The 120168-nt window shown below is 49.6% G+C and overlaps 4 protein-coding genes, 1 long non-coding RNA gene and 1 pseudogene across 11 annotated transcripts; 4 read left to right on the plus strand and 2 right to left on the minus strand.

Annotated features, from left to right (window-relative positions):
* Positions 1 to 4802: 4802 nt before the first annotated feature.
* On the plus strand, positions 4803 to 52985 carry AKT2 (AKT serine/threonine kinase 2). 5 transcript variants are annotated; one of them, XM_074314319.2, is made up of 15 exons: positions 4803 to 5012; positions 7222 to 7341; positions 23719 to 23848; positions 32048 to 32176; positions 33787 to 33902; positions 43553 to 43702; positions 44170 to 44301; positions 45766 to 45831; positions 46886 to 46954; positions 47582 to 47704; positions 48848 to 48976; positions 49158 to 49372; positions 49917 to 50004; positions 50108 to 50210; positions 51287 to 52985. In XM_074314319.2, the coding sequence occupies exons 3-15, from the start codon at positions 23803 to 23805 to the stop codon at positions 51364 to 51366; spliced, it is 1446 nt and encodes a 481-aa protein (XP_074170420.1). In that variant the 5' UTR covers positions 4803 to 5012; positions 7222 to 7341; positions 23719 to 23802; the 3' UTR covers positions 51367 to 52985. The 5 variants fall into 5 exon arrangements, with proteins under 5 accessions (XP_074170420.1, XP_074170419.1, XP_088656285.1 ...); XM_074314318.2 differs by lacking the exon at positions 7222 to 7341; XM_088800159.1 differs by lacking the exons at positions 4803 to 5012; positions 7222 to 7341 and adding an exon at positions 14131 to 14153.
* Positions 52986 to 57768: 4783 nt separating this feature from the next.
* On the plus strand, positions 57769 to 61662 carry CCNP (cyclin P). Its single transcript, XM_074314322.2, is given in 7 exon segments — positions 57769 to 57827; positions 57829 to 58051; positions 59414 to 59503; positions 59573 to 59728; positions 60275 to 60433; positions 60526 to 60677; positions 61425 to 61662. Coding segments are annotated over 7 exon segments (1005 nt in total). The 3' UTR covers positions 61591 to 61662.
* A 2397-nt stretch (positions 61663 to 64059) lies between these two features.
* Positions 64060 to 66392, plus strand: TTC9B (tetratricopeptide repeat domain 9B). Its single transcript, XM_019751350.3, has 3 exons — positions 64060 to 64536; positions 65088 to 65270; positions 66185 to 66392. The coding sequence occupies exons 1-3, from the start codon at positions 64122 to 64124 to the stop codon at positions 66286 to 66288; spliced, it is 702 nt and encodes a 233-aa protein (XP_019606909.2). The 5' UTR covers positions 64060 to 64121; the 3' UTR covers positions 66289 to 66392.
* Positions 66393 to 66566: 174 nt separating this feature from the next.
* On the minus strand, positions 66567 to 82179 carry MAP3K10 (mitogen-activated protein kinase kinase kinase 10). Its single transcript, XM_019751347.3, has 10 exons — positions 80887 to 82179; positions 76754 to 76934; positions 74140 to 74288; positions 73525 to 73700; positions 72684 to 72930; positions 71093 to 71209; positions 69070 to 69244; positions 68864 to 68976; positions 67832 to 68500; positions 66567 to 67167 (listed from the first exon to the last, which is right to left on the minus strand). The coding sequence occupies exons 1-10, from the start codon at positions 81566 to 81568 to the stop codon at positions 66845 to 66847; spliced, it is 2832 nt and encodes a 943-aa protein (XP_019606906.3). The 5' UTR covers positions 81569 to 82179; the 3' UTR covers positions 66567 to 66844.
* Positions 82180 to 82229: 50 nt separating this feature from the next.
* On the plus strand, positions 82230 to 102702 carry LOC109458043 (uncharacterized). 3 transcript variants are annotated; one of them, XR_012490081.2, is made up of 5 exons: positions 82230 to 83108; positions 86344 to 86413; positions 87521 to 87608; positions 94904 to 95028; positions 96227 to 102702. It is a non-coding gene; the product is annotated as an uncharacterized LOC109458043 (long non-coding RNA). The 3 variants fall into 3 exon arrangements; XR_012490080.2 differs by lacking the exon at positions 86344 to 86413; XR_012490083.2 differs by lacking the exon at positions 86344 to 86413 and having other exon boundaries at positions 82230 to 82567.
* On the minus strand, positions 88521 to 94874 carry LOC148757559 (small ribosomal subunit protein eS1 pseudogene; annotated as a pseudogene).
* Positions 102703 to 120168: the final 17466 nt, after the last annotated feature.

Raw genomic sequence — 120168 nt, forward strand, 5'->3', positions numbered from 1 at the left:
CTTCAGTTTCCTTTTCACTAAGATGGGAGTAATAGTAGCACCTACCTCACAGGATGACTATGAGGATCAAATGAGTCAATTCAAACAGTGCCTGGCACAGTGTTGTTATCTAACATTATCTGCAATTGATGATTTTCAGGGAAGATATTCAGCACCAGCATTAGTACCACCACATAAAGAACCCTTTAATGACATTCTCATAGGCTACGAAAAAGCGCTTTTTGGGTAACTCTTTATTTTTATATAATTATAAACTTATAGAAAAGAAGCAAGAATAGTACGAGGGTTTCCTGCCTACGATTTGTCCACATCTGCCAATTGTTTGCTCATTTGTCTTATCATTCCCTCCTTTCCCCCTCCCCTCTATAAGTATATATACACGTGGGTTGTGTTTTTGAACCATTTGAGAGTTAAGTTGGAGAACATGATGCCCCTTTACCATGGAATACTTCCGTGTGTATTTACGAAGAACAAAAACATTCTCTTTCATGAGCACAGTACAACTATTAAAACCAAGAAATTTAACATGGTTACAATATTCTTATCTAACCCCCAGTTTCATTGTCTCAATAATGTTCCTTATTGCCGTTTCGTCCCCGGCTCAGAATCCAATTCCGGACCATGTGTTGCTTTTAGGAGTCGTGTCAGTTCCTTTTAAGTAACCACACAGAAGCCCCCCAGCTTGCTGCGGGAATCTTGATGCCTGCTGGTCAGCAGGGTGCCAGCGAGGATGGCCAGCGCGTGTGGCGCCACCTTGTGGCAATAGCTTGAATAGCGTTTATAAGTCACATCGTTGTGAAATGATTGATGCCCTTCTTGATGACCTAAAAAAAAAAAGGAGTGATATTCATATTATCTCTTTTTCTTCATAATGTGGAAAACTATGTTTTAAGTATGTTGCTGTTTCAAATCCACATACTTTAACTTAGCATAATACAATATTTTGCTATCTCAAATCTGGACCCACACAGGTGAAGTCCAGTGCAGTGGGTAAAAGTGTGAGGTTGGCCTGAGACATCCTTGGGAATGCATCCGGGTGCCGCAATATTCTGGCTGTGTGATGTTTGGCAAGAGACTTCCCCTCTCTGGGCCTATGTTTACTTCTGCAAAATAGGCCTTACGGAGACTTCTAAGTAGACAAGTTCAGACCTGAAGTAAAATTCACCTCGGTACAGAGCTTTCACCTGCCTAATCAAAACCACAATCAGTCAACAAATATTTATTGATTCCCCAAGCCCCAACTATGTGGCAGACATTGTTCTAGGGGCTGGGGAAACAGTGGTGCCCAAGACAAGGTCTTTGCCCTCATGGGAAAATTTATATTCTGGTTTGGGGAAGACAGTTACAAAATAAACTACAAAAATATTCTTTAGTGTTAAGTGCTAGGTAGGGGATTCGGATGTGCTAAAGAGATAGTGACAGCCTAACTCTTTTGGATGTGGGATGGTCAGGGAAAGTGTCTAAAGAGGTGAGATTTAAACTGAGTTCCGAAAGACAAGAAGGAGCCAGTCATGCAAAGATCAGGATCGGGGTGAACAGCTCAGGCACAAGGAACGGCAAATACAAAGGCCCTGAGGTGGGAACAGCTTGTCTTTCTGGAGGGGCAGAAAGGAGCTTAGTGTGTCTAGCACATGGTGGTCAAGGGCAAGAATAGCTTGAGATGAAGTTAGAAAGATTGGCAGGGGCAGCTCACATAGGGCCCTGCAGGCCATGGTGAGGCTTTTAGCTTTTATTCCACGTGGGATGGGAAGCCATCTATGTGTTCCGAGCAGATCAACAAAGTGTTCAGTTTTACCGAGGGGAGAAAAAGCTTCATTTCAAAGTCTGCCCCAAAGTGCAGTAGCCTAGCACAACCACTGAAACATTTTGGGAATCTGCTACGTGTTAAAATATTGACTAGGCATGGTGTCTTCTATTACAACTTTTGAAAGAAACAAATTTCAATAAAAAGAAAATTGGAACTAACATTTATAGAATCCTTGAGGTTCATCTGTACTTCTGCCAGACACTTAGAATGACTCTAAAAGGATCTTCCCAACACAGTAGCATCTAGGGTGGAGTTTAGTAACTTCTGGCTGGGGAGTCAAAAATATTATTTCAACATTTCTGTATAATGTGGGAAACGCTTTTAAATAAAAACTTTTTAAAAATGGTGTCAGACTTCTTTGAGAATCGGATTAATGCTGTGGACTTTCTCCCCTGAAAACACTCTGCTTAGGATGAAGAAAGGGAGAATTCTGATTCCCTCTGCTTTCATTTCCTAATTGCCCATGTGGCAGGGAGGTTCCCCTGCCCCCATGGCCACTGCCACCACTATCTGGGATAGACCCTCAGCCCTTGTGGGATGGAGTAGAAGCCTCCGCATTTGGGGATCCTAAGAGCTGGTCCATGCAGCTTGTCCAGTCACCACTGGGAACCCAGTCTCCGTGAGAAGGGTTGAAATGGGCTCCAGGGGCTGACGTCTGCTACCTGGGGACAGAAGGGAGCTTTGAGGAGATGCTCTCTCCGTCCCTCAGGGCAGGATTCTTAAATCATTTTTTCTGAATCGAGGGTTTTGAGCAGACATGATGAGAAGCTACCGGCCCTTCTCCCCAGAAAAATGCACGGGCAGCCCATATTTATAGTTATGGGCGGGGAGTTCACAGAACAGATTAGAGGGTAGAGAACAATTTGGGGTTTTAGGGAATTTTCTCCTCAATCACCCTTGATGTGGAAATTGAGAGACTGAGGCCCCCAAAAGATAATTAAGTGGTTTGCTGAAGCAACACGGGACAAAAATAGGGCCAATACTTTCCTGCATGATATGAGTTCAAAGTACAGGCTCTTGTATGAGACTGCCAGGGTTCAAATCCTACCTCTACCCCTAACTTGTTCTGGGACAAATACTGCTGCACTAACCTCCCAGAGGGTGTTGACAGCATTGGTGTGACGTTAAAAGAACCCAGCCTCTTAACAATTGCTAAATGAATTCGATTGATATTTTGCAACGAGGAAAAGCAGGCTCAGAGAAGTGAAGCTATTTTGATGACACAGGAAAGGCATGATTAGATCTAGGGCTTGTCCATCTCCAAAGCCAGTGAGTGCTGTTCACCCCCCAGACTAGTGTTTTTCAAACTGCAAGGCATGACCCATTAGTGGGTCAGAAAATCAATTCAGCCGAATCTCAAACTGCACTGAAAAAAATTAAATGTTAGAGTGCATCATACTTAAGAGTAAATAGAATTTCGTAACACTTGTTTCATTATACTATAAGTACCCATATGTGTGTACCAGGCCTTAAAATAGTTTGAAAGTCATTACTAGTGTCCCAGGGAGTTTCTACACAAGCACATGGGAGGTTTCAGTGATATACTCCATTCTTTACCCTAGGAGGGGCAGGGATTCCACTCAACAGGAAGACCTGAGGTAGGGATAGGCTGTGAGCTGTTCAGCACGGAGAGGAAAGAAGAGGGTAGGCCACAGTAACCTTGAGTCTAGATTAGAGCAGAAGGGTGAAACAAATATTCCCCAAGGGCCCACTCTGTGCCAGGCCTTTGCTGGGCAGTTAGATATGCAGTGATGACTGAGACAGTCCTGGTCTTTTCCTTCTTGGGGCTCTCTGTGCAGCAAAGGAGACGGCCCTGTCACCAGACACTGAGACTCTAAAATGGCCAGAACTGTGGTAGGGGAGGCAATGGTCAGAGTTATCAACACTGTGATGGAGCAAGACGAATTAGAAATACAGAGCAGCAAGTTCCAAGCTGGAAACCCATTCATTAGCTAAGGGCTAGTTCTAGCATTAGGTTCACGCATGGGGAAACTAAGGCCCACCGCAGAGCAGCACCTGCCAGACACACTCTCAAAGACTTAGGTGGACCCAGGATTCTTCAACTCCCAGCCAGGCCTTCTAGAAAAAGTATGCACTAACCAATACATACTTGCCGAGCCGTGTGGCATACTGGAACCCAAATTCATAAGCTAACACGCCCCACCCAACCCTTTCGAGAGAAGGGACTGGGAGCCAGATGTTTCACAGCTGTTTAGTACACCAGCTAATAAATTTGGCCAGGATGTGTGCAAAATTTTTCTTGGGTGATTTTAAGGCCTTTGTCGGCCCAAGTTACCCCATAAAAAAGTTATATCCCATATTTAATTGCATATATACGATAAGCAGATACGAATATTTTGGAGTCAGGGGATGTCTAATTGACATAAACTGTTCTGTTTACATAAAATAGTCCAATCGCCCAGTGACGCAGGTATGATCGTTTCCATTTTGCAGATGTGGATACTGAGGCACAGAAAAAACGGTGGAGCCTTCTGCCCAGTCACGAGGAAGAAAATGCAAAGCTGGCTTTGTGTGGTTTCAGAGCCTGAGCTCAACCATGAGGAACATATTGAAAAGGCAGCCCCTGCTGACTCCAGGTCCAGAGTTCTTCACCGGCTTTCGGAACCTGGGAGGAAAAGTCAGACCCGGGAAAAACGAGATCAAAGCGTATGTAAATAAGGACCAGGGGCTGCCGGGAAACATCACTGCGACCAGCCTCTAGGGAAAGCGGGCGTCAGTCAGGGTCCTACTGCGCCTGCTCACGCCTATCTCTTCTTTCCGTCCGGCGCCTGCGCGAGGCCCATCCCTAACCAACAACGGCCCAAACGTGTCTATTGTACGCAGGCGCCCTACTCGGAGTCCGCTTTCGCCTCTTCCTTGCGCTTGCGCTCTAGCGCTCTCCGAGTCCAACTTTCGCTTTTACGTCAGTTCCTGTTTGTGGCAGGAGAAGGCGGTATTTCCGGCCAGAGGGTGGGAGGGGGCGGTAAGCGGGGGCTGGGGGGAGGGGGCGGGGGGGCCGCGCCGCGCGAGCCGTTGGGTCTGGCTCGGAGAAGGCGTTGCCGCCGCTGCTGCTGCCGTTGCCGCCGCTGCCGCCGCCGCCGCCGCTGCCACTGCAGCCAGGAAACACAGGAGCGGGACCAAGCGCAGCGTGGCGATGGGCGGGAGTAGAGCCCCGCCGGAGAGGCTGGGCGGCCGCCGGTGACAGGTGAGTGCGCCAGCGCGTGTCCCCGAGCGGCCCCCCCCCGCGGTGGTCGCGTCCGGACCCCCCGCAATGCCGCGCTGGGCCGTACCACCAGTGCCGGCCGGGCGGGGACCGCGGTCCTCGAACCCCCCCTTCCGGGACTGAGTGGGGGTGGCTGCGCGGGGGTGGTAGTTCTAACCCTGAGGGGCCGGGGGCGGGGGGCGGTACCACTGAAGCGGCGAGGGGCTACCAAAGTGCGAGGACCGTACCACTGAAGGGCTGGGGGCGCGGACCCCAGCATGTGCGTGGGGCGGGCTGAACCCACGGGGTGTGAAGGGAGAGCGCGCCTGGTGGGCGAGCGCTGAACCCTTGAGGGGGCGCACCTTACCAAGTGTAGGGGGCTGTACCTATTTGGGGCTGTGGGAGCAGTCCCTATAATTCGTTGAGCGAGGTGGGGGCTTTTGGGGAGGGAGCTGTACCAAGTATGGCCGGGGTAGTGCCGTGTGGGTTATACCGCTGGGGGGAGCCATCCTTAGAACATAGAGAACGCTACATCAAAGGAGGAGGGCTGTTAAGTTTATAATTTTTGAGGGACGGGACAGGCCCACGTGGGTGTTCAGGGGAGTATTTTGGGAGGGTTGTAATGCAAGTGATGAGGAGGGGCTTCTGCCTCCTAAGTTTGGTGGGTGGGGCTTGGGGTTTACACTTAGCTGAAGGGAGGATCACTTTTATTGAACTTGGTGACTTTGAGGGGAACTGGGCGGACACTGGACTGCTGTTTACCCCAGAACCCTTTCATGTTATTACTCCTTATTTTAAGATGTGTGTGACACCTCTGTGGCAAGTCTTTTTTTACTTGGGGTGGGTGAGATGTCTTAGAAACTAATGTTTGCAGTGTTTTGAGCTTTCCTCCATTTAGGGAAGGGAAGGGTTATTGAGCTTGGATTTAAGGAGCTGTGTGCTCCCGGTCCTGCTTAAGACTTGGGAGGAAGGAGCGTTTGGAGGGACACCTCTCTCCTATGACAAGGTGGCTGGGGACATCTTGATCCTTGGGATTCTGAGGATCCCCTTCCTCTGATTTGGAGGCTGCTTGGACTCAGCAAGGGGTCCAGACTGGGGTAATGAGGTCCTCCTCCATGGGCTGCCATTCAACCTTGTTCCTCTTCCCCTCCCAGAGAAGCATGGGGAGTTAAGTCAGGCCTGTGGGCCTAACCTTGGTTGGTGGTGGGTGTGAAGGGGCCAGGCACCACCCACCGCAGGCCCCTCTGTTCTCCTTGAGGCTGCTTGTCTCTCTGGGTTAGCAGTCCAGCTGCCCATCATGTTTACGCTCCCCATCAGGCGATAACAGTTGGCCTCACCATTAGTCCGCAATGAGGCTAAGCACTGTTTTCCCAGCTGTTCCTCTTTGCATAGGCCAAGGGGACTTGGGTGGGGGGTGCCAACCCGACCCAGGGAGGAAAACTGCTCTGAAGGATTTGGGACAGCCAGATTCCCCACAGATCTGGTTTCTCACCGTGGCCTTTGGGTGGATGCTTGGAGTAGCCAGCCCCAAACGTGAGGCCACTGTCCCTGTTCTCCAGGCCAGCTTGTGACCTTGGCTTGCCCAGTAACCTTTGCCTTGGGTCTGGAGTTCCCAGAGGGCTGGCTGCGGGCCCTGATTGACCCAACTAACATGGGCCGATGATGTGGTCAAAGGGGACAGATGGTCGCTTCTGATCCACAGCATCAGCTTGCACGCTGACTGGCTCCTGTGAGTGGCGGTTCCTGGAGAAAAAGGTCCCTGAGTCGCTGTGAGGCCGTGGTGGCTCTACAGTTTTTCTCCACTAAGGGTTTGTTTTTCTGGTCTCCTGCCAGTTTTAGATGCTTTGCCTGATGGGGTTAACAGCAGCAATAAAAACAATTGTGAGATGGATGGCTGACATTTATTGAATGCATTCTGTGTGCTGTTCAGAGTGCTTCACGTGGATTAAGTTGCTGAATACATCCTAGAACCATAGGTACTGTTATGATGTTCTGTTTTAGAAGGGGAAACTGAGGCACATAGAGGCAAATCATTTCCAGAGCTAGTGAATAGCCAGTTTTTATTGAACATTTACCATATGCCAGGCATGTGACAGGCCTTTTACATACAAGACCTCATTTAAATCTCAAAACAGCTCTATGGGGTGGGTATGGTTGTGCCCCTTTTGTAGACCCCTATGAGGCAGAGAGAAATGTGATACCCGTTTTACAGATGCAGAAACTGACACTTGCTGTGAAGTGAAATGATTTGCCCCAGGTCTCACAGCAAGAAGTGGTAAAGCTGTGAACCCCTGTCACCGTTGGATCTCAAAGTTGTACCTCTTGTCAACAAGTAGGTGGTTTCTTTGCACCCAGAGGTGGATATGGTGTTTCTGTCCATTTTGCAGAGCCAGAAATTGAGGCTCAGAACAGGAATTGCCTTGCCCTAGGTTTACCAGACCTAGAGGCCCAGCCTGGGGTTTGAATGCATGTTAGCTTGTCTCTGGTGTCAGGTACTCCTTGCTCACTGAGTCCCAAACTGGAGCGGGTCTCTGTCACCTCAAAGCCCCTGCCTTGGACCTTGCCAGCTGCACCTATGGGCATTTTGTTCTCGTCCCCAGAGCCTAGGACTGCTGTGAGCATGTCTGCCGGCAGCCAGCCAGCTCTTCTGGGCTTGCTGATGAAATCTGGTCTGTCTTGAGTTGGGCCGGGCATCTTTGAACCCGGGGCAGAGTGTGTGCGGGAGCCAGAAGAAGACAGTAAGAGCGATATGCAGAGGGTGACACAGCTACCAGGGGACCTGTGGTAGAAGTCCCTGCACAAGGATGGTATAGTGGGCGTGCATGCAAGTTCTTGTGTTTTCACGTTCTGGCTGTGTGACCTTGGGCCATAGTGTTCATCTCTGTGCAGTGGGCTCAGAACAGTAGCCACATTGGGCTGTTGTGAGGATTGAGTTAATCCATGAGAAACTTCTCGAATGGTGGCTGGCGTTGTGTAAATGCCCAGTCAGCAGTCCCAAGGGCATCCACCCTTCCCTACCCCTCACCCTTAGTCCTCTTGGGTGTCCTGCTATCCAGCCTCCCAGCCTGGCCCAGCCAGGATCCAGAAATCTGGAGTCCTGGTAGCTAATCTCCATGAAGAACTGCGTTGAAGTGATTCAGAGCACGGGGTTCAAATCCATCCCTTCCACTTACTGGCTGTGTGACCTTGAGCAGGTTCCTCAACCCCTCTGAGCCCAGTTCATCATCTGTGTCATAGAATGATGATAATTCTCCCTTGATAGGTTATTGTGAAGGTTAAATGGGCTCATTTGTGACAAACACTTATAACTGGGCAGGCATAACAGTAAGCCTCCAGTAAACGTTTCTTGCTCTCACTGTATTTAAGAAGAGTGCCCAACATGTGGTAAGCCCTAGGATATGTTAGCAGTTGTGATTCACATTCTGCTGGGATTTTGAAGGCCCTTTCCAGGTTACAGAGCCTTGACAGATAACACCAGGAGGAGGGCAGGGCTGAAATTAGCATCTCCATTTTCCAGATGAGGGTTAGGAGTGGGAGGGATGTATAATCCAAAGAAAAACCGGCAAATGCAGCAGCCAGGTCTTCTCACTCTCCCACACATTTGCTGCCCGGAGCCCCTCACAGGTCAAAAGTCCAGCTCCTTTCCGGATGTCAGCCTCTGCTAAACCCTCTTCCTATACATGTTTTTACTGTATCTCCATCACAGTCCCCAGGAGTAGTCGGAATGGCCTTGACCCAGGTTAGGAACAGCCCTTTTGAAGGCTTGAGGCGGAAGGGTGGGCAGGGAGAGTTGGAGAAGTGCTCCTGGAGTCGGGCCAGGCTGTGCAGAGCCTGGCGGGCCTGGTCCAGAAGCTTAGATTTGATCCCAAAGCCATTGCAGAGCTGAGGAAAGGTTTTCGTTCATCCACCACCATTTATTGAGCACCTACTGCGTGCCTGGCATTGCTTCAGGTGCTGGAGATACAGGGGTGCACTTGGCAAAGGACCTACCCCCATGGAGCTGAGGGAGACAAATCCTAAACTGGTTTACTAAAAGGGGGGCAAATGAAAGGGAGGGGCTAGGCAGTGAATTAAAATCAGGTGTGACTGGTGCTTCTTTAGCGGGGCTGTCAGGAAGGCCTTTGAGCTGATCCTGCATTGACAAGGAGACAGGAGAACAAACAGCCTTGGGGTGTGTGTGGGGGGGCACAGTACAAAAGTCACAGGGAGGGCAGAGCTTGGTGAGGTGCAAGGACAGGGTAAGAGAGAGGGGGTGGGGGTGGGGGTGGCCGAGGGCTGGGCTACTCAGAGCCTTGCAGTCCGGCCTAAGGAGCAACTTGGGTTAGATTTAGGGTTTTAGCAGGTGCCTTTTTCCATAAGAGAGGTTCTCAGGCCTGGGGTGGGGGTAGGTTTTAGAGATGGTCAGGGAGTTTCACAGGCCTGCCACTTCCCTCTTGAGTAGAATCTCTGCCTTAGAAACTGCAAAAGCCTGATGGTCGCCTCCCTCCTCTGTGGTTTTCACACCGTGTTCCCCAGGGCTCATGGCTGTTCCCTTTAGGGACAGATGGGGGGAGGGGTCAGTGGGCTGATTTGCTTCCTACTCTCCCCAACCCAAATAGCTGGGTTAATATCAAGTAACCATGCAGAACAGTAGTAATAGTAATACCCGATTAAAAACAAAACAAAACACTTGCTGAATCTGCCTTCTGCTCAGCTTCTGTGCCTGAGGGCCTATGCCATTCTTGGCACTGCTCTAGAATTTAGAAGACTAGGCCTGTGGGCCTACCTTCTAGTGGAGACAGTTACCCAGTAAACAAGCCTATGATAGGACATCAAATCAAGATCAATGTTATGAAAGCAAAGAGAATGGGGATCAGGGGAAAGAGTGTGGGGATATTAGTATGTTTTAGCTGGGATGGTCAGGGAGGGCCTCCCGGAGGAGGTGACGTGTAGGTAGAGACTAGAGTGCAATGAAGGAGCCCTGGGAGGACTTGAGTGAAGACCCTTCAGACGGAAGAGGAATCAGCTCCGATTCCCACCTGGCAGTGGTGAGAACAGGCCTGGAGAGCCTTGGTAACTTGTGCTGGGTCCCACAAACTGGCAGTGTTGGGGCCAAGCTCTGAATTCGGGCAGTTTGGCTCCAGAGTCCCCAGCCCAGGAAGGCAATCGGTAACCATGGGTGAGGGTAGCTTCTAATCCCGTATCTGAGCCTCAAACCTAAGGTTTAGCACAGTGAGCAGGAGCCTGGCTGTTGATTCTCCCAGGCCCGTTAGGGGTGTCTTCCCGGAAGGACTGGAGCCCCTCAGAGCAAACCTCCTGGGGTCCCCAGAATTTCCTTGGATTGGGAGGATGGAAAGAGTGTCCTTTGCAGTTGATCTCCAAACCTCTTGGGGATCCAGGGACACCCCTCCCTGGGCCTCTCTTCGCCTTCCCAAGAACTCTCAGTAGAAGGCTCTCAACCAGCAGGCCTCTGGGCTGCACGGTGGGGTGGTTCCGTGGCAGGCTCTTCTGGACAACCAGCCAAGCAGTGAGAGGCCCAGCTCGGGGAGACAGCCCTGGGAGCAGCACCAGGAGGGAGTGAGTGGAGGAGTCGGTGTGGGAGGGCTGCGGGGTGGGATCTCAGCCTGGCCCCCTTGGGGGCAGGACCCACTGCCAACTCGGCACCCACAGCAGGGCCCAGCTGCGCTGCGTTCTTGAGGCAAGGGACAGCAAGCCGGGGCTGGCTGAGGGGAGACTACATGTCAGAGGTCCCCGCAGGAAGTTCCTTGAGCCTAGCTGTTCTGCCCAGGAAGCTCGTCCACAGATGTTGTTTCTAAGGGTGAGGCCAGAAATCCAAGCCTGTCTTGGTTTGCCACCTCGTGGGCCCTTTCTGAATGGACTGGGGCGGCTGCCCCAGACCTTGCCCCTCTCCCCAGACCTTCCTAGCCTGGTTTTAGGTCATCTTCATCTGGTGGGTCTTTGCGAAGTGGTCCGGGCTGGGGGGGGGGGGGGTGCAGCCAGCCTGGGTGTGAACCCTGCTCCTTGCTCCTCCCTTGGTTGCTGGGAAACCCCGGGGACCTTATTTCATCTCTCAGGTGTATTTTGCTCAGCTGAAATGGGAACATCCCTGCTGAGTGGGTCTGTAGAGAGGAATCCGGGAACTAATAATGTGTTAGAGAGTGCTTGGCGTGGGGCCTTCTGAGAAGGTGCTCGAAGGATCCAAGCTGCTGCTGCCGCTGCTGCTGGAGGTCGTCAGGTTGGGCACCTGAGAGCAGAGAAGGGGTTCTGGATGCAGCCAGCCTGGGCTTGCTGGTTGGCAGAGCAGGTTTGGGTTTGGAGCCTTGGGAGGGGGTGGCAGGCCAATTAACTGAGGTTCCCACCGGGGAGGGCTCCGGTCGGAAACATTGATCACATCCATCAGTGAGACCCGGCTCAGCCAGACATGGCTCTGAGCACTTCGTGTGTGAGCTGAGACGCACAGCAGCCTTTGAGGTGGATAGTAGTCACCCCCATTTTGCAGGTAGGACAGTGAGGTGCAGAAAGCTACACAGGAAGTCCGCGTTGTTACTGAGAACCCGCAGAGTGGCCTCTCTGTGCCAGGCACTGCCCCAGGGTTTTACGGGGCGCGCTCGCCAATCCTCAGCATAACCCGGGAGCCTGGCCCAGCTAATCTCCTCATTTCACCGGTGAGGACGTGAAGGCCCAGGGAGGAAATTGGATTTGCCCAAAGTCTTGGTTCGTGACAGATGTGAAATTTGAACCCAGTTCTATCTGGGGTTGAGTCTGGCTTTTTAAGGCTGGCTTTTCTGCCTCTGACCAATGTCCTGGCGATTGTTTCTGAGGTCGTTACTGTTATGTTAATGATCTTTCTGCTTTCTCTTCTAGACCCAGCTGGCACAAAGTAGGCCTCACTTGTCCCAGAAATGACACGATTAACTTCATTTGATGCCCGCTTGGGAGATGGGCTGTCTCTCTCCGTTGCCTAATGCCTGTGGAGCTCCGGCCTTGGCCAGCCCCTTCCTGCCCCAGAGCCAGGGGAAGGGAAGAGGGGGGGAGGCACTCCCCTACCCCGTGCCTTGGGGTCTGATTCCCAGCGGGACTCTGCAGTCAGCCTTGGCTCTTTTTGGTCATTTGTGTATTCCATTCTTTGACCAAGTAATTTATTGGGTACCTGCTACGTGCCATGTGTAGTTCTGGACACCAGCGAGTGGCATGCAGTCTTAGTGGAGGAGGCAGAGAAATAGCACTTGGTGTGGTTGAGGAAGGGAACAGAGATCTAGCTGGCCTTGGCGGGAGGGGCGCTTGGGAAAGGCTCCTGAGGTGAGACATGAGGCCGTGAATGTGAATGTTGGAAACAGTGGGCCACACGGGTACAGCGTGGGAAAGGCCCTGACGTGGGGGTGCCTTGATGAGGTGGGAACAGTGGCTGCAGCAGGGGCGAGAGGAAGGGGGCAGGGCCCAGGTCTGGCAGACAGGGCTGGGCTCCCTTATGGCTGTGCTTCTCAAAACTAGTGTCCAAAGACCTGGGGGGTGGCGGCGGCAGGTGTGAGCATGGGTTTTGGGGTCGTGTCTGCAAGTTGTCTACTTTTTTTGGTTGTGTGTTTTCATTTAGGTGATATTGTCAGAAAGTTAATAGAGGCATGTCATGAATCATCTGGATGATGCCTTTGACCAACTAGTGACAGTATTCACAGAGCTGTCACTGCCACCGCTCTGACTAGCTGAGGCTCGTGCGGGCCCTTGGCTTCGGAGTTGGCCTTTGTGTAATTGCTGCCTGTCTTCCAAAGTGCTGGTCTCATCCAGCTGTGAGGGAAGCCTATCTCACTGGATCCCCAGGCCGACCCTGGATAGTTAAGAAAAAGCATCTTTTGAAATGACGTAAGGATACTCTGGTCAGGCTAGTGTTAAGATCCCGTTTCCTAGATGAGGGTGCTGAGGTTCAGAGAAGTGACCCATGCAGCCTGGAAGTGGTAGTCGGGGTGTGAACTGATCGGCCCCCAGGCCTGGGTTCGGGCCTCCAAGCCCTGCTCTGGCTCTGGGCTGAGAGGGCCAGGGCTCGGGAGCGATGGTGTCTAGTGGGAGCTTCTCCTTGGCCCCTGAGTCCTGTGACCGTCATGGTACTCGCCTCACCCCCACCCCTCCTCCTGCCTTCAGGTTCCTGCTGCTCCATTGGCAGAGGTTCTGTAGAGCTGCACCTCCGATCTGCTAGCCACTAGCCGTGTGTGGCCATTTAAATATTAAATAATTAAAACTAACAAAGTGAAAATGCAGTTCTTTAGTTACACTAGCCACAGTAGCCACATTTCCATCATTACAGAAAGTTCTGTTGGCTAGATCTCCTGCGCTCACCTGTGGCCTTGGGCGCGTGATTTGTTCTCTCTGGGTCTCAGTCTCCTCTTCTGAAGGATAAGGATAGTGACAGCATCTGCCTCACAGGGTTTCAGTGAGGGTTGCTGTTTATCCAGGCCATGTGCAGGGCCCGCCTGTTTGCTCCCAGATGTCCTAGGGATGAGATGGGACTCAGGCCAGCAGGCCCTGTCTCGGAGCTCCTGGCTGGGGAGGCAGCAGGTGAAGATGTGGAGCAATGCCTGTGAGGGGGGCACCCCTTAGCCAGACTGGAGGGGCCGTGTGTGTGTGGTTGGGGGAAGCCTAGGTCTGCAGGGTGTCAGGGATGGTAAGAGCAGGCTGGCTGGGGAGGGAAGGGGCTCAGTCTCTTGGGAGCAAGGGCAGAGGGAGGTAGAAGAGACTCAGGGCTAGGACAGCATGACCTAGTCTTCTTGTTGTGTCCTGGCTGCCTTGGCCTGAATCCTTCCGGGCCTCGGTTTCCTCATCTGTAAAGTATGGGTCCTTGTGATTCCCAAGTGGGCCAGGTGGTGAGTGTCAGGCCAGTGTACGGGGCTTCTCCTGGGATAACTCCTGGAGAAGAAGGCTGTGATACAGCCCTGCCTCACTGGGGCCAGGGGATTTCATGTGCTGCTCCCTCCTCCAGCCAGCAGTTCCCCATCTCTACAAGAAATAGCCACAGCCCTTATAGTGGTCTGCCAGGCCCTGCTCAGCCGGGCCCCCAGCTTCCTCTGTAGCCGTATGTGCCTCACTCCTCTCCACCGCCTCCTGACTGTCTCACGCAGGCACCACCTTGGTGCTGCTCTCCGCCAGGTCTCCACGTGGCTGCCTCGTCTCTTGCAGGTTTGTGCACAGATTTCACCATCTCAGCGAGCCCTTCTCTGACCACCCTATACTAAATCAGAAACCTCTCCCTCTTCCCAACACCTAGTCCGCCATAGGCGGCTTTTCTCCAAAGCATTTGTCAACTTCTGATATACTGTACAACTTGCCTATTTATTTAACTTATTTATTTTAATGCCTGTCCACCCCCCTTTCCCAGTAAGCTCCCCCAGGGCAGGGAGTTTGTTTTGGTCACTGCTGCCCCCTTGGTGACCAGAGCAGTGCTGCCACTGCTCCCGGGTGCCATCTTTGTGGAAGGAATGAATGCAGGATTTTTTGTTCCACCTTCACTTGACAGAACTCTGAGCTCAAAAGCTGTAGTTCTGTTTGCCACCCCCACCTTGCGTTAATGAAAGCTGTGGGCCTGGCTCTGTGCTGGGTGGGGCTGGGGACCCAGAGGGGACCAGGACAGACTCTCTCTGCCTGTGGAGCTCGCAGGTCAGTGGGGAGGTGCTGCTACCTAGAGAACTGTACGGGTGACTGAGCACAGGAGAGCTCAGTGTGTGCGGAGACAGGAAGGCTGAGCTTCGAGGGTCTGATTCGGGCAGGGGCCCCAGCGCAGGCTTCCCTGAGGAAACGAGGCTTTAGCAGGTGAAGGTGGGTGATTAGTGGGGGAGGACTCGCGTGGGCAAAAGCCCTGGGGTGAGAGAAAGCAAGGAGGGTGCAGGGGACTGAGAAGGAAAGTGTGTTGAGGGGACGCACGCTGACCAGTGAGCTGGGAAAAAGGCAGGGGCCACCTCACATAGGCCCCTGGAGCCTGCATAGGGCCTTGGACGTGGTCCCCAATCAGGGGAAAGGTCAGTGCTGCGTTTGGAGGGTCCCTCTGGCCTTGGCATGGTGCCCTCAGTATGTTGGGAGCCCACAGCCAGGCAGACTCAAATATTTGACGTGATTTCTGTGGGTGTTGTAGGCCCTGGGTGGCAGGGTGAGGGGGAAGGTGTCGGGGGGTGGCAGGGAAGAGAAGGAAATCTGCTCTGGTGCTTATTCTCGTCCTGGTATCTTTTGCAACCTGCCCACATCTTCAGCCTGCCGCCAGTCCTACCTGTTTCAAGTAGACAGATGGGGCAGTTGGGGGGAGTGTGTGGTGTTTAAGAGGGAAAAAATAGCTTTAATGCCGTCTTCTTACCAAGGAGTCTGAATCGGTAAAAATTCAGGTTACAGAAATGTGTAATGTAGGAAGGAAAGGTCCCCATGTCCACCCATCAGAAGAAATAGTGACACCTGACGGGTGTTGAGCAGCGGTTGTATTGGGCTCTGTCTGAAGGACTGTGTGGATTGGCTTATTTAGTCCTCACAGTAGCCTTGGTGGTATGTGCTATATGTCATCTCTCTATATGGATGAGCAAACTGAGGCAAAGAAAGGGGAAGTGATTTGCCCAAGGTCACACAGCAAGTGGCAGGGCTGAGGTTGAAATGCATCTGCTTCCTGAGGCCACCTTGACTCCTGTACCCTTTACTCTGCCCCGTGGGCCCTTTGGCACAATTCCGTCTGCATGTGGTGATTAAGCAGCCCTCTGCTTGCCCTCTAGCCTGTGACACTGTTCCCTATAAGGTCCATTGTTGATCGAACAACTGCTTTCCTGAAAAGGAAGCTTTAGATGAACTTTATCCATCAATTGTGAGATGCTTTGCAATCTCAGAAATGTCAGCATGTGAAAAAATAGGCACGTGAGAATTGAGATGACATGGTGTGTACCTGTTTGGTACCGAAAAGGGATCAGGTTGGATGTTCTGTTGTTCCGTGAGCGCACTGAATGCTGAAGGGCAGTGTCGGCTCAGGGACGTTGGTTCTTGTGCATTGGATGGCTGTGCTGTGCTCTGCCCACTGGATGGACCCTCCCTGAGGGCTGGGCACTGTGCGGAGTCCTCCCCACCCACAAGCCTGTGGTGGAGGCCCTGCTGCCAGCCCCACTGCACAGAAGAGGAAACTGCGACTTGGAGAGCAGGGAGCTGGATCTGCGTTTGCCTAACTCGCAGGCCGTGTGCTGTGCAGTGTGGTGGGGAAGCCAGGCTGCCTGGGTCCCAAGCCAGCTGTGTTTCCTGATCATCGGCTGATAGGGACAAGTCATTTCACTTCTGTGACTTAGTTTTTTCATTGAAGTGGAGATAATAGTACCAGTGCCTTTCACAGGGGTGCTGTGAGGGCAGAATTCCCATGTACAAAGCACTTCGGTGCGCCTGGCATGCGGTAAGGCATTCCCTCCTTTTAGTACTACCGTCATATTAATCGTTATTACAGTATCAGACCCCTGTTGTGGGCATTAGGTGGCTACCAGGGTTTCACTGTGCCAGCAAGAGGACCCTCAGAACAGCGGTTCTCAGCCAAGGGGTGGCTTGCCCCCAAGAGACATTTGGTGATGCCTGAAGACGTTGATTTAAAAAAAATTTTTTTAAAGAGGGTGCGGCTCGCAGTGGCCCATGCGGGGATCGATTGGTGTTATCAGCACCACACTCTAAACAACTGAGCTAACCAGCCACCCCTGAAGACCATTTTGGGGTCCCTGCTCGGGGGAGGGTGTGCTGTTGGCTTTAGCAAATAAAGGCCAGGGAGCTGCTAACCCGCTTGTAGAGTGAGCACAGAACAGCTCCCTCGACCAGAATTACCCAGCCCCAGACAGCACTAGTGCTGGGGTTGAGAAACCCCTCTGTGCACTGGCAGAAGCTTTTGCTGCAGAAGTTCCTCCAAGGACATGGGTGTTTTCCATGTTATCAGTTTTGCTAAAGTGCCCTCACAGAGCGAGGGAGCAGTTCACAGAGCTGCGGATGCTGGTGAATACGGGAGTCATTTCCCTCCGCCCGCTCCATGTGCCTTTCCTCCCAGATTCCCACAAGCAGCTGCTGCCTGTTGAAGGACAGGTTCCTGTTGTCTTTGAACTTATCTCCTGAGCAAGCCCTCCTGGAGCTGTAGGTGAGGCGCTGATTAGAGGGCGGGAGACACAGGCTCCTGGGGGGTCGCCGTGCCAGGAAGGAGCCCCCGCCCCACTGTCTCCAGCTCCAGGAGATGCAGAGCCTCCTGCCTCCCTCCTCCCATCTGTGCCGTCTGGCGTAGAAACCAGGTCAGTGAGAGGGGGCGAGAGAAAAAGGGCCTGACAAATGGAAAGGAAAGGAATTGAACTTATTTTAAGCCTATTCTGGGCACAGAGCTTCACTCATTACACATTCATTGCACAGATACATGTTAAGTCCCCACTGTGTACCCAGCACCATGCAAGGTTTTGAGGTCCAGCCGACACGCCAGAGCCCCTGTCCTTACCACGCTGACACCACAGCAGGGCGAGGTCGACAGTAAACTGGTAAACAGCTGAAAAGACACAGTCATGTCAGTGACAATAAGTGCTTATGGAGAAAATTAAAGGGTCAGGGGCGGTAGGGTGGACACACTTTTGTCTAGGGAGGTGAGAAAGGCTTCTCACAGGAAGTGACGTGAGCAGACTGATGACAGTGGGGCAGGACCCCGTGGATCCCTGAGGTCGGGCTGTGCTGCTGTGTCACAGGAGCCGCAGGAGCAGGCCCCACCGACATGGAGTGTGTTTGGAGAAGTAAAGGGGCGACAGTGAAGACCTCATAGGGTTCCTGGGAGGGACTTCACTTTCACTCTGGGTTAGAGGGGGACGCGGGAGGGTTTGAGAAGAGGAGGGATGGGCTGTGACTCTGGTGGTCTTAGGATCCCAGGCTGTAGGAGCGGCGAGGGCAGAAGCCCTGGAGCTCATTTAGGCCTCACAACTCCGCCTAAGTGGCTTGAACCACACGACTAATTTTGCAGATGAGGAAACAAGCTTGGAAGGAGCCTTCCCGAGGCCGCCAGCTAGGCCCACACCGTCATCCAGGGCCTCTCCCTGCTTGGCCCTGCGTTGTCCTGTAAATTGCCTCTTGTGCGTCTGACCCTGACATGGGAATGCTGCTTCTGAAGGAGCTGGTTTGGAAACCATTGAGAAATAAGACAGATGGAAATAAAAATGTCTTAAAGAAATTTTAAAATAATTTGTTATAGAGTGTTTGAGACATAATGATAGAGTACGTCAGTGATACCCATGTACTCAGTGACTATTTGAAAAAAGAAAACCTTGCCGGTACAGGCAGAGCCCACTCAGGGACCCCTGTCCAGTGGCCTTCCCCTCCCTGCTCAGAGACGACCATTGAGCTCAGCGAATGTCATTGCCATTCAGCTTTCTTCTGTGCAGAGTTAAACATACCCCCCAAACTCCAGCCCCCTCCCTAGGCTGTGGGGATGGCAGTGCGCCACCCTCCACTCTCCTGGGTGCCTGTCCTTTCTCCAGCGGGATATTTGGACAGCGGATCACTGTGGTACACAGAGGATGTCACTTGCCTGTGGCCACACAGCCAAAAAGCAGCAGAGCCTGGGACTGAAATTGAGACCCTCTGGACCCCGGATTCCTCCTCCTTATTCATTGGTGACCTAATCTTGAGGGGAGAATCCAGGCAGGCTAGCACTGGGGCCGGGGGCAGCCCTGGAAGCCAGGAGGCCTGATTTCAGCTCCCCTGTATCCTCTGGACTCCCAAACTCGGGTTCTTTATTATAGTTACTTCATAAAACACAGAAAAATATGTTAAACCAATTTTATACAGTACAATATAACAAATAACTGTAAAGCAAAGCCCTGGTGTAATCACCACAGAGCATCGTCAGCTCTGAAAGCACACCCCCCCACCCCCCATTACTCCCAAATCGAACGACTCTCCTGACATTTGAAAATTCGTTGTCTTGATTTTCTGCACAGTTTACAAGTGAGAAGGGCATCCCTAAACAGTGTCACGTTGCCTGTGCTGAACTTGCTGTGAATGGACCCTTACTTGATACATCATTTTGTGTCTGACTTCTGTCACTCGGTGTCACATTCTTAAACTTGTTCCCTGTTGTATGCAGCAGGAGTCCGTCATCCTTTAAATTGCCAAGTAGTGTTCTGAATTTACTTCAATTTGTTTATCCATTCTCCTGTGGGTGGACTCCCGGTCTGTGTCCAGACTTGGGGTTACTGTGAGTATTACTGCTGTGAATATGAGGTCGGACAACTAAGTTTGCGAACTCATCCTAGAAAAAGCGCTACATACCTAACTGCTGAATATCACTACGGTCACCTTTGAAGAACTCCCCTTGGGAAGCTATGAATGACACCAGCACCTAGTCCACCCTTCAAAGCAATTCTGGAACTCTTTTTCTGGAATGGCCATCAGAACTGTTGTATTACGCTTGATGTCCTGAATGTCATCAAAATGTCTTCCTTCAGATAAAGAAAGAAGTCATAGGGGGCCAGTTCAGGTGAGTAGGGATGGTGTTCCAATCCAGTTATTTGTTTACTGGCTAAAAACTCCCTCAAAGACAGTGCCATGTGAGCTGGTGCATTGTCGTGATGCAAGAGCCATGAATTGTTGGCAAAAAGTTCAGGTTGTCTAACCTTTTCACGCAGCCTTTTCAGCACTTCCAAATAGTCAACTTGGTTAACTGTCCATTTGGTACAAATTCATAATGAATAATCCCTCTGATATCAAAAAATGTAAGCAACATTGGTGCAACAAGTTTGTGAACTGAATTGTCAGACCTCATATTCTAGTATATGTCTTCTGGTGAACAAATACACTCATTTCTGTTGGGGCTCTGGAATTGCTGAGCCATGGGTAGGCATATATTGAGTTTTAATTCTTTCTGCCGAATAATTTTCTGTGGTGGTTGACCATTTGAGTCTCCTACTCATAGTGATGCCTTTACATCCTTGTTAGCACTTTGCCTTGTCAGTTTTTAAAATTTTAGCCATCCTGGTGAGTGTGGTTTTAATTTGGATTTCCCTGTAACTAATGAGATTGCGTGTGGTCCTTGGTTGCGTGGGTGTCCTCTCCTGTGAGGTGTCCTTGCTCTTCTCACCTTGCCTCCCAGGTGGCTCACCTCTAGTTGGCTGCAGCTTCAGCCCAGGCCCAGACCCCTAGGAAGCAGCAAGGGGTCATGCAGGTACTCCCTGCCATGGGGCGTGCTGCCTGCGGTGCGGCGGCCGGGGCAGGGCAGGCCAAGTGCGGTCACCCGGCCTCCAGAGGCTGGTCTCTGTCCTCCTGCCTGGGTGTCCTCCACCGGCAGCTCCCCAGGGAGCAGGCCATCCTCTTGGCTGCAGTGCCTGGTGTTTCATCACAGCAGGACTGCGTCACAAACACCTCAGCTGAGGCGCCACCCTCGGTGGGAGGACGGGGCAGGATCCAGGCAGGACACTGGGATCTTCAGTTCCGCCCCCCCCAACACCCCCCTTGCCCAAGCTACTGCTGGCTTCTTAGTTGCTGAAAGGGGAGTGTAAAACATGGCTCTGGTGTGCTGAGCAGCGGCCAGGGCCTCCACCACTGCTCAGCTGGGAGACCCAAGGTAACCGGCTTCCCCTCTCGGAGCCTCTGCCCTCCCCTGGGCGTGGTTGCTGCCCCTGTGGTGGGGAGGTTGGGAGCATTCAGGACCGACTCCACGGGAGCTCAAGCACCGGCTCAAGGCTACCAGCTGGCAGTGGCTCTCGGACTTTGCGACCCTGACCACTCTCGGCCATCCCCGTCTTCTTTCACCTTTCTTTTTCTGATCATGGCAGCCTTGTGTTCAGGTGTTGGCTGGGGGCGAGGCAGCAGGCCAAATCTCTGCACACAGTGGGTGCGTTAGTGCTGCTGAATCATGGAGGCTCCTCCCACCAGGCCGGGAGGGGAGGGCAGAGCCGAGATCAGACACCAGGCCCTTTCCTTTTCTTCTATATCTGCTCTTCCTTTGGACTTCGGGTCCATCCCAGATCTTTGGAAACTATTCCAAACTGAGCTCCTATGGGGGAAAGTGCGGTGTCAGTCCCTATGTCTGGGAGGAATTCCCTTAGTCCCTGCCACAGTGGTCAGGCCCCGAGTGTTCCGCCACCCACCTTTCCTGGCTCCTGACCCTGTAGCCGTTTGGGCCCCTTGGCAGGCAGTTTTCCACACTCACCAAGCTCCTTCCTGCTTCACTTGCTGTTCCCCTGCCTGAAATCTTTTCCCTACATGTTAGCAGGGCTCAGTCCCTGCTCACATGTCCTCCATACCACGTGGCTAACCCAGCCCTGTTCCCTGCTGTCCTTTTCCTCCGCTTTATTTTTCTTCTCAGCACCTCTCTCCGACACACGCCATTGTTATGTATCAGTGCCTTGTCTGCCTTCCCCACTGTAATGTGAGCTCCTGAAGGCAGGGGTTGTGTCTTAGGGACGCTCTGTCTCTGGCCCCCACGATAGGGTCAGGAGTTTAGGACACTCTCAAAAAAATGGATGGCATGACTAAACTCTGGAAGTGTTTCCATTGCTGTGTCTGGTCTTGGGCTGGGGGTCTGTTGGGGAGACTTGGGTTCATTCAGTGTGTCCTCACCAGATACCCAGATGTTGTGCTGACCCACTGTGTTAGCATTTATGGATGTGGGGAGAATTGGCTGAGGAAGTACACAGAGCACCCAGTGAGCCTCTGAGGTCAGCAAGCTTCCTGCAGGAGGCGTTGGTTCAGCTGAGACCTCAGGGAGGAGGGAGCACTCTCGAAGGTATGGGGGATGGAGGTCAGAGGGAGGGGCCTAAGGGACCCAAGTGGAGCAGAGAGTGGAGGTCGGTGGGAGGGCCTGGAGGGGTGGGCAGTGCCAGGTGTAACCGCTGTCATGGTCATTAGCTTTGAGGACTTTGTAGGTGCCTCTTGGCTCCTAGAAAGGGAGGGACAGAGCCATATTTGGATGGAGTGTAGGGGTTGAGAACAGAGGCTGGGACCCCAGGGAGAACCTGGGTGGTAGGGGGAGGTGGGTGAGAAAGGTGGTCAGGATGCTGGGTGCATGGGTCCTGGGGTCACCCGGGTCAGAAGGGTTGGGAGGCAGTGGAATACAGGCCAGCAGAGGCCAGGTCCTGAAGGGCCTGGAAGCCTGGAATCCCAAGCCGAGGAGCTTGGCTCTTTTCTGAGGCCAGTGGGGCAAGGACAGGGTCAGGTTTGAAGGTTCCCCTAGCTTCTGAATCGGGGACAGATCGGAGGGGGAGAGTCCAGGAAGGAGGAGGGGTGGGACCCTGCTGGGAGAGGATAGTGCGGGACCTGGGCCAGGCTTAGGGAGGCAGGATGGAGAGACTGGTCACATTAGCCATCGCAGCACAGACTGGTGGGGTATTTAGGGTTGAGGGTCTGGCAGTTCTGGGTGTTGGGGTGTGAGCCCCTTAGGGTGCCGGTTATACCTGCTGGGGAGGGAGCCCCTGTTGCTGCTCCTGGTTCTGCCTTTGCAGCTTGGAGTTCGGAACGTGATTTCTCACCCCGCTATTTACTTCCCCGTCGCTGTCCATCTTGTCTTTCCCCTGCTTCCTCCCACTTACCTCCTTCCCTCTGCCCAGCCGGGCAGCCTGCCACTGTCACATGCCAGGCAATAGTGTGTCCAGCCCACCAGCTCCCCTGGGGCACGAGAGAAAGCTGATGCCCATGGTGTCCTTAGAGCCAGCTGCCACTTCTCTGGGGGCCACCGTAGCTCCTGACCTGCTGTCCGCAAATAACCCCAGGCCAGGAAAGGCGAAAGGCGTCTTGGGCTCCATGGCCCCCGTCCAGGCCTGCGGCTCCAGGTAGGGGCCCAGCTGGCGGCTGCCTCCCGCCCTTCACCCCTCCGCCCAGGAACCTGAGACAGAAGCAGCAGCCTCGGCGTCTGTCAGTCTATCAGCTGCTGGTCCCTGAGGACAGAAGCGGAGGTCTGGAGGTCTTGGAGAAGGGACCAGGGCCTTGATCGAGCCCCTAGAACTGGCTGCTAGGCCACAGACAAGTGCCTACGCAGTAGGTTGCTTTCTTGTTCAAGACCTGGGGTACCTGAGATCTGTCTTTCCTTGGTCATTTGGCGGAGCAAGGAGGGGCCTGAGGGTCAGGGAGTGACATGGGGTGGCCTTGTGCAGGGGGAGGGGTACTTGGCTTGCTAAAGGTGGCAAGTTGGTGGCTCCCTGGTTTGGAAAGGGGAGAGAGAGAAAAAGAGAGAGAGAGGGAGAGAGGGAGGGAAAGAGAGAAGGGAAAAGAGAGAGTGAGCGTGTGTGTGTGTGTGTGTGTGTGTGTGTGTGTGTGTTGGGGGGTGGCAGGCAGGTGCTGGTGGCTTTGAGCACTCCCTCAGGTGCCCATGGCTGTCTGATTCATCCCAGGTTACCTCAGCGTTGGGGCATGGGAGTGACGCTGGGGGCGGGGCCGCAGCTCCCTTGCTGCTTTCGCAGCCTGGAGTGAGGAGGGTGGAGGGGCTGCCTCTGCTCAGTGTGGGTGTTCTGAGCACAGGGCCTGGCCTGCGTGTAGGTCAGGGAGCTCTGCTCCCTCCAGAGTAGGGCTCTGAGGACAGGGTCATGTCCTTTCCCAGATTGGGGTCCCTGGGGACGGCCACATCCCCTCCCTCACAGTGGGCCCCTGGGGCAGGGCTCTCCCACCCTCACTGGCTCCACCCTGTACAAAACACGCAGAGCAGCAGAGGGGCCTCAGAGCTTGGCTGTCCTGAAGGAAGGGGCTGGGGCCGAATATCCCTGGAATTCTGATGGGCTCTTCTCTTGTCTTGCAGACTGTGCTCTGTCCACCGCGCCTCCTGCATGTCCTGCTGCCCTGAGCTGTCCCAAGCTAGGTGACAGCGTGTCACGCTGCCACCATGAACGAGGTGTCTGTCATCAAAGAAGGCTGGCTCCACAAGCGTGGTAAGGGGCTGCTTTTGCCCACAGGATTGTGTCACACACACACGCACACGCCCCACCTCCTCACCCCCTTCCTGGCAGCTGGTACCCCGAGAGGCAGAGGTGCAGGGGCTTCACAGCCCCAGGAGTCAGCCTCTGAGCCCCGCCTGCCGGGCCCAGGCCAGTATCTCCTTAAGCCCATTTCATGGACTCCTTCAGCGCTGGTCTGGGCTGGGGAGCTGGGACTCTGCCTGTGGGCGAATCACCAGGCTTATCTGAACACCCCGCATGAGCCCACAGGCCAGACTGCTGTCGCTGCATTCATGATCTCATTCACAGCCCCATTTTAGAGGTGAAGAAACTGAGGCTCAGAGAGGGGAGGTCACTTAACTGAAATAACATGCTGAGGTTCGTTCAGCAAGTACTCATTGAGTGTGTGGTGTGCCAGGCGGTCCCAGGCTTTGGGGACAGTGTGGTGCCCTCATGGAGTTTACATTCCATTGGGAGATGGGGACAAATAATAAGCGGACATGTGATGTCAGGTGGTGGTGAGTGCTGTTGTGAGAAGTAGGAACTCTGATGGGGAGGGAGGTGGAGAGAGCGTGGTTAGGGGAGCTGCTCTGAGGGGTGACAGTGAACAGAGGCCTGTAGGAGGTAAGGGAGCGAGTCGCACACATAGCTGGGTAAGGGTGACAGCAAGGACACAGGTGGCAGTGTAGCTGGAGCAGAGGAGTGAGGGCGAGTGGGACTAGGTGACACAGCAGCGCGGTGATGTTGCATCAAACCCAGCGGGGCCCCGCAGGCCGCAGAAAGGGCCTGGGCTTGCCTCTCCGGGTGACTCGAAGCCCAGGAGGTGGTGAGCCAGGATGTGACCTGATCTGGTTGTACCGGTGGTCAGCCGAGCTGGAGAAGTGAACTCCTTTACACGGAAGAGACAAGAGACTAGACCCCTAGGCCCCAGGCTGCCTGTCCCCAGAACTGTGGCACTTACGGGCTCTGCTGCCATGTGCCAGGGGCAGCCGGGAAGAAGCATGTGCGGCTGAGGAGGGAGGAGGCAGACCGTCCTGGCTTCTCTGGATCTTCCCTTATGGAGGGAGGGTGCCTGGCCGGCTCTTAATGGACTTTTCACTCAGTCAGCAAACGTTTGTTGAGCAGCTGCTGTATTCCAGGCACTGATCTAGGCACTGGGGATATAGCAGTGAACCAAACAGGCAAAATCCCCGTCCTCATGTTGACATCTTACATTTAGTGAAGAGGGCGGTAAGTCCCTGTGTCCAGTGGTGGTAAGTGCCATGGAGCAAATCCAAGCAGTGTGAGAAGGAGGGCCTGTGAGGGGGGCAGGGGAGCTGTCATAAACTGGGTGGTCAGGGAGGGCCTCACTGAGGGACGCTGTTCAAATTGAAGAGGGCAGGGGGCTAATGGGACCAGCCCTGCAGGTATTGGGACAGGTGCCCACTCATCCTGCCCTGTGCCAGTCTGCAGACAGAGCAGTGATGAGGGACAGAGGCAATGCCCCAGGGCCAGGCCTGGGGGCCTCCTCCTTCAGACTGAGTAGGGGAGACCTGGTCCCACTTCTCTTGAAGACACCTCAGCCTACCCCCAGGTTGGGCTCTGAGTTTAGGTCTGTTGATGGAGCTTTTTGAACCTTGGTAGATGTCGTGGTTCTTATCCTGGCTCTGCCACTTCCTCTTGTGACTGTGAGCAAGCTGTAACCTCTCTGAGCTGTGGTTTCACATCTGTCAAATGGGTTAACAACCCGGGCCTCTGATGTTGTCAGCTCCCTGAGGGCAGGGATTTGATCTGCCCTGCTTACTGCGATGTCCTCCGTGCCTAGAAAAGTGCTTGGCATGCTGTGGGCACTCGGTGACTGTTGAATGAATGGTTGGGATTGCGTGTGGAGTGGTGCGATTGTGGTCTGGTGGGCAAGGGTCTCAGGCTCCTGAGTTTCACGAGGCCCATGGCTCCCTGGGCTGGCTTGTAGGAGCCCTGAAGGTGGCCTGAGGACTGTGGCGGGCATGGGGGTTTGTCTTTGGTCCAGGGCTACTGATGGCGTTAAATGGATCTCAGGCCCTCTCAGGCCTTCTGTGTCTCCATTCATGCTGTGGGGGGGCCAGCGGAGCTGCTGAGATGGCCTCGCTGGGACACACCTGCCTTGGGTTTGCACCTTAACCCACACATATGCGTGTCACTCCGGGGCGTCCCAGTGCCTGTCGTTCTGAGCAGTGGCTGGCAGAGGTGGGCGAAGCAAGGTGGGCCCTGCTGACGGCAGCTGTTTCAGCACCTGCACCATCCACCCCATCCACCCTGGTGCTTGCAGTAATAGCTGCCCCAGTTTACTGTGTGCCCACTCTATGCCAGGCATGGCTGTGCTATAGGCAAGCCTGATTAGGGTGCATTTCCATAGCCACCCTGTGAGGTGGGCATCTTTCCAGACCAGGGTGCCGAGGCTGGGCAGGAAGACTGACTTGCCCAAGGTTCCAGAGAGGAGGTGGCAGCACTGAGGTTTGGACTGGGGTCTTCCAGCTCCTAAGCCAGTGCTCTGAAGACCTGGCCCACCTGCTGCTGCTGGCCCAGCAGGGTCTGTTCAAGGAGTTGGCAAAGGCAGGATACCACTATTGGAGTGGCTCATGCCGTGTGCTGGTCCCCTTTGTGACAAAGCCTCAGCACGCCCTCTGTCAGGCTCCGCCAGGCCTGGCCCATCTGCCAGTTTAGAAGCAGACATTGTAATGGTCAAGAGCGCGGACAGAGCAAACCTGGGCTCCATCCTAGTTCTTCAGGTCAACGACTGTGAGCCTCAAGCAACTAATGCAACCTCTCTGTGCCTCATTTTCCTCACCTGTAAAATGGGATTGTTGTGAGGATGTGTGTCCTTTCCTTCTAGGTTTTCTTTTTTTTCCCTTGTTACTGATGCATAAAACACCACAGGTAAGGAAGGGCCTGGATCATAAGCTTGCCCTAAAACCAGTGTCCAGATCAAGAAATAGAACAAGACAGTCTCCAGAAGCGCCCCCCACCCCATTGCTTCTCCCAAGCAGTAACACTCTCCTAACTTTCAGTGACAGGTGAGTTTTTCTAGTGTTGTTTTGCTTTTTTTTTTTTTGAAATTGAGGTGAAATTTACATAACACAAAATTAACCATTTGAAAGTGTACAATTCAGCGGCCTTTAGTACATTGACGGCATTGTGTAACCACTGCCTCTGCCTGGTTCCAAAACGTTTTCATCACCTAGAAGAAAACCCTGCAGTCAGTCCCCATTGCCCCCTCCTCCTGCCCCTGGCAACCACCAGTTTGTTTTCTGTCTTTATGGATTTATTGCTTTTGGACTTTTCATATAAATGAATCATACAATATGTGGCCTTTTGTGCCTGGCTTCTTTTACTTACCACGATGTTTTCTGGGTTCACCCATGTTGTAGCGTGGATCAGTACTTCAATCCTTTTTATGGCCAAATAATATTCATTGTATGAATACACTGCATTTAGTTTATCCATGTATCCATTGATGGACATTTAGGTTATTTCTACCTTTTGGCTCTTGTGATTAGTGCTGCTACGAACATTTGTGTACAAATATTTGAGTACTTGTTTAAAGATTTTTGGGTATACACTTAGAAGTGGAATTGCTGGGTCATACATTCTGTATTTATAACCTAACATATTCTGTATAATTATATGATACATATAAATATATGTATATATAAATAATCTGGGTCATGTATGCTATGTTTGTACTATACGGTGTATTCTATACTTAACTTTTGGAGGAAGAGCCACATTTTTCCATAGGGCTGAGACATTTTACTTTCCCACCAGCAATGCACAAGGGTTTCAGTTTCTCCACATCTTTACTAATACTTGTTCTTTTTCTTTTGTTTTCTTCTGTTTTTAAAAAATTACAGCCATCTTAGTGGTTGTGAAGTGGTATCTTATAGTTTTGATTTGCTTTTCCCTAATGACTAAAAGCATCTTGTATGTGCTTGTTGGCTATTTGTATATCTTTGGAGAAATGTCTTATTTCAAGTTCTTCGCCCATTTTATAATCATGCTGTTTGTCCTTTTGTTGTTGAGTTGTAAGAGTTCTTTATATATTTTGGATACTAGACCCTTATCAGATGTGTGATTTGCAAATATTTTTGCCCATTCTTTTGGTTGTATTTTTATTTTCTTGATAATGTCCTTTGCACAAAAGTTTTTAATTTTAATGAGTCCACCTTTTTATTCTTTTGTTGCTTGTACTTTTGGTGTCATATCTAAGAATCTGTTGCCAATCCAAGGTCAGGAAGATTTACCCCTGTGTATTCTTTCAAAAGTTTTGTAGTTTTAGCTCTTATATTTAAGTAGATCCATTTTGAGTTATTTTTGTGTGTGTGACATATGGTGTGGGGTAGGGGTCCAACTCTGTTCTCTTGCATGTGAGTATTCAGTTATCCCAGCACCATTTGTTGAAGAGACCAGTCTTTTCCAATTGAATGGTCTTGTCACTTTTGTTGAAAAGCAGTTGATATGTGTGTATGTGTGTGTGTTTTTCTCTCAATTCTATTAATGGTTCTATATGTCTGTCTATCCTTATACCACCCTGATTAAATTACTGTAACCTCAGAGTAAGTTTGAAAATCGGGAAGTGTGAATCCTTTTACTTTGTTCTTTTTCAATATTGTTTTGGCTATTTGGGACCCCTTGCCATGTGAATTTGCATTCCATGTAAATCTGAGGATTGGCTTTTCCATTTCTGCAAAAGAGGCTGCTGGAATTTTGATAGGGGATGTGTTGAATCTATAGATCACTGTTCACTTTGGGTGGTGTTGTTGTCATCTTAAATGTATCAAGTCTTCCTGTCTGAGAACACAGGATGTCTTTGTATTATTTAGGTCTTCAGTTTCTTTCAGCGATATTTTATAGTTTTTAGTGTATAAATCTTTCACCTCTTTATGCTATTGTAGACAGAGTTTTATTAATTTCTTTTTTGGGTTGGTTACTGTTGGTGTATAGGAACACAACTGATTTTTTGTGTGTTATTTTGCTGAATTTGTTTATTACCTCTAGTAATTTTTTGTGGAAGCTTTGTGATTTTCTCTATGTAGCATCATGTTATCTGCAAATAAAGATAGTTATTCCTTACACATTGGATGCCTTTTATCGCTTTCTTTTTCTCTGGCTGGAATGTCCAGTTCAGTGTTTAATAGCATTGGTGAAAGTGGACGTCTTTGTCTTGTTCCTGATCTTACGGAAAAGCTTTCAGTCCTCCATTGAGTATGATGTTAGCTCTGGGTTTTTCATAGATGCCCTTTATCATGGGGAGGAAATTCCCTTCTATTCCACACACTATCCTGTTAGTTTCTATTCCTGCTTTGCCGAGTATTTTTTATCATGAAATGGTGTTGTCAAATGTTATTTTGTCAAATGCTATTTCTGCCTCAATTGAAATGATCATGTATTTTTTTTTTTTTCATTCTATTATGTATTACATTGATTGATTTTCATATATTGAACCACCCATGCATTCTTGGGATAAAACCTACTTGGTCATGGTATATAATCCTTTTAATCTGCTACTGAATTTAGGGGTTTGCTAGTTTTTGAACTTTATGTACAGGGAATCATTTAGTATCTACATTTGAAAGAATTCAGTAAGTTAAAACCTGTAAGAGACTTAGGAGAGTACGTGGCATAAAGCACCACTATAGTGTTATCTAATCATTATCGTCATCAGCACAATCTTCATCATCATCATCAATTAGGGGATGTCCCCATAAGAGGAAATGAAGACTCAGAGAAGTGAGGTGACTTACCGGTGTCCACATAGCAAATACAGCTCAGAGCGCACCCTGCCATCCTGTCTCACGCGCTCATGTGAGTTGAGAGCCTGCAGTGTGCTGGGCACTAAACTGGTGCTTTATGGTTGCGATCTCTCTCTCTCTCTTTTTTTTTTTTGTTAACAACTTGAGATATAGTTCACATGCCATACAATTCAGCCATTTAAAGTGTACAGTTCAATGACTTTTAGTATTCAGAGTTGTGCATCCATCACCACAGTCTATTTTAGCTCATTTCACTACCACTCTCTTGCCTGCGCTCTGTCCACCCTCCTCTCATCCAGGTGCCCCTGTGAGGCACTGTCACACCTGGCTGCCTGCTCTCACCTCCCCCTCCCCACCCTCTTCCAGGCCTTCACCTTCCAGTCTCTCCCCAGACTCTCCCCCACCCCCAGCCCTAGGCAACTGCTAATCTACTGTTCGTGTCTACAGATTTGCCTAGTCTGGACATTTTATATAAATGAAATCATCTAATTTGCGGTCCTTTGTGACAAGCTTTTTTCACTTAACCATAAGTTATAGTTCATCCATGTTGTAGCAGCCATACTTCTTTTCTTTTTAAATTTTTTTTAAAATTATTATTATTTTAAGATTTTGTTGGGGAAGGGGAACAGGACTTTATTGGGGAACAGTGGGTACTTCCAGGACTTTTTTCCAAGTCAAGTTGTTGTCTTTTCAATCTTAGTTGTGGAAGGTGCTGTTCAGCTTCAAGTTGTTGTCCTTTCAGTCTTAGTTGTGGAGGGCGCAGCTCAGCTCCAGATCCAGTTGCCGTTTTCTAGTTGCAGGGGGCACAGCCCACCATCCCTTGTGGGAGTCGAACCGGCAACCTTGTGGTTGAGAGGACGTGTTCCAACCAATTGAGCCATCCAGGAGCTCAGCGGTAGCTCATCTCAAGGTGCGGAGTTCAATCTTAGTTGCAGGGGGCGCTGCCCACCATCCCTTGCGGGACTCGAGGAGTTGAACTGGCACCCTTGTAGTTGAGAGCCCACTGGCCCATGTGGGAATCGAACTGGCAGCCCCCGGAGTTAGGAGCACGGAGCTCCAACCGCCTGAGCCACTGGGCCGGCCACTTGTTTTCTTTTTTCTAAATGACTGAATAATATTCTATTGTATGGATATGACACATTTTGTTTATTCATTCATTAGTTGATGCACTTTTGGGTTGTTTTCACTTTTTACTATTACGACTAATGCTGCTATGAACATTTACATACAGTTTTTGTTTCACCATCTTTTTTCTTTTTTAAAAGATTTTATTGGGGAGGGGGAACAGGACTTTATTGGGGAACAGTGTGTACTTCCAGAATTTTTTCCAAGTCAAGTTGTTGTCCCTTCAATCTTAGTTGTGGAGGGCGCAGCTCAGCTCTAGGTCCAGTTGCTGTTGCTAGTTGCAGGGAGCACAGCCCACCATCCCTTGTGGGAGTCGAGGAGTTGAACCGGCAACCTTGTGGTTGAGAGCCCACTGGCCCATGTGGGAATCGAACCGGCAGCCTTCGGAGTTAGGAGCATGGAGCTCTAACCGCCTGAGCCACCGGGCCGGCCCCCATCTTTTTTTTTGAGACCTTAAATAGCATTTTATTTTACTGATTTATTTTTTGAATTTTATTTATTCATTTTATTGACATGTAATTGACATACAATATCCTATTGGTTTCAGGTGTACATCATAGTGATTTGATATTTATATACATTATGAAATGATCCCCATGATACGTCTCGTTACTATGAGTCACCATACAAAGTTATTACAATATTACTGACTGTATTTCCTATGCTGTACTTTACATCCCTGTGACTTATTTTATAACCGGAAGTTTGCACCTCTAATTCCTTTCACCTACTTCATACCCCATTTCACTTTAATTCTGAGCCACCCTCTGAGGAGTGGGTCCTTGTGAGAGAGAGAGAGAGAAAGAGCGAGCGCATACAGTGTTTGGATAGTCATGGTTAGAACAAATGGAAAGGGTCAGGGGAGACTTGGAGGGCAGAGCAACAGTTATACCCGGCCTGGCACAGTGTTTTGACATTTGATCCACCTGCACGGCTGTACTGGTGAATACCAGCCCATGGGATTTGGCCTTACAGGGCCACAGGGCATGTGTGTTTGGAAGCCTGGGCCTCTCCTGGGACTGGGCCACGTGCTGGCAAGGATGGCTTGCTGCTGGCCACACGCTGAGGCTGCTGGTGCCCTGGGGCACTGCAGTAGGCGCCTTCCTGCCAGGCATGACCTCTGAATCACTGGCGCCCAGCCTGGTGCCCAGCCTGCATCAGTGGGGCTGCCTCAAGGGTTTACCTGGGAGAGGCACTCTCCAGCCCACCCTCTTGGCCACCCTTCTCCCACCTAGGTGTCCCTTGTGAGGCACGTCACACCCAGGCAGCCCACCCTGACCTCTCTCCCTCCTTGGTTCAGGTGAATACATCAAGACCTGGAGGCCCCGGTACTTCCTGCTGAAGAGTGATGGCTCCTTCATTGGATATAAGGAACGGCCCGAGGCCCCTGACCAGACCCTGCCCCCCCTAAACAACTTCTCCGTTGCAGGTGCGTCTGGGGGCAGGTGGGCGGGAGGGCCAAAGTTTAGGTGCTCAGAGAATGGTGACAGGTCTTGGGAGCACCTGGGGGTCGGCTCTTCTTGGGCTGTGGGCCTGTTTGCCCTGTTTCTCACCCTTGCCCCCTCCACCTGTGTGTCAGGGGGGCTCGGGGCTGTACTGGTGGACGAGGGAACATGGGAAGCAGGGAGAAGCCAGGTACTTCCCAGCCTCCCAGCCCAGGCAGCCCTGGGGTTCTGGCGGGTGTCAGGTGCTTCTGCATTCTGGTCATAGCCGGTTTCTCTGTCCCTCTAACCAAGAAGCCGCTGTGGCCTCCCCTCAGATGACTGCAGGGCTAACTAACCTCATGTCCTCCGTCCCCTCCGTGGTATCCAAATGGTGCCTTCTGGCTGGACCCGCCCTGGGAAAGCTTGGCACGCCCCAAGCCCTTGCCTGGGCCTTGCAGAACCACAGTCCTGCCTCTGACTCCCTGCTTCCTTCCTTCCCTGCTGACCCGATTAGTCACCACGTCACCACATTCTTGGTGTCTCACCTCCAGAAATTTCAAAGATACCCCATCTTCACCGTCACTCCATCACCGCGACCACTGTCCTCTCCCACCGAGCTCCCTGCCCCAGGTTCTTTCCCGGTCTTGCCCCTTGAGTCCACACTCGCTCTGGAATCCAGCCCCAGTTCCCTCTCTTAAAGCCTTGTCCTGGTTGCTTTTGCCATGTGCTGGAGACTGACATGGCTTTCCCAGCCCTGACTTCTCACCTGAGCTGTCAGCCTGTCCCGAGCAACTTCCTATACATTCTCCCCGGGTGTCCCCTAGTCCCTCATACCCGCCTTGTCTCCCCTCCTCTGCCCCAGCCTTCTCCTGCTCCCTGTCTCCATCTAGGGGAGGGCCCTGTTGCCCCCTAGTCCTCAGGCCACAGACTCAGGCCTCATCCTAGGTCCCTCGACCTCCCCTCTGGCATGTCTGCCTGCCCTTTCCTCCCTCCTCTCCCATGGCTCCACTCTGGTGTAGCTACAGCCTGTTCCCTGCACTCCCAACCTCCATTCTCTTGCACCCTACATGGCAGTCAGAGGGATCTGTCTAAATCTGTTTATGACCCATCTCTATTTAAGCGTTCCAGTTCCCTGTTGCCTTCAGGACAAAGTCCAGGCTCCTGACCGTGCCCCTGAGCCGCGCAGGCCAGCCCCTCCCACCTCTCCAGCCTTCCCTTTTCCACTCCTCACACCTAGAGCAGAATTTGCCATTCCTTAAGTGTGCTGGGCCTTCCGGCACCTCTAGGATCTGGACATGACGCACCTTTCTGTCTGACTGACCACTTCCTCTTCCTTCAGGGCTCAGTACAGAAATGCCCCTTCCTCTGGGAGATGCCCCTGTGCTTCCCCCCTCCCAGCCCTGACCACTGAGCCATCATTGTCTTGTGGTCTGTCTCCCCCCCCCCCACCGGATCTTGAGCTCTATGGGGACAAGTCCAGGGCTGTCTCAGTCACTGAAGTGTCCCCAACACCATCTAGCATGGGGCTGGCACAGGAGGACACTTGGGGAATGTGGGCTGCAGGCCAGCAGGGCTGTCCCCTCACCTCCCATCTCTGTCCGTCCTCTGTCTGTAGAATGCCAGCTGATGAAGACCGAGAGACCGAGGCCCAACACCTTTGTCATACGCTGCCTGCAATGGACCACCGTCATTGAGAGGACCTTCCACGTAGACTCTCCAGAGGAGAGGCGAGTCTGGGCCTCTGTGTGGCCGCCCTTTGAGAGTGGACAGGCCCCGTGAGGAGAAGGGGTATAGATGGACAGATTCCCCTGGGCCCCTACTTAGCCATTTCCTGTCACAGCCCTTCTAGCATGGGGGTCTCCCCAGCTGGAGTTAGGGGAGCACGGGTTCTCAGTGTACAGACACCCTTGCAGTCCAGGGACTGGAGGGTGCATTGGAATCACAGGCAGAGCTTGGGAACAGTGCAAGCTCAGAGCTGCTTCAGGGCCTCTGATTGTCTGGAGATCTGTGAAGGGCCCGGCAGGTGCATTTGTAATGAGCATCTCCACTCATTGTGAGGCAGGCAGTGCAGAGATTCAGTTTTTAAAAGATTAGTGTAATAATCAGAAGGGATGATACAGATTCTCCTGGTTCAAAACTCTGCTTGACTTTTGTGTAAGCAGGCGTCCAGCAGAAGCTTCACTTGTGCCCCTCCCACCCCCCAACCCGAGGTAACCGTTCCTCTCGTGTGTCCTGAAAGAGCTTCTCACAGAGACAGGCTCACTTGGATAGAGACTTGTGTGCCCTACTCCCCTGTTTTGCTTTGTACACAAAAGGTAGCATTGTACACAAACTGTTCTGAACTTCCTTTGTTACTTAGTGTATCTGGGGGAATCTTTCTGCTTTAATATATAGAGAGCTGCTGCTGTGTTTTATTTTAAACAGCTGCACGCTTGTGTTCCCGCTTGTTGAGTGGTTCTTTATGGATGGCGACTGGGGTGGTTTTCAGCCTTTGGCTCATTATAGGCAGTTCCACAGTGTATAATAGAACCTGTGTTTGTCTCCTTGACATGTGTGCAGGTAAATCTTAAGTCTATAAGCTGAATTCTTAGATGGAGGATTGCTGGGTTATAGGAAATATGTATACGTAAAGTTGAGAAATGTTTCTATTAAGCCATGTCTAAGAGTGTCCATACAGTCTTGTGTTTTCAAACATTTGGATTTTGACCAATCTGATCAGTGGGAAATGACACCTCAGGGTCGTTTTAATTGGCCTTTTCTTTCTGGGTGAGTTTGAGTGTCCTTTCATATGTTTAAGGGCCATGTGAGTTTCCCCTTCTGAACTGTCTGTTCATATCCTTTGTCTATTTTTCTATTGAGTAGTCTTTTTCTTATTTATTTCTGAAAACTCTTTGTATATTAGGGAGCTTAGCTCTTTGTATATTAGGGAGCTTAGCCCTTTGTAATGAGTGGCAAATATTTTTTCTCCTCTTTGTCCCTTTGGGCCTCTATTTGAGAAACACTCCTTTAACTTGTCTGTGGGGTGAGGATTCAGCTGACCCTCTGGAGAACCTTAAAGCAGTGCCATCCAAGAAAATTTTCTGTCATGATAGAAATGTTCTATACCTGCAGTGCCCAAGAGGGTAGCCATTAGTCCCGTGTGCCTGTTGAGCATTTATAATGTGGTTAGTGCAACTGAGGAATGGGATTCTTTTATTTTATTTAATTAATTTAAATGTAAATAGCCACATATGGCTAGTGGCTACCCTCTTGGACAGTGCATTTCTAGAGTATACACAAAACAGTATCACAAGACGTGTTACCACAATTTATACTGTAATTACTGTTGGATACCTTCACAAGATTAAACATTTACTCACCCCACCCTGGGGAACAGAATTACCATCTCAGGCCAGCTGAGGTGTTACTCAGTTGAAAATGGGGGACCAAAACATGCCCTCCTGCTGTAAAAGTCAGAGCAGATTGAGACCAATAGGTGCATAGGACCGGGTGTTGGGCTGAGCTCTAATGTATGGGTAGGCGTTGGTCACAGAGAAGGAATGGAGAAGGTGGCTTCAGGAAAAGGGACCAGCATGTACAAGTCCTGGAGGTGAGACAGCTCGTCATTCCAGGGACCACAGGGGGTTTTGTGTCACTAAAGAATCAAGGGCCAGAGGTTTTGGAAGGAGGGAAGTGGAGAACCTTGAAGCTGGTGAGCTCAGCCAGGCCTGGACACCAGATGGCGATCCCCTCAGGGTTTGGCAGGTGGTGAATCAGTTGGGGTTTGTCACAGGGTTGCTAGAAGATTCAGGGGATGACAAACAGGAAGCCCGTGATTGGGTAGTACCTGGCATACAGTGTGGAAGCCTGGAAAGGGAGCAGTGGGCAGCTGGTAAAGTATGTTAGTAAGCAAGAGACCCGCGCTGGTTTCCACTTTAGTACGATCCCAAGCCCTTCAGTGTAGGGAAGAGCCCCTTCCCTAAGACTGGGAGGGCGGGAGAGACCTGCCTCTCACGTTTTCTCAGCACCCGCCTCTGCCACTGGAGAGAAATCTGCTACTGCTGTGAGACCAAACCCCAGCTTCCTGACCTTCACCCCTGGGAGGCATGAGACAGAAACCCAGCAGAGGGAGTGTGCTCTGTTTGGGTCTGTCCTCACTGTCCCGAGCCACATAGGCCTGAGCCTGGGGAGAGGCGGGGGTTGGGGTGTGGGGCGGAGGGCCAGTAGCCACACTGGTGACTGGTCCTTCCGTAGGTGCTGCTGTGGCCTGCTCACTGGGCTCCGGTACCTCTCCTGGGCAGCTAGAGGGATTCCCCTGACGCTTCTGCCCTGCCAGTTTGTTTCCGGAAGATGTACATTTAGTGTAAAAAATGAACGTCCAGATGCCCGCCCCTCCATTCACCAATTCAGCATTTGCCATGTTTGCCTCATCTGTTATATTTTATGCTGAATCTTGAACTTCTGTTCATATTCGTCACATTTACCTCCTTAATACTTCAGTAGGCATCTCCTAAGAATAAGGATTTATTCTATAGATTCATGATGCCATTATCACACCTGAGGTGATTCTTTATAAATGTATTTATTAACACCCTCCCCATAGCCATGCCATACTTGAATTTCCCTAGTTGTCCTCAAAATGTTGTTTTGCAAACCAGGATTTACTCAAGGTCTTAATACATGTCGCTTTGGCCTATTTTAATCTAGTTCAGCTCTTGGTCTCCCCTCTTCTAGAATGTTCCACAGTGTGGATATGTCATATTACTACCTTTTGATGCTGTATACTTTGTTCTTCTGTGCCTATATTTCCTGTAAACCTGAAATTAGGTGTGGAGCAGGGTTGGCAAACTATGGCCTGCCTCCCAGATTGTAAATAAAGTTTTATTGGAACACAGCCATACCCATGGCAGCTTTTCCTTTGCTATGGCAGAGTTGAGTAGTTGGCAGACTACTGTGACAGACACCATGTGGTCTGCAAAACCTAAAATATTTACTGTTTGGCCTTTTACAGGAAAAGTTTGCAAACCCCGGTCTTGGCAGATATACTTAATGGTGTACTACATTAGTGTGATCTTTTTAATGTAAATCTTACCATGTAATTTCTTTAATTAGAACTCTTGAGTGGCCTTTTAGTCCCACTTGGAGTAAACGCCAAAGTCGATGTCATATTCAGCAAAGTCCCACATGATCTGGCCTCCTCTCCAGAATCATTTGCTACCATTAGTTCCCTCACTTTAGCCACACTGGTCTCCTTGCTCTTAAACATGCCAAACACACTTTCTACCTCAGGACCTTTGTACTTGCTGTCCCCTTTGCTCAGAACCCTCTTCCCCTAGGTAACATTATGGTTCTCTCCTTAACTTCACAAAGTCTCTGCTCAAATGCCACCTTCTTGGAGTGTCCTGCCCTGCCCCTGTGACTCTGTTACCCTTACGCTGCTTTGTTTTTCTTTACCTATTTACCAGGTGTGACATTTTCTACTTATTTGTGCTGGGAACATAAATAGGTGTTCAGTAAATGTTTGTTGAATGAATAAAAAAATAATTAAAACGAATTCTCTGTTGAGCCAGACCCTGTTCTAAGATCTTTACATACATTAACTCATTTTACCTTTACAACATTTCTAGGAGGTAGTTCCTCCCCTGTTAACAGGGATGATAGTGAAACAGAGGCACAGGGGGTTATGGAATAAAAGAAAGATCTGAAATGAAGGAAAACCCTGGTGGGTTTTCCCCACCAGGCAGGGCTTGGCCTGGATCAGCCAACTCAGCCCATCTGAGGGTGTCTGTCTGTGAACCGAGCCGGACCTCAGATGCCCTCCTGCTGTAAATACCCTCTGGGTCAGAAGAGGGTCCAGGTTAGGGAGAGAGGTCCCTCATCCACCTTCAGACTAGCAGTCAGCAGTTACTTCTGAAGCTGCGATGAGGACAGGCCTGCCCCCTCTGGTTCACTGGACTTCCCTGTGGGGCCTATTTAGTCCTGCTCAGCAGGGTATCCTGGGGCTGGGGCCCAGACTCTGGAGTCAGACCAGTGTTGTGCCACTTTCTCATTGGGACTCCGTTCTCTGACTGTCATGAGAAACAAAAGAGGAAGTAAATGTGAAAGCGCCAGGCCTCGCCCTGTGGAATCCTGCTTCTTGACACCTTTTCTCCCCTCCATCTCCTCTGCCACTAGCACCTCCTGGGAGGACTGCCTTAGTCTCCTGCTTCCAGTCTGTCTCCCACACAGCAGCTGTTGACTTAAAACAGAAATCAGATCCTGTCACCCTTGTACAAACCCTTCGGCGACTTCCCGTTATGTTAGATGTAAATCCCTAACGTAGTGGCACATGGCTCCCGGTGTAGTGTGGGCCTGCCCTCTCCCTCCCCTTATCTCCTCTGTTCCCGGCTCTGTTGGATCCAGCCCCGTTCCACCTATGGGGTCTCCTGCAGGCACTCAAGGCTCCCGCCTGCTCAGGACCTTTGTTGTGCTGTTCACCCACCCGATTCCTTTTCCTCCTGTCACTTGCACAGCTGCCTCCTTCCCTCCATTTCATTTCACAGCCCGGTGGTGCCAAGTGCCTGTTCTTGGCACTGGACATGGTCCATGTTCCAGGGCCATCTTTCAGGTTCTGGCTTACGTGCCACCTCCTCAGAGAGGACTTCCCTGACCACCCTCTGAGAAGGACTTTCTTTCTCCAGTCCCTGTCTTGGAACCTTTACATACTTGTCCTCTCTGTTAGGCTCGGAACTCCATGGGACCTGTTCCCTGCTGCAGCCTCAGCACCCAGAGCTGGGCTGGGTGCACAGAAGGCACTTAGGAAGTATTGCTGGCTGGGTGGGTGGATTCTGACAACCACCTTTTGAGGTACTCACTCTGTGCCAGGCACTGCCCTAAGTGCTTTATATCTGGTGTTGCATTTCACCCTTACGTGACCCTGTGGTCCGTGCTCTGTGTGTCAGCCAGCTGAGGCACAGGAAAGTTAAGTCACCTGCCCAGTGTTGCCTCCAGGAGAGGCAGAGCTAAGATTCACGCCAGGCCATCGGCTCCAGAGTCTGTGCACTCAGCCACTGTGTGATGCCCAGTGTATGTGGGAGGCAGACGGAGGCTGGAGAAGCGAGGCCGCACAGGGTCCTTATTGGCCAGTGTGCAGCAGAGCTGAGCATCAGGCCCTGGCTCCTGGCTCCTGAGCCTGTGCCATGCTTGGCCTAGTGCTTGGGGAGTGTGGCTCCCCCAAATATGTCTTCCCTGGCCCTGGAGCCCAAGTGAGGGATGTCTCCTGGCTGGCTGTGTAACTGGGCAAATGTCAGCTTCTCTGTGTCTCAGTTTCTAGAAGGAGGTGAGTAACAGTACCTGCTTCATAGGGTTGTTGGGAGGACTCGAGCATCTGGCCACTTTATGTGAGGTAAATTGTCCTCTTAGAAATTTTCAAATGCTAATTTTGGGTGTAAGACCATGGATTTAAAAAATAGAGCACGCTCGTGCGAGTGGAGGGTGTTTGTATGCTGTTTATTGGGGGAGTCCCTCTCAAAAAGGTGATGCAGGTCAGAACTCCCAAAGGGCAGCTTTCCTTTGCTCTGCTCCTGGGCTCCATGCCGTGGTGTTCCTTGTTTCCTGAGCTTTCCTGGGAGAGCGCCCTGCTTGATCCTCTGGGCCTCAGTCTGGAAAGGAAGCTGTAGCTTTCATCAGGGAGCAGGAGCCGGTGAGTCCACCATGCCTGGCTATGACCTCCACAAGTGAGTCCACCTCTGTGCGCCTCAGTTTCCACATCAGAAACACACTTGCTCCCCCTCCAACACCCTTGAGGGAAATAGAATGAGGTGGTGTCTGTGGAGCTGTTGTTTTTCTTGTTGTGTCTCTTGAAGGGAAGGAGCTTGGTTCCCCTGAAGGCTCTCCATTCCTGGAGTGGAAGGCACATTAGCCTCCACTCTGGGGGGGGGCTCCCCTCTGCCCCAGACACTGTGTTGCAAACCCTTGAGGAGTATCCTGGACTGAGGCCCTTGCTTTTTCTCTGAATTCTCAGTGCTGCAACTTTGCAACCTCAGTCCAGTTGGAACAGGATTGGGGGCTTGTCAGCATTGGCAGAGCCCCAGTGACACCCAGCCGACCTCCTGCATCGCTGCAGGTTCTGCCGCTCCCCATGGGGCTGGGCACGTGAGTCAGGGTGGATGGGATAGGTCCAGGCTCTCAGTGTCTTTCACACCTTCCTTGATGAGCACTTTCTGTGTGTGCAGCGCTTTGCACACAGCAGCTCACCTGTGTCTCAGCGTCCCCAGTCTACTGAGGAGAAGGGCGGACTGGGAGGGGTGTTCTTACTACCCCGGTGGTAGAGTAGCCATTTGAACCCCAGCTGGTGTGGCCCTCGAGCCCGTGCTCCTGAGGAGCAGTTCTGTGGGGCAGAGAGGCCACTCCAGAGTAGCCCCTCAGAGCCACTTCCGTAGGTCCTATGGCGTGGATACACTGTCATTTATTCAGTCTACTGTTGATGGACTGTCTGTGTTCTCCCTTAGAAACAAAAACAACAGTACACGATGCAGCTCAGTCTGCAACTTGCTTTTTTCATGTGACAATCCCTCAAGATCTCTGTAGGTGAGATGTATATGTATTTTTTTCTTTAAACATATTCAGCCTATTTCTTAGAAGATTGGTGATTTTTTTTTTTTAATCCATGGTATTACATCCAGAGTCAGCATTTAAAAATTTCTAAGAGGACAATTATCTGATAAAACAAATCATGGGATGTGCCCCATACCCACATTCTTTGAAATACAGGAATGTTAATGTAGGCATAGAGATTTATATTGTAATTCATTCCAAAGAGGGCACAGGGTAAAACAAGTTGAGAAATGTGGCTTGAGGCCTTGGGTCAGGGAGGAAGAGGCCAGTGCCTCTCTGTCTGGTTGTGCACCGGGCCTCGGTGTGCACTGCTGGGGTGTGCCCTCGGGCTTGGTGTGCTCTGCTGGGGTGTGCACTGGCCCTTGGTGTGCTCCACCCGGGTGTGCACCGGGCCCCGGTGGCTCTGTTGGGTTTGTACCCTGCCTTGTGCTCTACCTGGATGTGCCCAGAGTCTCCATGTGCACTAGGCCTGGGGGCCACGTCGACTTCAGCTGCCTCACTCCCTCCTTGCCCAGATTCCTTCCAAGTATTTGCCTGTGTGCTAGGCCCCATCATGTATGAACACAGGAAACCCCTGTCCTCACGGGGCTGACTTGCAGGGTTTATGCGGCTTCCAGACTCTCCTTGGGCTTAGGGTGGACCAGTGTGCCAGCATTTGATGTTTACACTTGCAGTGTTCATGCATCTGTCTTAGGAAGCACGATCTAGTGTGAGGGAGGCCACTTGCAGAAGCAGAGCTTTTGTATGTGAGCTGGGGCCTCCGAGCTTGGTTGCTGCCTGGTCCAGCAAGCCATGGAGCGAAGCAAGAACTGCCTACCCATTGGCTCTGGAAGGTCCAAGGCCCTGCAATTCCAGCTGCCAGGCTTGGAGTAACCACTGTGTTTTCTTGAATTTCGGTTTTTAACCTGTGCCTCAGTTTCCCCATCTGTAATAGAGGAGGAGGGGTGAGTGCTCTGTGAGTGTTATTAGAAGACAGTGGAATGAGATTGTTATTCACATCCGATTCCCACCCAGTCCCCGTCCTGGAGGAATCCTGGGCCTTGTGTCACGAGCATCCTTCCAGAGGTATTTGTGCTTATGTGCGCTTGTGCACATAAGTTCCTTTTGTTTGTAACTCAAATAGCGTGAAATGGTGCTGTTTTGCACCATCCCTTTTGCGCTTAAGATGTCTCCGGTCATGCCAAGTCCGCATATAGCGCTGCCTCGTTCTTTCTCTCAGCGACGGAATGTCCGCTCTCCACCTCATACCACCCTGTGAGCTCAGTTGCCGTGTTTTATCAATTTAAGATGCTGTCACCTGCAGACACACCATAATATTATGTAATAAGAAAAAGCAAGGCCCAATCAAATCAGGACGTGCATCGTAGGACCGATGGATTATAGAAGTACAATTGACCCTTGAGCAACACAGGTTTGAACTGGGCGGGTCCACTTATGTGTGTTTTTCTCAATTCTGTAAATGTATTTTTTCTTACGATTTTTCTTTTCTTATTGTAAGAGTACAGTAGTATATAATACATATATATAATACGTATAAATCAACTGTTGATGTTAGCAGTAAGGCTTCTGGTCAACAGTAGGTGATTAGTAATTACATTTTTGGTGAGTCAGAAGTTATATACAGATTTCCAACCGCGTAGTGGGTGGGCACCCCCTCACCTACCCCGCATTGTTCAAGGTCAATTGTAGTGCTATTTGGTGCAGGAGGAGATGGAGTCTTGGAGTGCAGCACAGCAGGGTGGCCAAGTCCTGGCTTTGGAATCCCAGCCTGGCCCCTTGCTCTATTCCAGATCTTGGGCAGGTGCTTTAAGATCAAGGAAAAGTAACACCTGCTGGGGGTAGGGGATTCTGGAAGGTGCTGGACTCACTGGGGCTTATTTAAATCTCTGTGATTTGGGAGGTTGCCTGCTGTGCTCTCTGAATTTTCTCGTTTCTAGTGAACTTTATCCACTGTTTATGTGGCTGTTTTATAGACATAAGCAAAATCCATAAGGGGTTCAACAGATACTGGGGTTGAACCAATGAAAAAAATTACATGGTGGCTCAAAAAGGGGATATGGACAATTTAGTATCATTCAGCCTTATACATTTTTTTCTTGGTCTCTGGACACTTTTCTTAATTTCTCCAGACAGAGCAGTTTGCAAATATCAGAAGCAAATTCTTCCCCAAGAGTTCTGAATCATGAATGACAGAACTAGCTTATTGTTCTTAAACGTGGCTCCCTTTTGCTGGGACCTGCTTCCCTGTCTGCCACCTTCTCTTCCACGCCCCTGCCCCTCCTTCCAGCGGACAGCCCCCTTCAGAGTCATGTTGGTGGCTCTTGCCTTGGAAGATCTTCAGCTTCCGTGGCTAACGAATGCTTTCTTTTACTCTTGGTCTCCTTTTACAAAAATTGGTCACTGGTACACTTGAGTGTGTCATTTGTTCTGGACGAATTCAGAGGAGCATTGTCTCTTCATCATTTAAGGCTCCAGGTGGCACCTCATTTTCAAGGAGCGGAGAAAAAAGGTGGTTGTCCCTCTTTGATCATTTAATGCTGCCTGACTTCAAGTGGCCCTCCGGCCAGGCCACTCCTGGGATATAGACGGTCCCTGTTCTTATTCTGCTCTTGCCCTCTCCCACCCAGAGGGTCTGTAAAATATCAGTCTGGTCCCATCAGCTCTCCCCAGCTCAGACAGATCTCGCCAAAATGCCCAAAGGTGTTTGGTCATTTGCTTTCCCATTAGGGTGGAGCTCAGCTCTTCCTGCCGCAAGGCCCAGGCTGCCCAGGACTCATGGCTCCCCTGACATGTCCCCACACAGGGAGGAGTGGATGCGGGCCATCCAGATGGTCGCCAACAGCCTCAAGCAGCGGGGCCCGGGTGAGGACCCCATGGACTACAAGTGTGGCTCCCCTAGTGACTCTTCGGCAGCTGAGGAGATGGAAGTGGCAGTTAGCAAGGCCCGAGCCAAGGTGGTAAGTGCTTGGGGGGACAGGTTGTCGGGGGGTAGGGCCTGCCAGTCTGTGAGCACCCCGTCCCAGCCCCAGTGCTGGCCCTCCCACCCTTGGTTTCCATACAGAGTGTGTAGGGACCCAGCCCTTGCCCATGACTGCCCTGTAGGATGGATGAGATCAGAGTACAGCTGTGCCAGGGTTGCTCTGTACCCACAGGACGAGGGGCATCCTTACCCTGAAGGGTACCAAGACCTGTGCACCCCTCACTGGAGCCTTCCCAGCGCCCATGCCTGGGAGAGCCAAGTGGTGGGAGAGTTGGTCTGAAGGCCACTGCAGAACTAACGCTTACTACCCGGAGCCTCCCTTCCTGCTCATGCCTGAGCATTTTGGCAACAGTGTCCTTTGATTTTCCTTTTTCTTTGGGAAAATTTCCTCCCACGGGCCGTGTGCCAAGTGCTGACAGCCCACTCGCTCCCCATCCCTGGCAGACTATGAATGACTTCGACTATCTCAAACTCCTCGGCAAGGGCACCTTTGGCAAAGTGATCCTGGTGCGGGAGAAGGCCACCGGCCGTTACTACGCCATGAAGATCCTGCGGAAGGAGGTTATCATCGCCAAGGTGGGTGTTCCCAGGCTGCCATTGCTTGGCCTCCGGGGATGCGTGCACAGGGCCAGGACACCTACCCACGCCTTTGGCTGCCAATATCTCATTCCCCCACCTAACCTATCCCCCGGGGCATAGTCCTGTAAGTCCCCAGTCAGCGAACGGGAGCCTGAGGCCCAGAGAGAACCTGCTGAGCACCCAGCCCACCCTCCGGGTGCCTAGGGTGGAGGTGGAGAAAGTCTGACTGGGGCCTCCCCCAGCAGGCGCACGGGTCGGGGTTTGGCTCAAGGTGTCTCCATAGGAGGCTGGGCCAGGAATGGAATTCTGTTCCTTTTTTCTCCTTATTTAAAGTTTTCAAAATGGAAAAAGGTAACATACACAGAATTTTTAAAAGAAAAATAAATATAATGGACTCCCATGTAGCCATTATCCAGCTTCAACAGTTATCAACGTTGGCCAATCTTGTTTCATTAGCTCTGCTTTCCCCTTTTTTTGGTCTGGAAAACATACTTAAGGCATGTTTTAGACAACGTATAATCGACCCATACATACTTAGATGTGTGTCTTGAACAGGTGAAGATTTTAAAGACTATAATCATGATACTGTGATCACCTCCAACAAAGTGAACGAACCCTAGTGTTGTTGGTCCGAGGCAGGGTTTCTCAGCCTCAGCACTGCGGACATTTTGGGCCAGTGCAGCGTAGGATGTGTGGCAGTGTCCCTGGCCTCAGCCCGCTGAAGCCAGTAGCACCCCCCCCCCGCCCCCCAGTTGTGACAGCTAACGTGTCTTGAGACATTACTACCAAATGTCCCTTGGGGGAGAGCCCGTGTCTGGGTCTGCAGGTAGTTCAGGATTGTTCGCAGCTCTCTGGTGACCGCTGTGCGCTCAGATACCAAAGCTGAGCCCGTGTTAGTCACCGGGAAGGCCTGGGAAACTGCTGCTGGGCCCCTCTCCAAGTTTCGGGTGGGACCGGGGAAGGGCCCGAGAATTTGCATTTCTCCAAGTTCCCAGGCAACCAGAGGCTGCCTGTGTGGGGACCACACACTGAACCACTGCTCCGCAGCCTGGAGTCCTCGTTCTAGAGCCAGTTCCTCCTTCTGGCAAGAACTTTTATAGGTGCTGATTCCCACGGCCTGTGGCATCATCTCAGGGCTCGTAATGTCTGCTTGTCCCCCCTTGGGATGTTAAAATTGGCTTGTGGTTTCAGGAGGTGACAGCCTGGTCCCTTCATCATAAAGTCCCCACTGACTTCTCACCTCATGGTTTTCAGAATGAGCCACTGAATGTCCTTGCGTGGGTCCATTATTCCGTTAGAGCTTGTGGATGGTAATGTGCTGCTCCTCCGTTCTCTCTCTCTGCGTATTGGCTACGAATGGGGTTACATTTCACCAGGACACCGCCCCTCATCCCTCTGGTTGGGAGGTGGTGGGCAGGCATGATGTCACCCACCAGCCCCTCACCCGGCCTCTGTCTGCAGGATGAAGTTGCGCACACGGTCACCGAGAGCCGGGTCCTCCAGAACACCAGGCACCCGTTCCTCACTGTGAGTGGCACTCCCCTCAGGCCTGTATGCCGTGCGAGGCCTCCGGGCCAGCCCTTTGGACAGAGCGCGGAGAGCGGGCCGCCCCTGCCCCTGGGAAGCACAGACCTGGTGTGGGCCAGGTTGTTGGGCTTCCCCGACGGCCTGAACCAAGACCCCAAGGGTGGGGGCTTCTTCATAGACAGTGGATTCCTGTCAGCGCCTCAGCTGCCAGATGAAATCACATTGCAGGATGGTCCCAGGAGAGCATGGCTGCTGTCTTGAGTGTGAGATGCTTAGCCCAGCTGTTTGAAGTGGAAACATTACTTTTGTTTTTATTTTAAACTGTAATCCTTGAGCAGATGTATTGTTGTGCTGCCTGTCAACCTACGCTGAGCAGACACCCCTCTTTGGGCCAGTCTCCATCAAGGCCAGCAGCCGTCAGCTAAATGGACCAGGTTGAGGATGGCTGGTTTATGGGTTGTTTCTTTAGCTCAGTTGCTGTCCAGGTGTCCTGTTAAGCCACAGCACTTGTTCAAATGAAATTTTACTAGGTACTTCCATGTAGAGATGGAGAGCAGTAGAGTTGTTGTGAGCAGAGGGGTCACCCCAGAATCCTCTGAGGCGCCCTCTGTAGGGCTCCTTAGAGCACAGTTTGAGAACTACTCTGTTGGCGGATCGCTTGTCTTTGGGGTGAGCTTCTGAGCTACCTTCAACCCCCAGCCAACAAACCGTGTGTGTGTGTGTGTGTGTGTGTGTGTGTGTGTGTGTGTGTGTAGGTGAGAGAGAGGGAGAGGTGAACACATTTGACTATAAAATAGGAAGAGAAAGACAAACGTGAAACGGCTCTGGTTGCTCGGAACGTGATCTCCCGGGGCCGCGCCTCTTGAAGACTTAGTGGAAAGCACAGGACAGGATTTCTCAGCATATAACTCCCAGCCCTCAGCCACGAGCTCACTCACATACCCCAAAAGGCAGAGCTGAGGTTTGAGCCCCAGCTGCCCAATTCCCACAGCTGGGCCAGGGCGGGGAGTGTGGAGGCAGAATCCGCAGTGCCCCACTGCCTTCCTTCCCGCAGGCGCTGAAATATGCTTTCCAGACCCACGACCGCCTGTGCTTCGTGATGGAATACGCCAATGGTGGTGAGGTGAGCCTCACTGTCCCCCGCCTGGCTTTCTGGGTGTCTCCTTCCCTGGTGCGTGGGGTGGGATGGAGGGGACGGAGGGAGACTCACCAGTTGTCATCTCCTTCCGTCCTCCTGCTCCTTGAGGCAGGCGTCATCATCTCCATTTCGCAGGTAGGGAAACAGGCTGGGAGAGCTTCAGGGGCTTGTGCAGACTCACTCAGCTGGTGAGTTGTGGGCAGGATACAAACCGGCTGTGGAGAGCTGTGGCGAGCGCTCCGAGGGTGGTTGGATGACAGCGCAGCAAAGAACATATGCGGGTCAAGAGCCACCAGTCCTCTGCTTTCCCCAGTTCTGATCCAGAGCAGTGTTCCTCTGCTTCCCTGCTGTCACTCCCGTCATTCACTGTCCCCGTCATGTTGTCCCCCCCTTACTCTCCCCTTGGTGTCTGCTGTTAGTCCTTCTCTCTCTATCCCTTGCTCTTTTTTTTTTTTTTTTTAATCACGTGAGCTCCTCTCTACTCACCGTTCCTCACTTGGTCCTTCTCGCTGTCACTTGCTGGTTCACGGAGCAGTTGTCACCATGTCACTGGGCAGTGTCCCATCCTTTTCTGGGCCAGGGGTCTGACCTCCCCTGCCCCCCCTTTGGCAGCTGTTCTTCCACCTGTCCCGGGAACGTGTCTTCACGGAGGAGCGGGCCCGCTTTTATGGCGCAGAGATTGTCTCAGCGCTGGAGTACCTGCACTCACGGGATGTGGTGTACCGTGATATCAAGGTGAGCGCGTGGTCACCTCCTGGCGAGGGCCCAGGCTGGCCTGTGCATGCACAGGATCTCACAGGGGAGGCTGGGCCCAGGCCCTCTGCCCTATCTGCCGAGCGCCCCGCTCCAGGAAGGGTCTGTCTTGTTGGTTGTCCGTGGCCCTGGGTCCCATTCCCTGTGGGGATGATAACCCTGCTGCTCAGTCCCTGGGTGTTGCTTCCACAGCAGGCAGCCCGGTGCAGTGCAGGGGCCCTTCTGAGCCTCTGGTGAGCAGACAGACGCTCCTGTGCAGCCAGAGGTGATAAATTGGTACAAGCACTTGAGAAGATAGTTTGGCAGAATCCACCCATGCTGAATGTGTGCGTGCTCTGTGAGCCAGCCATTGTGCCCTAGGTGTATGCACCGCAGGAACAGGTCCCTGTGTCCACGTCAAAACGTGGACACATGTTCTTAGCAGTGCTGTTCACACTACTGAAAGCAGCCCAGGTGGCCGCTGTCGGGTGATGGATAGAAGGTGTGGTGTGTTCACACACAAGGGCTCTGCACAGCAGTTAAAGAGAACAAACGACAGCCACATATAGCAGCGTGGATGCAGCAGAGGCTGATGTTGAGGGGAAAAGCAGGACAGACAGGACAGATCTGTGTTGTTCACACGTGTACATGTAGGTGGGAGAAACTGCAAAGAAGGGCAAGGAAGCAAAGTGACTTCTCTGTCGGAGCAGGGGGTGGTTACTAACAGGGAAGGGAAGGAGCACGTGGGTCTCTGGGGCTGGTAATGTCCTGTCTTGACCTGGAGAAGGTTATGCAGAGGCCCATTAAATTGCCCATTTGTGTGATGTTTCGGAAAAAATAGAAGAAAGACAGTGTCTCTCATATGCAAAGTTGGAAAACTACAGCCTGTAGTGGGGGAGGCAGATTGGGGGAGGGCCGGGCTCCATCACTTCCTGCCCTGCTTTTCTCCAGCTTCCCTGGGGGGCAGCCAGAGGCTGGTGACCACGAACCTCAGAGGGTGAGGGCTTAATCCTGTGCTGGGGGTGTGCCCCGTGGCCCAGCCTAGAGCCGCAGCCTCATCTAGGGCAGGGCTGGATGTGTGGGGTTTCAGTGGGTGGCAGGGAGCTCAGGAAGGACATGTCCCTGATACAGTGACTTTTCCTACAGCTCGAAAACCTCATGCTGGACAAAGATGGCCACATCAAGATCACTGACTTCGGCCTGTGCAAAGAGGGCATCAGTGACGGGGCCACCATGAAAACCTTCTGTGGGACCCCCGAATACCTGGCACCCGAGGTGTCTGGGGTTGGAGGTCCCAGGGGCCTGTGAGGATGAGGGAGGTGGGGCCCCGGGGCTGTGTGCTTCCCCTGCCCAGACGTCTGAAGGCTGGGTTCCGATTCCTCAGGTCACCTTCCCCGTGCCCCCCACCCTGGGCCCCGGGTTGTGGGTCTGGCCCCTCATTGCCCCTCCTTGTCAGGTGCTGGAGGACAACGACTATGGCCGGGCGGTGGACTGGTGGGGGCTGGGCGTGGTCATGTACGAGATGATGTGCGGCCGCCTGCCCTTCTACAACCAGGACCATGAGCGCCTCTTCGAGCTCATCCTCATGGAGGAGATCCGCTTCCCGCGCACGCTCAGCCCTGAGGCCAAGTCTCTTCTCGCTGGGCTGCTTAAGAAAGACCCCAAGCAGAGGTGAGGGCTGGAGTATGCCCTGCCCAGCCCAGCACCACCTGCTCCCATTGTCCCCACGGCCTGCAGGGGCAGAGTCCACGGGCACACTCGCTTGTGGGCATGTGGTGTGCATTGTCCCCACGCAGCCTCTGATGGTCCCCATAGCGGGTACTTAGGGAGTGCTCCCTAGGGGCCAGGCCTGTCCTTAGTCCTCTGCCTGCACTGCCTTGTTTCATGGGGACGCAGGAACAGGGCAGCCCTGTGCCTGGCCTCGGGTGGCCCAGTCATGTGGCAGAGCCGGGATGTGAGGTGGCTGTCTGGCCTCTCAACTCTCATTCTGAACTGGGGGCTAGGCTGCAGTCCCCTGGCTTTGCCCCTGGGCCTGTGAGCTCCCTCCCTCCCTGCCTCACTTTCCCCCTCTGTGAAGTGGTGGCCTGTGGCCAGGAGGGGATCGTTAACAGCTGATTTAGGGTGAGCATGTGGCAGGCCCGGTCCTGCACCGGAAGCCCGTCCCCTGGCACGCAGCTGCCCTGGGAGGCAGGTGCTCATGGCCGTCTCTGCCCAGGCTCGGCGGGGGCCCCAGCGATGCCAAGGAGGTCATGGAGCACAGGTTCTTTCTCAGCATCAACTGGCAGGACGTGGTACAGAAGAAGGTGAGCGCCACTGCCTGCTCCCAGCAGGAGCCCAGCCACTTGTGGGTGACCTTGGCCAAGGCCTCCCGTCCTCAGTCCTGACCTGGGCTCCTCTTGTCCACAGCTCCTGCCACCCTTCAAACCTCAGGTCACATCTGAGGTCGACACCAGGTACTTCGATGACGAGTTCACCGCCCAGTCCATCACAATCACACCCCCGGACCGCTGTGAGTGTCTGAGGCCCCAGATGCAGTGGGCCTGGCTGGGGTTCTGCTGCTGACCCAGATCTCCAGGAGGAAGCTCACAGGGCTTCTGCTCTTGGTCACCTGCAGACCCAGGGAGGGTCACCAGGAGCCATTGCTATAGTACATTCCAGAGGTCAGGGCAGGAGACGCTTAGGGGCACTGGCAGTGCAGAGATGGTAGATCCGTAGACATCTTCCCAACTCGCCCAGACCTTTGGGGCTGGATTAGTTCACTGACTGTAGCTGTCGTAGTTGTTACCCCAGTGCTGGGCTGTGCTGGAGACAGCAGTGATGGAGACAGGCCCTGGGCCCTGCCCTCAGGGCGTTCCCCGTCCAGGTGGAGTGACAGCCCGGAGTGGTCAGGGCTCGGGTATAGGAGCACAGGGACTGGGGAAGCCCGGAGCAACTGCCTGACTTGGCTTGTGGGTCAAGGGAAGGCCGCCTGGAGGAGGAGACAGGACAGCTGAGATGCATTCCTGGTAGAAGGAACAGCACATGGGACTCTCAGAAATGGGAGCATTGCAGAGATCTGAGTAGGTGAGGCAGGGGAGGGGAGAGAGCATGGGGGCCAGAGCAGGAGGGGCTTGGAGGCCACTGGGAGGAGTGGGGACTTGTATGGGGAGCTGTGGAAGGGTTGTGTGCAGAGGAGGGACAGGGTTGCATCAGGGCCTTAAAAAGACACCTGCTGCATGTGGAGGGAGGACTGTTGGGGCAGGAGTGGTGGCCAGGGCAGGCGCTGGGCTGGAGAGGTCTGGGCGGTCCGCAGTGGACGACGTGAGCTGAGGTGGAGGTGAGGAGGAGGAGAGCAGCGGAGCTGGCGGCTGCTTAGGTTCTGACCTGGGTGGGTGGGGTGCTTTGTGTGGTCAAGGGGCCTCTGTTAGAGAAAGTCTCTTGGATGCCCCACCAGTAGGGGGCGTTGGGGAGTTGTTTCATGCTGTGGTCTGCCTGCAGTCCTTTCTAGGGCTGGTTCTTTTCTTCTCCCTTCCCCTGGGAGTCTGGGTGGTGTGCTAGGCCCTCTGTGACCGCTTCTCCCCAATCCACCTCCACTGACCCCTGCAGATGACAGCCTGGGCTCGCTCGACATGGACCAGCCAACCCACTTCCCCCAGTTCTCCTACTCGGCCAGCATCCGCGAGTGAGCAGCGCTGCCTGCCTGCCACTGAAGCCACCACAGGACACTCGCAAGGCTGCCATCACCACAGGAGGGCTTTGTCTTTTTTCTTTCTTTCTTTCTTTTTTTTTTTTAACGTTTTTTGCCTTTTTTGTTTGCATCTCCATCCCTCATCCCCTCACCCCCACTTCCAGTTTTTTCTTCAGCCCTCCGCCAAAATCCCCTCAGCGGACCCAGTGGCCCTGCCTCCAGGATCCTGTCCTGCCCTGACCTTTGTGCCCAGACCAAGGCTGGGGAGACCCCAGGACCAGGCTTTTGGGCAATTGGGGAAATTCCAGTTTTTAATCAACACAAGCCCCAGTGAGGTGGGAAGGTAGAGCGGGGGCCTGCCCGAGTTTCCGGCCAGGCGCCCACAGGCAGCCTGCCTCTGCACTGCTGCCCTCGGAAGCTGCCTTCTCCTGGGCTGCGGGCCACATGCTGCCTGGGGCAGTGCTCCGGGGCTGCCTTCCATGCCTGTCGTTAGGCTCTGAGTGGCCTGATGAAGGGACAGTCTGGCCCTCTCCCCGCACTGGGGCAGAAAAGCAATAATGTCTAGAGAAAGGTGGGGCCTTTGGGAACTGCAGGAGTGGAGGTCTAGGGCTCCCTCACGTGACTGAGGCCCAATTACTCTGTGGGGAGCCTGGAGGGGCCCAGGGGATGGGTGCTGTCTCACCCTGCCCCATGCCCCATGCTGCTCTCCTGACCCTGTGGATGAGGCAGGAGGAACATTTGGGGCCTAGCCTCCCTGCCCCCCATCCCCGTGCCTTACCAGGCTTCCTCCCCAGGGCTTCCTTCCAGCTGGCCTTACCTCCCACTGGACCCCGGGCCTGGCCCTGGCTCCTCCAAGGATAGGGGCCAGGATCGCCCCTTTTCTCTGCCTGGGGTGGAGGGGCGCCAGCCTCGGCTGTTACACATCTCACACCGAGACAGTATTGGGCCCCGTGGACTTGGGTCGAGGAGGGGGCGGGGGTGGGTGTGTCTGGTACGTACTGGGGTGGGAGCCTCTGAGAAGTAAGGCTCCAGGCCACCTCACCCCCTCCCCCTCCCCCAGCCCAATGTTCTGCAGCCTTAAGGTGAACGTGTGTCAGTGCTCTGGGCACTTGTGTGTGTGCCTTGAACTGTGTGTGTCTGGGCGTCCCTGTGCATCTGGGACATAGATACACATAGGGTGTGTGTGTGCATGTGTGTTGGGTATGTGTGTGCGAGGGCAAGCGTGTCCCGGCCTCGAGTGGGCGTGGTATGCGTGGGCTCGGCCCCTGTCCCTGGCTGGAGCATTTATTTCATCCCAGGAGAGGAGTGCTGGCCTAGCAGGGGAGCCACACTTGAGGTCCACTTGCTGCCCTGTCCCTCCCCCTTCCCACCAACATCTCCGGGTGTTTGGAATGTAGTTTTTGTGGTTTTGATCTCCCCACCCCACCTCCTGTACTAGGTAGTTCACAGAGAGACATCCTGGGGTGGGGTGGGGGTTGGTTTGGGGGAGTGTGGGGGGGTCTCTTTCCCTTTTTGTGTGTGTATGTCATTTATCTGATAATTCTTCCTCCCCACTGGCCTTTCCCCATTCCTCGTATTTGTACGGTACAAGCAATAAAGACACTTGTTTTAAGATCAGGGCTCATCACCCTGGGCCTTTCCTTGCTTACGGCCGGCCCCTGGCACCAGTTGCCTCCTGCTCCCATTGCTGCATTAGGTAGGGGCCCATCGAGCCCGAGGTGTGGAAGTGGGTGGAGGAGGCATCTGGGGTGGGGGTGTTGTCAAGGTCAGGCTGGAGAGGGAGGAGGCCACTGGGAGTGGAAGCTGCTGAGGAGTTGGGGAGGGCTCCCCAGACCCTCAAATGCTGCTTAGGCAAAGCGAGGTGGGGTGGAAGCGCAGGAGTGGGAGGGTTGGGTGGCTCTGAACAAAGAGGTGGTGCCAGGCGTCACAGCCCTGGGCAGTGAGAGGGAGCACGTTCATTTCCCATGGCCCTTGAGCCCTAGAGCGGGGCATTGTGTGTGCATACCCGTCCAGTTTATGCAAAATTAGGGAGCCCTGAAGCCTCTTAAGTCAAAGACAGATTCCTGGGTGTGTCACTGGGATTTGTGGTGGCTGGCAGCTGGGAGCATCTCAAGTTTTGTCATAGCCCTCACAGCTCTGGGAATCCTCTGCCAGCTGTCCCCTTTATTTGGGTGTTCCCATGCTTGAATCACTCCTCCCAGACCCGGGACCAAGGGCTGCCCTGCTGAGCACAAGTAATTTAATGTCTGATTTTGCCAGACTTCACACACATGGAGCCTTTTGAGATTTTAAGTGAAGATAGCAGAAAAGGTGAATGTAATTTATAGAAATCTGCGTTAGCTGCAACCAAGACTCAAGGAATTTGTTTTTTTCCCCCTAACTTCATATGGACTTTATTATTTATTTAATTACAAAGTTATGCCCTGGTGGTCATAAGATAAACCAGAAACCATTTACTCTCCCCTCTAGATGCAGCCCCCTGAGGTGACTGTGCTAGAGTTTCTTTTCACTTCGCTCTGTCACTCGGCTCTCCTGTGTGGTTCTGTCCCTGGGTATCTCAATATGGTAGCACTTGTGTCACATTCCATGGATGGGCTCCAGCACGTTACCCAATTGCTTCCCTCTGTTGAACACATGCCCTTAGACGTAGTGGTGCTTCTTATTTCTGTAGAACTTTTCCCAAAGAGGGAGTTTTAGACAGAAGAGTTTTAATAAAATTTTACCAATTAGAAAAATTAAATTTTGAGTAATCTGTCTTTTGTCACATGCATGTGGAAAGTGTCACAAGTTTTGTTTGTGTGTGAAGAATAATGCAAGCAAAACAAATACGCAGGACAGTAAATATCACCCAGACCCCAGGCCTTCAAGTGCTGATTTTGGTGCTTGTGTTATCTCTGTGCAAATGGACGTGGCATAAAAAGGCTGGTCCCTTCTTTTTTCGCAGAACTCTTTCCTCTTAGTTAATCATGCCAAGTCCCTGGGCTATGTCCTGCCACGTCTTGGCCACACTGCTACGAACGTGTGCATTTGTACGGTGTGTTGGGTCATTGGTCAAAATGTTACCCTCTTTTAGCCACTTTTCTGCGTTTTGGGGACACAGTTGCTTCACTGTGTTCCTCAGGGTGGATGCACCTCAGCTGATTCACCTGCCCCCTGTTGACAGGAATTTACTTGGTTTCCAGTTTGGGGTGGGTTTTGTTGTTGCTGCCAACAGTGCTGTAATAAACTTGAACAATCCATCCTTACCAACTTGTGCTTTTATTTTGTGGCCTGTATCCCAGGGTGACTGCGTTTTAATATGTGCCAGATAGCTACCCAAACAAGTGGAGCGATTCACATATTTGTAACTTTGATTCTGAAATAATTGCAGACTGGTAGAAAACTTTGAAACTTTCAAAAATTGTGCTAAAATGCTTCTAGGACTGGAGTGCCTGGACGGACAGACCTGCTAAATAACAAAAACCTCACTGATGGCATGTAAAGGGACACAGGAGTCAATGGGAAGAGCTCCCAGTGGCCAAAGCTGAAAGCAATTTGAGCACCAAAAGTAGTGTAGTATTAGGTTATAGCCAAAGTAAAACAAATGAACCCCTATTGATGTAAATGATAAATGGTGAGAACAGACACCTGTACAGAATTCCAGATAATTTCTGTAGCTAACTCCACCTTCAAGGAGGGGAAACAACCCCCACTGCTTAGGTAAGGGCTGCAAAGTGATTTCCTTCCAGAGGACAGTATAGAAAGCAGGGAGAGCTTGACAAACAGTACATCAGCTGGTGATTAGGGTCAGTATCAACAGTGATGAGTCCTGTTGGCAGCATTATCTAGTAATGGTGTGATTAGAATGGTACTTCACCTCTGTGGTCTTCCTCCCCAAAAAGGATTCCCCAAGTCTAGGAAAGAAAACAGACACCAGGCACATCCCAACTGAGGGAGGTTCTACAAAATACCTGACCACTGGTTCTCAAAACTGTCAAGGTTTTCAAAACAAGAAAAGCCTGAGAAACTCACAACCAAGTAAAGCCTTAGGAGACATGAAAGCAGTGTAATGCATCCTGAATAGGATCCTGGAACAGAGAGGGACATTGGGTATAGAGAGTCAGGAAATCTGATTAAAGCATGGAGTTTAACAATAACATATCCCTGTTGGTTCATTCAATTGTGACAAATCAGCACACTAAGGTGGTAATAGGGGAAACCTATTGCTTAGGGGGTGTGGGGTATATGAGAACTTTGTACTATTTTTGCAACTTCTCATAAATCTGTAATTTTTTTTAATTTAAAAAAAGTACAAAGAATTGTCATCTCCCCTTCACACAGGTTCTACAGGATGTTTTGCATTTCCTCCCTCCCTCCCCCCATATGTGTGTATCCGTCCTATAACAAGAACGTTCTCTTACATAACCACAGTCCAGTGATCAAGGTCAGGAAGCTAACAATGAAACAACGCTCTTCTCAGACTTAATCAGATTTACTAATGGTCACACGAATGTTCTTGTGTACAAAAGAAAAAACATTTCCTGGCTAGTGACTCAGTCCAGGCTCACGTGTTGCATTCAGTTGTCAGGTTGGAAGCTTCCAGGGAGGGCAGTTATTTTGCAGAATGTCCCTCCATTAGGTGTTGCTGCCTCATGTTTCCTCGTTCTAGTCAAGCTGTTTTTGGCAGGAATTCCCAGAAATGATCTGCCTTTCTCAGTGCCACCTATCGGGGTGACTGATGCCTTGGTTAAGGTGGTGTCTGTCAGGTTCCTCCACTGTGAAGTTACATTTTCTTTGTAGTTAGTACCTTCTGTGGAGATACTCAGATAATGTAAATATCTGAGTAACATCTCATCAAGCAGTCGGGTGAAAGGAACAGCAGGTACCAAGGCCCTGAGGCAGGCAGATGCCTGATGTGTCTGGGGAGTACATAAAGAGTACATGGTGTCTCAGTGGAGTGAGGGAGCGGGAGAGCAGAAGAAAATGAGGTTAGAGAGGTAACAATGGGCCAAATGAACCTGTGGCCAAGGTAAGGAGTTTGGTTTTATTGTAAGTGTGACAGGAAGCCATTGGTCCAGCATCTCACACTCTTCTTTCTGCTCGATTTTCCAGCCTCACTGATCTCCATGCCTTAAAAAGCAAGCTCTTTCCTACCTCAGGGCCTTTGCTCAGGCTGTTCTCGCCACTTAGGATATCCTCCCCTCTCGTTGCATTCCTGGCTCTTCCTCTTTTAGGTTTCAGCTCCAATGTCACCTCCTCAGAGAGGTTCTTCCAGACCATTATCTCTAAATTACATCCAGCCTGTTCACTCATTCATTCAGCAGATATTTATTGAGCATCTACTATGTGCCCAGCCCTGTTCTAGGCACTGGGAATACAGCAGTGAAAAACCAGACAAGCCCTGCCCTCATGAGGTTCACATTCTAGTCAGGAGGGAGACAATAAATAAGGCAGCAAATGCCAAGGAGAGAATAAGTACAGAGCATGGGGGCAGAAAGTGCTCAGGATGACACTTTTCATGGAGAAGGTAACATCTGAGTAAACACCTTAAGAAGCAAGAAAAGAACATTTCAGGCAGAGGAAACAGTGCAAAGGCCCTGAGGTAGGAGTGTGCCTGGTGTGGGTGAGGATGACTCAGGAGGCTGGTGTGGGAGAGGAAGGAGCGAGGGCGGTAAGGACAGGAGATGAGTTCACAGGTGTGTGTGGGGTGGGAAGATAATACAGGGCTTCATGGACTTGCATCTTGAGGGCGGTGGGAGCCATGATGGAGTTCTGAGCAGAGGCCGAGTGAGATTCTGATTTATTAGGTGTGCACAGGCTCCCTTCTGGCTGCATGCAGGGAACAGAATGTAGGCGATGGGAATAAGGAAAGCAGTGAGGAGGCTGCTACACTAGTTCACACAGATCCACTGGCAACTTGTCCCATCACCAGCTCAGCTCTGGGCCACTGACTTGTTAAAAGGCAGCAGCCACAGGTGGGTTGTTCACCCCTGAACTCCCACTGCATGGAACACAGGGGCCTTCCTTAAATATTTGTGAAGAGACTTGTAGCTCCCATGTCTTGGGCTTTGACTGTATTAAGCCCTGTGCTAGCTACTTAACAATCTTATAAAATCCTCATTACAACTCTGTTGACTGTGTTTTGAAATAATCCCTACTTCATTGCTGGGGAACATGAGGCTCCGAGAAGCTGCATCTGGTCATGTAGTAACACGACAGGGGCTTGACTCCAGCTGCCTGATACAGGAGTTGGAGGGGCAGAGCCAGCCTCTCTGTAGCATCTTCTATTGCCGACGCACCTGCCCAGATGAGGTGTGCTCAAGGCGCATGCGCCCAGGCGCATTTAAAGCGCCTGCCGCGGGTCCACGCTCCAGCCGGAAGAGGTGGGGGCTCGGTTTCGCCTCCGACGCCAGCCTCGAGGATGCTGGTGAGATGTAGAAGCCTGCGTCCCACCTCCCGGTTTGGGCCTCCTTCCAGGCGCTGACCCCAGGCCCTCTTCCTTGCAGAGTCCCACTGCTTCCCTCGACTCAGAGCCCCCGAGCGCCCCAGCTTCTGACGGTATCCCTGCAGGCACGAGCGTTTCCCCAGGACTCTCAGAAAGCCCCCCGGGATCGTGCGCGCCGCCGGGGCTGGAGGAGGCGCTGAGCGCGCTGGGGCTGCAGGGAGAACGCGAGTACGCCGGGGACATCTTCACCGAGGTCTTGGTGAGGGGGCCAGGCGGGACCCCTTGGACGGCGGGCCGCCCCAGGCCCGGAGGGTAGCAGAGTGGGGCGGGTTAGCCGAGGCTAGATCTCCTTCCCAGCCAGCCTCCGTCTCATCCCTTCTTGCTGACTTCCCAGCTCCTCCCCAAGTTCGTGGCTTGGTTGCTGTCCCCCACCCGTTACCCCCAATGCCCTTTCCCATCCTTCCCGCCTGTTTGCAGTCCCTCCTTTGGTATTTCAGAGCCCCTCGTACTTGTCACTTATATATATCGGATTGACAAATATTTAGCGATTTATTAACAAGTGTTTTTGAGCATGTTCTAGGCACTGGGGAATGCTGCTGTGAACAGAGGCAGTCTGTCCTCATTGTGAGGAGGCAAGCAAACGAATGTAGGTGATCATTTCAGAAGGCCGACAAAGACCAAAACGCAGGCCGTGGTAGTCCACAGACATCTGAGACAGGCACTGGCAGAAGAAACATTGAAGGGACGAATTTATTTAACAAACATCTTGTGAGCGTCTCCTGGATCAGGGTCTCTGTTAGGAACCCAGATATAGCTGGGATCTGGTCAGAAATCCCTGCCCTTGCGTGCCAGCAGCCTAGTGGGGCAAACAGACAAAATACACAAGGAAACACTGGCTATCTCCAGACTGAAAATATACTATTGAGGGAAATAAAGTGATGAAATAGGGAGGAGTATAGAAAAAGTCAGGGGAGTTTTAGCTGAGACTTGAATGACTGAGGAGTCAGCAATGCAAGGAGCTCGGAAAGAACCATTTCAGGTGGAGGGAACATTACATACACGCAAAGGCCCTGAGGTAGGGATGATCTTGGCATAGCCTAGGGCCACAAGGCGGCTGGTGTAGCTGGAGTGTGGGTTGTGAAGGCACCGAGGGAAGAGATGTTGGAGCAGGGGCAGGGCCTGAGACAGTCTGAGAGGAATTAGGATTTTCTCCCGAGGGTCCTGGAAACCATGGAAGGGTTTTAAGTTGGGGAGTTTCTTGGTCAAGTTTGTACTTTAGAAAGACCCGTCTGGGGGCTCTGAGGAGGATGGGTTGAGGATTGGTGACCAAGAATGGAGGCTGGGAACCCAGGGGGAGATGAGATGCTCTGGAGTTCCCGTGGCTGTGGGGGCTGCAGACTGGGCGGTGGATAAGGAGGCGAAATCCAGAAGAAAGACCAGGGTTTTCAAGACGGTGATAGGGAAAAGGAGCATATCTGGAGGAGATGCTGGAAGCTAGTTTGGGTGTGGCACTCATGCTGTGTTCAGCTGGGGCGAGGGGGCTGCGGCACCCAGGGCTGGAGCTCAGGAGAGAAGCTGAGGCACAGGTGTAGAGTGTGAGGCCGACCCTACCCAACCCCAGGTGTGCCGCGCGCTGCCCGGGAGGGCCCTGCCCCGCACCGTGACCCCGGAGATGCGCACGCTAGTGGTGGACTGGCTGGTCCAGGTGCACGTACGTACCAGAGAGGGGTCGGGGCTGGGCCTGTGTCACAGCCTGGTGGTCACCCGTGCTCCTCCCCAGGAGTACCTGGGCCTGGCGGGGGACACTCTCTACCTGGCCGTGCACCTGCTCGATTCCTACCTGCGAGTGGGTCGAGTGCGCCTACATCGCCTGCAGCTGCTGGGCGTGGCCTGCCTGTTCGTGGCGTGCAAAGTGGAAGAGTGCGTGCTTCCCGAGGTACTTCCGGGGTAGGGCTGGGAGGGTGAACCCTTCCTACACGCCGCTGTCACAGATTAAACTCTTACTATGTGCCAAGCACTGTGCCCAGCGAGTGCTTTACGTCCTCTTGGACTCTCAGCAGATCTGTATGAGGTGACTGAGGCCCAGAGAGACGAAGATATGTGCCCAAAGTCAAAAGTTGGAACTTGGACCCAGTCTTGAATAGTTGCAGTAGTTAACAGTCCTCCTTGAGAAGTTACAGTTAACATGCGTAAACTCAGTGCTTTATCAGAACTGCCTGGTGAGGTAGGAGCAGTATCTCCGTTTTACAGATGAGGAAGCAGTCTCAGAGCGCTTCTGTGAATGTCCGTCACACAGTGTGCGTAAATGGTAGGGTTTGAAATCGAACCCAGGTCTTTCTGACTCTGGACTGTTCTCACGACTTCCAGACAACAAATCAGTGGCTCCATTTTACAGACCAGGAAACTGAGGACCAGAAAGGAAACAACACAGCGCTCCAGGGCAGGGAGTAACACCTCTTCCCCCCCCCCCCCCAACCCGTAGCCTGCTTCCCTCTGCCTCTTGGGAGCTGGCTCTTTCTCGCAGGCCGAGCTTCTGCGGGCCGAGCGACGCATCCTGAGCCGCTTGGATTTCCGGCTGCACCACCCAGGTCCGCTCCTCTGCCTTGGCCTACTTGCTGCAGTGGCCCGGAGCAGCTCGCAGGTGCATGGGACCGGTTTATGGCTTTTGCGGCTAGGGGCGTGACCTATGCGGGATAGGGGCGTGGCCTGATAGTCTCCCGGCGGCTTTGGCAGGTGATGCTACTTGCCACCTACTTCCTGGAGCTGTCTCTGCTGGAGGCCGAGGCCGCTCGGTGGGAGCCCGGTCGCCGCGCAGCAGCGGCACTGAGCCTGGCGCACCGCGTGCTCAACGGCGCGGGGTCCGGACAGGAGCTGGCGCTTTACAGGTACGTCCACCGTGGAGGGTCTCTTTGCCCTCCCGGGAGGCGGAGGCTTCAGGGTTCTGCCTTCCTGGTCGCTGTCATTACTGTCTCAGAGAATGAGACAATTATAGGGGTGGGGGAGACACGACGATGACAACTAGACTTGATTTTTCTGGGTGGAAGAGAGAATGGGGTGTTTGCTTAGCCTGGGGGCAATCCCATTTGTTTTTCTCTGGGAGTGTCTGGGAGAATGAATGGGTTGTTTGTCTAGATTTGGGGACCCTTAACCATGTCCAGGGTGAGAGATAGACTCTCCCCAGACCCGGAAGATGCTGTGTTCCAGAGTTGAGAATGAGAGGTGTGCCAGCCTCAAGTTCCGCAGCTTCCCTCTAGCCGCGAATGGGGTGTCCCTTCAACTGCTGGAGCTCCGCCTCCCTGTTGTCCATGCCACCAAGGGTCAGGGTGTATCGTCTTTGCTTCCAGCTGTGCCTCCAGGGTAGAGCTGGATGCCTGCCCGTCCTCAGCACTACGCCTTCCCTCCCCGAGGGCCCTGGCTCTCCCTAGCCGCGCCCTGCGGGGAGAATGGAGGTTTGCCCTTCCTTGGCTCCCTCTAGTCACTCTCTAGATAATGGGCCGCGAGATAGCCCCTGGGCAGTCCCCGGGGACCCAAGTCAAAGTGTCTTCTCGGTCTTGAGACCCCAGCTCCGAGGACAGGTCGTCTCCATCGCTACCCCCTGCATCAGCCTCAGTTTCTCCGTCTTCCCGCTGCAGCCCCGCAGAATTGAGCCCGCTGGAGCCGTGCATGGCCCGCGCGGCGCTCAGAGGCCCTGCGCCCGGCCGCGCCGCCATCTTCCTCAAGTACGCGCGGCCCCAATGCCAAAGCACCAGCCTTGCCGCCGCCTGCCTGCTCCGCCGCCCCCAGCCCGGGCCTCCCTGAATCCCTATCAAAAAAGACTCCGTGTGTGTGTGTGTCGGTCTCCCACTTCAATAAAAGAATTTTTTATTCTGAGCGCTCTCTGTTCTCATTGGTCGGATTCCGACCCCTCTCGCTTTTGATTGGTCACTTCCCGGGCCTCTTTGATTGTTGTCACCAAGGCCCTTAATGCAAGCGAATTCCGGACTCCTCCGCGAGGGGGCACTAACGGGCTTCCGCAAGCGCAGCTGCCCGGGATCAAACTGGGCATCCCAGGAACAAACCCTTGCGGGAGATAGATGGACAGGGATGCTGAGAGGAAAATCTCAACGCAAGCTGAATGGCCCTCTGTCTCAGGGTTGGAAAGAATTTAGGAGAAATGGGGACTGTGGGAAACTGAGAATGTCCCCCCCCCCCCGTCATGAATACTACCTCGATATTGCCGGATTTTCTGATTTTGTTCAAGTGAGGCTGAAAATATGCAAATCCATAAATATCTCTGCTTCTATATGTTGGAAACTAATTAAATATTTTTCAATGTTTGTATAAGCCCATCACATTACATATGCTGGACTGCGAGGGTCATCAGTTTGTGAAGTACGGGTCTTTGACAGGTCTTTGATAGCAAGAGTTTGGTAAATGGGACCCGGTTTACTTAAGTTCATTGAGAGATGTGATAAGGTTAAGTTAACATACTCTTACGAGGATGTTACGAGTAGCTTTTGGACATTGCCTGATACCTAGTAGGTGGTGTGAAAATGTTAGCGTTGCATCCTATCAGGGCTGTGCGTCAGGGACAGTGATCCCCTGTTTCTACAAAGCCTCTAGCACCTAGCCATTTAGTAAGTGCTCAGAAAATATTTGCTATGAAGCCGTGGATCTCCATGTTTTTAATTAAAACAAAAATATACCTGAGGTGCAGAAAGGTGAGCTCACTGCTCTAGAATTCAACTTTAGGAATATTAGACTCTTAACCAAGCCAGGGTTTGGATGTGCTGAGAGGAGGAAGTTCCTGCCCCTGAGATATTCGAGATTGGAGGACCAGTGATGGGGAGAGACTCACTTAGCAAAGTACAGTAAGAGATAGAAGCAGATGCTGCTGATGGGATGGAAGGTTCTCTTTTCAGGTTTGGGTATGTTGGGTAGACCTGCCAGGGAGAGGATGTGTGGTGGGGATGGGAGGGGAGAGTGGAAATACAAGCTTGGTGTTTGGGGCTGAGACCCAAACTAGGGTTTTGTGGGGATGGGGAAGTGGTAATACGTAGTAAAGTTATTCATTCATTCACTCATTCATTCAACAATTATATATGGGTGCTGACTCAGAGCCAGGCACTTATGGTCACCTATCTCACAGTCTCACAGATGATAAGAAGCATGGGTTGTTGATTGCATATTACTGTACCAGGCCCTGTGCTAAGTGCTTGATCTGCATAACACGATTCAGTCCCTACAACTAAAGTAAGCTTCTTATCCATGTTATGCAGAAGGAAGGCGAGGTGAGGCAGATCAAGGAGCTTAGCCAAATTTCCACCGTTAAGTACATGGCTAAGGAGGGTTGAAGGACAACCACCTTTTTCAGCTTCAATTTTTCACTCAAAAATTTTCGTCTCACATGTGCTGCTCACTCTAGGCTGTCACTTACTTGCTTTCGCACTGGTTTTCCTACCCAGACACTGAACTTGATGAGGGTAAGAAGCAGATCTCTCTTAGAGTTATCTTCTCCTCCAGGAAACCTTCACTCACCACCTCAGTCTAGGGCAGGTGCCTCCTTTGGACCCTCAGAGCCTCTTGTGCGTCCTCCATCCTGGGCTTGACCCCTCTGCCTGTGCCTCCCCATCCCACCCTGACCACTTTGCCTGAGCTTCTCCTGCGAGCCTGCTCTGGGCCGTTACTGGCCACTTCTCTGTCTCCCAATGGACTAGGAGTCCAGTGAGGGTAGGGTCTGAGGCTTTCTCACTCCTTGCTATGTCCCAGCATCACCCGGCTCAGAGCTGGGCACAGAAAAGATATCAGTGAATATTTGTTTGTTGCATAGATACACCAGTGAGTTTCAAAGTTGCTGTCATTGTCCTATGTTACTGATGAGAATATGGGGTTCCAGGTAATTTAGGTGGTTTGCCCAAGTCATACAACTAGTGAGGAAATCATCAGGGAATTGAATCTGGGCAGTTTGAGTCCATAGCCTGTGTCCTTATCCAATATGCCAAAAGCCTAGTGGGCTGAAACCAGTTTTCTGCGAGGTTAATATCTTTTTGCTCTTTCCCCCAGACTTGTCCTTTCCTTCCAGAAATCTTTGGGAGCTTTGGGCACGGGGGAGGAGAGCAGGTAGGAGGGTAGGGATAGTAAGTGGAGTGGGAAGGAGGGAGAGGCGGGCTAGAGAACGCGGACTGGGGCTGATTTGAAGGAGAGAGTGGGGAAGTCTTGAGGGGTTTCTCTAGACCCATAGGGGGCAGCCGGAGTCGGCTGCCGGAGGTGCGGGGGCGGAGAAAGGGTGGGGACCGGCCCCGCGGGGGGCGATGCGGTAGCTGCAGCGGCGGCCGCAGGAGTTTCCCACAATGCAGCGCGGCGCGCTGTCCCCGGTGCTGATGCTCAGCGCTGCCCCGGAGCCTCCGCCGCGCCCGCCTCCCGCCCTCTCCCCGCCGGGCCCTGGCCCCCGCCATGGCTCATCTCGGCCGGGTCCTGCCCCAGAGCCGTCGGGCGGCCTGGGCGCGGCGCTCGACAGCAGCCTGCGGGCCGCCGTGGCTTTCAAGGCGGAGGGCCAGCGCTGCTACCGAGAGAAGAAGTTCCGGGAAGCCATCGGCAAGTATCATCGGGCACTGCTGCAGCTGAAGGCGGCGCAGGGAACCCGCCCTGGTGGCCTGTCGGCCCCCACCCCGGGACCCGCCACCAGCCCGGGTCCGGCCCGCCTCAGCGAGGAGCAGCGGCGCCTGGTGGAGAACACGGAGGTGGAATGTTATGACTCTCTCACCGGTATGGAGCCGTCGGGGAGCGCAGAGGGTGCATAGGTGACAGAGGTGGGGCGTGAGGGGCAATCGTGAAGCTTTGGGCGCGGGTACCTAGGCTTGAAGGGGCCAGGGCTGAGGTCTGTGCGGGGGAACCTCAGAACTTATCAAGGAGAGGGGTTGGGGTGTAGGGAACCACAGGGATGGAAGGAACTGGGATGCAGGAAATGGGCTTTGGGCTGCCCCACGCGAAACTCAGAAAAGCTCACCCTGGATGAGCCATTAAAGGTCCCCATCCCTCACCTGAGATCGATCTTAGTAGTACTCCCCCCATGGAAATCCACCGAGAGCGCGTGTCTGTGTTTTTCGCGCCCTCTAGCGGCGGCGCAGATTGATTCTATTCTGATTTAGTCAGAAGCTGAGTGAGCGGCCCCTGGTAGCCTGAGAAATCCGTTAGGCCCCGCCCAGCCGTGGGAAAGGATGGGGGATCCCCGCATCCTGAAGGCAAGGCTCCTCGCGGTCAGGTGAGGTGTGGGGGTGCCGGCAGGCTCTGAGAGCACCGGTCCCCGTGCCCCGCAGCCTGCCTGCTGCAGTCGGAGCTGGTGAACTATGAGCGGGTGCGCGAGTACTGTCTCAAGGTGCTGGAGAAGCAGAAGGGCAACTTCAAGGCCACATACCGCGCCGGCATTGCCTTCTACCACCTGGGGGACTATGCACGCGCGATGCGCTACCTGCAGGAGGCCCGCAGCCGAGAGCCCACAGGTGAGGGGAGGGGCGGGGCGGAGCAGGGAGAGGGGCTGAAGCAGAGGAAACAAGGGCGGGAGGGTCAGGACAGAGCTAGTGCTGTATCACCCACCTACGTCCTTACGAGGGTGAGGTTCTCCTCCTACCTATTCCTACACACCCACTCATCCGCCATTCATTCACCCGCCATTCAGATGTCCACTCACCCATCCTTTCTTGATATTTACCCAACCACCTCTCATCTAATCGACTCATCCTGAAGCCACGCACTCAGCGTCTTCCCTGTCTACTCACCCCCTCAGCTTCATCCCCCTACTCATTCATTTACTCACTAACCCATTCCCACCCTCACCCAGTCATTCACCTGTTTCCCCCAAGCCAGCACTCCTGGAGCACTTGCTGAAAGGCAGACCCCAGGGTGGGCAATGCCAGGAATTTGGTGGGGTTGGCAGAGCTGGAGGCTCGTTCCTTGTCCTCTGGGAGATCACAGAGTCTGTGTGTGTGTGTGTGTGTGTGTGTGTGTGTGTGTGTACAGACAGACACAACATGCAGTTTGTATTCAGAGCAATGAGAAGGGAGCACAGCCGGTACATGACCCGGGGCTGTGGGAGTGGAAGCAAGATGGGTTTTCCTGGGAAGTGGTTTGGAGAGAACAGGCATTTTGCAGATGTCACTGGAGGATGAGTAGACGTGTGACAGGAGTCTCTGAGCAGAGGCATTCCTGGCAGCTGGCACAGCAAATGCAAAAGTCTGTAGGTGTGACAACCCACTCTGCTTGTTGGGGCTGGGGCTTTTGGAGAAGGGCTCTGGCAATATTGGCTGTGCGGGGGAGCCACTGAAGGCTGGGGACAATGAGGTGTGAGCCAAGGTGGTGCGGATGTCACCTGCTGCCTCAGGACACCCAAATAATGCCCTGCCCACCTCCCCTGCAGACACCAATGTCCTACGCTACATCCAGTTGACTCAGCTGAAGATGAACCGGTGCAACCTCCAGCGGGAAGACAGTGGCACCGGACCAAGGGATGTCATTGGCTGAGGCCAACCTAGGGGGACTGTCCCTAACCCCTACTCTCTCCTACTTCACCTTGTAATTTCCCAACTCGTGTTCGCTGGTAAAGCACTTATCACTGGTGACTATAACCTCTTTGTGTGATGTTCTGTGGGGACCAGGGAGGGGACACAGGCCTGGGCGTCATCCCCTGGACCTCAGAAATCCAGAGAGGCCCAGGGAGGGAGCATGGGGTGGGGGGTGCCCCACTGGGGATGAGCCAGGATCAGGGCCTGGGCCAGGGAAAGACACACAGCCAAGCACAGTAGGGGGCAGGGGTTACCTTTAATGCTGAATTTTGTGCTGAATCCCCCATGATGCCCTGTCCCTGAGTATCCCTGCCCACCCTCCCCCTACTGCAGGGTGGGCACAGGGCCCCACCCCCTGGGGTACAAAGGAATAAATTAAGTGTTCCCCCCTCCCCCCTTCCCCAATAAATAGAGTATCCTGCCCAGGGCCTCCCCTGCCTTGTGGCCTGGTGGGCTGGGGTGGGACCTGGGGGGCTACATTCATGGCTGCCCAGGCGGGCGGCAGTGGGCAGACCTCAGTGGGAGCTGTGGGCCCCACACAGGGGCACTGTGCTGTCCTGGCTCTGCCCTTCCATGTCCATGTCCAGGAGTGTGGGCTGCATGCCAGGGGGCCCAGGGCTCTCGGGAGTGTCCGGCCTGCTGGGAGGCGAGATGCTGAGTGTCCGGCCGAAGGAAACCAGTTTCCAGGGGTCCAGGCGGGGGCGGCTGGCAGCCGGCCGGGGTCTTGGGGCGAAGGTCAGGGTGGTGGGGCGGCCAGGGAACTCAGGGGGCCGCCGGCGGGTGGGGAACAGGGCCTGGGGGTCAGGTAGGCGGGGGAAGTCCAGGGGATCTCGAGGGCCTGGTAAGAGAGGATCAGACGAGGTGTGTGGGGTGGGGCAGAGGGTGGCACTGAAGAGCCAGGGGCATTGACATGAAAACTGGAATTTCTGACTTCTCTTGAAAAATCTGAAGACAAAGCCCTCCTCCCTCCCAACTCCCCTACACTGGGCTAGGGTCAGGAAGACAGAGTTCAGACATGACACCATCTCTGAGTGGGGATAACAGCACCTCTCCACATAGGTGAGGAGTAAATCAAATGATGATGATGAGGATGACGGTAATGATAAAAGAGTAGCTCAGTACCTGATAGGAGGTACTGAACTCCTATCTGTTCCGGTCATCTTCGGCAGGTGAATAAAGGCATAGAGAACAGGGCCTAGCACATGCGTGTTAACTATAGCTATTATGTTAGCTATAGTTATTCTTGCTGTCATTAATGTCACCCGCCTGGCCCTTGTGGCCTGCAGAGTTCGCCACCCCTGCTTCATCCTGTCTCTCAATCACTGGGGACCCACAATGCCTCCAGCAGTGAGGGTCAGGGGACACTGCCCCTTCCTCCTCACGCAGGGCAGGGGGTGGCTGCCTTGGCATCTTGGGGGTGGATGCAGGGCTGGGACATTGGACCTCGGCAGGGGCAGGGGAGAGGGCTGTATTCTGCCCTGGGCATGGGATGCCTCACTCACCAGGGCTGGGGCCCATGGGCTCAGGTGTCCCCCGCTGTCCCAGCGCCCCATCCGACGGCGTCCGCCGGTGCCCACGGCTCACGGCGCGCGCGGCCGTGACGTGCGTGGGCGTCAGCGACTGGCGGGGGTCCTTCTTGAAGCTCTCCAGCTCCAGGTCCACCAGCGGGTTGGTGCTGGACGGGGGCGGGGGCGCGGGCGGGGAAGGCGGCGGGGAGGACGCGGCCGGCGCAGCCTCGTCGCTGTCTGAGCGCAGAAGCGAACGCGTGGAGTTGCAGTCGGACACAGACGACAGCGACACGAGGGTGGCTGAGGGCGCCAGGCCCGGGCCGGGGGTGGAGTCATCGCGGCGGCCAGGAGAGCGCGCAGGTGGGCTGAGGCCCCGCGGGAAGCGACCCGCGCGGGGGAAGAGGCCATCGAGCCAGCGCCGCTGCTCCTCACCGTCGGTCGCGCGCGCCTCCGCCACGTCAGCGCCCAGGCCCACGGCGCCCAGCAGGGTGGCGCAGCCCAGCAACGCAAGCTCACAGCGCCGCCGGGTGCTGGGCATGGGCCGCGCGGAGGGCACAGGCGCCCCCGGGGAGGGCTCGGCGGGCAGCGGCACCGCGAGGTAGGCCGGGGTGCTGTGGGGCGAGGAGGGCCCGCTGCTGCCTCCGTCGGCCTCCGTGAACTCCTCTGCAACCGGGAGAGGGCCAGCACTCGACTCCCTCCGGGTGGCCCCCAGACCCGTGACTTCTGGGGACTGGGAGGCAGGGGACTGCCCCCAATGACCCCTCCAACAGTGAGACCACCAAGTCCACTAAGTATGGTTCTCAAAACCATCTCCCTTCAAAGCCCCGGTCCCTGGGAGTGACGCCCACACCTTTCCAGGAATGTCTGTCCCCCTTTAAAGAAATGCCTCCTACCCTCTGGCCCAGTGAGATCCAGCTCCCTCCCCACAACCCAGCGGAATGGTCACAGCTTTGTCTTGGGTTAGGGTCCCCTTAGGCCAGGGAATGTCCCCTCCACTCCCCTTTGAAAGCATCCTCCTTTTCTTACCCATCTCATTGAGGCTGGCGAAGCCTGGAGCCATGGGGGTGTGTTTGGGGGACTTGCCCAGGTTGGGGGCACTTGATGACCACTGTTTGCTTCCTTCCCCCAGGGCCTTCAGCCTGCAGGGGGATCCAAAGATGGGGGGTGGTTCGGCGGCCTCTGGTGGACATGGGTCTGGGAGCAGGGCATGGGGTAGGTCCAGCCGCCAATACCTCTCCTCTCCTCCAGCCCTCTCCTTCTGCAGGGTGGAGCTGGGACCCCAGGTCCGGCCCTTCTTCTTGCCTCCAACCAGTTCTTCCTTCTTTGGGGGCCCACTGCGGCCCCACGTTCCACTGCCACCAGTGCTGCTGCCACTGCTGCTGCCACCACCACTGTCCACAGGAGTAACTGGGTTGAGAGAAGACACTTGGTTACTGCGTCTTTGAGAGTCTGTCCCCACTGGGCTCCCAGCCTCATTCAGCCGACCTCAGATTCATCCTCCACCTGGAAGCCCAAGGGATCTTGGATTCTAACTCCAATCATGACCTTCCCCAGCTCTAAATCCTTCCATAGTGTCCCAGCGTTGTCAGGACAACAGTAAAGCTCCTCAGCCTTGCATTCGAGGCCCTGGATGTTATTCCCAGCTGACTTCCTCAGCCTCAGCTCCGATCACTTTAATTATCCATTCATTCCCAAATATTTACTGAGAACCTGCTCTGTGCCAAGCCCTGTGGCAGGTGCTGAGAAGACAGCAGTGGACAAAGCAGACAAACTCCCCTGCCCTGGGAGTTGACATTTCAGTGGGTGACGATAGACGAACAGCAAGACTCACACAGGGTAAATCATCTGTGCAGGTGTTAGAAGGTGGTACATGCTGCGGGAACTATGAAGCAGGAAAGGGGTTTGGAGGTTAGGGAAGGCTTCACATGGGAGGAAGACAAATCTGAGCAAAGACTTGAGGAGGTGAGGGAGTGAGTCATGTAGATACAAGGGAGAGGAGCATTTCAGGCAGAGGGAACAGCAAATGCCAAGGCCCTGGGGCTGGACAGTCCAGAGAGTACACAGAACAGCCAGGAGGCCAGCGTGGAGGGGAGGGAGGGAAGGAGGGAGAGAGAGAGAGTTGGGGTACACAGGCAGAGGGCATAAGTGCCCTGGTTGGGACCCCATGTCTACAGGTTCCCAAGTGGAGGCTTTCATACCTTCATGCCTTTGCATAGGCTGTTCCCTTCACTGGGAATTCTGTTCCATTTCAGTCCCTTTCTGGGCCTGGTTGGCTGTATGCCTTTCAAGCTCGGGAGCAGTTTGTTCCCTGGGGAGTCATTGTGCTGTCTTCTCTGTTCCTATCACTTTGAATGCACCCTGATAGCAGTACCTGACTACCACTGAATGGTCATTGTTTGTCTTTGTGTCCCTCATGAGAATGAATCTCCCAGCCTTGTACAAAGCTGGTGCCCAAACCGAGATCAATAAAGGTCAGTGCAGGGGGGGAGTGTGCAGGGCAAGGCTGGGGGTGAGTGATGGGGCAGAACAGACTTGGGAGTCAGCCCTGTATCCTTCAACTCATCAGCGAACTGCACCTCTGCCAGGCAGCCCCGACTGCGGCCATCTCCCTCTCCGAGGCCCTACCCTGGTCCAGCCTCCATTATCTAACTTGTCTCCCACCCTTACTCCTGTCGTCCTACCATCCAGAGGGAAAGGTACGTTTTATCACATCCCTGTCTTGCTCACAGCCCTCCAGAGGCTCATCCATCACCTTTAAAAACAATCCAGACTCCTTATCCCGGCTCTCACGCACTGGCGCAATCTGGCCTCTGTTGAACCCCTGACCACAAACCTACTGCTCTGCCTCCCATTTGTTCTACTTCAGCCAAGTTGGCCTTTGGGCTTATAAACATGCCACGCTTGTTCCCACCGCCAGGTCCTTGCTATTCTCTCTGCCAGGAACACTCTTCCTTTAGATCGCCGCTTGTCTCTCCTCTTTTACCACACAGGTCCCTGCTCAGACCCCAGCTCCTCAGACAGGCCTTCCTAATGTCAACTCTTCCCTTTTATTCCCTTCCCTGATTTTCTTTGTAGTGCTCGTCCCGCCAGGAAATTTTCCTGCTTATGGACTTATTTATTGTCTGTCCCCCCATTAGAATGAGGGAGGGGACCCTGCCTGGCTCGTTCCCCACTGATCCTCTGGCTTGGTGCATGGTATGTGCTCAGAGAAATTTGTTGATGGATGGACTGGTCATGGCCGAGGGAGATACTCACGGCGAATGGCCCTCAGCCGGGGGATGATGCTGGGGCTTGCAGGGGGGCTGGTCCCATCAGATCCTTTCCGCTTGTCCAGGGTTGGAGAGGCCTGGACAGTGATCTTATGCTCGAAGCCTGCAAAACAGAGAGCCTTTCCTAAGTAAACGGTTCCATGGGTAACCAGCGACGTTCTCTTTATAGACATATAGAAGGAATGCCACCACTTTGCATTCCTTAATGTGTAGTTCTTAAAGTGTAGTCCCCAGGCCGGCAGCATCAACATCAAGTGGAAACCTCTTGGAAATGCACATTCTTGGGCCCTCCCTGACTCAGCAGCTCTGGGATGAGGTGTGGGGATCTAACTGCGGTGGAAGCAGTCCTCCAGGTACCTCTGACGCACGCTCAGGTCTGAGGGCTGCTGCCCTAGCTAAGGACCTAGGCCTGAGTGTCCACTCTGGTGGCCTTTAGCCGCATGTGGCCACTGAGCACTTGAAATGTGGCTTGTGCACCTGAGCTGGAGGGTTTTATCTTTATTTATTTGACTGCAATTAAGTTTACCTTTAAAGATGGTTACGCAGTTCGGTCACTGGAAACATTTAAGCATGTTTGGAACAACCTGGGTGTATGAATCTATTTTTTCAACTGTAAATTTTATGGAATCTAAATATAGTCAAGTATTTTTGATGAAAATTTGGCAGATTGAAATGTGCTGTAAATATAAAAGACACTGGATTTCAAAGCTTTAGTGTGGAAAAAAGAAGGTAACTATCTCGTTAACAATTTTTTTTTTGGTATTGATTACATGTGAAACCATAGTATTTTGGAGATATTGGGTTAAGTAAAAATACATTATAAGAATTAATTTCACCTGTTTCTTCCCTCCTTTTTAATAAAGCTACTAGAAAATGTAAAAGTACACGTGTAGTTTGTGCTGTATTTGCACAGGCTGGTGCTGTTCTAGGCACCCCTCTACGGCTATAACATCACAGGGAGACAACCAGTGTGATGTGCCTCTGACATTCCCTAGGAGGCAGTCTTTGCCAAAAGCAACAACAAAATCAAACCTGACATTGAAAGTGATTAAGCCTAGAGATCCACGTGAACTTGTTTTTCTGTAGCTCAAAAATGACCAAACACCAGCAATTTCACATGGTCTAACCTAACACCCATTTATAGGAAAGTCTGGGGACACAGGCACATGGGAAGTGGTACCAGGGAGATGCAAACAGCAAAATCCAGACTGCAGGAAATGCTGCAGGATAAATGATGTATCCTCAACACATTTTTAGTAAGGGGGGTGAAGAGGCAGATTAAAAAATATTAAGCAAATAGTTGAGAGATAAAACTATAAAGAAAAGTAAGGAAGCGATTGTCCTGAAAGTCAAGACAGGGGTTACCTTTAGGGGGTGACAGGGGGTTGGAGGGGGCACGTGGAGAGCAATTGGGTGGCTATAGGTGCTTTCATGGGGTGATTATGCTAACTCATTAAGCTGTACAGTTTTTTGGTTGTTTTCTGTGTGTGTGATATATTCAGTAATTAAAAAGTTAAAAAAAACAAAAGTTAGCGATAAAGCCTGGGTTAGGGCCGCTCAAGGGGCGGGGCGGGTACCGGAGGGCAGGCTGATGTGGCTGCCGCCTTCCCGCAGCTTGAGCAGGCGGCTGCGTTTGAAGTTGCCCTTGCGTTTGCGGACCCGGGGCTTCTCCTGGCTCAGCTGGCACATGAGCAGGTGCAGCTCCCGCTCCACGATGTCCATCTCGCGCTCCGCCAGCTCCTGCTCGCGCCGCCGCAGCTGCTCCTCCTGGAAGCGCTGCTCCTGCGCTGCCCGCAGCAGCTCCTCCTCCCGGCTTCGGAGCTCCTGGAGACGAGACAGGTGGCGTGGGGAGAGGGGCTTAGCTTTTCCGCCGCTGGGGTGGACCCATGTCTGGTTGGGGTCCTGCACAGGGCGTCCTGCTGTGGGGCAAATTGGGGGCACAATCCAGCTCACACTTCACTAGCCAAGCTGGGTGCCAGGGCAGGGGACTGTGTAAGCCCAAAGAAAGGGTGCCTTTTTCTCTTTGATTTTTCATTTTTTAACTCAATTTGGAAAACTTCGAACACCCACAAAAGCAGAGAGACAGTAGTGCACCCCCAGATACCCATCACCCAACAATGATCTATATACTGTGCGAATCTTTTTTTATGTATCCTCTTCCTTCTCTCCTCTGCCCCTCTCATTTTGCTGTAGTACTTTAAAACCAACTGCAGCTGTCACACAGTATCACTTATAAGTACTTCAGTGCAGGGTACCTTTTTCTTACTAGTCAACCAGCAGGAGGCTGTCTTCTTAATATGCAGAAAAAGCTCCCATGGCCCTGCATGGACCCAAAGACCTGGGCTCAGGGGAAAGACCCCACCCAATATCAGAACTCAGGGATCTTGCTCCCTCCCTCCCACCTTTCCCCGTCTTCACCTTCTCCTTGGTCCGGAGGTCGTCGAACATATGCTGAATCTCCAGCTTCCAGTCTTCCTGCAGCGAGTGGAAGGACTCCAGTGGCATCTGGAACAAGGCTGACTGTTCGATGACTTCAAGCTGCTTCAGGATGCTGCCGAAATCTGGCCGCCCATGGGGGTCTGGGTCCCAGCATTCTGCGGTGGGAGTGGAGAAGTCAGTGGCCATGCTCTGGGGCATCCGCCGGCTCCGTGGAAGGCAGAACTTCAAGGGACAAACAGCTTCCATGGCGTTGAGGGGAAGGGATTCAAAGCCAAATTCCTGGCAATATTTCACTTGGTGAAACTCTGAGAGAGAAACCCATGGACCTGCTCCCTGACCAGTGGCAGAATTGGGGATCAGGGAGGAATTCCAGGGCCAGTGAATCCTAACGGGTTGCCCTCAGAGCTATGGGCCTGCCCAGAGCAAGGGTCTGGGGCCATAGAGCCAACTTTGGGGGAGACTGTTCATGGTCCAGCCCCTCCTCCCTCACTCCTGGGCCCACTGGTAAGAATGGGTGTAAAAGGGCAAAGTCTGTGCCCAAGGGCCCCTGCCACCCCAAGCTGAGCCTACCCTCTCCACAGGGCCCTGGCTCACCCTCTAGTAGGCGGGCAAAGGGCTCGGGGCAGGTGGAAGGGATGGGCAACGTCAGCTTGTTCATAGCCACACCATATGCCACGGCCAAGGCGTCGATTTCACGGTAGGGGACCTCACCGGTCAGCAGCTCCCAGAGAAGCACTCCAAAGCTGCAGGTGGGGGAGAGGGAGGGGTGATGCTGCAGCCCACCCCAATCCTTACCTATATCCCAACCCTGCATCTGGTCCCATGGTGAGCCTCCCTCACCCCAACATCCAGCCCTGGCCAATGAGGCCCCGAGAACCTGATTTGACCTCCACTGGCCTGATCGCAAATAGATGTAGTGGGGTTGCTCTCTGATGTCTCGCCTTTGCTCTGTCTCTCTTCCCCTGCCCCTCCCTGAAAACCTTCAGTGGGTCTCCTGTGCCCACTGGGAAAATTCACCCTTCTTAGCCCTGACCTTTGATGACCCCTGAAGCCTCACCTCTAAGCACTCTCAGCCTCCATACCAACCCCAGTTTCATCTTGCAGTCACATTGAAGGGTTGAACAAGCCCTGTTCTTCCTAACCTCTAGCCTTTGCACATGCTATTCCCTTTGTCAAGAACACTCTTCCCTTTGCACCTAACCTTCTCTAAGTCTCAATTCAGGTGTTCCTCTGCCAGGAAGCCTTCCTTGATTTCACAGTCTCCAAAGCTGGGTTAGAAGCCCCTCCTCTATGTTCCCACAGAACCCTCAGCACTTAACCTCTAAAAACAAGTTAACACTACTTAACATTTACAAAGCACTTCCTCCAGGTCAGCACTGTGCTAGGCACTCTCAGTAACCCTCACAACAGCCCTGTAAGGCAGAAAGTATTGGCATGACCCCCATCTCATCTGATGAGCAGGTGCAGGCCCAGAGAGATTAAGTTGCCTGCCTATGACCACACAGCTAGTAAGTGGTGGAGCCACTCTCAGGTCTGCCCGATGCCCAGGACAGTGTCCTTAGGGCTACACAACGCGACAGCTTGCAGCACTGTGCTACGGTCACCTGCGTGTCTACATGCTCCAGCTAACTGTGCTCCTTCTGAATCCTGATCACCATGTGCGGTAGGACCCATGCTGCCCGTATCCACACCTGCATTCATTCAGCAGATACCCATTAACTGTCCCCCGGGTGCCAGACACTGCTCTAGGCACGGGAATCAGACAGACGTAACCCCTGCCTTCATGCAGCTGACAGCCCCCCTCCATCCTCAGTGACGGCGCTGGTGAATTTGAACCTGGCATGTGCTGCCCGAAATCATTTTCCATCCTCCTTTGCAGCTGTGCACACCCATATGACAACGGCTCTGGCCAGTGGGATGCAGGAGGGTGTGCAGTGTGCAACTAACTTCCCGAAGTGTCCTGAAAGCAAAAGCTTTAGTTTTTATTTTGGGGTTTCTGTTCCTTGCTGCTGAAGTATGACTGCTAAATGTCTGGGACCACAAATGGACACCTTATGTGAAGCCAGTCAGGACTTACCCCAAAGGGCTGCACTGCTCTAGTTGACTTCCTGTCTGACCTGTCTGCCTAAAAGCCATGACTTTGCTGGTTGGTCCATCTGGAGCCTCAGCTGAGGAATGACCTGGGTTTGGCTCTCACTCAGTAGAAGGCCCTGGAAGAGTTTTGCTGCATCAGGTCTTGCTGGTGATGGGAACAGCCTCTTCACTGGCCTCCGGCCCCCACTCCTTCCCCTACAACCCATCCTCTACCCTGCAGCTGGAGGGAGCTTTTGCAGTGCTGCCTCAGATCATGGCCTTCCTAAACGCCTCCAATGGCTTTCCACTGCACTTGGAATAACACGAGTCCGGTGCTTCATCTGCCGGGCCCTCCAGCTCTCTCTCCTACATCATTTCCTGCCGCTTTCCTCCTTGCCTGCTCCAGCCAGCCACATGGGCCTTTGTAGCTGTTTCCAGAACATACTGAGCTTGTTCTCACCTCAGTACCTCCTCTGTGCAAGCTGTTCCTTCTGCCTGGGAAGATCTTCCCCCAAACTCTCCATGGCTGGCTCCTTGTCACCTACAACTCAGCTCAAGCATCGCTTCTCAGAAAAGCCTTCTGCAAAGCTGTCTTCCAACCCTCAGAGCGCTTTCCCATCAACCTCCTGGCTTGTAACACTATCTAATACTTTTTCTTTTGGTGGATTAACTTATCTTTAAAAAAATAATTTTACAATTTCCTTAAAACAGCCCTTTCAGCTTCTTGTGTACTTATTATCCCTGCAAGCAGGGACGTTTCTATTTTTATTTACTGCTGTATCCCTAGCACCTGGCACCGTTGGATGAAAGAATGAATGGCTGCCTCCAAGGGCCTCAACTTCCTGTTTGACAAGTGGGGGGCAGTGTACAGGATGGTGTCTGAGGGGCCTTAGCTCTGACGTCCTATCTCTGCATCTTTGGAATTGTTACTGTAATCCAAGTCCTCCTCAGCGGCCACTTCTGGTAGCAGAGCAGACACCTGCTTTGGCACCGGTCCGATGGCCTCCCCTTGCTGGCAGGCCCCTTTGCGAGGCCCAGATCCTGGCATTAATGGGAAACTGTCCCTCCCACTCTGCCCTCATCCCCGCCTCCCTCCCCCATTTCCAGGAGGCTTCCCCGGCCCCACCATCAGCACCTCCAGACGTCGCTGCTTTTGGAGAAGAGGGAGAGACGGATAACCTCCGGGGCCATCCAGGCGTAGGTCCCTGCGGCACTCATTTTGGTAGTCTTGTGCCACTCACGGGCGAGACCGAAGTCTGTGATCTTGAGCACCGTGTCTGCGAGGTTGTGATTCTCGATGGCCTCCAGAATAAGGACTGTGGGGTAGGAAGAAAGGTGGGTCACCCCAGACCTGCTAGGGTACAGACCCGTGTCCTGCCCCTTGCCTCAGCTGGAATTTCCTACTTGTTCTCTCCCCCCACTTTGAGTTGTCCCCCTCTGAAGCAGCTCCTTTCCTGGCCTGGAATACTGTGAACCCTTCCATGCAGGTCTAACTTCAGGCTCCCATTAGCAGGAGGGAGCTCTCCTGTATCCCGTTCTCCTGACTCCCACTTAGGTTCTGGGGGTGCTTAGTGGAAGGTCTATGGCCAGGGCCTTGTTCCTCCTAGGTCCAGGCCTTGAGTTCCCAACCTCCCCAGAAGTGGGAACTATAAACCATGAGAGAAGGGATGAACGGGGCTTCCTTTGTCTTTGTCATCTCCTGTGGTATACTGCATTCGTGGCCCCCATTCTACTCCTTTCTGTGGCGCACTTTACCATGTGACTTTCTAGGTCTTTCCTCTAAAGAGGCAGAGTGCATTTCCCCGTCCTTTACTGTGGGTTGGCTATATGACTTGCTTTGGCCAATAGCATGAGGCAGAAGTGACAGAATGCCAGTTCCAAGCCTGTGCCTTAAGAGGCCTCACGTGCCTGCTTGCCCTCTTGCACTTCTGCCATCACCAAGAGAATGTGCCTTGGCTAGCCTGATGGGCCAAAGAGGATGACATACTTGGAGCAAAGCCTCTCCAGCTGAGCCCAGCCTAAATCAGTTCACCCTCCAGCTGGCCTGCAAATGTATGAGCAGTAACAAATGACACGGAGTTTGAAGAAACCGAGTTTTGGGGGTGGTTTGTTACACAACAGTAAGTATTGTGACAAAATCTCACTGATGTAGTCCCCAAGCCTATTGAATGGTTCCAACTTACTTGCTGCCTATGGTCATTACTAACAATAATAATCACGGTAGGCACAGTGCTAAGCCCTTTACATGAATTAACTAGCAAGAAACCTATTTTGTTGACTAGCAAACTGAGGTTCAGAGAGATGAGGTCACTTGTATAAGATCACACAGCTTGAAAATGCTGGGGCAAAGATTTGGACTAGATTTGTCATCAAGCCCAATCTTTTAACTGCTGTGATATTCTACTACCTTCTATCAAAAAAAGGCCCCAAAGTGTACAGTGTCCTGCCTGGGTTTGAATCCCAGCTCTGCCACTTATTAGCTACATAACCTTGTATAATTTACTTTATTTTTCTTAACACTAAGATATCTCCTCTGTTAAATGCAGATGATAATAGTATTTACCTTACAGGGCTGTAGTAAAGATTTATTTCCTGAAGGAACAGTAGATCCTTTTAAAAGCACTAGATATTATTATTAGTGTGTGATGTTGCCATAATTCTTCCTTATTTCTCTACTTTTATCTTTGAGCATTCCTGGCTACTTCTCCAGTCACAATAATAATGAGGTAATTCCTCTACCATGCCCATTTGGCAGATGAAGAAACTGAGGGCTAGTGAGATCAGTACATCACACAGGGCCATGTTGGTAATCTTGTCCATTCTTTAAAGCCTGACTCAAATGCCACCTCCTCCTGGAAGCCTCCTGTGACTCTTAGCCTATGACTCAACCTCCCAGAAGTCCTCCCTTCTAGGGTCCCCACCTCTCCTGTTTGTGGAGTGACCTTGTGACAGAGGTAACACTTCCATGGTCTTATACTTTATTTCTACATCTCCTAGGCTGGGCCTAAATCAATTTCCTTTAAAATATGTCTGATCATGTCATCCTTTGCTTAAAATTCTCTAATGGCCTCCACTGCACTGAATAAAATGCCCAAAGTACTCACCATAGCCCCCAAGGTCAATGTGATCTGGCCCCTGCCTACCTTTCTGACCTCATCTCCTTCTACCTCTGCCTCACTCCTGCTCTTACAACCCCTCTGGTCTCCTTGCTGTTTCTCCAACAAGACATGCTCATGCCCACCTCACGTCATTGCTCTGCCCACGTATTTGTAAGGCTGGGTCCTCTTTGTTCAGCTCTCTACTCAAATGTTGCCTTCCCTGACTATCTGGTGTAAGAGCTCTCTCTGCCCCATCCTTAATCTGCTTTGTTTTCTTCAGAGCCCCTGATACTCTGGAAATTTTGTTGTCTATGTAAATATCAGTCATCTATTTCTGTTCACTAGACTGTGACTTCCTTAAGCAGGGAACCTTGTGTTGTTCCCTTCTATAATCCCAGAGCCTCGGACAATGCCCAGCTACTTAATTCACTTAAGAATTACTGGTTGAATGAACCAATGAATGAATGACATCAGATGAGGTGCTCCTTAGGGAAGGGTGACTGGGGAAGCTGTGCTGTGCAGGCCGTGTCCTCTGTCTCAGGCACGGAGCAGTTCATCGCCCAAGCAGGAAGCCCTGGCCTAGAGTCCCACCAACCCTTTGTCCAGGTGGCACAGGCTACAGAAAAACTTGGGGGAGTGGAAGCAGTGTCCTTCTACCCCCCCCTGCAGGCTGTGCAGCAGCAGGGCTGAGGAAGAGCGGAGAATGGGCCCCAGCCTTTGAGAGGCGCATGCGGTAATCCTGCCTCCAGTATTTCAGACGAGTTAGAGCACGAGCATCTATAAAATCAGGGACCACCTGTGTCTGTCAGGACCACCTGTCTCGAGTTAGAGCATGAGCATCTATAAAATCAGGGACCACCTGGTTCAGGGCTTGGTATACCTCGGACACTGGTAGCTCTCTGTTGAGTATACAAATGCCAGGCCTGGGAAGGAAGACGCCCCTCTGTTTTAGGTGGTGATGGGGGCAGAGCAAAAAACTTATTAAAATAGTGGGATGGATTCAAACAAATATCAAGATGTAGAATTGACAGGCATCAGAAATAGATGTGATGTGAGGGCTGAGGGCAAAGGGGAACCCCTCACATTTTACTGAGGGCAGGGAACATGCTAGTCTCATTCGCCATTGGTCCTTCTAGCTTAACACATGATCTGGCCCAATAATGAAAGGAAGTGAGATGGGGCAGAGGAAGGACAGGAGAGCCAGGAAGGCAGGATTTTCCCCTCTGTATCCTTAAGGGTCTGGCACACCATGGGAATTCCAGAAATATCTGGGGAATAAATGAAATCTCTAGTTTGTGAGTACCATTAGGGCCCAAACCATGGACATCTTGGTTCCTATTTGGCTTCTACTTAACAGGTTCTCCATTAATATTTGCTGACATCGTGAAAAGCTCCTTGATCTAGATGTGGGTTCTGGAGAACCTTCCCTTCTACCTGGTCCCACTCCTCATTCAACAACCAGTCAACTTTTGAGAACCTGGAATAAGCCCAGTAGCCTGCAAGCTTTTACATAAGGCACGTCCCTTTTCCTCCTCCCTCATCTTTTCCAGTTTGCCTTTGCCAGCTGGGGCAGAGGCCTGGGAGGACTCCAGCAAGTCGTTCTCAACTGGGGGCAATTTTGCCCTCCCAGGGGACATTTGGCAATGTCTGGAGACAGCTTTGCTTATCATAACTGGAGGCGGGGCAGGGAACACTAATGGCATCTGGTGGGTAGAGGCCAGGATGCTGTTAAACAACCTACAACACACAGGAAGCCCTCTGCCATCACCCAGCCCCACGTCAATAGTGCCACGGTTGAGAAACCCTCACTCCAGGCCAAGTGTCTGCCTGGTGGACTCTGGGGTCCTGGTTGAACAGGGAGCACCATGAGGGCAGGCACTGTATCTGCTCTGTTCATGCTGGGAAGGCACAGCCTGTCACAGTGTTCATGGGCACATATTTATTGCGCTACTGTGACTCTGAAGCCTGGGAGGCCGGTAGGTAGTCCTTTAATGTTTTTGAGCCACCCTTTCCTCCCTTAATGGGCCAAGGCTTGCCTCACCCAGCCCTGAAGGGATTACTGCCCCTTCTTGTCCCAGGCAGGATCTTCTGGGGTCCCCATTTCCCACCACCTAGGCTTGGCCTTACAGGGTTCTGTGACAGCAAGTTTTTGGGGAAGGACACCACTTACTGTTGATGGACTTGAGGTCCCGGTGGATGATGGGCACAGGGGCATCACTGTGTAGGTAGTTCATGCCCCGGGCCACCTGCACTGCCCAGTTGACCAGCACGTGAGGGGGCACCCGGCGACCCGCCAGCACCCTGCTCAGTGCGCCCCCCCTGGCATATTCCATCACCAGGCAGAGGTGTGGGGGGCTGAGGCAGGCGCCCCTGAGAGCAATGATGTTGGGGTGATGCAGGGCTCCGAAGAGCCGGGCCTCCTGGCGCACCTGCTCTGCTGTCACTGCCGGGTCCCGCTCAGGGTCCAGCCGGGCAGCCTTGACCGCCACCTCCTCGCCACGCCACAGGGCCCGATAGACCTTGCCAAAGCCCCCTACACCGATGATCTCCTCTAGCTGTAGCTCGTGGAAAGGAATCTCTTGGGGCAGCTGGAGGCCCGCAGGGGCGGCTGGGGCGCTGGGAGCCACGTAGTTGCTGGGGAAGACGCCCACACGGCCGCTGGGTAGCTGCCCGGTCCACCAGCCCTCGTCGCCCGACACGGCACAGTCCTGGGAAAGCACCTGGACGCGGTCGCCCCTCCGCAGGGTCAGCTCCTCGTCGCCCGCCGCCTCGTAGTCGAACACAGCGGTCCAGACGGGCCCCGCGGGGTTGGTGCCCCACTCCTTGGCGGCCGCGCCTCCCTCCTCCTCCATGGGGGAGGGGCCGGGGGCTGCTGGAGGCCGCTTTACACAGGCTGCCCGCGGGATGCAGAGGGCGGGCCCCGGCGGACAGGATGGGGGGCAGTCCCTGTGGGTTCTAGGGGGCTCCTGGGGGCCATAGCTGGGGGACCCTCCGCAGGAGCAGGGAACAGCTGCTTTAAAAGGGCAGGGTCGTCCGCTCTGATTCAGCTGTCCAGGCGGGGCGATGTGGGGGTAGGGCGGCGGGTTCACCTGTACCCCCCAAATGTCAGAGAGCTAAGGAGGCCTGGTCGCCCAGATCCCGAGTTCTTGCCGGGGCCCGCCGGTGGGGGACGAGGGCGAGGGCAACAGGCAGCCCCCTTCCCCGCGCCTCTCACCCCGCGCAGCTCCACCGGCGGCCCCCGGCTCCGCATCCCGGTACACGATCGCCGGGCGGGACAGGGGCGTTGGGGCCCCGGGGGCGCCCGCCCCGGGACGGGGTGGAGCGCCCCTCGGCCTCCTCACGGGCGGGGCGGCGGGGCGACCCCCATCCTCTGCACCGGCCTCCGGGTCGGCCACAGCCCCTGCCCCCGCCCGTGCCGCTTCCCGGGGCCGCCGGCGGTGCCTGAGTGACGTGCTCGCTGCCGCCGCCGCGGTGCCGCCTGGGAGTTGTAGTCTCCGGCTGCGCGGGCTCGAGGCTAGCCCCAGTCCCCTAGCCCCCAGAGCCCAGCTTCCAACCTCCGGTCGCAGTGGGGAGGCCGCGGGGCGGAAGGAAAGCTCCTGGGGAGATAAGCCTGGCCTCGGACCCTCCCTAGGACCTAGTGGCCGGACTCTCGGAGGAGGGCAGGAGGAGGGGACCAACGTTTCTCACAGACCCTGTGGGGGCCGCGGCCCACGGTGGGGTTGACCGTGACGCACGCGCTTCTCAAAGAGAAAAGTAGGAGCTGCGTGAATGATGGTTACTGCCCGGAGCCTCTAACACGGATGGGACCGTCCCTGCGGCTGCATCCCCGTCCCTCGGGGCCCCAACCCGAGGTGAACGCCGGGAAATGTAGTTGTTCTCGACCCGCGCTGCAGGAGGCAGCCCCCAAACGCAGGCTTCGCGGAACCAGTTGGTGGCCCCAGCAAGCTAGGGAGTGGGGCCAATGGCGAGGCCTCTGCGAGGAAGACGGGACTGGGAGGAATTGTTTACTGGCTCTGGGGATATCACAGCCACGTCTGTTTTCCCCACCAGCTCTGGGTTCCTCTGCCTTCGCAGTCAGAACTCGTACTCTGGAGGATTTCCCGCCTCCCATAATAGCAACTTCAATTTGGGGTGGGGGCCTTAATGCACATCTTGTGCTTTGCACACATACTATCTTTAAATCTTTGCAAAGGCCCCATTTTACAAATGACGCATAGGGAAGTGAAGTCCAAGTCCAGAACTATAGCAAGGCAAAAGTCAAAGGCAGATTTTAAAATTAAACAACGACAACAACAACAAAACAACCATGATGAAAAAAAAAATGCCATCCCATTTAAAGAATGAAGAAACTGAGTCCTGTGGTTCACTGACTTGCCCAAGATCAGTAAGCTTGTAAGTGGCAAAATTCTGGGCTTTTTCACTTGGCCTCTCCTGAGTGGTCTGGGGTCTGGAGGGAGGACAGAAGAGGGGAACTAGGATGGGCTCTGGTGCCCAAACTCCAGAGAACTGCTCCACAGGGCCCTGGGAAGTTATTCCACTTTCAGAGGGAAGTGGGTACCTGGGCTCCTGGCTAAGTATCAGGGAAACTAAGGACCTATCAAGAATGCGTGTTGGCAGAGAGAGACCCAGCTTCTTTCTGAGTATAGGCAGCTCTGCTATCACCTGATATACTCTTATATGGGTTCCTGCAAAACCTGGAATTTGGCAACACGGTGTACTAAAAATAACAAGGCTTTATGGTGTCAAGGTAAGAACGCCCAAACCTGTAGAAAAATTTTAAGAGTTTCTTAGAGTTTATTTGAGCCAGACAGAGGATACATGTGGAAGCAAGATCTCAACAGACTGAGAAAAATGCTTCCCAGAATGACAGTTTGCAGTTTCTTTTTTTCATTTGGAATTAGGGAGGGAATGAATGTGAGGAAGATGACATGAAGGTCAGGGAAAGCAAGGCTGGGATTGGATTACAGGATAGTTAAGATTATGTGCTCTCTTGAGGGTGGTTATACTTCTGAGAGTCTGAAAAAGAGGTATTTCAAAGGTGTGTTAATCTAGATGCACAGAAACAATGGCCAGGGCTTGTTTAAGGCAAAGATAACCTTTTACTAGGGAAGTTATAGGCCGGGGTATGACTACCCACCGTAACATAACCTGCCCAGGTAGGAATATATGACCAGATCACCCTGTGCGGTTACTTTTGGTTAGATTTGTTACAGCACCCTTCTTTCAGCCACAGTAGAAAAAATAGAATTAGGGACAGAGTGCTCAAAACGTGTGCAGCTTTATAATCAGAGCACTACAAAACCAGTAACCATTCTCATAGAAATACTAACAGTAATCGAAATACTAAATTTCTGTGGGCATTTGCACTTAGCAACACTTCAGTCCTTTCTTTGCATTCTTAAAAGCTGGGGCTTGTACTTCCTCCTTGGAGATGCTGGTCTGGAGATACTAACTTCTAATGGAGACCATTTTCAGGAAAATTACAAATCTGATCCAAGGTGTAGTCTTCTTCATAAACCTGTTATTTTAATATGGAAAAACATGTTGCTGTTTGTTCACCTGCATTCACAACTTTGCTACATATCATAACTGTAGTAAGTGTTGTGGCTTCAAAGCCACAAAACGAGCCACTCTGGATATAAAGGAAGACATTTCTGTAGATATGCAGCTTTTCTCCTTACGATCTTCTCTTATTACTAAAACTGCTCCTTTAGCTGTGAAAAAGCTGGCTCCTGATTGCTTCAAAACATTAACTTCCTGGAGAAAATTGCATACTAACCAATACACTTGTGTTATGCTAACATCGTTACTCTGTTTACCGAAGGCTTATGGGTTAATTCAGGTCAAAGAAGCAGGTGGGCAGCAGAACAGATGGTGTCCAAGCAGATGTCTAGTCTTGGGTGAGGAAAGGGACCTGGCTTGGTTGTAAACCTGGTTGGGCCCTGCAGTGGGGATGGGGAGGAGTGGAGTGGAATTTGTCAATACCATTAAAAAAAAAAAAAAATCCTTTGGATTTTGATTGGGATTGTAGTGAAGAATTTGTTAATTTGAGAGTTCATGAGTTTGTAACCTTGAGTCTTCTGTCTGACTATAATTTTCTCGTGGGATACCTTGTACATGATTTCTGTGGTTCACTCACTGGGATGTTACTGTTTTTATTTATTTGTGGCTAGGATTTTGTTATTTTTTTTCTAATTAGCTACTGCTGTTGTGTTTTTAATGCTGATCTTGGACCTGGCTACTTTGTTGAACTCACTCTTGTTCTAGAATAACGTGACATACTTTTCTAGCTAGATGATCCTGCTGTCAGTAAAAAAAATGACAGTTTAGTCTGTCCAATCTTTATAACTCATTTCTCACTCCCCCCTGCCCTTTGGCTAAGAGTTCCAACATAATGTTGAATGATAATGGTGATAATTGAAAATCTTTGCTTGTTCTAGACTTTTAAAAGAATGACCCTGAGGTTTTACCATTAAGTATGATGTTTTTAGTAGATTTCTAATAGTTCATTTTTTTTTTTTGTCAAGATTCATTTTATTTTTCAGCTTTACTGGGATGTGGTAACAAAATTGGCCCATACAAAAAGGATACTGACATACTGACATTTGGCCTTATTAAAGAAAACGCCTCCGGATAAGTGGTAGGAAGATGAAAGTAACAAAGACAAACACAGAAGTTGGCATTTTTAGAAAGTGAGTTCAAATATTAGTTCTGCCACAATCTGTGACTGGAGGTGACTTGTCCTATCTAAACCTGTTTTCTAATCTGTCATTGGATTTGAGATCACTCATGTCACGACTGTAAGAGTCTGAATCTTTTTTGTTTTACTGGTAATCTCTTCTACTTATTTTTTCAGGGAGGGGGCTATTTTATTTCTGCTTTAATTGTTGATTCATTCTTTCCCCCCTATTTTACTGTTATTTTGTTATTCTTTATACCCCAGTTTTTGTTATGTGATGCTTTCAGTGTCATTCAGTTCCCAAAAAGTGTAGTTTCAATTTCCTTTAACCCCCAAATTATTTAGAAAAGTGTTTTTGAATATCTATATACATGGATTTTTCTTTATCTTTTTGTAGTTGATTTCTAATTATATTCAATGAACATATTCTGAATGATACAAATTCTTAGGAATTTGTTGCTCTTTCCTTTTTGACCTACTTTGTGGCTTTTTTTTTAAGATTTTATTGGGGAAGGGGAACAGGACTTTATTGGGAAACAGTGTGTACTTCCAGGATTTTTTTCCAAGTCAAGTTGTTGTCCTTTCAATCTTAGCTGTGGAGGGCACAGCTCAGCTTCAGGTCCAGTTGCTGTTTTCTAGTTGCAGGGGGCGCTGCCTACCACCCCTTGCAGGAGTTGAGGAATCGAACTGGCAACCTTGTGGTTGAGAGCCCACTGGCCCATGTGGGAATCGAACCGGCAGCCTTCGGAGTTAGGAGCACGGAGCTCCAACTGCCTGAGCCACTGGGCTGGCCCCTGCTTTATATATTCTGAAGTTATGTTGTTAGGTGCATAAGGGTTATGATATTAATATATCGGTGAATTATTTCTTCTATTGTATAAAACATCCTTTGTTGTCCTTCCTAATGATTTTTGCTTTTAATGCTTCCTTTTTTTTATTTTTTTTCAGTCTCAATGTGGCCTCTGTATATCTTTCATTACAGGACTTCTGTTCAGCTAGTCTTCAGATGGTTCTCCAGGTAGATTGTTATATAATATAGTTGTAATGTTAATGTGGTCATGGGAAACGGCAAGCGCAGCATTTACCTACTCCACCATTTTGCCCGGAACTCCCTGATGCTTTCTTTTCTTAACATTTCCTTGGTATTTCTTTTCTCATTCATTCATTCATTCATTTTTCCCCCTTTTCTTTTCTGAGAGCTGATTTTGCCGTACTGTCTCATCCTGACACACTATTGGCAATAGTTTATGTAAATCTACCCGCTTATGTTATTTTTTCCCAGATCCCCATTCCCACTTTGATTTCTTCCTCCATCTCCTAGACACACTTTCTGATGTGTTTAATTTATGGCTCTTGGATATGTCTCTATTGCTAAGAGGTGTATAGGAATATAGATATATGTATATTCCTGTGTGTTATGTAAAATTTCCCAGGCTGGGAGACTGAAGAAAGAGGTTGACAACTCCATCATTACATTATGAGTTTATTAAGGGAACTTACATACAAGATGTGTTTTGGGTGGCAGCAAGTTGTGGTGGATATCCTCAGTGCCTTTCACCCCCCCACTCCAACTCTATGTTTTATAGTTAAAGCAGTGAGTCTATGTTCTGGAAAGGAATGTGTTTTAATCTACGGGGTAGGAGACCACCAGGTGCTGAGAGGCTCTGGCTCCAGAGCTGATTAAGAAACAGATAACATCAAGGGTATCTCACTCCAGAGGTAGAACACAGAATTTTTGAGTACGTACCCAGACCCAGTGTAGGGGGCCAGGGTCTGGGCTCACCCAGGAGTCAAGATGGCAGATTAGCTTTAAGACGGAGTCAGGCTCTGCCTGCACACTATATATATGGATTGTATATGTTTTCGTATATGTATATGTATTTAATTTACAAACACGGTATTAAGTAAATTTCTATTTTCACTTTTTTTGCTCAATATTGTTTTAAGAACATTCCATGTTGTTTTTTATACATCTTGTTCATTGCTTCCAATTGCTGCATAGCACTTCAATTTATTAATTCACTATCCTTAATTTTTCACCTCCTAATGAAGAATGACATTGCCTTGAATTCTTTGCTACTACAAACAATACTTCAATCAACAACCTTGTACTTGTATCCTCTAGGACTTGTGCAAGAATTTTTCTGGATTGCATACCTAACATTGGGATTGCTGGATCACAGGATATACATACTGAATTGTACCAATCAGAGGTGCGTGATAGTTCCAAATTCTACATGTCTTCACTAATAGCAGTTTCTCTCTGACTTTCTAATTGGGCCACTCTGATGGATTTAAACTAACATATTTTAATTTCCTAAGTGATTATGAAGGAGGATAAGCATCTCTTCAGGCTTGTTAGCCATTTGGATTTCCTCTTATATTAATTGCCTATTCGTGTCTCTTGCACATTTTTTTCTATTGGGTTTGGCATTCTTGAACATTTCCAGGATTTCATTGTATGTTCTGGATATGAATCACTTTTTTTGAAGCTGAAAATATCTTCTCCCAGTTTGTCACTTATTACCATTTTCAATTATGTCTTTGTTTGGAAGAAATCTCTCATTTTAATATAGTCAAATCGATCTCATTTTCACTATATGGTTTATGTTTTCTGTGTTTAAAAATCTTTATTCACTTCAAAGTCATAAAGATAGTCTACATTTTTCTACTAGCTGTTATGGGTTAAGTTGAGTCCCCCCCAAAAGGTATGTTGAAACCCTAAACCCCAGTACCCTAGAATGTGATCTTATTTGGAAATGTAATTAGTTAAATTAAGATGAGGTCATTCTGGAGTAGGGTGAGTGCCAATCCAACATGAATGATGTCCTTATGAGAAGACAGCCATTTGAAGACAGACACACACAGGGAGAATGCCATGTGGTGACAAAGGCAGGGATTGGAGTACACAGCTGCAAGCCAAAATTGCCACTGAAAGCTAAGAAGTGGCAAGGGAGGATTCTCCTACAAGTTACAGAGGGAGCATGGCCTCAACGATACCTTGATTTTGGATTTCTGTCTTCCAGAACTGTGAGACAATAAATTTCTATTGCATTAAGCCACCTAGTTTGTGGTACCTTGTTCTGGCAGCCCTGGGAAATTAATGTACTAGTTTCATAGATTTATCTTTCATACTTAGGTCTCTAATCCATTTAGTTGATCTTTATATTATGATGACCTTTGTATGACTTTTCTCCTTACAAGAAGCCAGTTTTCCCAATACTGTCCTTTAACAATCCATCTCTTCCCTTCTGATTAGGATGTTTATTCTGAAATATCTCAAGTTCTTTTATGTACATATTTCTATCTGTGGCCTCTCTGTTCTTTTTTTTTTTTTTTTTTTTTTAATAAATTTTATTGGGGGATATTGGGGAACAGTGTGTTTCTCCAGGGCCCATCAGCTTCATGTCATTGTCCTTCAATCTAGTTGTGGAGGGCGCAGCTCAGCTCCAAGTCCAGTCGCCGTTTTGAATCTTTAGTTGTAGGCGGCAAAACCCACCATCCCATGCGGGAATTGATTCCAGCAACCTTGTGTTGAGAGCTTACGCTCTAACCAACTGAGCCATCGGCCCGCCCCTCCAGAAGCTCAGCGACAGCTCGTTGTCTTCAATCTAGTTGTGGAGGGCACAGCTCACTGGCCCATGTGGGAATCGAACCAGCAGCCCTGTTGCCCAGACCTCATGCTCTAACCAACTGAGCCACCCGGCCGCCCTCTGTTCTGTTCTTTTGATCAGTTTGTCTGTTCATGTGTCATACCACCTTTGTTTTCTCTTTGTAACTTTGGCTTTTTAGTATATTTTATTTGATACAGGAAACTTCTGTCTCTCTCTCTCTGTCTCTCTCAATTTATCTTTCTTTCTCTTGCCATTCTTATCTACAGAAGGTGCCAAAAAAATGTATACACATTTTAAGAAAGGAAAAAACTATTAAAATTGTAATACTCAATATATACCGCTAACGAAAGATGAATACAAGTCACGTTTGACTTCTACAATTACAAGAGATGCTCACAGTGGGTACCATCAGCGTCCAGACGCTTCTGATTACAGCGAACTATTGCTGGAGCAACGCTGACCAAAGTGTCCACTTGTATACATTATTTTGGCATCGTTAGTATTTGTGGGTTTTGATTCTTCCACATGCATTTTTGAATCCATTTATTGTGTTTCTCAAAAAAACCTTTTGGAATTTGGGCTTGCATTAAATTTATAGATTGATTTAGGTAAAAGAGACATCTTAATATTAAATTGTTGCTTTCATGAACGTGGTTTATCTCCCATTTGTTAGATTTATGTTATGTCCTTTTAATAACATTAAATTTTTTTCTTCATAAATGTCTTGTGGATTGATATGTGAAGTCTTATATTATTTTTTAATTTTTGTTGCTGTTCTGAATGGAATCTTGTATTTTGTTAGTTTCTAGTTGTTTACTATTATGTAGAGTAATGGTATTTGTATTCCCTATTTGATCTTTTATTTGACCAATATGCTGACTCTCTTGTTAGTTTTTATGGTTTGGAGTTTCTATACGGAACACCAAATCACATCCACAGAATGACAATTTTGTCCCTCCCCCTCTCATCTCATTCCTATATACATATTTATAATGACTTATTGCAATGACAAGGGCTCTCGGGAGTGAACAGTAGTGATGATGGTGACCAGTTATGTCTTCTTCCTGCTCTTAAAGGGAATGAGTTTAAAGTTCTGTGTTAAATGTGAGTCTGTGGTAGAGTTTTGGTAGATAGTCCTTATCATACTATGGAACTTCCTTTCCATTCCCAGTTTTCTGAGAGCTGTTACAAATAGATGTTGAACTTTATCAAATGTTTTCTTAAATCTATGGAGGCGACCATGTGACTTTCCTCCTTTTTCCATGATGGAGTGCATTCATTACATTGTTAACTTTCTGATGTTTACTAAAACCTATTTGATGGTGCTTTATTTTTATTTTTAACACATTGTTGTATTTGTTTATCTAATATTTTGCCTAGGAATTGTATATCATTTAGAAAGTAAAATGGGCCTCTAATATTCTTTCCCCAAATTGCCTCTATTCAATCTGGGAATAAAGGATGTACCAGCTTCATAAAATGAATTTGTTTTCTTTTTACACTGTAATGATTTGTATATGTCAGGTGTTATTTGTTCCTTGAAGATTTGGTAGAACTCCCTTGTTAAACCTTCTGGGGCTTCTTTTAATTGAATTTTCAGGTTCTTTAATAGTTATTGGTCTAGTCAAAGTTTACTGTTTCTTTTTGTTTCCGTATTGGCATTTTCTATTCTTGCAGAAATTTGTCCATTTTGTCAAGATTTTAAAATGTATTGGTTTATATAGTTCAAAATTTTATTTTATTATTTAGAAATATTTGTATGGGTAGTGATTTACCCTTTTCAATTATACATTGTTATTATTATTATTTAAACATCACCAACAGGTTTTATTTGTCACTGTGAAAAGTCTGAATTTTAAACAGATTCTTGGCCTGGGGGCTCACACCCATCAGCTCGTTCAACTTTAGCGCTGTCTCATCCCTAGTAGATTCTCCAGAACTGCTACCTTCACCATGAAACTCCATGTGTTCTCCCAATTCAAACTTGGGCTTCTTCAGCATTTTGACTTTTCTAACAAAGATATTATGAAGTGGATAAACAGATCAGCAAGACTTTTCTTTGTACTTTCCACTGCTATCTGGAATCAATTTATTGACCACTTCTTTCACGTCATTTGTGCCTCTAGGGTCATGATTTCTATCATCTTCTGCCGGATTTGGCGGACCTGTTCATGCTGAGCATAAGAGGTCTTCCGAATCTGATTGTTGCGTTTTTTAGTAAAACCAACACAGAATAGACAAAGCAAATAACCATGGGTAGTCTTGACAGCAACATGAGCTTCAATCATGGTCTGCCATTTTTTGACCATGGAGCACATTTTGTCGTGGATAAGATCCAGGCCATGGAAATCAGTCAGGCAATTTTTGCCCTGAATATCCTCAGTAATTAACTTGAATTTTCTAAATTCAACTTCATCATTCTGCAGATTAGCTAGACTCACTTCAAAAACATGACCCTTGAGACCCTCAGATGCGATGCTGGTTCCTTGAGTTCTCGTGACTAGTGTTTTCCCAATATTTCTTACATTGAACGTAGCTGATGCTTTCACATCATACCAATCTTTCTTGGAAATGGGTCAACCACCTTTCTCTTGGCTCCCTTCTTGCTGCCTTTTGTAAGGCGCTTATTCTTGCCGACCAGCATGGTGCTGCTCAGAGAGCCGAAAAGTATATATTATGTTTTTATTTGCATCTTTCTTCTCTCCATCAGACTTTCCTGAAGCATTTCTATCTCATTAGAATTTCAAATAGCTAACTTTTTGTTGTTGTTAATTTTCTCTGTTTTATCTACTTTATAACTTTCTGCCTTTATTTATTTTTCTCGTTTTTTTGGATTTTCTCTGTTGTTTCATATTAAGTGTTAAGCTAAGACTTCCTTCATTTGTTTTAAATCTTTCTTTTTTGATAAAAATATTCAAAACAACGAATTACACTTGAACTACTTTTGGTAGTGCTTTTGTTGTCATTCAGTTATAAAGGTTTATTTCTTTTATGTTTTATTTATTTATTTTTTAAAACATTTTATTGGGGAAGGGGAACAGGACTTTATTGGGGAACAGTGTACACTTCCAGGACTTTTTTCCAAGTCAAGTTGTTGTCCTTTCAGTCTTAGTTGTGGCGGGCACAGCTCAGCTCCAGGTCCAGTTGCCGTTTCTAGTTGCAGGGGGCACAGCCCACCATCCCTTGCGGGAGTCGAGGAATCGAACTGGCAACCTTGCGGTTGAGAGGACGCGCTCCAACCTACTGAGCCATCAGGAGCTCAGTGGCAGCTCAACTCAAGGTGCTGTGTTCAATCTTAGTTGCAGGGGGCGGAGCCCACCATTCCTTGCGGGACTTGAGGAGTTGAACTGGCAACCTTGTGGTTGAGAGCCCACTGGCCCATGTGGGAATAGAACCGGCAGCCTTCAGAGTTAGGAGTATGGAGCTCTAACCGCCTGAGCCACCGGGCCGGCCCCAAGATTTTAGTTTTTTGTAACACCAAAATTTGACATTGTTGCTGTACTTTTTTGATAGAGTACACGTATGTTTACCTTTCACTTTGATTTCCTTTTTCTTTCCTCATCATTCTTTTTTGTGTTTCAGACCTTCATTTTAGGATTATCTTCCTTCTGCCTGAAGTATATCCTTGAGGAGTTCTTTGGAAGAGGGTATCTTGGGAATCCGTTCCTAGTTTTTGGTGTGTCTAAACAATAATTTTATTTTTGCTCTTGAAAGATAGTTTTGCTGGGCACACAATTCTAGTGTGGCAGTTATTTTAGTAGCTCAGTACTCTAGTCGCTCATTCCATTATCTTCTGGCTTCCATCATTCCATTGCCACTGAGAAATAAGAAGTAGCACTTCTAAAAACAGAATTGTGGTATGGTGATGGTTGCACAACTCTGTAAATTTACTAAAAATGATTGAATCACTAAAACAGATGAACTTTATGGTATGTAAATGATACCACGATAAAGTTGTTAAAATAAAAAAAAAGTAGTACTTCTGGCAGTTTTAATGATTTTCGTTTCAGTGTCCTAAGGTTTACGGTATGTCTTGTGTGGATCTATTTTTAAATATTCTGCTTGGGATTCATAGGATTTCCTGATTTTGAGGAAGAGTCTCATCAATTTTGAAAAATTCTCACATACTATCTCTTCAAATGCGCTTCTCTCCCTTCTATTATCTTTCTTCTGTAAACACAAATTAGAAGTATGTGGGACCTTCCCACTCGGTTCCACATTTCTTAACACATTGTTCGTAATTTTCATCTTTTTTCTCTGTGTGCTGCACACTGTGTAATTTCTTCAAATAGGTATGTGTTCTAGTTTCTTCTCTTTTCAGCTGTGATATAATCTGTTTAATTTGACCACTGGGTTTAAAAATTCTCACTTATGTAACTTCTAGTTTTTCTTGTTCAAATCTTCCTTGCCAATCTTGATAGTGCTTTTCCTTCAGTATTTCTTAAACTCCATCTTTAATTTCTTTGACAATTTAATATATTTTATGTTCTATACCGTATAATTTCATTATTTATACCATTTGTGAGTGTTATGCTCAAGTTTGTTTCTTCTGCTTTTGTGGTTTGTGGAACTCATGTTCCTTGAGCCTATATCTGTGGAAATTCCTTAAATCCTGAGTTTAAAATGTATTTCCTTGGATAAAGTTAGTGTTTGCTTATGCCATGGACCTATGAGAATAGATGACTTGGGATCACTCTAAAGTTTTGTCTGGAAGTCTTTCATGCTACACAGATAGTACAAATTTAGGCTCTAAACCCACAGGAATGTGCGCTTACTGTTAGGAATTCTCAGGGGAAATTTCTCTCTCCTTTAGTCATTATAGAGGTAGAGACAAACATATTCCTGTTGTCTTTTTGTTTGGCCAGGTGGGGGTAAAAAAAGTGCCAACTGAGAGTTTGCCCTCAGGTTCTGAAATGTTACATATAGGTCTCTGATCTTGCTTCTCACTCTGCTTGAGTGCCAGGATTTTTCTTCTGTGAAAATGGCCTGTTACAGGCTTTATGCAGATAACCCCGGGAAAAGTGCTGAGTCTAGAGCTCTCTTTACTTCTCTCGATTTGTGCATTCTTGTTTTTGGTCTGCAAGGATATACTTGAGGCATACTCTCTCTCCTTCAGGAGTGTCACAACCAAGAGTGTCTGGGCCCCCAGGTTTTCTCTGCTGTCCTTCAATGAATTAGAGAGCTAGTTTACATGCTTTACATAATTAATTGTACCTATTTTTAAATTAATTATATCCTGTCTCTAGCTTTCATGGACAAAAAATACATTTACTCATTTATCCAATAGTTACTGCTTATTCAGAGAACCTTGAAGGTCTGGTAATATCTCTGTTATGGGCTGAATTGTGTCTCTCCTACCCCACTCCCAAATGCATACATGGAAGCCCTAACCCTCAGTACCTGAAAATGACTGTATTTGGAGGTAGAGCCTTTAAGGAGGTGATTAAATTAAAATGAGGCTTCTAGGGTGGGCCCCAATACAGTCTGACCAGTGTCCTTATAAGAAAGGAAATTTGAACACACAGAGACACTAGGGATGTGTGTGCACAGAGGCAGGCCTGCAAGTCAAGGAGAGAGATGCCAGAAGCCAAACCTGCCTCCACCTTGATATTGGATATCTGGCCTCCAGAACCGAGAAAAACTAAATTTCCCTTGTTGCTTAAGCCACTGAGCATGTGGCACGTGGTAACGGCAGCCCTAGCAGACTAACACTGTCTCCAGCGCTAAGATTTCAGACACTATCTTAGCCTAGAGGGAGGAACTATAGGTTGACACGGTGGCCTTTCCAAAGCTGTTCACATCACGCTGATAGCACAGCCTGGTTTGGCAGACAGACTTAACAGCCCAGGCCTCAGAAATGTCTCACTCATGCGTCATTATGTTTCTTTTTTCAGGGTGTCATTCAAGTCCTTCTTTTCAGGATGAATCTGAGGACAGGCAACATCTTGGTGACACTCCAGTCTTTTCCAGACAACTTGGTTTAGAGGGCCTGTGGGATGCGCGGAGGACTGGGGGAGAGGTGAGAACAGCAGGAGTTAGGGAGCGGGAAGAAGCACTCTACCCGGCATGAAACCAGACTTCTTTCACTAGGTGTGGGTGAGGAAGGCATTTCATGAGGTCTGGAAACACAGAGGGAAATGTGGGAAGAGAGTGATGTTCAGTGAGTTTAGGACTAAGTAAGTCAGAGGTGGTGCAAGTGCCTCAATTGATTAATTCAGGGGTTAATCCAATCATTGATAATGATATCTATTAACCTTTATTTACTTGTTCCCCTGTCTCTATGTTTGACAAATTCATTCTCTCATTGAAAAAAATATCTGCTGAGCATGATCACTATATTGAGCACGTAGCAGTCAGGGAGACAGCCCCTGACTTCATGCTTCATGTAGCTCCAAGTTGGTTGGGCAGGAGAGGCACTGAGCATGTGCAGACGGGAGCGTTGAGTGTTTCAGATGGGGCAGTGAGGGGCACTGCGGGAGCCCATGTGCAGAAAGAACCAACTAGGTCTGAAGGCCTCAGTGAGAAAGTTGAGACCTGAAAGATGGCAGGGGAGTGGAGGGGTGAGAGAGAGAGTGAGAGAGAGAGATCCAGGCAAAGAGAACCATGTTGTGAAAGCTCTAACGTAATTGAAGTGTCAGTTCACTGACACTGAAGAATCCCAATGATAGTGTGACTTGATCTTCCCTGGTTGTTGGGTGGGTCATGAATTAATTGTAGAACAAGATTTGGTAGGTGACTGCTGTAGTAGTTCAGGTGAGGGATGGTGGTGGCTGGAAGAAGGTAGCTTTTGTGAGGACTGTTGAAAGTGACAGATTTAGAAACTCTGGAACATTCTAAAGGATCTGATATGGCATCAGTAAGAGGGAAGAGCTAAGTGTGACTCAGGTTTCTAGGGCCACTGTGAAGAGCTAGAAGAGAAGAGGTGTACATGGTACTCTAGTAGGTCTGTCCATGGGAAGCAGGATTTTTTAAAAAATACGAGTATGGAGAAGGAATAATAATATCTAGAAACAGCATTGGGAGTGCCAAAGATGGCAGATTCTATCACTGCGTACAACATTTGCTATCTCTTCTGAAAGATATCCCAGTTGATATTAGGCTTGGCCATATAACTCGCTTTAGCCAATGAATTGTGAACGCAAGTAACGTACGTCTCTTCCGAGTGGAAGCTTCAAGAGCCAGCTCATGGCTGTCCATGTGTGTTTTCCCTCTGCCAGGAGATTGGTAATGCTTCAGAGGCTGCCCCATGAATTAAGAGCCTGGGTCCATGAGTGAAGACGTGCAGCAGAGTTCAGTTGACCTGAGTTGGACATGGCGCATGAGTGAGTCTCTACCTTTGTTTGAGTGAACCACTGGGATTTGGGCTCATTTGTTTCTGCAGCATATCTTGACTACTTCTCTCTTCCTTTAGACCTTGAGCTATTTGGCAAGTGGAGGGAATGAAGAACCTTCAGTTAGGATTGTGGTGATTATCTTCAGGGAAGGAACTGGCTTTAGTTAAAGTAGAAGTTGGAGGGTACATTCAGTGAAAGATTTACAGGAGTCACAGTTTGAGAAGGATAGAGGAAGGCAGGAGGTGGGTAGAACAAAATACAACAGAGAGAATGATGGAGATGAGAGAAGCTGAGATGACAAGAGGGGCTTGTATTTGGGAGATTAACAAAGAAAACAAAGATAGGAAACGTGATGAATTTGGTGATGACACCCGTTGGAGGGCAGTGCGCTCTCAGGTTCAGAATCACAACGGTGTATTGCTGTCCCAGCTACTCCCTCTCACCTCACTCTCTTAGTGATTGTGATCGTTTTCATCCTAACTGTGTTACTTCTCAGTTGTTGGTATCCTTCTAATAGACTGTGGCTCCCATGCTGCAAGAATCTGGCCTGAGATGTTCGTCACTGTCCCCTGAATTCCAGGCACAGCAGGAACACAACTATTCTGGGATCAATGAATGAATGAAACTTATGGATCCATCCAGTGGTCAGGTCTCTCTCATCAGCAAAGGGAGCCTCTCAGTGGTCTGTAAACCGAGGTTTGACTCTTGGCTCACAATTTACTGTCTTACTGACTATGGGCAAGTTACGCACCCTTTCTGACCTTGGTGTCCTTCGCTTGCAAATGGGATAATAATAGTTATCTAACTCATGGGGTTGTTCTAAGAATGAAAGGAGATGATTTGTGTAAATGACTCAGCATGCTAAACAACCATCCAATTCTTTGGCACTTATTTTGTCCTAATTTTAATAATGACATCCATGCATTGGTGCAGACAAATATGTCTCTCCTCGCCACTAGAACTCTGCACAGTTTTCCAATCTCCTTGCCCTCAAACTTATAGAGTGGAAAAGGGACTTGTCCAAAAACCCACAGTGCAGATGAAAGACCCAGTCCAGGACTTACCCCACTATACCTTAGCAGGAAGTGGCCCTCCCAGTTGCTGAGGAATGTGACTCAAAGGAATATCCAGCAGGCAAGGGAGTGTATTAGTTTCCTGTTGCTGCTGTAACACATTATCACAAACTTAGTGCTTACAACAACACAAATTTATTACCTTAATAGTTCGGGAGGACAGAAATCTGAAATGGGTCTCACTAGGCTAAAATCAAGGTTTTATAGGGCTGCGTTCCTTCTGGAGGCTTAAAAGAAGAACCATTTCTTTGCCTTTTCTAGCTTCTAGAGGCCACCTGGCTTCCTTGGCTTGTGGCCCCCTCTCCATCTTCAGATTCAGCAATGGCATCACTCCAGCTTCTGCTCCCATCATCATATCTCCTCTGATTTTCCTGCCTCCCTCTTTCATTTATTAGGACCTTTGTGATTACATTGGGCCCACTTGGGTAATCCAGGATAATCTCCTCATCTCAAAATCCTAAATGTAATCACATCTGCAAAGTCCCTTTTGCCATGTAAGATATTATATTGACAGGTTCCTGGGATTAGAACATGAGCATCTTTGTGGAACCATTATTCTGCCTCCCACAGAGAGCAAGTTGGAAATTGGCTCTCAGACATCAGAGCACTCTTTGTGTCCCTGTCCAGTCTCCCCAGCTGTGTGCTGATCTCATCTCTTTCTTTTCCTCCTTTTCCTATCTATTCCTGTCCTTGCAACTCATTTAAAACAGATATCATCAGCTGGAGGCATTTGTTCTAAATTCCCTAATCCGTATGAATGGGGGTCCAAGTGAAGATTACTTCCACTGGAGTGAGTTTGATCAGACAGGGTCTCCAGGTAGAGTCCCAGAACTGCACAGTCCAAGAGAAATAGAATGTGAGACACAAATGCGAGTCACATATATAATTTCAAATTTTCTAGGAGTCCCATTTAAATAAAAGTAAAAAGAAATAGATGGAATTAATTTTAATAATATATACTACTTAATCTAATACATCAAAAATATTATTTCAGCATTCATTCACTGCAAAAATTATTAATGAGATATTTCATCTTGAGTCTTTGAAATCCGGTGTGTATTTTATGGGTGAGCACACCTCGGTTCAGACTAGCCGTACTGCAAGTGCTTAATAGCCAACTGTGCTGGTGGCTACCGTATTGGACAGTGCAAGCCTAGAACATAAGCTCTGTAAGAGCCCCCGGGCTTAGAACAAGCCGTGGCACAACAGGGCCTCAGATTTGTGGAAAGCAGGAGTTCATGGACTGTTCTGTTCAGGCTAAGACTCCTTTTTTACAAAAGCCCTGGGCAGCTGACCCGAAGAAGGAAGCCTAAATAGGCAGATCATTTGTATCTAATTTGCATGCATTCCTCCCAGGCGTGTTTGCTACCCAGGCAACTTCTTTCTAATGATTCCCACTGGGTCCACTCCTACCCAGGCAACCTTGAGAAATGCACCACTGAGCTGTGTTCAGTGCTTAGTCCTGTCTGGAAGTGAAAAGACAGAAAGGGGACTCTCCATGGAGCCAGTTCCCAGGAGACCTTGTGAGTGGATGGGTGAAGAAGAATGCCCCCTAAACATGTGTCCATGGACCTTTGTGATCTGGTTCTGGTCCCTAATCACTTCCTGCCTTATTACCTTGTTATAGACTGAACTGTGATCCCCACAAATTCATGTGTTGAAGCCCTAACCCCCAGTGTGACTGAATTTCAAGATAGGATCTTGAGCAGGTTACTAAGGTTAAAGGAGATCAAAAGAGTGGGACCCAAATCCAACAGGACTAGAGCCCTTATAAGTAGAGGAAGAGACACCAAGGGCATGCAAACACAGAGAGAGGCCACTTGGGGACACAGCGAGAAGGCAGCTGTCTTCAAGCCAAGGAAAGAGGCCTCAGCAGAAACCAAACCTGCTGGCACCTTGAGCTTGGACTTCCAGCCTCCAGACTGTGAGGAAATACATTTTTGTTGTTTAGCCACCCAGTCTGTGGCATTTTGTTAGCCCTAGCAAACTAATACAAGCTTCTTCTCTCAAGGGCAGTCTTCAGTGCCCTTGAACTATATTCCTGTCCTTCAACAAGTTAAACATAGAGTTGCCACTTAACCCAGTGATTCATTTCTAGGTAGATACCCAAGAAATTTGAAAACATGTGTTCACATACAAACTTGTAAATGAATGTTCATAGCAGCATTATTCATAATAACCAAACAGTGGAAACAACCTAAATGTCCATCAACCGATGAATGGATGAATAAAATTTGTTATATTCATAAAATGAAATATTCAGTCATACAAAGGAGTGAAGTTCTGATACGTGCTCCAATGTGGGTTAACCTTGAAAACATGCTTAGTGAAAGAAATCAGACATAAAAGGATAAATATTGTATCATTTTATTTATATGAAGTGTCCAGAACAGGCAAATCCCATAGAGATAGAAAGTAGATCAGTGGCTGCTGGAGCCTGGGGGGAGAGGAGATGGGGAGTGACTGCTAATGGGTATGGGGTTTCTTTTTGGGGTGATGAGAATATTTTGGAATTGGAATGTGGTGATAGTTGCGTAACACGGTGAATGTAGTAAAAATTAATGAATTACATACTTAAGAACAGCAAATTTTATGGCATGTGAATTATATCTCAATTAAAAAAACTACCCACCTGTCATATTGGATTTCTTTTAGTTCCTTGAATCTGCTATATTGTGTCACCTCTGAATCTTTCTACTTAGAAAAAAAAAAGCTTCCTCTTTCATCACCACCTCCCCTTCCTTTTCCTAATGGTAAAATTCAGGCTATCTAGCAGTCTAGGAAGAGGGAGATTTGCTACTGGGGGTTGTTGTATTGTCTGTAATTTTCTGTAAGATACTTCCTGACACCTTGTGAGGAGCAGAGCTCAGGCTGAGGATGGGCAGGGAGTGTGTGTAGCAGTGTTTTCATTGTAAACCATGGGTGTGTATATTTTATTATTTTAAAAGAAAAAAGATTATTTCCAAGAGAGTTATTAAAAATCGAAAATCCAGGGAGAAAAACGATACTTCTGCACACAGTGATAGATATGTGGGTGTTTTGTTTGAATCTACACACTGCAGACACGTTAGTTATCATTCAAAAGACTCTAATTCAGGGATGTCCAAACTTTTTTCAACGTTTTTCACCAAGGGCCATATGTGGTAAAATACAGAAACAGCCGGGCCATTCACTCGAGGTGAAGTACTTATTGCCTCACCTGGTTTATTTAAGTAAACTAAATATATTTTTGGAATTTGCTGCGGGCCAATCAACAATGGATTGTGGACCGCAGTTGGACTGCAGTTTGTCACCCCTGCTCTAATTAGAGGGCCACACTCCCGAAGTGGCTATTACAAGCATTCAATGATCTTTCTCTCCAGGCAATGCAGAGGGTCTTTGAATCAGCGTAACAGATGTTAGAATGGTTTTTTCTTTGGTGAAATGAGTCATGGTCAAGGTGAACATTGGGTAGACAAACTAATGCAGGTTCAAGTACCATGAGCCAAGGAGCCTCTGCTCTTTACAATGGCACCTTAGACCTAGAGTTTGTGACCCCCCCCCATATGGGGATTCCTGCCACATGATCCTGACGAGATTAGCTGACCTTCGACTAGTATATCATTGCATCTGTTTCCAGTGAACTTTTCATGCACGGTGCCTGCTGGCATGTCCAACATGACAGAATCTGGGCCTCATTGACTTTACGGAGTAGGTGGCATGGCTGCTTTATTGTTGGCCTGCCGATCAGTGTTTGTATATGTGGCAGCACATGGACCGAGCCTTGTTCTGATGCAGTACACGACCCGGCAGTGAGGTTGTGGGCTGGAGACCTAGCGCTTTAATCACTGGAGGTGACTGATACCCCTAACACTTGTGACTGGCCAACCTAGTTGCGATGGGTTGAATTGTCTCCCCTTGCCCTACATTCATATGTTGAAATCCTAACCCCCAGTAGCTCAGAACGTGGCCTTATTTGAAAGATTGGTCTTTACAGAGGTATCAAGTTAGAATGAGGTTGTTAGGGATGTCCTTAATCCAGTATGACTGGTGTCCTTAAAAGAAGAGGACATTTGGACACAGGGACACGTAGAGGGAAGAGGATGTGAAGAGACACAGAGAAGATGGCCATCTACATGCCAAGGAGAGAGGCCTGGCGTGGATCCTTCCCTCACACCGTCAGAAGGAACCAACCTGCCAACACTGTGACCTTGGACTTCTAGCCTTCAGAACTGAGACAATACATTTCTGTTGTTTAAGCCACTCTGTCTGTGGTCCTTGGTTACTAGCCTTAGCAAGGCAATACACTGGCGTTGGTGCATTGCTACCCAGGTGATGTCTGTCAGCTCTGCTCACCAGCTTGTGACTCCCTGTCAGCCCAGAACCGCTTCTTTCTTAGTCTCAGTCCTCATCTGGCTGGTGCTAGAGGAGGGTCTGACAGCAAGCTGCTCCTACCAAAGCGAGCTGGCCTCCCAAGGCACTGAGGTCTCTGTTACTGCTAAGTCCCCGAGAGTTCCAGGCCTCCCCCAAATGTGGTATGACGCCAGGGCCTGGGAAAGTTACTGTTGTTTTTTTCCAAGTGACTTCACAGTAAGAGTCGGAGAGCGAGAGCGTTGTGGCTGATGGCTCTTTGCTCTCGGGGCATAACCCAGTGGTCCTTCTTTTGGAGAAGAACATTTTTTCCCCCTGGGCGATACAGAAGAAGTAGCAGAGCCAGCGAGTCAGCTGGATGTATTATGAGGAGCCAGAGCTGCCCCAGAACAGCTGCAGGAGATAAGCAGGAATATTTGCTATATGCCAGATCCCGTTAGTCACTGAACCCATTGCTCCTTTCAGGCCTTGAAATAACACCATGAAGTGAGTACCACTGACCACATTTCAAAGAAAATAACGCCAACACTGAAATTCTGTCTAAAGTCTCGAGCACTGTGCTCTGGGCCTAACATGCATCACATTTAATCCTCGCTGCAACAGATGAGGTGGGAACCGTCGTTACTGTAACCACAGAACCAGCTCAAAACGGTCCTATCCCGGTTTTAACAAGATACTGAGTTGCCTTTCAGAGACAACCGACCGACCGAAACCACAAACCCTGCGGCCGAAGCATGCAGACGAGAGAACTTTGACCTCCAGCTGCACCCGGAACAAAGTCCCACTCCTCCCTCCTCACCAAAGGCCTGGGACGTGACTGGAACTTGAACACCGGAAAACGCTTGATGAAAAGCCACTGGGGAATTTGGGTTTTAAGCAATAGCCTCTGTTCTCCTTGCTTGGCACCCTGAAAATAAAATGGCTTTAATTTCTCCATTGCAAACCTCGACGTTCAGTACTCGGCTGTGCAGGCGGGCAGACGCTTGTTTGGTTCACTTCGGTAATATTTTGTAGGAAAGGAAGGCAGGCCCAGGGCCAGTCAGTCACTTGCCCAAGGCCACCCATGGGCAACTGCCCAATGGAGCAGTGTGACTCCAGAGTGCTCACCATGCTCTCTGCACTCTGCCTTCTGCCCTTGAGTCAGCTGAGACTCAGGTAACCATAAACTTGCCCAAGGTTAAATAATAATTGGCTGAGGCTGCACTGGAACTCAGTTTTATCAAAAATGCTATTGCATTCACTCAACAACTGTTTGATGAGTGTCTACCATAGGAAAGATATTGTGCTAAAAACATGGAGTCCAAAGACCAAAGCCCAGAGTTAGTGCCCAAAACGGGGATCAGCAGAGTAGAAAGACAGTCATGCAAACAATTATAATTCAACATACTGGAGGAGGAAGAAGGTATTGATTCTAGTGGGATCCTATAAAGAGCCCAGAGTTTGCTTTGGAAGTCTTCACAGAGGAATTTATGCTGGAGAAAAACCAAACAAGGTTGGTCAGAAACCATTTGATTAATTTAAAAAATATTGCAGTAGAGAGAGAGAGGAAAAAAAAAGCAAAATCACTCTCTTAACCACAACCACACAAGGAGCTTATAGCGTTTGAATTGAAGAACAAGCTTAGAAAACTATTGTTGAGTCTTTTCTATCATCTGGTATGATTTTATAAACCATCTCTAATCTTCAAACTAACCATTGCTTTTCAGTTATGGAATTTATCTAAAAATGTTTCAAGCCTTGAAAAGAATTCAAGTAAAAATATCTTTAACAGGAAAGAAAAACTAACAAGTTTCATTAGCACTAGGAGAGTCCCTATCTTTTTTCTCCTTGGGTGTCAGAAGCTTCAGAACAGTAAATACTGTGGGATTCAAAAATACACTTGCTTTGAGATTTTCTTTGGCCTTCAAATTCAGCTAACACTTTACTGATTGAAAAAGCTAACTTCCATTTTTAAAGGGGAAGCACATATTCTGATCTTATATTTTCCCCTATAAATGGAGTTTACGTATATGCTTTTTCATCCAGATGAGGGAAGAGTATATTCAAAGCATAGCAACTTGAGAAGACGATTTGGTTTAGGAAGACGAAAGATTTATATTATATATTTCCGGAACATCAAGTTCAGGAAAGGAGATGAGGCTGAAGATAACTTTAAAGAGGCTTTTATGCTGCATTAAAAAGTTGAAATTTCACCCCAATTGGCTGGTAGGCAGTGAAAAGGAAAAACTGTTTCTCTCTCTACTCACCACTCTACTCTCAATACTTCAGTTCTGCTCACCAATGTTTCTTTTCCCCACATCAAGAAATTCTCCAGTTCTCTGCCGACACTAACTGGGTGTCCTATAATTCAATTAAATTCTGACATTATCTACTTGGAGTTAGCGTCAGATCCCGCAGGTTAAGGGCTCAGTCCCACAAGACACCCCCCCCCTCAGATGCCAGTCGCAAGTAGTGGGTGCTCAGGTTACCCACAATATGTCCAACTTGGCTACAAATTAGGGGTTCCCATGACCCCCTCCTTGAGTTTGATAACTTGCTAGAATGGATCACAGAACTCAGGAAAACAATTTACTGACTAGATTACTGGTCTGAAAGTTCCAACTTTCTAGCCCCCGCTTTCTTCCGCCTCCCCCACCACTCTGATTCTGTTGTTTCTCAGTCTAGTTATGTGTCCAGGGCAGCACAGCAGCCCACGCCCCTCTCTGGCTGCACACAGCAGCCCAGCTCCAGAGAGAGCCGTTGTCACAATCTTAGCTGTAGAGGCGCAGCTCACTGGCCCATGTGGGAATCGAACCTGCGACCTCGGGTATTAGGAGCACTTTGCTCCAACCACCTGAGCAACACGTCTGCCCCAGTTCCAACTTTCTAATTATAGGTTGGTTCCCCTGGCAACCAGCCCCCATGCTTAGGTTACCTAGGTGCTTTCCAAAAGTTGGGTGTGGTTGAAAGGGGCTCGTTAATGAATAAAAAATTTATATATATATATATATATAAAAGACATTTTTGCCTTTATTGCTCTTATCACTGAGCAAATTCCAAGGGTTTTAGGAGCTCTGTGCCAGGAAAGGGAATGAAGACCAGATAGCTATTCATTATAAATCACAGGCAATATTTAAAAACTTGTCAAGAGTCTGGATTGATCAGTTTTACCAATTTATAAAGCTTCTCTGGATGGCAGCCCTGAGGATGGATTGCAGAGGCCCAGGAGCCAGTATCAACTACGACGTTATTGTCTCCGAGCTCCAAACCTGCCCTCCTACGCTCCACTTTGTGATGCTGATCTGGGAAGCCCCAGTTTTGCTTTGCCAGGTGGTTCTGTTAGGCTCTGGCGACAGAGTTTGCTAGGAGACTGCGGAAGTAGGGTGACCGACTCGTCCCGGTTTGTCCAGGCCTTTCCCGGTTTTAGCATTGGCAGTTCCGCCTTTTGGGAGCCCCTTCGCAGCACGGCTGATCACCTTACACAGCAGGGACTTGCCGGCTGTTCTCGTGAGCGTTACCCGGCAACACTTCTTCACTCCGGTGGCGGCAGCCGCAGCAGTTCCTTCCTGTAGCAGCAGCTGAATCCCGTTTGTCGTTTTCTAAGACTTGCAAAACCAATTTCATCAGAAACGTCAGTGCCAGGCGGCTGGCGCAGGTTTTGTTCCCCCAGCTCTATGAGCAGTGAACACTTTCCTGCATTCGTTTCTTCTAGGCTACTTTAGAGCTGTTGTGTCTCACGTGTGTGGTCCCCAGACCAGTAGCGTCAGCATCAGCTGGGAACTTGTTAGAGACGCAAAACTCCAGGCCCCATCCCAGACCAATCAGAGACTTGGGGGGTCAGGCTCAGGAGTCTGTTTTCACAAGTCCTCCAGGCAATTCTGCTAATGTTTAAGAACTGCTGCCTTTGAGTTCTGTTTTTACCCGTTCAGTTATCTAGATAACAACTTTATGCTGAGCTGGCAACTCCTTATATCCCATATGTTAAATTCTCTGTTACAGTAACTGGTGTGCTTTCTGTCTCCTCACTGGACCCTGACTGATGCAGAGCCTGCTGCAATAATACAAGTTAGAGATGAAGGCTGTCCAAACCAGAGCAGTGGAGGTGGGGTGAAGAGGTGACAGAATATATTTACAAGGTCTTGATTACTATTTGGGAGGAGGGAGGACAGCTTCCAGGTTCTTGGCCTGGGTCCCAGATGGACTGTGGTGCCCATTCACAGGCACTGTAGGGGGAGGGGGAGTGGAGGCGGTAGGGGGAGTGGAATGATAGGTTTGCTTTTGGATTTGATCCGATTCCAACTGAGACAGTCAGGTGCAGGCATCCCATAGGCAGTTGGCTATAGGGTCTTGTACTCAGGAGACAGGTCTGAATAGAAATTGAGATTTGGGAATGATTAGCATCTAGGTGGCTGCTGAAGCCATGGGCCTGCATAAGTGCCAGGAGACAAGCAGCATGAGAAAAAGATCCCCTAGGAAGATGTCACAGGAATAGACACCAGGACAGACATTGAGAAGGGAAAGGCTGAGTGGTGGGAGGAGAGCCAAAGAGGTGAGTAGTTAAAGAAAGTGAGGGAAATGGGAGGTTCAGGAAGGTGGGTCAAATGCAATCAGAGGCCAAGGAGGTGATTAACAGGTCTTTTTTCTTTTTCCCCTGTATTCTGATGCTTTGACATCTGGGGTCTTGCTGACCCTGGAGGGACTCCCCTGCCAGGACTGGCTAATTCCTAAAGATAGTAAGTGATCCACCCTTGAGCATGCTTTTCAAATACAAACCAACCAATCCAGAGCACACCCCCCCCCCCCACACACACACACAATCCTCCATAAGGTTCTCACACGCTGGGCTGCTATCCACCTGTCCTAACCACCCCAGGGCCACGTCCCAGACAGTTAGGGAAGACCTTATTCCTCCTTATTGCACAAAAGGTAGCATACTCTGCGCACTAATTTGCACCTTGCCTTTTTCACTTAACTATATCTCGGAGGTCATTACACACACACACATCTTATGTATATATAATCCTAATATAGCTTATGCCTTTTATAGCTGTATAGTGTTCTATTTTTGTGGATGCAGCATAGTTGATTTAACCAGCACCCTATTCAGGGCCACTTCAATAGTTTCCAGTTTTTACTATTCCAAATAGTTCTGCAGTGAAGAGACACATTCATATGGGCTTTCATTTTTCTGTCTGTCTTTGTGATAGAGTCCTAGACAAGGGATTGCTGGGTCAAAGGGTAAATTTGCTAGATATTGCCAAGTTTTCCTCCATGGTAGTTCTACCTTTTTGCATTTCACGAGCAAGGTGTGAGAATCCCTCTTTCCTCACAGCATTGCAACAGCATGTTGTCAAACATTTGGACTTTTGCTAATCAGATAGGTGAGAAAAAGGCTGTCTATATAGTTTTAATGTTTTTATTATGAGTGAAGTTGAGCATATTTTAACATACGTGAAGTCCCTTGCATTTCTTTTTATGTGACTCTTTGTTCACATAGCTCCCCCACTTTCAAGAGGTTTCTTGGCCTTTTTTCCCTAAATTTTCAGATGTTCTCTATATATTAGGGGTACTAATCCTTGGCATATAAGTTGTACATATTGTTCTCATTTTGTCATCTGTAGTTTATAGTTTGTGTACGGTGGATTTATGTTTTGGAACTGTACAAGGTTTTTTTTGTTAGATCATTTAACAAAATTCTCTTTTATTGCTTCTGGATTTTGATGAATAGTTTGGAAAATTTACCCAATCCCAGGTCATTAGGGAGTTTTCTTTTATTATTTGTGAGGTTGTATTTTTTTCACTTTGATCTTTGATATACTTTGGCATTTAACCTGGTATTTAGTGTGAGGAATGGATTCAGGCTTTTCTTTTTGGATATCTAGCTGCTCTAACACTACTACATAAACAAACTTCCCGGGGTGGCTGGTTAGCTCTGTTGGTCAGAGCATGGTGTTACTAACACCAAGGTTGCCAGTTTGATCCCCACATGGGCCAGTGTGAGCTGCGCCCTCCTTAAAAATCAAACAAAAAAACTTTAGGGACTTCCCTAAAGTCCCTCCCTAAATTCAAAAGTATTATATGATAATACAATACATTTTCATAAGCAATTGTTTCTATTGCTGGATTTTTCTAATCCTTCCCTTGATCTGTATGCTTATTCGTGTACCAATGACGTTGTTTTATATTGTTTTTAATATCCGGTAGAGTTTTTAATATTCCTCATTTCTCCTCCTCCTTTTTGCCTGTTGTCCTCACAAATGAACCTTGTAATCAAACTGTCTAGCTCTAGAGAAAAACCCTGATGACATTTTTATTAGCGTTGCAATACATTTTATAAACAAACTCAGGGGTAATTGACCTCTCTGTAATATTGGCAGCGTCTTGATTTCCATCCTTGGAATCCAGGCGCCACCTGGTGTCCACTGTATACAAAAAGCACTATTTTTCTAAAAAAAAAAAAAAAGCGGTTCAAAGCAATAAACATTTATTATCACGCATACTTTCTGTGGGTCACATATTGGGGGGGGGGTGTCTCTGGATGGTTCTGGCTTGAAGCCCTGGCAGAGAAGACGTCATCCAGGGCTGCAGTCGTCAGAAGGCTTGACTGGGGTTGGGGGATCCCTTTGCAGGGTGGGCCAGTCACATATCTGGAAGACAGTGCTGGCTGTTGACAGGATGTCTCAGTTTTTCTCCATGTGACCGACTCCATAATGTCCTCATGACATATGTCTGGCTTCTCCCACAGCAAAGTGGGCCCAGAGAGAGCGAGGTGGGAGCTGCTATGCTAGATAATTTCAGACTTAGGGGACAGTTGCAGATAGTACAGAGTTCCCATATCTCTCTCCCACTGCTCCCCTTTATGTTAACGCTATGGTACAGTGATCAACACCTGGAAATGAGCATTGGTGCCATATTAACTAAGCTACCAACCTGATTTGAATTTTAAAAATTTTTCTACGGATATTCTTTTTTCTGTTCCAGGATCGAATCCAGGATCCCACACGCTGTTTAGTTGTCATGTCTCTTTAGCCTCCTATAGTCTGTGGACAGTTCCTTTGTATTTCCTTGTCTTTTGTGACCTTGACACTTTTAAAGAGTATTTATCAGCTGTTTCATAGAATGTCCCTTAATTTGGCTTTGTCTGATGTTTTTCATGGTTGAAATGCATGGATTTTAGGCACTTTTGCCAGGAATACCACAAAATGATGTTGTGTCCTTCTCAGTGCATCATCTTGGGTTCGCGATGTCCATATGTTTTATTCCTGGTGATGTTGACCTTGACCACTTGGTTATAGTGGTATTTGCTGCAATTCTTCACTGTAAAGTTATTGTCTTTCCCTTTGTAATTAATAAGTATCTTAGGGGATGTACATGGAGACTATACAAGTCTGTTTCTCCTCAGACTTTCCCCCACTAATTTTAACATCCAATGGTGGATTTTGTCTGTAACAGTTATTCCTGGGGCATTTGCCTAATACTGCGTTTTCATGTCCCTTTTTCCTTTGACATTTATTAATTAGCATTCTATTGAAAGACAGAGCTGTCCCTTCTCCCCATTGACTTATTTATTTGATCATTTAGTTAGATAAGTATGGACTCATGGATATTTGTTTTATTCTATGGATTAAAACCTGATATTGAGAGACTTTTTCATTTTTGAGAATCTGCTGGAAGTATTATAGAATCGCATGCTTTTGTGGTTTTAACTAGAATCTTTCTGAATACTGAATACTAATAAGTTTGGGCATCTTTGGCCCTTCCTGTTGCCTCTTTGAAGTGCTTAGAGCAGTTATTTTTTATTTTCCTCTTGTCTCTCTAGGTCAAGATGTTAGGTTCATCACACAGATATGAATCTGCGTCTTAGGAAGCAGGCCTGGAATACTGTGGGGCCTGTATGTAAGTTAAATGCAACGTCTAGGCTTTACATACCACCTGTTATACTTGCTGATGAATCCTTGCAATTCGAGTTCCCTGGAAGCAGATGCTGAGATGCACTTTGAAGTGCAGGGTATTTATTAGGGATTGACACCTGTGGAAGGGAGAGGGCAGAGCCAGGTTTGGGCAGATGGAGAATTTGAACTGTGATTCAGGGACCACCTGACCTTGGTCAACCCCACAAGGAGCTTTGGAGCAAGGATAGCCCATTAGAGCTGCCCCTGTTTGGCTCAGACTCATGGGCTTCACATCCCCGAGTCCATCAGTCACTGATGGGGCCATCCCGGAAGGGCCGGGATTTGAGCAGGTTGGCTCTCCGCAGCTGAGGCCGAACCTGAAGGAGATGACAGCAGGAAGTTGTCTGCTGACTGCACTCCCAGAAGCTGAGATGCCAAGTCCTGTTTTGAAGGGGGATCTCTGTGTTCACCATTAGCCCCAAACTTCTATCTGCTGTGCAAACCTTGTGTCTGGACTCATACCGAGGGAGCCAGAAAAACGTATCCACATGACTTGTATTCATCTCTTGTTATCGGTGTATATTGAGTATAACAATTTTAATACAGTTTTTTTCCTTTCTTAAAATGTATACTTTTTTTGGCACCCTCTGTATACCCAACATCTGCACTTGGCTGTCTAATGGACTCTCAAGCTGCTTGTGTCCAAAGCCGAGCACTCCTGATCTTTCTCCCAAAGCTGCTCATCCTGTGAACTCCTGTCTCAGTTAACAGCAACTCCACCGGTCCTGTTGCTCAGGTCAAAATCTTTTTGGAATCATCTTCGATGGACTCCTCTCTTTCTTCCATACATCACGTCTGATCTGCCAGCAAATCCCATTGACTCGATTTGTGAAATATCCCGAAGGAGAATACCCTGGATGAGGACACACAATCACCTTTTCCCCAAGTTTTTGCAGTTGCTCCTTAACCGGGCTGTGTGTTTCTACTTCTGCCCTGCTAAGTTATTTTCCCCTTGAAACGCAAACCAGATCATGTCCCTTCTCTGTTATTACCATCAGTGGCTTCATTAAGAGTAAATCCAAACTCCCTTCAGTGGCCCGCAAGGCTCGGCAAGATTGGCCCCTCCCACATCTACTCCCCAATAACTCTGACTGCATCTGCTCTTCTCCTTGCTCACTCCACTCTGTCTGGAATTAGGACCCTCGTGGCTCCCTCTCTTCCATCCCTCAGGCCCCTGCTCAAAAGTTTTCAGGGAGGGAGTCCCTGACTGTCCCTTTAAACTTGCAACTTCTGCCTCGGTACTCCGTATCTTCTTTTTGGCGTGAATTTCTCCATTGCATTCATCACCATCCAATATAATTTGCTTATTCTTTTTGTCTATTATCTGTCTACCCACCAGAATATGTGAGATACACAAGGCCAGGGAATTTTATCCCTTTTGTTCTTGCTGCGTCCCTAGTGTTACAACAGTACCTGGCACATAGTAGGTGCTCAATAAATGTCTTTAAATGAATGCCAGAATGAATTTTATAAAGCACTTACTGCTACATGAGAATGAATTTGTTCATTCTTTACTTTTAATTACACTATTGGTATATGAATGTATTCTTAGGAGACATTAAAATATTAGAGGAAACACAGTTTCCCTTGACGTGGGTGGTGAACATTTTACATTTTTTGTCTACGCGGGAGGCAAACATTTCTTCTGTTTTGGTGAAACTCCTTAGCTCTGTGGGTTTGTGGGAGAGGTGAACTGGCACCTCCCGCTGAAGAGACTGTGTTAGTTTCCTGTTACTGCTCTAACAAGTTGCCACAAACTCAGGGCCTTAAACAACATAAATTTATTATTTTATAGTTCTAGAGGCCAGAAGTCAGAAATGGGTCTCACTGGGCTAAAATCAAGGTGTTGGCAGGACTGAGTCTTCCTGGAAGCTCTAGTGGAGGATCTGTTTCCTTGCCTTTTCAGCTTCTAGAGGCCGTACTCCTTGGCTCGGCTCCTTCCACCGCCTGCAAAGCCAGCCACACAGCTGGTGCCTTCGACTCCTGCTTCTACCCTTACATCTTCTCTCTCAAGCTCTGACATTCCTGCCTCCCTCATAAGGACCTTTGTGATTATATTGGGCCACCAGGATAATCTAGAATAATCTCCCCATCTCCTGATTCTTAACTTCATTACATTTGCAATGTCCCTATTGCCATGTAAGGGAACATATTTCCAGGTTTTGGAGATTAGGACAAGGACATCTTTGGGGACCATTATTCAGCCTACCCCAGAGGCTGAGTGTGGATTTTTTTGGCAAGAATTGCATATTCCTGTGCTTCCTTCACACCCTCCACGACACAGTATAGTGTGGTTTAGTGTGAACTGGCTGAGCGCAAACTCTGGCTCTGACATTTACCAGGTGTGCAAAGTACTGAATGGAGCACTTCTCTGTACCTCAGTTTCTTCATCTGTAAAGCAGGTTAGTAATAGCACCCATCCCCTTGGGTTGCTGTGAAGATGAAATGAATTGGTACATATACGTGAAATACTGAGGACACGCCCAGCAAGTAGTATGTGCTCAGCAAAATGCTGCAAGATTTAAGTGTTGTTTCCAGGAAGGTCTGGTGTAGTCAGGGAGATAGGCCTAAGCACCTACTTAATGAAGTGAGTATGCACTTGGTCCCAGTACAGTGGTTCAGGCACAAGGTGGGAGAGGATAGTAACGCATAATAAACGAGTCTTGTTCCTAAAGAGCATACATTCGAGTCTGTGAAGTAAAATACGAGGCAATAGCAAAGAGCAGGGATTTGGGACCAGATAAGTTCTGAAAGTTAGCTCTACCCCGTGTGATCTTGAGTGACTTACTTCACCTCTCTGAGCCTCAGTTTCTTCAGGTGTAAAATGGGGATAACCCAGCACTCACCCCCATAGAATCATGGTAAAGATAAAATCCAGCCAAGCACAGAAAAGGAAGCACTCAACACTTGAAGCAGTAATCGCTCTCGTTAAGAACAAGAACAAATGCTGAGAACCGGGCTGTGCGGAGCTCTTCGTTGGAACAAGCTCTCGCAAAAAGGGGGGAATTGGGTGCCTGTGAACCGAGTTGGAGCAGAGAGGTCCGAGTTCTCAAGGAAGCCATTGGGTCATCGCTGCGAGGACAAGAAGACTCAGCCCAGAGGCGCCGGTCTGGAGTCACCTGGCAGGGGCTGCAGATGAAAGTTGGTACCTGAGGTTTGGCCCTGCGAGGGCTGACTCCCTCCCTCGTCTTCAGGACCCCCCATCCTGCCACGTGGGCAGGGCACTTGGGCAAACTCCTTCACCTCCCGAGCCTTGGAGTGTCCCCAGATGAGCAGTGGGAACCGTAATGCCTACCTGTGGGACTGAGGGAGCGTAGACAGCGCTAAGGAGGCCACCCTGGTTTAATCATCTAGACTGTTGATCCCCGTGTCCGGCGAGGTTCCTGTGAAGGGGTCATGGCTGTGACCTGAGACAGCTGACCCTGTATTGTATTGCACTGCCTGTAGACAATATAATAGGGACCATCTATTGTTTGGGCCAGGCTCTGTGTTAAGTGCTTTCCTCATGTCAAACTTGCAAGGTTTAACTATGGAGTAGTTGAGACCCACAGGTTAAGCAACTTGCCCCAAACCACACAGCTGGTTAGTGGGAGAGGCCAAATCCGCCTACGAAGCCAAGAGCGTGGGGACTAGAAAAAGGGCATCAACAGAAAGAGAAGGGGTTTTGTGTGTCCAGCTCACTGTGAGACCAAGTGTTGTTTGCTGAGCCTACCATGCGGGTCTTCTGTCAACAGAGAGGAGCCACGCTGTCTGGGGCAGAGGCTCAGAGCATGGATTGAAGACGTGGCTCTACCCGCTGTCTGCCTCTTAATAACCGTGTGACTAGTGCTTGGCTTGGCCTCCTTGCTTAACCCTCTGACTTCAAGAGATCATCTGTAAATTGGAGAGGATGAGATGAGAAATTATTAGACGTAATTGTTAGGAATAATGGGACATGTCGGGCCTACAGTCTACCTGTAAGACTCAAACACAAGGGAAAATATCTCAGGCAGGTCACTTCTCCGTAGCTTACGTAGCCTCTTCATCTAGAAAGTGAGAACACTAATGGCTGCATATAGTCCTGTGCTCCGTCTTCCCTCATCCACCCAGGGCCACGTTCTCAATTACTTGGCTTTATTTTACTCCGTGGCACATATCACCTGACATTTTATACATTTACGTGTTCATTGCCTATTAGCCTAGTAGCATGTAAGCTCCAGAGCAGGGGTCTTTGTCTGTTTTGTCCACGTTTGTATCTCCAGTGCTTAGAACAGTGCCTGGCATATACTAGATATCTAGTAGTTTTTGGTTGAATAAATATTAAATGATGTGGGGGGAAAAAAAGAACGAAACGAGTGCAAGGAGGGAGAAAGTGGAGAACTCAGAGTGCTCAGAGGTGAGGTCCCTCTTGGGGACCCAGGATAACTTGTCCCTCCTGAAGTCATCAACTTCCTACTAGGCAGAAAGGCTGAGGGGTTGGACATGTGGTGAGGACATGTCCCCTTGGAGACATTTATCTTCATGGAGCAGAAACTGAGAATGGTCTAAAGAATTAGTAAGCACGGAGGGGCAGTGATGGGGGCCCTAACCCCAGGGTTCCTGAAAGACCTGTGGCCTGGAGGCCTGAATCCTGGTTCCCTCAGCATCTGGGCAGTGGTTCTCAATGTGTGGGCCTGGACCCCTTTCAGTACTGTTTCTATAATAATAATAAGGTATTTTTTTTTGCCTCTTTCACTGTCATTCTCCCACAAGGACTCAGTGGAGTTTTCCCGAGTTTACATGTGTGATGATGCTATTTGCCGGCTAATGGAACGTGTGCGTAGGTATTCTTATGTGTGTGTGTGTGTGTTTTTTTGTTTGTTTTGGTTTTTAAAGATTTTATTGGGGAAGGGGAACAGGACTTTATTGGGGAACAGTGTGTACTTCCAGGACTTTTTTTCCCAAGTCAAGTTGTTGTCCTTTCAATCTTAGTTGTGGAGGGCGCAGCTCAGCTCCCGGTCCAGTTGCTGTTGCTAGTTGCAGGGGGCACAGCCCACCATCCCTTGCGGGAGTCGAACCGGCAACCTTGTGGTTGAGAGGACACGCTCCAACCAACTGAGCCATCCGGGAGGCAGCTCAGCTCAAAGTGCTGTGTTCAATCTTAGTTGCAGGGGGCGGAACCCACCATCCCTTACGGGACTCGAGGAATTGAACTGGCAACTTTGTGGTTGAGAGCCCACTGGCCCATGTGGGAATCGAACCTGCAGCCTTTGGAGTTAGGAGCATGGAGCTCCAACCACCTGAGCCACCAGGCCGGCCCCATGTGTGTGTGTTTTAATAACCACTTTATTGAGCTATAATTCACATTTGCCCATACAATTTGCTCCCATAAAGTGTATAATCCAATGGTTATTAGTAGATCCACAGAACTGTGCAACTATCACCAGAATCAATTTTTGAAAATTTTTGTCACCCCAAAAAGAAATCCAGCACCCATTAGTCGTTACTCCGTTCCTCCCACTTCTACCCATGGTGTCTGTGACTAATCTACTCTCTTTTCTATAGATTTGTGTCCTGAACATTTCAGATAAAATGGAATTATTCAATATGTGGTCTTTGTGACTGACGTCTTTCACGCAGCATAATGTTTTCAAGGTTCATCCACATGGTAGGATGAATCAGTACTGCATTCCTTTTTATTGGCAAATAATGTTCGTACTACAGTATATTTATCTATTCATCCATTGAGGGGCATTGGGGTTGTTTCTACTATTACAAATGATGCTTCTTGTGAATATTTGTATGCAAGTTTTTGTGCAGACATGTGTTTTCATTTCTCTTGAATATATACCTACAAGTGGAATTGCTGGGTCATACGGTAACTCTATATTTAACTTTTTGAGGAACTGCCAGTCTGTTTTCAATGTGGTTGCACTATTTCACATTTCCCCAGCAGTAGATGAACATTCTGACTTCTCCACTCCTTGCCAACATTATTATCTTGCCAACATACAGCCATCTTCGTGTGTGTGCCGTGGTAGCTCATTGAAGTTTTGATTTGCATTTCCTCAATGACTAATGATGTTGAGTATTCTTGTGTTTGTATGTTTAAATGGAATTTAATTACTAATATAGTAAGTATTGACAGCTAGAACTCATGTAAGTAAAAGCTCAATAATTTTTAAGAGTGTAAAGGTGGCCTAATACCAAAAAGTTCAAGAGCCTTGGGACCAGGGTTTGGGACTGGATTTACAGATCAGTTGGTTCCTGATGGTGGTGTATTGTCTCAGTAGTTCTGACTAACGATCCAGCCACAAACTCAGTGGCTTCAGCAGACATTTAGCTTCATGATCACTGGACTAAGGTCAACTGCAGTGTGATGGGCTTCACCGAGTGGCTCTGTGTGAGGCCCCATATTGGCTGGGCTTGGTTTCAAGTTTGTTCTGTATGTGTTCATTCTGGGGCCCAGGCTGAAGGGGACATGCTTTTATCTGGGGCATGCTTTTCTCGAGGGCACTCACCGGAGTGAGAGAGTCAAGCAAACCTCCCTGGCGTATTTAAGACTTTAGTGCACCATGGTGTCTGTGAACCTTCCACTAGCCAAAGCGGGTCATGTGGCCACGCCCACCACCAAGGGGGGTGGGGCAAGCAAACCTCGCCCACTGTGGGAAGGGGAGGGGCCAATGTTTCCTGAAACCTAATCCAAACTTCAGATGTAGGGGCTCCAGTGTATGCAAGGCTGGTTCCCTTTTCTCTGACAGAGTGTGTCACCTGTGTAAGACACCTCCCTGTGCCTGTCCCCTGTCCCTGTAAACCACATTTCTATAGCAAGCTGGCTGAACCCTCAAGGTTTCCTGCTGCCAAAGTTGTAAGTTGGGGACCTGCAGACCCACACTCTCCTTTTAAGAACTTCACTTACTTGCCACACATCTAAACTGGTGGTTTTCACGTAAGATCCCCATTTCTGTCTTATCTTGAAAAATTCTAAAATCTGATCACACTGGGCCCACATTCCTCATGGTGACGTTTGAGCTGAGTAGTCAACACCAACCCGACGTTCTCAGTTCGCCCATGTTCCCATCACTCCTTACTGCCCTGCACCTGGCTTTCTTCACTCATTTATCTTTTCTATCTGTCCTTTTTAGGCCTCATTTAGGTACCCATTAAACAGTCCCTCCCAATTCTCCTTCTCCTGACCCCTGGCAACCACTAGTCTGCTTTCTTTCTCTGTGGATTATGCATATGAATTTTTAATCACTGCTCTAGATAAACCCAAACTAGTTTGAAAATCAACAGATATGGCATGATTTTATTTTGGTTAAAATGCATGTGTATATCTCTCTATCTGTAACACTTATCTCTAGGTGGATAGGAAAAAATGTCTGAAAAAAACATGCCACAATTCTAAGCAGTAGTTATCTCTAGAAATTGAGATCAGAAAACTTTTACTTCTTGATTTACATAATTAACAAATCAAGGGATGAGAGTGTGGGAAACTGTTGCTTTATTTTTGCATATCCTGTTTACCTCCTCTGTATAAAAAGGAAGAAATACAGAAAACACCTGGGACCATTTAGGCTACAAATAGTGGAGCCTGTCCTGCATATGGCCTGTTCATAAGTGGGATAACCAACTAAATCCTTTATTGTTTAAACCATTTGATTCGGCTTATTCCTGTTGCTTGCACCCTAGTTGATAGTCTTTATAACAACTCTTAACAGGCAGGTGCTATTATCATTTTCTACAAAAGGAGACAGTGACGGGAAGTCACTGTCTAGGGACACCAGCTAGTAGATGCACAAGGATTCTTTCCTTGCCCCAAATCCTCTGCAGCTGGGGAAAGGTGGGAAACAAAAGAATGGCAGAGCTCCCTAAATACCTCTTCTCACTTGGGCTCTGACTTTGAGAGAGGGTAAAGCCCAAGCAAGGGTCACCAGCGAGGAGGGCTCCTACTCAGGGCTGCTGATTGCCAACCTGAGTTTCTGGGCCAGGTGGTCTGGGGAGCTTCCCACGCAGGCAGGCCGCCTCCCTTCTTCCAGAAGGTGGAGTTTGCGCAATCAGTGTTTTGCTGCCATATTGGGGCCAGTACCTGGCACCTAGCTCAGCCCCAGGCTCTTCTCTGGGACTGGGGTGACAGTGACGGGATGCTGGATCTGGATCTGGGCCCCTTCCTATGCCATCTTTCTAGAGGTCACCTCATTCCCATAAAACGGAGGAAACCATCATGGAGAAGGGCATGGACTTACCCAACGTCATTGAGGTAATGTTTTTGGAGCCAGGATTGTAACCTATGTTTCCTGCTGGCAAATCCTTGTGTGTTTTTTTAATTAAAAAAAGATTTTATTTTTCAATTACAGCTGACATATAATATTATATTAATTTCAGATGTGTGAGGTCTGACACGTTCGTGACATTGTTGCAAGCCATGGCAGTACACAGCAGCCCACAGCAGACCACGGCAGACCTGGGTGGGGGTGGGGGAGGGCTGACCTTGGGCTGCTCAGCGCAGCCCAGTTCCAGGGGGAGCTGTTGTTCACAACTTTAGCTGTAGAGGGCGCCCCTCACTGGCCCATGTGGGAATTGAACCGGCAACCTTGTTGCTCCGAGCTCCCTCTCTAACCAAGTGAGCTATTGGCGGCCCCTAAATGTTTTTTTACATCTAAATATTTTAAACCTTTTTTGCTGAACCGTGTGTAAGTGTAAGTCACTTGGTACCTAAATACTTCAACTTGCCTCTCCTAAGAATAGGACATTATCCTAAATAACGTTTCATTATTCCTAATTAATTTCATTTTCCTAATTAACACAAATAACCTATCATTGTCACACGTAAGAAATTTCAGGAGTCTCATCTAAAGTACAGTTTACAGTTAAATTTCTCCCATTTCTTTTTCCTTTTTAAAATTTTTGATTATGTATGAGTGCGTTTCAACTTAGGAGCCGAAGTTTACAAATTCATTTATTGTTAGATTCCTTTATTCCCTTCTAATCTAAAGAATTTCTGTGCCCTAAAAAAATTTCATTTTTATTTATTTATTTTCACTTTGACCTCTTTTTTTCTTTCTTTTTTTTTTTAAAGAGTCCAAGTTTAGGTCAGTTTTCATTCTGAATTTGTGTGATTAAAAAAATTTTCTCATGATTTGATTCAGAAAACTCCACAAGGGATGTATAATTCCAATAGCATCATGTGAAGACTAATATAATATGATGTCTCTGTATAGATTACTATAATTTTTGCCAACCAAGTATAGCTTTCCATTCCAAATAAATGGGTAATTTGTGATATTGATTCTAAGCATGATTATGGTTAGACACATATATGTAAAAATATATACATATATTATATCATTTCACACCTTTGAAGTATGTTGAAATGTGCTTTATTTTATGGCCCACTATATGGTCAATTTTTATAAATGGTCTGTGTGACTGAAAAAGGAATGTGTCTTTATAGTTTAAAGTTTATTTCATGTTTTATATATACTTATCTATTTAATTTTGTAAAAAAATGTACTTCTGCAAGTCACTGAAAGGGGTATGTTAGAATCTCCCATTCAGTTTGTAGGTCTCTCTATTTTCGCTTATATTTTATCTATATTTGTTCATATTGAAACCCTTTTATTAGGGGCATATGAATATTTAATATCTCTTTATTATTATGTTTATAATACAGGCTCATTATAGAAAATTAATAGAAACAAGTACAAATTAAAAATGTATCACTCACAATCAGTAATTCCTACTGTACCACGTCCTTTCACACCTTTATACACGCACATACAGTTATTTCTGTTGAGCACAATGAGATCATATTAAAATGGCTATTTTATAACCTGCCTTTTTCCATCAGTGGCTACCACATATCACTTGTATAGTTCCCCATGTGCTGTAGTTGTCTTACATCTATGCATTTACATACATTGAAAACCCCATCCTACAGTGATATCATTTTTCGTTCAACCATCAAACATATTCTAAAGAATGCAACAGGAAAAGATGGCCTATCATATAATAGTTACCCAGATACTTACCATTTCCTTCACTCATGATGTTCCAGAGTTTCTTCTGGCATTATCTCCCTTTGGTCTGAAGAATTGCCTTTAGCAAGCCTTTTAGAATAGGTCTGTTGGGGACAAGTTCTTTCAGTTTTCTGTCATCTAGAAATGTCTTTATCTCCATTTCTGATCAGTATTTTTTCAGGAAATGGAATTTGGGGTTGAATTTTTCTTTTAGCACTGAAAAATACTGTGCCACTTCCTTCTGGCCGCTGTGGTTTCTGGTGAGAAGTCAGTTGAGTCACTGTTTATTGAATCATTGTTCAGGTATTGTATAGGTAATGAGTTGTGGGTTTGGGGTTTTTTTTTAAGGTGCTTTCAAGTATTTTTTCCTTTGTCTTTAGTTTTTACCAGTTTGATTTATGATGAGTTTGGGTGTGGATTTCTTTAGGTTTATTATCTTTGGTGCTCAATGAAATTTTTTATTCCATAGGTTTATGAGTGTAGCCCTTTTTCTT

This window comes from Rhinolophus sinicus, chromosome 8 (genome assembly GCF_057876585.1).
Source record: "Rhinolophus sinicus isolate RSI-liver-muscle chromosome 8, RSI-T2T, whole genome shotgun sequence".
Taxonomy (NCBI): domain Eukaryota; kingdom Metazoa; phylum Chordata; class Mammalia; order Chiroptera; family Rhinolophidae; genus Rhinolophus; species Rhinolophus sinicus.

Excerpts from the sequence above, each read along its gene's own strand:
- AKT2 (XM_074314319.2), top strand. The coding sequence starts at position 23,803 with ATGAACGAGGTGTCTGTCATCAAAGAAGGCTGGCTCCACAAGCGTG. Across the intron at positions 23,849-32,047 it reads AGGCTGGCTCCACAAGCGTG|GTGAATACATCAAGACCTGG; the intron begins GTAAGGGGCTGC and ends TCCTTGGTTCAG. Across the intron at positions 48,977-49,157 it reads CCGAATACCTGGCACCCGAG|GTGCTGGAGGACAACGACTA; the intron begins GTGTCTGGGGTT and ends CCTCCTTGTCAG.
- MAP3K10 (XM_019751347.3), bottom strand. The coding sequence starts at position 81,568 with ATGGAGGAGGAGGGAGGCGCGGCCGCCAAGGAGTGGGGCACCAACCCC. Across the intron at positions 74,289-76,753 it reads AAAAGCAGCGACGTCTGGAG|CTTTGGAGTGCTTCTCTGGG; the intron begins GTGCTGATGGTG and ends CCCCACCTGCAG. Across the intron at positions 73,701-74,139 it reads CTTTGCCCGCCTACTAGAGG|AATGCTGGGACCCAGACCCC; the intron begins GTGAGCCAGGGC and ends CTCCCACCGCAG.
- TTC9B (XM_019751350.3), top strand. The coding sequence starts at position 64,122 with ATGCAGCGCGGCGCGCTGTCCCCGGTGCTGATGCTCAGCGCTGCCCCG. Across the intron at positions 64,537-65,087 it reads ATGTTATGACTCTCTCACCG|CCTGCCTGCTGCAGTCGGAG; the intron begins GTATGGAGCCGT and ends CGTGCCCCGCAG. Across the intron at positions 65,271-66,184 it reads CCGCAGCCGAGAGCCCACAG|ACACCAATGTCCTACGCTAC; the intron begins GTGAGGGGAGGG and ends CCTCCCCTGCAG.